This window comes from Bos grunniens, chromosome 23 (assembly GCF_055505025.1).
Source record: "Bos grunniens cultivar Pamir isolate PY7600 chromosome 23, Bosgru_T2T1.0, whole genome shotgun sequence".
In the NCBI taxonomy this organism is placed as follows: domain Eukaryota; kingdom Metazoa; phylum Chordata; class Mammalia; order Artiodactyla; family Bovidae; genus Bos; species Bos grunniens.
In genome coordinates, this window is record NC_141187.1 from 27,718,018 (window position 1) to 27,862,196 (window position 144,179).

The 144,179-nt window shown below is 38.7% G+C and overlaps 1 protein-coding gene and 2 pseudogenes across 1 annotated transcript; all 3 read left to right on the forward strand.

Moving 5' to 3' along the window:
• The first annotated feature begins 2,307 nt into the window (after positions 1 to 2,307).
• Positions 2,308 to 15,654, forward strand: LOC147347006 (butyrophilin subfamily 1 member A1-like). Its single transcript, XM_086370565.1, has 4 exons — positions 2,308 to 2,338; positions 13,591 to 13,617; positions 14,193 to 14,219; positions 14,386 to 15,654. Exons 1-4 carry the CDS (start codon positions 2,308 to 2,310, stop codon positions 14,907 to 14,909), a joined length of 609 nt encoding a protein of 202 aa, XP_086226691.1. The 3' UTR covers positions 14,910 to 15,654.
• Positions 15,655 to 18,473: 2,819 nt separating this feature from the next.
• On the forward strand, positions 18,474 to 51,804 carry LOC147347007 (butyrophilin subfamily 1 member A1-like; annotated as a pseudogene).
• Positions 51,805 to 58,602: 6,798 nt separating this feature from the next.
• Positions 58,603 to 67,458, forward strand: LOC147347008 (butyrophilin subfamily 1 member A1-like; annotated as a pseudogene).
• Positions 67,459 to 144,179: the final 76,721 nt, after the last annotated feature.

The following is a 144,179-nucleotide window of genomic DNA, read 5'->3' on the forward strand; positions in this document are numbered from 1 at the left end:
ATCAGTAAACAAACAATTCACATGATGGTGCCTTTTTGCACTGCACCCTGAAAAAAAGAAGGTCCACAGAACGACGAATGATGGATATTGTCTGCCCTAGCAGTCCTATTCTACCTCCTCTCATTGAGTCATTAACTGTCTTTGCTCCATTTGCTCCAGGAGTTGGAGATGGGGGTGGTGGGATGTCATACAACAATGCCCCTGACTGCAGGATGTCCTGTGGAGCATCCCCTTTCCAGTTCCCACACTAGTGGTTCATTTGACCTATGGAGTCAACTATAGAAAGGTTTCAAATATCTGCCCTCTTTTTGACATTGGTCCTGTGTTTTGACAAAATATTTTTTCTCTCTTATTTTTCTTCCGATAAGATGAAACAGGAAAAAGGCAAGTGAAAAAAAATGTTTTTGCATATTCTTAACTGTTGTTCCATCTGTTATTTGCACCTTAAAAATGTTCTGCCATTTTATGTTACCTAAATCCCATCTTTTGCCATTCTTTCCTTTTGTACTCCACACCATGCTTCCCATGTAAAGATCAGCTTCTTCTGAATTTATTTTTTCTTCTTTTCTGTTTTAGATGAGATTGCACAGGAAAACGGTAAGTAAAAAAAATTTTTTTTTTGGCCTTTTCTTAGTAGGTGTTTCATGCGTAACTTGCGCCTTTGTCTTCAACTATCAATGGTCATCTTCCTCAACTACCACATTAATATTATTACATGATTTCATCTTGCTGTCTTAATTTTCCAAGTGGTGTCCACCATCTTCACGTGTTGCTCAATTTTCCCCACCTGGTTTATACCCTGTATGTATTTCTGAAGACACCAAATTTGGACCTTTGTTACGAATTTCAAATATTAGGACTAACTGGGGAAATAACTGTTTATGCAACTGATATTTCCCCAAACTTTGTTAAATTACTTATTCAGTAAGTTTAGCTGTGTTTTGCCTTGTGAAAGATAAGTCAATTCCAATGTCATCCTTTGGTCAAACGTAAGCTTGAATCTAAGTCTTCTACTGCCATTGATCATAGTACAAAGCATTCTCAAGTATATATTTCACACAAAGATTTCTGGGATCTTTTTCTACCAACTATAATTATTTCTATTTTTGCACTTTGATTTCCATAATAGTAACTCTCCAAATGCAATTCTTTGATGTATTTAGAAGCACTTTCTTCAGAAACGTTGTCTGATACTACATATCTGTGTTCTGAATTTTTCATGTAAACAGGAAGAGAAGGTAATAGCCTATGATGTTTCCAAAATTTTACCATCCTCCATTGTAACAGTCAGAGAAGGCAATGGCAAGCCACTCCAGTACTCTTGCCTGGAAAATCCCATAGATGGAGGAGCCTGGTAGGCTGCAGACGATGGGGTTGCTGAAAGTTGGACACGACTGAGCAACTTCACTTTCACTTTTCACTTTCATATATTGGAGAAGGAAATGGCAACCCACTCCAGTGTTCTTGCCTGGAGAATCTCAGGGACAGGGGATTCTGGTTGGCCCCCCTCTATGGGGTCACACAGAGTCGGAAATGACTGCAGCGACTTAGCAGCAGCAGCATTATAACAGTATTTCTCAATCGCTTTTTTCTGTTTTCAGATTGGATGGAGTTGGGGACTATAGCTCTTGAATGTGCACAGCAGGCTTCCTATGACTGCTGCTACAGACACAGTTCTGGTCATATGGAGGCTTTGCCTCCATGCATCCTCATCACTTTCTGAGTAGCCTCTGTTGTGCCTACAAGGTGTTTGTAGTTTACTCTGAAAAAGGTAGAAGGTCCAAGGAAAGAGCAATGACTGTCTTTTTTATGCCAGAGGACATATCACCTACTCCCTCTCACAGCATCATTTCCTATCTTAACTTCTTTTGCACTAAGAACTGAGTGATGTACACATTGCTTCTGACTGGTTTCACAGAGTTCAAAAACTTACAGAAACTTTTAATTCTCAGAAATATTGGTCATTTTGAAACAAACTATGGATGTTTTCAAATTGTTGATCATCTCTATTCCTGATGCTGTACTTTCATTCTGGTAAATTGATTTTTTTTCTTCCTTTTATTTTTCAAACAAGAAAGAAAAGGTAAAAGGCAAGTCAATAATATAGTTTATATGTATATAGAGATACACATATATTTTGTTTCACTGAATATATCCAGGTATTTTGATCATCCCCCAGCAATTACAACCCCTACGGCCAAAGCCCTATGGCCAAGAACATGATCTCTATAAACCATAGCTCAGGAAAAGAATGGAAAATCTGTCAAAAAAATTGTGCCATTTCAAGGTCACATGGGGAACGTCATAATGACTTGGGAACATCTTGTTAAACCAGCAAGTGAGCAAGCTGTAAAAGCCGTCTAAGGTCATTTTAAGAGGATACAGGTTCCCATTGAATAAAATCTAACTTCACAGTCATGTTAGAGACTGAATATCAAAGGAATTATGACTGAAAAAAATTTTAAATACATTAAATGTGTTAAATATGCACATATTGTTAATAATGCACATTTACATGGCTAAGGAAGAACTGTTAGGGAAATTTATTCATTATTCCAGAAGCATAAAGAAAAGGTAACTTTTCAATCAATAACAAAGTGTATTTCATTCTGCTCCTAGTCACTAGTTAATCTGCTACTTAGATCTCTGTATTTGTCAATGATCAGCTTCCTCCACCCAAACATCCATTCACTGTTTCATAATTTATTCTTATTGTCATTATCTAACTGAAGTGTGAAATGTTCATTTTCCCTTCAGTTTCCCCCATGCCACTCATTTGATTTCTCTTGCCTTTGCAATCCAGGGAGAGATATCCTTTCAGTCTAGTGAATATTATTATCCATGTACTTGTAGAGTTTTGGTATTTTTAACATTTCTGACATGTTTGCTTTCTTTGAGTCAGCCTCAGTTCTGTTGATTTGAACCCTCTTCCCTGCCATGTGGGCTTCCCTGAGGCTCGCACTATAAAGAATTTGCCTGTGATGCAGGAGACCTGGGTTAGATCCTTAGATTGGGAAGATCCCCCAGAGAAGAGAACAACAATCCACTCCAGTATTCTTGCCTGGAGAATCCCATGATAGAGGAGCCTGGTGGTCTACACCTCATGGGGTCACAAAGAGTTGGACAAGACTGAGTTACTAACACTTTCACTTTCCCTGCCATGTAATACTTTACCATCCTTCCTTTCATGTAACTGAGCTAAGACAGGCTTCATTCTGGCATGTGTTTAATGACAACTGTACATTTCAAATATAATATGTTTAATTTTCTTTACATTTATTTTCATGGAATTTATTTTCAATAATATTTACATAGCTCCTTTTATTTTTCAGAAGAATTTCAGAACAAAGCTGGCAAATTATTTCTGATGTTCTTTTATAGCCACAAAACTTTTCAAAATGAGCATTTTTATGGATTAGCCACTTATTGGCTCACAGTTCTTCTGAATGTCTCCCATTCTAACCTGAAGTTTTGCTTGTGACTTTGTTTCATATTTCTTTCTTCATTGTCCTTTCAAAGCCTGGTCCAGTGTGGACTTTAGGTTCACATTTCCAATGCCCTTGACCATTTACTAAAGTCTTCTCTCACTTGTACAGATAATTTACATACCTTTTCCCAGGTTTATTTTCTTTCTTGCCATAGTAATTTTTTCTGTCTTTTCCTTGGGTAAGTTTGTCAAAGGTATCAAAAAGTGTTTAAAAACTTGGTCAAATAGAATCATAAGAAACTGTAAATCAACATTTATTTATCTAACCAAAGTGACAATAAAATATTTTAAGGCAAATACAGAACATTTAGAAGGCGAAGAAATTCACAATCTGCTATCAAGTGTAGCTCAACATTCCAAAAGTCTTTGTTCTCTTAACAGAAAAAGAAAACTCCTGTCCTGCCCCAGTTTGACCTCAAGAACATAATTTATTTACCTAATAAATCCAATTCCACTCCAGCCTTAACATATACAAAATTATTTTTTCAGGAATCATTTTTCACAACTTTCTGTATCTACATTAGTTAACCCCCCGCCCCCCCCCCCCACTTTTCCCCATTTAGCCTCTTTTCCTTGGTGACTCAGATGGTACAGAATCTGCCTGCAAGGCAGAAGACCTGGGTTCGATCCCTGGATTGGGAAGATCCCCTGAAGAAGGGAATGTCTACCCTCTCCAGTATTCTTTCCTGGAGAATTCCATGGACAGAGGAGCCTTGTGGGCTACAGTCCATGGGGTCACAAAAAGTCAGAAACAACTGAGCGACTAACACTCTGACTTCTTCATTTAGGAATAACCAGCTTTAGGACAAAATCATCTTTTTCCCCTTAACAAAATATATCCCCATTTTTCAAAACTTCTTTTCCTGAACCTCCTACTGTCATCCCAGTAACTTTAATTACACATATTATAATTTTAACCCTTAAAAACCTTGATCTCTAATGAAAGTCAACAAAAAGCACGTAATTGTGAACTGTTTGTCATACCAGAATTTCTTGACTGGAAAACTTAAAAATATTCCATATGCTCTGAAAACATACTTCTTCTCACAGCACAATTTCTTTCCTCAGTGTGGTACAAAACACATGTCTAATAAATCGAATCATCATTAGTTTTCCTCTCATAAGAAGACAAAGCAGATAAACGTAAAAAGGTTTAGTAGTCAGTGCTCCATTATTTTATCTTAAATGAATGATCTAGTATTCAGTGATTTCCCATTGTTTAACTTATCATAACTAAAATTTTATCTGGCAAAACTATTTTAGACATACCAAAACAATTACTCTTAGATTTCAATGAAAATTCTAATCTCATTTACTTTTTTTTTAAATTTTATTTTATTTTTAAACTTTACAAATTGTATTAGTTTTGCCAAATATCAAAATGAATCTGCCACAGGTATACATGTGTTCCCCATCCTGAACCCTCCTCCCTCCTTCCTCCCCATACCATCCCTCTGGGTCGTCCAGGTGCACTAGCCATTTTATACTTAAAAAATAACATCATACCAAGTTATTTTTCTTGCTGACAAACTTTGCAATAGAAATAACATGAACTTAATGACTTACAGTAAGCCTAGGTAAAAAAGGGTATCATACTCAATATTGATGACTCCAAAATCATGTCCATATCATTAAAAGCCTAAAGTAACTTTAATACCTGATATTAAATTAATACTGATCACATGAATCTAAAATTATCTGAGCCAGTTTCCTTTATATTTAATTTGTAACCATCTACTTTTAAGTCAATTAAACACATTTCTTTAATAATTTAATGTTGATAATACTATCTGAAGGTAGAGACACAGCATATGTATAATACACACATACATATAAACTGACAGAACTATAGATCTCATGGCTTCACTTTAAAATGTAGTCATAAATCAAATATTAAATATAAATATTGTTGGTTCAGTTCAGTAGCTCAGTCATGTCAGACTCTTTGCGACCCCATGGACTGCAGCACACCAGGCCTCCCTGTCCATCACCAACTCCTGGAGTTTACTCAAGGTCATGTCCATCGAGTTAGTGATGCCATGCAACCGTCTCATCCTCTGTTGCCCCTTCTCCTCCCACTTTCAATCTTTCCCAGCATCAGGGTCTTCTCAAAAGAGTCAGTTCTTCCCATCAGGTGGCCAAAGTATTGGAGTTTCAGCTTCAACATCAGTCCTTCCGAGGAATATTCAGGACTAATTTACTTTAGGATTGACTGGTTGGATCTCCTTGCTGTCCAAGGGACTCTCAAGAGCCTTCAACACCACAGTTTAGAAGCATCAATTCTTTGGCACTCAGCTTTCTTTATAGTCCAACTCTCACATCCATACATGACTACTGGAAAAACCAGAAATTTGACTAGACAGACCTTTGTTGGCAAAGTTGTCTCTGCTTTTTATTATGCTGTCTAGGTTGGTCATAGCTTTTCTTCCAAGGAGCAAGTGTCTTAATTTCATGGCTGCAGTCACCATCTGCAGTGATTTTGGAGCCCAAGATAATAAAGTCTCTCACTGTTTTGATTGTTTCCCCATCTATTTGCCATGAAGTGATGGGACCAGATGCCATGATATTCATTTTCTGAATGTTGAGTTTTAAGCCAAGTTTTTCACTCTCCTCTTTCACTTTCATCAAGATGCTCTTTAGTTCTTCCCTTTATACCATAAGGGTGGTGTCATCTGCATATCTAAGGTTATTGATATTTCTCTTGGCAATGTGGATTCCATCTTGTGCTTCATACAGTCTGGCATTTTGCATGATGTACTCTGCATATAAGTTACATAAGCAGGGTGACAATATACAGCTTTGACATACTCCTTTCCACATTTGGCACCAGTCTGTTGTTCCATGTCAAGTTCTAACTGTTGCTTCCTGACCTGCATACAGATTTCTCAGGAGGCAGGTCAGGTGGTCTGGTATTCCCATTTCCTTAAGAACTTTCCACAGTTTATTGGAGAAGGAAATGGCAACCCACTCCAGTATTCTTGCCTGGAGAATCCCAGGGACAGAGGAGCCTGGTGGGCTGCCGTCTATGGGGTAACACAGAGTCGGACACGACTGATGTGATTTAGCAGCAGCAGCAGCATTGTGATCCACACAGTCAAAGGCTTTGGCTTAGTCAGTAAAGCAGAAATAGATGTTTTTCTGGAACACTCTTGCTTTTTCAATGATCCAATGGATGTTGGCAATTTGATCTCTGGTTCCTCTGCCTTTTCTAAATCCAGCTTGAACATCTGAAAGTTCTCGGTTCATGTACTGTTGAAGCCTGGCTTGGAGAATTTTGAGCATTACTTTGCTAGTGTGTGAGATGAGTGCTATTGCACGGTAGTTTGAGCACTCTTTGGCATTGCCCTTCTTAGGGATTAGAATGAAAACTGACCTTTTCCAGTCCTGTGGCCACTGCTGAGTTTTCCAAATTTGCTGGCATATTGAGTGTAAAACTTTCACAGCATCATCTTTTAGGATTTGAAATAGTTCAACTGGAATTCCATCACGTCCACTACCTTTGTCTGTAGTGTTGCTTCCTAAGGCCCACTTGACTTCACATTCTAGGATGTCTGGCTCCATGAGTGATCACACCATTGTGATTATCTGGGTCATGAAGATCTTTTTTGTATAGTTCTTCTGTGTATTCTTGCCACCTCTTCTTAATATCTTCTGCTGAGGAAGGCTTTCTTATCTCTCCTTGCTATTCTCTGGAACTCTGAATTCAAATGGTTATATCTTTCCTTTTCACCTTTGCCTTTTGCTTCTCTTCTTTTCACAGCTACTTGTAAGCCCTCCTCAGACAACCATTTTGCCTTTTTGCACTTCTTTTTCTTGGGGAAGGTTTTGATCACTGCCTCCTGTACAATGTCACAAACTCTGTCCATAGATCTTCAGGTACTCTGTCTATCAGATCTAATCCCTTGAATCTATTTCTCACTTCAAATGTATAATCATAACGGATTTGATTCAGGTCATACCTGAATGGTCTAATGGTTTTCCCTACTTTCTTCAGTTTAAGTCAGAACTTGGCAATAAGGGGTAAACTTTCTAGTTTATAGATAAAAACTGAAATAAGTTAAATTTATTTTCTCAGGTGATTAATGCTGTACTTCTTGTGGAAAAGACATTTAAGATTTGTATTTGTTCTTGATAAATCCCTGAGGAGATTGTGAATTAGATTTTTGGGTGAGAAAGCCTTTCCACCAATTTGAATTTAAAAAGACCTCCCTGGTCCTCTGCCACCCAGACACTTCCTCTAACTTTGGTTTCAGGTTCTACTTTTGTGAGCTAATTAGGTTCAAACTCAGGTCATTGTAGATTGTATTTCTCCTTCTGATTCTTACAGGTTTGCTTAAATTCCCCAAATAACTGGTCTATCACCTGTTCTTGTCATTTAGTTGCTAAGTCAGTCCAACTGTTTTGCGACCCCATCAACTGTAGCCCACCATGCTCTTCCATCCATGGGACTTTCCAGGCAAGAATACTGGAGTTAGTTGGTAGCCATTTCCTCCTCCAGGGGATCTTCCCAACCCAGGTATTGAATACCCATCTCCTGCATTGGCAGGCAGGTTCTTTACCACTGAACCATTAGGGAAGCCCAGTCTACCACCTAAATGGTGTTAAAACATTGACTTGTTACTATATTTTATTTAACTTGATATTTTATGTCACTGATAAGATTTCCAACTAAACTGAAAATCAAGCCTTCTATCTTCTATAACTGTAGGGTTCAAATGTATCATCCCTTAAAATTTGCACAAGGCATTTAATGAAGATCTTTCTGAGTGCACAAATAAAACATACAGCAAAAAAATCCCTATTACTTTTTTTATTAGCCTTAAATATTAGCTCTCAGTTTTTATTTTACATTGTATAAATTCAGGTGACCCTATTGGTTCCCTTTAGTATATGTAATTAATATTGCCTGAGGAACAGATTTATATGCCTTGTCTTATAATACCAGGCTGGGGAAGCACTCCCAAGTGAGGCATAATGTCTATCCCACAATATAATCAGGCAAAAGAGATGTAACATTCTTAAAATACAGAAATTCATTTAAATACAGCAATTTTCATAAACTTTGATCTCAATTATATAAATTTATATATTTAACTTTAATTTTCATTAAGACCCCATTAACAAGCCTTGGTCTTCCAAGAGTACCAGAAGCTTTTCTTTTTATCCACTGACCATATTATCAATTTTTTTATAAATTTCTTCAGCATCCTCAGTGAGAGATAGAACCAAGGGATGCAGGCTTTTTTGTCAAACTGTTAACTTGATTAATTGGCCTAATTTTTGCCCTAAGTGACCAACTGCTTATCAAATAGCTCTGTAATTATCCTTCCATGGTAAATAAAGTATACTTATTTGGGGCCCTTTAATGCTGAGGAGGCTTCCATGGTGGCTTAGTGTTAAAGAATCTGCCTGCAGTGCAGGAGCTGAAGGAGATGCTGGTTCAATCCCAGGGTCGGGAAGATCCCTTGGAGGAAAGCGTGTCCACCCACTCAAATATTCTTGCCTGGAGAATCCCCTGGGCAGAGGAGCCTGGCAGGCTACAGTCCATAGGGTAACAAAGAGACTGACAGGACTGAAGCGACTTAGCATGCGTGCACACCATGTTGAGGATCTATAAGGGATTCCTTTGGCCTATCAAACCTTAAGTAGTGTTGCAAAAGGTTTTTGCTTTAATCACATTAATGTTCATTTTTTTTTTTAATTCTGTTTCTTAATAACCATGGCAAGATTTCTCTTTTGGGGATGAGGCCCTTTAAAATTTGTACTTATTAGAGAAGAAATTTTTAGATTTTCCTTCAGCTTCTTATTCGTCTATTAATCAACCTAATAAAAAGTTGATCTAATGTTTTATTAGCATTTGTAAGACTGATTGATGAGCAGCTGAGACCAAATATAAGGCTTCTTAAATCTTTTTGTGTTAAACTAAGGGAGTTTTTAGGTTACCCATTTCATATATATATTTTTATCCACTTTCTAATTTGTTTTTTTTCCATAGATGCCAATAAAATAGCTGTTCATAGTGAGAACTTTCTAAAAATTCACCAGTTTAAAAGTTTCTTCAATTTAAAGACACCATTGTCTGGCCATTGATAAGTAGAATCTTAATAGCAACTCAAACCAATAAGACATAAAAGGTGTCCCCACTAGAGATCAAAAAGGATGCAATCTTCACAAGGTCTTAAATGTTTACTCTCAAAACTTGTCTAAGTAAAGGGCTATCATTATACAGGCAGATGCACTGAAGGTTATGATGACAAAGGCCTTATGTGTTGGGGCCCCTTATGACAAATTTTTTGAGAGTTGTCATGTAGTTAGTTGCTCAGTCATGTCCAGCTCTTTGTGACCCCATGGACTATAGCCCACCAGGCCCCTCTGTCCATAGACTATCAATAAAAAATACTGGAGTGGGTAGCCATTCCCTTCTCTAGGGGATCGTCCTGACTCAGGGATCGAACTTGGATCTCCTGCATTGCAGACAGATTCCTTACCAAGAGTTGGCATAGACAGACAAAAAGATTGCTCAGAATCCTAGTCTATCTGAAAAGTGAAAGTAAAGTCACTCAGTCATGTCTGACTCTGTGATCCCATGGACTGTAGTCTACCAGGCTTCTCTGTCCATGGGATTTTCCAGACAAGAGAATCCTAGCCTATCTGACTGCCTGCCACATTCTGGCTATATGTGTAAATTCTGGAAGTCAGAGGCCAAGCTCTCAAAACACAGAAAAAATATCTGAGAAGAACAGGTAGAACATTTGCATCTCAAAGACACAGGGAGAAAAACGCAAGTTCCTCCATAGCAGACTTTTTTTTCCCCTTTAAAGTCGAATTCTGAAAAAATGTTCCATGAAGCCAGTTTTTTTTTTAGCTGTGCACGCAAAAACATAATTTGGGTATGTCAAAATAGCTTCAATTTGGCCGTTTTTATAATGAGATGTCCTTTAATTTGCAACAAAGAAAGTACTTGTAAGTACAAGTTCTATACTTACATGATAAAATCTTCCCAGTGTATCTCAAATGAGGATAACTCTCTCAGTGTCTTTCAGTCGAGCAAAAGTTTCTCAGTGTCTTTCACCCAGGAGTCTCTTCTTGAAACTAAATTTCAAGGAAAAACTACTATTCCAGCCAGAGATTTAAAACCACCAATTAAAACTGAGGCTCATCAATTAATAACAGGAACTCCAAGATCCACCTAGAATTGTCTGGAACTCTAAGGAGGTAGACAGGCACAAGGGAACTTCTGGTCCCAAAGCTAGAGATCCTCGTGGAGTTAAGGTGAAGGAGAGAAGTCTGTTTTTGGGTCCATTTGTTGGTCACCAAACCAAAATTGTTGACTGAAAAACAAATGCACAAGCTAAAAGTTTCAAGTTATATTTTACTGGGGACCTTACTTGGGACTAAAACCTGGGATACAGCCTCTCAGAGAGTTCTGAGAAACTCTTACAGAGAGATAAGGAAAGATTCAAGATATCTGGGAATTTTAACTGGGGGGAAAAAAGAAAACTGTAGTGGAACACATAAAGATTACTTCTAACAATAATTTAAAAAAACAAAAACAAAATAGGCATCTCAAGTAAATGATGTTAATGCCTTTCTACATATGGCAAGATACAAGAGTCTCAGCTCACTGAAATTATTCCTTTGATATGCATCATTGATACTGGGGCCATGTATCTTGTTTTCTCCATCATGAAGCCCCTCAGGGTACACCATCAGGTTCTGATGGCTTCATGGTTGGCAACATTCATTGTTTACCAAAGTGTCAGGCAACATTTTTCATCTGCAAGAACAAATTTTCACCATTTTTCCAATATAAAAATATTTGCTTCCTTGGTGTTTTTCAGGACTTTTGTTTCTTTTTTTTTTTTTAAATTATATTCATCTTTTCTATCTACTGTACAATGGAAATTTTATTTTCACTTTCGTTTTCCGTATTGGTTTTCCTTGAAATTTATATGAGTTTTTCCATTATATTTTTCAGAACAACTCAAGAAAGAAATTGGTAAGTTTTATGACTTTTTAAAAAATATATATTTCCAGATAAAATTTTTCCTCATTTCTTGACGTTCACCTCTTACATACTGCTGTCTTTCCTTTGCAATCTTGTGAATTTCAAATTATCTTTTCCATTTTCTTTGACTTTCTGAACTCCTCCCATATTAAGTCTCTTAATTCTCTCCTCTACTTTTTATTCTTTCTCTTTTATTTTATCTTCCTGGTGACTATCATAGCTTCATTATAAAGTTGGTGAAAAAAAAAATTGGTGAGTTGAAAGGGATTAGGCTAAGAAGAATGTGATTATTTCCATTCAATAGAAAGTTTCCTTTAACTTTGATTTTTCCTCATGTGCTCTGAGATGGAGTCCCCCTTTTATATATATATATATATTATCTTCTTTCAATATAAGAATAGTATTCAGACTCCAAAGCAGTTGAATAAGTTCCTCTTTTGTTGACCTTCTAGACACTTTGCATATACTAATGTCAAATGTAATCTTGATACGTTTTGCTGGACCATAATCTTCAGTGATCTAAGGTATAAAAATATTTTCACATGAGTTTGCATCATCTTTTCTTTCCAACCAAAATTATTAGTGTACATTCATTTTTATTTTAACCATTTAATAGTTAATTCAACAAATGTCTCTTCCTTCAGGGTCTTGAACATATATTTTTGAGTCAGTCAAATAAACTTCATTGATATTATATCTTTAAATTCTATGACTATTTTCTAAACTAATTCTAAATTATTTTTAGTATCCTACTACAACAATTATTATTTTCTGGGCCTCCAAAAGGACAGTGGCTGTAGCCATGAAATTAAAAGATGCTTGCTCCTTGGAAGAAAAGCTATGACAATCCTAAACAGCATACTAAAATATGCTGTTTAGGGACATTACTTTGCCTACAAAGGTCTGTATAGTCAAAGCTACAGTTTTCCCAGTAATCATGTATGGATGTGACAGCTAGACAGTAAAAAAGGCTGAGCACCAAAGAATTGAGGCCTTGGACCTATGTTGCTGGCAAAGACTCTTGAGAGTACCCTGGACAGCAAGAAGATCAAACCAGTCCATCCTGAAGGAAATCACTCCTGAATATTCATTGGAAGAACTGATGCTGAAGTTGAAGCTCCAATACTTTGGCCACCTGACATGAAGACCCAATTCATGGGAAAAGACCCTGATGCTGGGAAAGATTGAATGCAGGAGGAGAAGGGAATGAAAGAGGATGAGATGATTGGATGGCATCACTGACTCAATGGACGTGAGTTTAAGCAAACTCTGGGAGATGGTGAAGGACAGGGACGCACCTGTCCACGGGGTCTCAAAGAGTCAGACACGACTGAGCGACTGAACAGCAACAAGGTGTCCTTTCATATCAGATTATATTCTTCAAATTTTAGTAAAATTTCCAGATGGAATGAACTTCAGACATTTCTTTCATTGCTTTTGAAATGTACATTACTTAGCAAATTTCAGGCACAAATATTGACAGATGCATAGCATTACTCACATCTTCTTTATGATGTTAACAAAATCTGTTTATATATACATACATGATTGTGTGTTTTCTTCCAGAGAGGAAGAAGGATCAATTCAAGTCCGGTGAGTAATGATTATTTCTCAGAAACCTTGACTGTACTACTTTTCTTAGAGTCTGCCCTTATGCCAGTGGGATAGAATGCAGAAATACAACAAAAATGTTTAGTGTAAGCAAAGCGGCATTGGAAGCATTATCTTTATAAATATCGATGCTTTCAATAAATTCTCTCTGAAGTGCAAGCCACGAATGACTCAGCCTGTAATTCTTCCTCTCCCCTTTCATTCATTTGTTCCTTCCTTTCTTCTATGCCCCTTCCTTCATGCTCCTATCCCTGCCACCTTTGTTTTTTCTATATTTCTATCTAACCTCCACCTGATCATTTTTACCACCATATTTGAAAACTGGAATATCAGGATATAGAATAGAAAGAGGAAGGTCAAAGGATTCAGTAGAAGAAATAGAACAAAGTCAAATATTTCTTATATTTGTTTGTAATAAAAATAAGACAGTAAAAGAGACATGCAAGGATAAAAGTAAAGTTTTTTCTATTTTGTTCTTTTGCAGCATGGAGGGATATACCATTATATCCTGGTGAGCAACACGAGTTCTGATGAAGAAAATCCTATTATTAAAAGATATTTTAAATGAACATCTACTGTGTGCAAAATGATTTGCTGAAAATCAAGGAAACTCCAGGGATTTATTTCATGACTCCAGTAGATTACTCATTATTCTAACAGATAATAATATGTTTGGAACATTACATTTTAGTAGTTTTATTATTTTCAATTGCATATAACATGTTTTGAGTGTAGGTAGAATGGTTATCATCTGCTAAAATCTGAGGAATCGAGAGTGAATAATAATATTATTTGGTCAGACCCATCATATCCTATATTTCCTTTCAAACATCCTAAATAAATTACAAATATTTATCCTATATGAATTTTGGATGAGGAGAGCATAGGGTTGGCACAAGTCTTTAAGTCATACATAATTTATCATCTTGTAAAAATAGGTTCAAATATATAAAAAGAGGTTGTTGTTGTTTTTCTTTTTTGGTTGTCATCATTCTTGAATTAAGGAGTTTATTACCATAGTATTCTGGATAGACAGGCAGCTCTACCTGTCAGATGGTGGATTCTATGTTCATTTGTTCCTTGCAGATTGGAGAAAAGAAGAGTTCCAGACTGGTGAGTCTATCATGGTCCAAGACAGACCCTGTTCCTTATGGGTAGTCCCAGGGAAGACTCAGGGAGGTGAACTGGATCTCCCCAGAGCCAGAGGAGTTCTCACAGAACTCTGGCCCAAGCCTACTGAGACTCCTCCCAGAAACCTGATGATCTCCTGTCTTTGCAGTAAATCTGACTCTGGATGCAGCCACTGCCCATCCTGCTCTCTTCCTGTCTGAAGAAGGGAGAAGAGTAACCTGGCTAGAACCATGTCAAGATCTTCCCAGCTGCCCAGAGAGATTTGTCTCCCTTCCCTGTGTGCTTGGTGAGCTGCACGTCAGCTCAGGGAGATACTTCTGGGAGGTGGAGGTTCAGAATGCACATTCCTGGGACCTGGGAGTTTGTAGGAATAATGTAGCAAGGAATGGGAGGGTCACAATGTCACCGCAGAATGGTTTCTGGGCCATTAGGCTCTATGACGGGGTGTACTGGGGCCTCACATCCCCAGAAACTTCTCTTACTCTAAAAAAAAAACCCCTTCGTGTGGGGGTATTCCTGGATTATGAGGCTAGAGATGTATCTTTCTATAACATGACAGATGAATCCCACATCTACACATTTTCCAAACAAACATTTTATGGTGGCCTAAGGCCACTTTTTAGACTTTGGTCCTCTGACTCAGGCCCTCTGACCATTGTCCAGGTGGAGTAGAACACAATGATGCTGTAATTCATATGCCTAACCTTCCACGATGATTACAGTTCTCCCCACTAGACACAAATTTATTTTTTCTTCTTCCTCCTTTACTGGTTTATTCTAAGATGAAGCTCTGATACACACACTGATGGTTGCCTCTCATAGTAATTCTTCCTTCTTCCTAAGTTATAGGTCCCTCAATTATTACTATGCTTATGACAGTCTAGTAGAAAGATGAGATTTCCTAGCATCCCCCGCTAAATGTGACTAAATTATGACCAGTGCATTTTAAGATGAATTATTCTGTATGACTCTTTGGAAAAGACCCTGATCCTGGGAAAGATTGAGGGAAGAAGGAGAAGAGGATGACAGAGGTTGGATGGCATCACCAAGTCAATGGACATGAATTTGGGCAAACTCTGGGAGATGGGGAGGGACAAGGAACCCTGGAGTGCTGCAGTCTGTGGCATTGCAAAAAGTTGGACATGACTTGTCAACTAAATAACTACATTCAGTATCATCTCTGGAATGTGTTCTTAAAGGAAAATTATGTGATTTTCTTCTTTTCTCTAACTATTTGGATGGCTGGAATGTGGCATGATGGGTGGATCTCTAAGAATATCTCTGATCATGTAATATGATATGGACAGAAAAGAAGATATTAATAGAATGATTCTGGAGTTTTGACAGCTTTATGAAACTACTATATGTTCACTTTCTGAATTACTTCCAGTAAGAAACAAATTTTGTCTCTTTAAAACATTTGTATGTTTTATTTTTGCCTGTTGCGACTGAATCCAATACTAACTCAGCATCCTCCCTTTAAAGATGGTAGCAGGTGACATCCACAGTTGAGTATTCACATGAAACCGGAAATGTAAAGTCCTGTACTTGCTTGCTCAGCTACTCCAGTGTGTCAGTCTCATTAGGGTCTTCCAATTTCTCCTGAATCTTCAGGCCCTCTTGACTTTACTTCCTACCCTCTCCTTTGTGGTTACCATGATTAATAATTTTAAATATCTTACTAGTGAGTAAAAATCTCTGGCCTCATTGCCCTTATATCACATGTACTTGAAAAAAACCTCCAAATATGGATAAATCTAATTACCTATCTCATACTGGCAGTTAAACATGCTATAGAAATCCATACATGTGAGCAGATGGTTCCTCTTTACGTGTGTGATTACCGATCACAACTTGGACACCAGCACAATCAAGTAATCCTCTCATTCATTAAAAAATCTACCTTCGTTCAACTTCCAAATCTACTCCCACCTTATACTCAATATATGACCGTGTTCCCACTTTGAAAAATAAAATTAACAATAATAACAATAATCAATAAGAAGATAATTATCTCATACCTGTAATAATAAATATAACAAATCTAAATCTCCACCTCTCCATTACTCCTCTCTCACTGTGTTATTAACAGAAGTATTTCCCTTTCTTCACAGGGAACACCAACCCATCTTTATCTCCACTCATTCTGTACTGTGCTCTCTGGACATCGACCCTTCAGTTGTTCCTCTCAGACCTTCCATGAGCTTTTTCCCAAGAACCTTATGTTTTTCAAAATCTTGTCCACCTTAAAAATCAAAACAATACAATTTTCTACCAACTCTAGATCCTCCTTTATACTCTGCTTTCATGCATTTCTCAAAATAATTATATAAAAACTGTGTTTGTATTTCTCTGATTCCCATTTCCTTCAGAATATACTCTAGGTTATGGGTTAAACTGTATCTCCCTCACCACCTCTCCTTAATTCACATATTGAAATCCTTTACCTCCAGTACCTCTGAATGTGACTGTTTGGAAATGGGGTCATTGCAGGTGTCATTAAAGATGGAGTAGAGTGCATCCCTGATACAGTAAGACTGTTGACCTTAAAAAAAAAAAAGGGGAGGGGGTAAATTTAGACATCCACATAGGCACAAGGAGAATGCCATGTGAAGTCTGAAGTCTGCTTCCACAGCCAAGGAATGCCCCAGATTGCTAACAAAATACCAGCTGCTAGGAGAGAATCTTGGAACAGATTCCTCCCCAGCACCTTCAGAAAGAGCATTGCCCTGCCACACCTCAGTATCACAATTCTTGCCCCCAGAGCTGTGATATTATAAACTTCAGTCATTTAAGGTTAATTAATGTGTGATACTTTATGATAGTCTATTAATAGTCATAGCAAGCCAATGTACTCTTTTTTATTTTGTTTTGTTAAACACAATCTGATCATTTATTCTTAAAAAAAATAATAACCCAAAACCTCTTACAGAAACTCCAGAGAATTTCTGCATTTATATAAATTTCATGAAATAGTTGAAAACCAACATAGAAAAAAAGTTTTAAATTCCAAGATTGTAATGAATTTATGTAAAGTACTTAATTCTATGATAATTATGTCTGCATTTCAGTGTTCATAATTCCACATGCCTTGATACCCATTGTTTCATGTTAAAGCTATCAATACCCTTAATTCCTATTTTATAGATGAGTAAAGTAAGGCTTTGATTATTTATATTGTTATCAGGCTTTTAATATTTTCCAAAGTCACACATTTACTAGATGCCAGAACTGGAACTAGAATCCTAGTCTTTTAACTCCACAAATCCAAGGCAACTGTTGTTAAACAAACTCACTCTTTTCTTATTTATATAGGCCAAAGCATCACGATAGATATACTTCATGCCGAAGACCAGTTACAGGTTTATGATTAAAGAAGTAAAATCAACAGCAGTGTGACCAAAGAGAGTTATAGTAAATGTATTCTAAGTTGCTTCAGTTGTGGCCAACTCTTTGTGATCCCATGGACTGAAGCCCACCAGGCTCCTCTGGTCATGGAATTCTCCAGGCAACAATACTGGAGTGGATCACCATGCCCTCCCCCAGGGGATCTTCCCAACCCAGGCATCAAACCCATGTCTCTTACATCTGCAGCATTGGCAAGTGGGTTCTTTACCACTAGCACCAGCTGATAAGCTCACTTTATAGTTAAACGGTGGGTGTTAAAGCTCTTAGTTTAAATGACCACAAGCTATTAATTCTCTACTCCAAACGAATATTACTCCAAAGTAATGTTCCAAGGAACATTAGTTCTGTGATAGTCTCTTGATTAAATAAAGCACTCAAATCTTTTCTAATGTAAAAATTATAAAATTCTATAGGTTGCTGTATTTTCTAGAAAGTGCTATTCTAAATTATTTCAACCCTACAAGTGAAGCAGTCAAAAGAAATAGAATCTGCCAGCTTGTCCTGCCCTATGGATTTTAGATTTGATAGTCCTCAAAATAATGAAATAACTTCCCTACCCCCTCATAATAAGTAAACCATGGAAGCCAACTCTGACTCCATGATGGAACTGTTTCTTTGACTTGCTTTTGTTATTATAATCATACAGAATAATTTGCCTCAGAGAATCCTGCACCTCTGCCTGACTGTTAAACTAAAGTGTCTTGTTCAGAACCCTGTCTACCTGCGGATGGCAGGAAGGAAAAAATAACACATCCCCTGCCTGAGGCTTGCCAAAGGGGTCCAAAGAATTGGTCCTAAAAACAGAGGGACGAATGTAGTGACCCAAGGATGAAGAAGCAGATAAAACCAAAAGGGTTTTGGAATGCAAAAATGGAAAAATCAGACCCTTACAATCCTTCCCTCCTCCATATCGTAACTATTAATAGATTTCAGGTCCTCCTAAGCAGTATCTGCTGGATCATAGAAAAAGCAAGAGAGTTCTAGAAAAACATCTATTTCTGCTTTATTGACTATGCCAAAGCCTTTGACTGTGTGGATCACAATAAACTGTGGGAAATTCTTCAAGAGATGGGAATACCAGGCCACCTGACCTGCCTCTTGAGAAATCTGTATGCAGATCAGGAAGCAACAGTTAGAACTGGACATAGAACAACAGACTGGTTCCAAATAGGAAAAGGAGTACGTCAAGGCTGTATATGGTCACCCTGCTTATTTAACTTCTATGCAGAGTACATCATGAGAAACACTGGGCTGGAAGAAGCACAAGTTGGAATCAAGATTGCCGGGAGAAATATCAATAACCTCAAATATGCAGATGACACCACCCTTATGGCAGAAAGTGAAGAGGAACTAAAAAGCCTCTTGATGAAAATGAAAGTGGAGAGTGAAAAAGTTGGCTTAAAGCTCAACATTCAGAAAACGAAGATCATGGCATCTGGTCCCATCAGTTCATGGAAAATAGATGGGGAAACAGTGGAAACAGTGTCAGACTTTATTTTGGGGGGCTCCAAAATCACTGCAGATGGTGACTGCAGCCATGAAATTAAAAGACTCTTACTCCTTGGAAGGAAAGTTATGACCAACCTAGATAGCACATTAAAAAGCAGAGACATTACTTTGCCAACAAAGGTCCATCTAGTCAAGGCTATGTTTTTTCCTGTGGTCATATATGGATGTGAGAGTTGGACTGTGAAGAAGGCTGAGCACTGAAGAATTGATGCTTTTGAACTGTGGTGTTGGAGAAGACTCTTGAGAGTCCTTTGGACTGCAAGGAGATCCAACCAGTCCATTCTGAAGGAGATCAGCCCTGGGATTTCTTTGGAAGGAATGATACTAAAGCTGAAACTCCAGTACTTTGGCCACCTTATGTGAAGAGCTGACTCATTCGAAAAGACTCTGATGCTGGGAGGGATTGGGGGCAGGTGAGAAGGGGACGACAGAGGAAGAGATGGCTGGATGGCATCTCTGAGTCGAAGGATGTGAGTCTGAGTGAACTCCGGGAGTTGGTGATGGACAGGGAGGCCTGGCATGCTGCGATTCATGGGGTCGCAAAGAGTCGGACACAACTGAGCGACTGAACTGAACTAAGCAGTATAACCTGTCTCTCCTCCTACTCCACAAAGGGAGAAGGTATTTGCCTTACTCTTCCCCCACCCAGTATACGTGCCTCATCCAATCAGCAAATAACTTGCAAGACACCTATCCCGCTCCTTGTACCCTGGGTATAAAAGTGGGCTAAAGACCCCTGTTCAATGTCAGTTCTCCCTTGAGCTGGCCCGCTGTTCTAAGAGCATCTCTCACTCTAATAAACTTTATTCTCCTCTAATTCTGCCTCATTTCTGGAAATTATTTTCCAAACTGCACTTGGCCTATGATATTTTTGGTGGCCTGTATGGGGACTTGGGGTCTCTTCCCTACCTCCTCACTTCTCCTTTCCATAGGGACCCTCTGTGAACAGGCAAGTGCTGTGGAAGCAACTGAAGAACTCTGGCCAGCGTTACCCTCTGGTGTATCCCAAAGGCCCCACTGCTCACTGCACTCCAGTAGCTGACACCCGAATAGGTGAGGGTCTCTCCTTTAGACTCCTTTCTAACTGAGGACTAGTCCAACCAATATAGTGTGGGCATGGGTTGGGCACTTAAAAGCCATTAGGGCACCTGATACATGCAGACTCCCATGTGAAGATAAGGGGGACATGGAATGGATCAGGCCGCAAGGGCAACCACCCCCAGCAAGACAACTTCTGTGCACTGTGTCAGGCACATAGTGGTTGAAGCAAAACAGAGACCATTGTCCCCTGGCCACCACCTCCCCAATAGGATTGTAAGTCAGATTCCACAGCATTCTTCCCTGTCATTTTCACTTCTCCCCCTTTCGGTCTGGATTGATTTACAGGAGCCTATATGTTGCCTCTGAGCCATCCCAAGAGCGTCTTCCACGTTTCAGGGAATCACCAAACAGTGAGTCACCTGGTGGCTCCCAGGAATGTCTGTCTGCCTGGGTCACATGGTGCCTTAGCTGTCACATGGTACCTTAGCTGCATGTTTCTCAGGGGCAGCCTCTCACTTCGGATGTAACTGTTGGGACAGTTGGCCATTTTGTGCCATTAGTCACACAGAGAGATCACTGGGACCAAAGGGACAGTGTCAGCCAGTGATTCTCAGTACCCCATTCTATGGCAGGTAGGCTAGGAGTGGGTTCTGGTACATCCCAGGAGCCTCTCTCAAACTCACTCCTGTCTGCACTCTCAGAAGGTGGAAAATTTTGACCCTGAAAAAGGCCTGGCCCAATACAAATTGGGGGAGTCCGCAAAACAATGGCCTATGAATGGTACAGTAGCTTTTACCAAAAATAGCAAAGGACTCAGAATTTACTTACATTCAGTCCTTCACAGACCTCAGTCAGAATCTGGATTTGAGAGACTCATGCTGCATGTGTCTTTCTGTTGCCTCCTTATCTCCCATCCCTTTCTCTCTCCATCAGATTTCCAGATGACCCCTACTCAACCTTTCATATCCACATGATCTCTAGGAAAGGATTCTGAGGTTCCCTTTGGTCCAGATAGCCCAAGGGATCAAATTCACCCATTCCAGTCCATTTTAGTTCACTGATTCCTAAATGTTGATGTTCACTCTTGCCATCTCCTGTTTGACCACTTCTAATTTACCTTGATTCACGGACCTAACATTCCAGGTTCCTATGCAATATTGGTCTTTACAGCATCAGAGTTTACTTCCATCACCAGTCACATCCACAACTGGGCATTATTTTCACTTTGGCTCCATCTCTTCATTCTTTCTGGAATTATTTCTCCACTCTTCTCCAGTAGCATATTGGGCACCCACCGACCTGAGGAGTTCATCTTTCCGTATCATATCTTTTTGCCTTTTCATACTATTCATGGGGTTCTCAACGCAAGAATACTGAAGTGGGTTGCCATTCCCTTCTCCAGTGCACCACGTTTTATCAGTACTCTCTACCATGACCCGTATGTCTTGGGTGGCCCTACACATAGTGGCTCATCGTTTCATTGAGTTAGAAAAGGCTTTGGCCCATGTGATCAGTTTGATTAGTTGGAGCCAACATCTGTTGGCATCAAAAAAGCAAGAGAATACCACAAAACCATCTATTTACGCTTTATTGATTAAGCCAAATCTTTGACTGTGCGGATCTCAACAAACTGGAAAATTCTTCAAGAGATGGGAATACCAAGCCATCTTACTGCCTTCTGAGAAATATGCACGCAGGTCAAGAAGCAACAGTTAGAACCAGACATGAAACAACAGACTGGTTTCAAATTGGGAAAGGAGTACATCAAGGCTGTATATTGTCACCCTGCTTACTTAATTTATATGCAAAGGTCATTTCAGTTCAGTTCAGTCACTCAGTCGTGTCCGATTCTTTGCGACCCCATGAACTGCAGCACGCCAGGCCTCCCTGTCCATTACCAACTCCTGGAGTCCACCCAAACCCATGTCCACTGAATCGGTGATGCCATCCAACCATCTCATCCTCTGTCATCCCCTTCTCCTCCTGCCCTCAATCTTTCCAAGCATCACTGCTACTGCTACTGCCAAGTCAGTTCACTCGTGTCCAAGTCTGTGCAACCCCATAGACGGCAGTGCACTAGGCTCCCCCGTCCCTGGGATTCTCCAGGCAAGAATACTGGAGTGGGTTTCCATTTCCTTCTCCAATGCATGAAAGTGAAAACTGAAAGTGAAGTTGCTCATTCATATCTGACCTTAGCGACCCCATGGATTGCAGCCTACCAGGCTCCTCCGTCCATAGGATTTTGCAGGCAAAAGTACTGGAGTTGGATGCCATTGCCTTCTCCCTTCCAAGCATCAGGGTATTTTCAAATGAGTCAGCTCTTCGCATCAGATGGCCAAAGTACTGGAGTTTCAGCTTCAGTGTTAGTGCTTCCAATGAATATTCAGGACTGATTTCCTTTAGAATGGACTGGTTGGATCTCCTTGCAGTCCAAGGGACTCTCAAGAGTTATCTCCAACACCCCAGTTCAAAAGCATCATTCTTCTGTGCTCAGCTTTCCTTATAGTCCAGCTCTCACATCCATACATGACTGCTGAAAAAAAATAGCCTTGACTAGACAGACCTTTGTTGGCAAAGTAATGTCTCTGCTTTTAAATATGCTGTCAGAGTTGATCATAACTTTCCTTCCAAGGAGTAGGCATCTTTTAATTTCATGGCTGCAATCACCATCTGCAGTGATTTTGGAGCCCAAAAAATAAAGTCAGCCACTGTTTCCACCATTTCCCCGTCTATTTGCCATGAAGTGATGGGACCAGATACCATGACCTTAGTTTTCTGAATGTTGAGCTTTAAGCCAACTTTTTCACTCTCCTCTTCCACTTTCATCAAGAGGTTCTTTAGTTCTTCTTCACTTTCTGCCATAAGGGTTGTGTCATCTGCATATCTGAGGTTATTGATATTTCTCCCAGCAATCTTGATTCCAGTTGTGCTTCTTCCAGCCCAGCGTTTCTCATGATATACTCTGCATAGAAGTTAAATGAGCAGGGTGACAATATACAGCCTTGATGTACTCCTTTTCCTATTTGTAACCTTTTTGTTGTTCCATGCCCAGCTCTAACTGTTGCTTCCTGACCTGCATACAGGTTTCTCAAGACGCAGTTCAGGTGGTCTGATTTTCCCATCTCTTTCAGAATTTTCCAGTTTATTGTGATCCACACAGCCAAAGGCTTTGGCATAGTCAATAAAACAGAAATAGATGTTTTTCTGGCACTCTCTTGCTTTTTCCATGATCCAGATGGTATTGGCAATTTGATCTCTGGTTCCTCTGCCTGTTCTAAAACCAGCTTGAACCTCTGGAAGTTCACGGTTCATGTATTGTTGAAGTCTGGCTTGGAGAATTTTAAGCATTACTTTACTAGCATATGAGATGAATGCAATTGTGTGGTAGTTTGAGCATTCTTTGGCATTGTCTTTCTTTGGGATTGGAATGAAAATTGACATTTACCAGTCCGGTGGCCTCTGCTGAGTTTTCCAAATTTGCTGGCATATTGCATGCAGCACATTCATAGTATCATCTTTTAGGATTTGAAATAGCTCAGCTGGAATTCCATCACCTCCACTAGCTTTGTTCCTAGTGATGCTTCCTAAGGCCCTCTTGACTTCACATTCTAGGATATCTTGTTCTAGGTGAGTGATCCCACCAATCTGATTATCTGGGTCGTGAAGATCCTTTTTGTATAGTTCTTCTGTGTATTCTTGCCACCTCTTCTTAATATCTTCTGCTTCTGTTAGGTCCATTCCATTTCTATCCTTTCTCAAGACCATCTTTGCATGAAATGTTCCCTTGGTATGTCTAATTTTCTTGAAGAGATCTCTAGTCTTTCCCATTCTGTTGTTTTCCTCTATTTCTTTGCATTGATCACTGAGGAAGGCTTTCTTATCTCTCCTTCTATTCTTTGGAACTCTGCATACAAATGGGTATATCTTTCCTTTTCTCCTTTGCTTTTCACTTCCCTTCTTTTCATAGCTATTTGTAAGGCCTCCTCAGACAGCCATTTTGCTTTTTTGCATTTCTTTTTTGGGGGATGGTCTTGATCCCTGTCTCCTGTCATGAACCTCCATCCATATGCAGAGTATAGCATGCAAAATGCAGGCTGGATGAAGCACAAGCTGGAATCAAGACTTCCAGGAGAAATATCAATAACCTTAGATATGTAGATGATACCACCCGTATGGCAGAAAGCAAAGAAGAACTAATGAGCCTTTGATGAAAGTGAAACAGGAGAGTGAAAAAGTTGGCTTAAAACTCAACATTCAGAGGTGGTCCCAAGAGGGCAGAGCAAGAGGACGGGGAGACCACTTTCTTCCTCACAAATTCATCAAAAGATCATTTGAATGATGAGCACCTTCCACAAAACAACTTTTGAACTCTGACAGAGGAACCAGGCACCCAGAAAGACAGCCCATTCTCTTCAAAATGAGGTAGGACAAAATATAAAAGACAAAACGAGAGACAAAAGATTTAGGGATGGAGACCCATCCTGAGGAGGGAGTGGTGAAGGAGGAGAAGTTTCCAAACACCAGGAAACCATCTCACTGGCAGGTCTGTAAGGAGTTTTGGAATCTTAAGGGCAACATAACGGGAGGACAAACACACACACACACACACACACACACACACACACACACAGAATATGCTCCTAACTGCAACTCCCAGAGAAGTAGCCCAGATGCTCATGTCTGCCATAATTGAGGAGGACCTGGACAGGGAGGCATGGGTTGCATGCTTAAGGTAAGGACCGAGCCTGAATGCCCTGAGGACAATCTGAGGGAGCTACGTGAGATAGCCACCCAAACGGTGGGATAGCCAGAGAAAGGGAAAAAAGAAAAAAAAGAGAGAACTTTCCTATGAAAGGCTCTAACCTAACACACAGGCTGGCCCGCTCACAGAACAAAGGATTGAGCAAATACCAAAGGAGAGTTAGCCAGCTGCATACAGGACCCTCCCCTGCTGCCAGAGGCATAGGCAGGCATGCAACAGCCAGAGGCGGAAGGCAAGGGGCCGTCTCGGCCACAGAGACCGGCATCCTCCACCAAACTGTGAGCAGCCTCCTGGCTTCAGTTGCTAACCAATTCTTCCTGGGATCCTGAACAGTTGATGTCTGCCAAGAGGGTCGCAGCCTGAGATCAGCTTCCCAGAGGAGACACACAGCACACCTGAGACAGTGCTCTTACAACACACCCAGGAAACAGAGTGTCCGGGACCAGGAAGGTGATTAAGACACACGGGCCACCTGGGACAGTGTGTTCAGCAAGCACCTGGTCACCTGAGCTGCTCGGACCTGGGAAGGACACAACATGCATGCCCAAAAAAGTCTGTGCCCTTGTGGAGTACCCAAGATCCTGAACCTGAGCAGCTCAGACCTGGGAAGTGCACGAAATTCAGGGCCCAATTTGGATAGTTCCCTTGCAGAGCAACCTGGAACCTGAGCAGTGTAGACCTGGAAAGCACATGCTGCCTTGAGCTTGGGCAAACACAGGGTGGTCCATACACTGGGAGCACCCCCCAACACACCAGTGATATTTGTTTGCAGTGTTCCTCCCTCTCAACACAACTGAACATGTGAGCCTAAATAAGTGACCACCTTCTCCCCCTTTTGTCAGGGCAGAATTTAGACACTGAAGAGATTTGCAAACAGAGGAAGCCAAAATAAACAAAGAAAAGGGAACCACTCTGGCAGTGACAAGTGCAACAGATTAAAACCCTGTAGTTAACATTGACTAAGCATTGAAACGGAGAGGGCAATGACACCCTACTTGAGTACTCTTGCCTGGAAAATCCAATGGATGGAGGAGCCTGGTGGGGTACAGTCCATGGGGTCGCTGGGAGTCAGACACGACTGAGCGACTTCAGTTTCACTTTTCACTTCCATGCACTGGAGAAGGAAATGGCAACCCACTCCAGTGTTCTTGCCTAGATAATCCCAGGGATGGGGGAGTCTGGTGGGCTGCCATCTATGGGGTCGCACAGAGTCAGACACGATTAAAGTGACCTAGCAGCAAGCATTGGAGGGGGCCTATAGATCTTGAGAAGAAGTACAAGCTGGAACAGGAACTATCTGAAACTCAACTGACCCAACACTGCCAACAACAGCTCCAGATAAATTCCTAGATATATTTTTACTACTATCATTTTAAAAATTTTTAAGTCTTTTCATTTTTAAGTTCTTTATTACTCCTTTAATTTTCATTTTCATAACCTACCTTGCAAAATAAAGACCCTATTTTTAAAGCAAATTTCACATATATGTTTTTAATAATTTCTGTGATTGATTTTGTTTTATATTTTTAATACTGTATTTTTGAGAGTCTAACCATTACTCTATATTTTTGTCCTTTGCTTTTTGGTATTTATTTTCAATTTTGTACCTTTAAGAATCTAATCTTCAGTATCCATTTTCACTTAGGAGTGTGATTACAGGTTTGATTGCTCTCTCCCCTTTTGACTCTCCCTTTTCTCCCCCAGGTCACCTCTATCTCCTCCCTCCCCCTTCTCGTCTCTACGTAATTTTGCAAATCTCTCTGAGTGTTCTGGGATGTTGAGAACACTTCAGTTCAGTTCAGTCACTCAGTCGTATCTGACTCTTTGCGACCCATGAACCACAGCGTGCCAGGCCTCCCTGTCCATCACCAACTCCCGGAGTCTACCCAAACCCATGTCCATTGAGTCGGTGATGCCATCCAACCATCTCATCCTCTGTCATCCCCTTGTCCTCCTTAGGGAACTGATTACTGGCTAGATTGGTCTCTCCCCTTTTGACTCCACCTCTTCTCTGCTTGGTCACTTCTATCACCCTCCATGCTCTTCTCTATGTAATTCCATGAACCTCTCTGAGTGTTCCAGACTGTGGAGAGCACATAGGGAATTGACTACTAGCTAAATTGCTCTCTCCTCTTTTGACTCCCCCTCTTCTCCTCCTGGTGACCTCTATCGCCCTCCTCCCTCTTCTCTACTCCATGTAACTCTGTCAACCTCTCTGGGTGTCCCTCACTGTGGGGAATCTTTTCACCAGTAACCTAGATGTTTTATCATTGGTGCTGTATGGATGGAGAACTCTTGAGGCTACTGTAAGAATAAGACTGAAAGCCAGAGGCAGGAGGCTTAAGTCCAAAACTTGAGAACACCAGATAACTTCTGACTCCAGGGAACATTAATCAACAAGAGCTCATCCAAAAGCCTCCCTACCTACACTGAAACCAAATCCTCTCAAGAGCCAACAAGTTCCAGGGCAAGACATAACACGCTAATTCTCCAGCAATGCAAGAACACAGCCCTGATCATTAAAATACAAGCTGCCCAAAGTCATGCCAAACCCATAGACACCCCAAAATTCGCTACTGGACACTTCCTTGCACTCCAGAGAGAAGAGATCCAGCTCCACCCACCAGAACACAGACACAGGCTTCCCTAACCAGGAAACCTTGACAAGCCACTAGTCCAACCCCACTCAAGGGAGCAACCTCCACAATAAAGAGAAACCACAAACTTCCAGCCTACAGAAAGGCCACCCCAAACACAGCAATCTAAACAAAATGAAAAGGCAGAGAAATAATCAGCAGGTAAAGGAACATGTAAATGCCCACCAAACCAAACCAAAGAGGAGGACATAGGGAGTTTACCTGAAAAAGAATTCAGAATAATGATAGTAAAAATAATACAAAATCTTGAAAATACAATGGAGTTACAGATAAATAGACTAGAGACAAGGATTGAGAAGATGCAAGAAATGTTTAACAAGGACATAGAAGAAATAAAAAGGAGTCAATCACAATGAATTATGCAATAACTAGATCAAAAGCACTCTGGAGGGAACCAACAGTAGAATAACTGAGGCAGAAGGTAGGATGAGTGAAGTGGCAGATAGAATGGCAGAAATCAATGAAGCAGAGAAGAAAAAAGAATTAAAAGAAACGAGGACAACTTTAGAGACAGCTGGTACAATGTTAAACACCCCCAACATTTGGATCATAGGGGTCCCAGAAGAAGACAAAAACAAAGGGCATGAGAAAATTCTTGAGGAGAATAGTTTTCAACTATTAAGTTGAAAACTTCCCTAAAATCGGAAAGGAAATAGCCACCCAAGTCCAAGAAACCAGGAGAGTCCCAAACAGGATAAAACCAAGATGAAACATCCCAAGAAACATATTAATCAAATTAACAAAGATCAAACACACAGAACAAATATTAAAAGCAACAAGGGAAAAGAAAAAATAACACACAAAGAAATCCCCATAAGGATAACAGCTGATCTCTCAATAGGAACTCTTCAGGCCAGAAGGGAATGGTAGGACATAACTAAAGTGATGAAAGAGAGAAACTTACAACCCAGATTACTATATCCAGCAAGGATCTCATTCATATATGAAGGGGAAATCAAAAACTTTACAGACAAGCAAAAGCTGAGAGAATTCAGCACCACCAAATCAGCTCTTCAAAAATGCTAAAGGATCTTCTCTAGACAGGAAACACATAAAAGGTTTATAAACTCAAACCCAAAACAACAAAGTAAATGGCAATGGGTTCATACTTATCAATAATCACCTGAAATGTAACTGGGTTGAGTGCCCCAACCAAAAGACAAAGACTGGCTGAATGGATACAAAAACAAGACCCCTATATATGCGGTCTACAAGAGACCCACCTCAAAACAAAGGACACATACAGACTGAAAGTGAAGGGCTGGAAAAAATATTTCATGCAAATGGAGACCAGAAGTAGCAATACTCATATCAGATGAAATAGACTTTGAAATAAAGGCCATGAAAACAGACAAATAAGAACACTACATAATGATCAAAGGATCAATCCAAGAAGAAGATATAACAATTATAAACATATATGCACCCAACATAGGAGCACCACAATATGTAAGGCAAATGCTGACAAGTATGAAAGGGGAACGGAGAAGGCAATGGCACCCCACTCCAGTACTCTTGCCTGGAAAATCCCATGGATGGAGGAGCCTGGTAGGCTGCAGTCCATGGGGTCACTGAGGGTTGGACACGACTGAGCGACTTCACTTTCACTTTTCACTTTCATGCATTGGAGAAGGAAATGGCAACCCACTCCAGTGTTCTTGCCTGGAGAATCCCTGCTGTCTATGGGGTCGCACAGAGTTGGACACGACTGAAGTGACTTAGCAGCAGCATGAAAGGGGAAATTAACAGTAACACAATAATAGTGGGAGACTTTAATACCCATTCACACCTATGGATAGATCAACAAAACAGAAAATTAACAAGGAAACACAAACTTTAAATGATACAATAGACCAGTTACACTTAATTGATGTCTATAGGACACTTCACACCTAAATAATGAATTACACCTTTTTCTCAAGTACACACGGGACATTCCCCAGGATAGATCACATCCTGCACCATAAATCTAGCCTTGGTAAACTCAAAAAAATTGAAATCATTTCAAGCATCTTTTCTGATCACAATGAGGTAAAATTAGATGTCAACTACAGGAAAAAAAAAAAAAAAACTAGTAAAAATACAAACATATGGAGGCTAAACACGCACTTCTTAATAACCAGCAAATCACAGAAGAAATCAAAAAAGAAATCAAAATATGCTTAGAAACAAGTGAAAATAAAAACACGACAACCAAAAACCTATGGGATTCAGTAAAAGCAGTGCTAAGGTGAAGGTTCATAGCAATACAAGCGTACCTCAAGAAACAAGAAAGAAATTAAATAAATAACCTAACTTTACACCAAAAGCAACCAGAAAAAGAAGAAATGAAGAACCCCAGGCTTAGAAGAAGGAAAGAAATCATAAAAATTTAAGCGGAAATAAATGAAAAATAAACAAGGGAAACTATAACAAAAATCAACAAAACTAAAAGCTGGTTCTTGAAAAGATAAATAAAATAGACAAACCAGTAGCCAGAAAACAAAAAACATCATCATCATCAAAAAACAAAGGGAGAAGAATCAAGTCAACAAAATTAGAAAGGAAAATGGAGAGATCACAACAGACAACACAGAAATGCAAAGAATCTTGAGAGACTACTATTAGCAACTATAAGCTAATAAAATAGACAACTTGGAAGAAATGGATGAATTCTTAGAACAGTACAACTTTCCAAAACTGAACCAGGAAGAAATAGAAAATCTTAACAGATCTGTCACAAGCATGGAAATTGAAACTGTAATCAGAAATCTTCTAACAAACAAAAGCCCAGGACCAGATGTCTTCATAGGTGAATCCTACCAAATATTTAGAGAAGGGTTAACACCTATCCTGCTCAAACTCTTCCAGAAAATTGCAGAGGAAGGTAAACTGTCAAACTCATTCTATGAGGCCAAGGTCACCCTAATACTAAAACAAGACAAAGATGCTACAAAAAAAGAAAATTACAGGCCAGTATCACTGATGAACATAGATGCAAACATGCTTAACAAAATTCTAGCAAACAGAATCCAACAACATATTCAAAGGATCACACATGATGACCAAGTGGTCTTTATCTCAGGGATGCAAATCAATCAATGTGATACACCACATTAACAAATTGAAAGATAAAAACCATATGATTATCTCAATAGATGCAGAGAAAGGCTTTGACAAAATTCAACATCAATTTATGATAAAAAAAAAACAACCCCTCCAGAAAGCAGGCATACAAGGAACATACTTCAACATAAAGAAAGTCATATATGATAAACCCACATCAAACATTATTCTCAATGCTGACTGAAAGCATTTCCCCTAAAGTCAGGAACAAGACAAGGGTGCCCACTCTCACCACTACTATTCAACATAGTTTTGGAAGTTGTGGCCACAGCAATCAGAGCAGAAAAAGAAATAAAAGGAATCCAGATTGGAAAAGAAGAAGTAAAACTTTCACTGTTTGCAGACAACATGATCCTCTACATAGAAAATCCTAAAGACACCACCAGAAAATTACTAGAGCTAACCTGTGAATATACTAAAGTTGCAGGATATAAAATTAACACACAGAAGTCCCTTGCATTCCTATACACTAACAATGAGAAAACAGAAAGAGAAATTAAGGAAACAATTCCATTCACCGTTGCAACAAAAAAAGTAAAATACTCAGGAATAAATCTACCTAAAGAAACAAAAGACCTATATATAGAAAACTATAAAACACTGATGAAAGAAATCAAAGAGGACACAAATAGATGGAGAAATTTATGATGTTCATGGATCAGAAGACTCAATATAGTGAAAATGAGTATACTATCCAAAGCAAGCTATAGATTCAATGCAATCCCTATCAAGCTACCACCAGTATCTTTCAGAGAACTAGAACAAATAATTTCACAATTTGTATGGAAATAACAAAAACTTCGAATAGCCAAAGCAACCTTGAGAAAGAAGAATGGAAATGGAGGAATCAATTTGCCTGACTTCAGATTATATTACAAAGCTACAGTAATCAAGACAGTACGTTCCTGGCACAAAGACAGAAACATAGATCGATGGAACAAAATAGAAAGCCCAGAGATAAATCCACACACCTATGGACACCTTATCTTTGACAAAGGAGGCAAGAATATACAATGGAGAAAAGACAATCTCTTTAACAAGTGGTGCTGGCAAAACTGGTCAACTACCTATAAAAGAATGAAACTAGAACACTTACTAACACCATACACAAAAATACAAAATGGATTAAAGATCTAAATGTAAGACCAGAAACTATAAAACTCCTAGAGGAAAACATAGACAAAACACTCTCTGACATAAATCCCAGCAGGATCCTCTATGACCCACCTCCCAGAGTAATGGAAATAAAAGCAAAAATAAACAAATGGGACCTAATTAAACTTAAAAGCTGTTGCACAATGAAGGAAACTATAAGCAATGTGAAAAGACAGCCCTCAGAATGGGAGAAAGTAATAGCAAATGAAGCAACTGACAAAGAATTAATCTCAAAAAACTATACACGCAGCTCAATTCCAGAAAAATAAATGACCCAACGGAAAAATGGGACAAAGAACTAAACAGACATTTCTCCAAAGAAGACATACAGATGGCTGAAAAACACATGAAAAGATGCTCAACATCACTCATTAACAGAGAAATGCAAACCAAAACCACAATGAGGTACCATCTCACACCAGTCAGAATGGCTGCTATCAAAAAGTCTACAAACAATAAATGCTGGAGAGGGTGTGGGGAAAAGGTAACCCTCTTACACTGTTGTTGGGAATGCAAGCTACTACAACCACTATGGAAAACAGTGTGGAGATTCCTTTAAAAAATGAAATAAAACTGCCATACGACCAAGCAACCCCACTGCTGGGCATACATACCGAGAAAAACAAAATTGAAAGAGCCATGTGTATCCCAGTGTTCATCACAGCACTGTTTACAATAACTAGGACATGGAAGCAACCTAGATATCCATTGGCAGACAAATGGATAAGAAAGCAGTGATACATATACACATGGAATATTCCTCAGCTATTAAAAAGAAAGTATTTGAGTCAGTTCTAATGAGGTGGATGAAAGTGGAGCCTATTTTACAGAGTGAAGTAAGTCAGAAAGAAAAACACCAATTCGGAATATTAACACTTGTAAATGGAATTTAGAAAGATGGTAACGTTGACCCTATATGTGAGACAGCAAAAGAGACACAGAGAATAAAGAACAGACTTTTGGACTCTGTGGAAGAAGGCGAGGGTTGGATGATTTGAGAAAATAGCATTGAAACCTGTATATTATGTGAAATATATTGCCAGGCCAGGTTTGATGCATGAGACAGGGCGCTCAGGGCCAGTGCATTGGGATGACCCTGAGGGATGGGATGGGGAGGGTCATGGGAGGGGGTTTCAGGATGGGGAACACGTGTACACTCACGGCTGATTCATGTCGATGTTTGGTGAAAGCCACTACAATATTGTAACATAAGACCTGCCTCTTGAGAAACCTGTATCAGGTCAGGAAGCAACAGTTAGAACTGGACATGGAACAACAGACTGGTTCCAAAGAGGAAAAGGGGTATGTCAAGGTTGTATATTGTCACCCTGCTTATTTACCTTATATGCAGAGTTCAGTTCAGTCGCTGTCATGTCCGATCTTTGCGACTCCATGACAGCAGCAAGCCAGGCCACCTTGTCCATCACCAACCCCCAGAGTTCACCCAAACCCACGTCCATCAAGTCGGTGATGCACACCATGAGAAATGCAGGGCTGGAAGAAACACAAGCTGGAATCAAGATTGCTGGGAGAAATATCAATAACCTCAGATATGCAAATGACACCACCCTTATGGCAGAGAGTGAAGAAGAACTAAAGAGCCTCTTGATGAAAGCGAAAGAGAAGAATGAAAAAGTTGGCTTAAAGTTCAATATTCAGAAAACTAAGATCATGGTATCTGCTCCCATCACTTCATGGGAAATAGATGGGGAAACAGTGGAAATAGTGTCAGACTTTATTTTTTTGGGCTCCAAAATCACTGCAGATGGTGATTGCAGCCACGGAAATAAAAGACGCTTACTCCTTGGAAGGAAAGTTATGAACAACCTAGATAGCATATTCAAAAGCAGAGACATTACTTTGCCAACAAAGATCCGTCTAGTCAAGGCTATGGTTTTTCCAGAAGTCATGTATGGATGTGAGAGTTGGACTATAAAGAAAGCTGAGTGTCAAAGAACTGATGCTTTTGAACTGGGGTGTTGGAGAGGAGTCTTGAGAGTCCCTTGGACTGCAAGGAGATCCAGCCAGTCCATCCTAAAGGAGATCAGTCCTGGGTGTTCATTGGAAGAAGTGATGTTGAAGCTGAAACTCCAATACTTGGCCACCTGATGTGAAGAGCTGACTCATTTGAAAAGACCCTGATGCTGGGAAAGATTGAGGGCAAGAGGAGAAGGGGATGATAGAGGATGAGATGGTTGGATGGTATCACTGACTTGATGGACATGGGTTTGGATGGACTCCAGGTGTTGGCGATGGACAGGGAGGCCTGGTGTGCTGCAGTTCATGGGGTCACAAAGAGTCGGACATGACTGAGCGACTGAACTAAACTGAATTAGCCTCTAATTAAATTAATTAAAAAGATAAAATTAAATCTGATTAAATTGCAAAAATAAAAAACAAATATTTGTGTAGTAACTCTATTTTACTACTTTTTCCTTGGAGAATAAATTCTGGAACATAACAGGAAACTTATTACTATATTTTCAGGCTACCCTAACACTGTTTTCCAAAACAGTTGTACCACTTTCTCATGACAATTTCAGTTATATTATTTTGGGGGGATGGAATTTAGGAACATATATCTTTAATGTATATAGTAAGTCTCATATGACTCTGCTACAGCTACATTTTTGTATAGATAGATGCCTTCACTGTATGCCTCCTCATCTTTTTAAGAACCTGTTTCCTGTCGATGTTCTTTAGTCACTAAGTCGTGTCCAGTCCCCCATTTCTTGCATTGGCAGTTGGATTTTTTACCACTGAGCCACCTGGAAAGCCCTCATGTGTGCATATCTGCACTTCAGTGTAAAATAGGATGGCCTAACAAAAGAAGAATGACTGATATTGTGCATCCCTGAAGAATTCTGGCCTTATCTCCTATTATGGTTTAATTTCCTAATTTAGTTCCTTTAGCAGAAAGCAGGGGAGGGGTGTAAGACAACCCAGCCTCTGATTGGTGACATGTCCTTTGGAAATTTATGGCTCCAGTTTCCACAAATACAGATCAAGTTGGACCAGACAGGACACTATGAAAGAAGTCCAAATTTTTGTTTTCTTCCTTCTTAACATTATGCTTTTATTTGGAATGAATCGCTTATTTCTTCCATCTACTTTTCAGAGGAAAATGAATAGGAAAACACGTACCAATAACGTATTCCGCTGTGTACATTGTCATTCTCTCATCTATTTCTTATGCTCTTGCCTTCAACTCTTAAAGATCATCTCTCTTGAATGCAAACAGAGACATGATTTTACATGCTTTTATGTGAGTATCTTGGAGAAGGCAATGGCACCCCACTCCAGTGCTCTTGCCTGGAGAATCCCAGGTGGGCTGCCATCTATGGAGTCTCACAGAGTCGGACATGACTGAAGTGACTTAGCAGCAGCAGCATGTGAGTATCTTATTCATCCAACTCAAGTTACCCACTTTCATTTGCTATTCAGTTTACGGCATTATTACCTGTCTTGTCTTTCTAGTCATGGCCATCAAGGAGACAGCCTTTCTGTGAACAGAATTTTATTTCTAAGATAGGTGCCAAGTTTGTGTGTTCTAGTTTGTTGGCCTATCATTTTTCTCCAGGATAAGCTCAATTGATATAGATACCTCTTCAGTTACATTTAACATCTCTTTTCTATTCCTTTGCTGTTAGTTGATCACTAAATCGTATCCAACTCTTCCCAACACTTTGCAGTGTAGCCCACCAGGCTCCTCTGTCCATGGAATCCCAGGCAAGGATACTGGAGTGGGTTGCCATTTCCTACTCCATGTCATGTATCCAACCCAGGGATTGAACCTGTGACTCCTACTTAGCAGGCATATTCTTTATCACGAAGCCACCAGGTAAGACCTGAGTCAATATATACCAAAGAGTAAATTATAAAAGGGCTTTCAATTTTGTCCATCTCTTTTCTTGACAAAATGCTTCCATTTGGAATGGATTGCTCTTTCCCTTCTACTTTTTAGAGGACAGTAAACATGAAAAAGGCAAGTACCAATAATGTATTCCACTGGGATCTTGTCATTATTTCATTTGTTTCTTGTACCCTTACCTTCCTTACCTTGTACTTCCCTGGTGGCTCAGACGGTAAAGTGTCTGTCTAAAATGTGGCAGACCTGGGTTCGATCCCTGGGTTGGGAAGATCCGCTGGAGAAGGAAATGGCAATCCACTCCAGTACTATTGCCTGGAAAATCCCATGGACAGAGGAGCCTGGTAGGCTACAGTTCATGGGGTCACAAAGAGTTGGACATGACTGAGTGACTTCATTTACATTTTTTTACATTTTTGCCCTTACCTTCAACAAGCAAGGATCTCCTTCTTCAACTCACATAGATACATATTTTTATTTGATTTTTGTCTTGTTAATTTATTTTTCCAACTGAGGTTGCCCTCTTCATTTGCCAGTTTTCCCCATTGTTACTTCTTTGATTGGTCTTCTTGTTGCAATCAAAGGAACAGATAGTTGTTTTCTCATTAATTTTATCAAGATACCTTTGAAATTTCAACGTGTTTAAGGTTTATGATATGCCAGATTTCTCTTTTAAAAAACCAGATCATTTGATTTAAACCTCCTTTACTGTCATTTAGTACTTTCCCCCCCAAGTAATATAGTGGAGATCAGCATTTTTAAGGCTGGTTTAAAACAGAAACTCAAATTTAACAAAATTCCATAATAACTGGTGGACAAAATCTTTGAGCATAGATGCACCCAGAAACCTAACTCTATGTTAGGCAATTTTGGAGCTGTGATTCTGTTTTCTCTAATGCAGTGTTTGAAGTAACTTTACACATGTAGCTACCACATTATGAAAAATAACTGCATATTTAACAGCAGTCAAAGCCCAAGGAAAAGAAAACAAACCATATAAAAAGTGAGTTCTGATTCCCTGTGTATTTCTCTGTGTGTGTGAGTGTGAGTAGTCTTCTGCATCCTCATAGTGTAAATTTTAAATACAAACATTTCAATAATTTAAAATTTCATATCTTGTGTCTATCTCATGGAATTTACATTGATCTTTGCATTTATATTTTTCAGAAGAACTTCAGAAAAAGTTGGTACATTTTCAGATATCCTTTATGCCTGAAGCTCTTTGAGAAATTGGTTTCTGGATGTCTTTATGATTCCTTCCCTTTAAAACAATTTATAAGCCATTTAGCCATTTGTTGGCTCCCTTCGCTCCAGGCTGTCTGTTTTTCACATCTAAAATTTTCAGTGTTGGACCTCTCGCTATTTAAGTTCTGATCATTTCTGTCTATGTAACTTCCATACATTCTTATTCTCCTATTTTTGTTTTATTTCATTCATTCTAAATAAACATTGACTTCTATCTTGTAGTGGCACTATTCTGGCAACATAAGCTTCTACATTGGTTTGTTTTAAAAATTATTTTCCTTCCTTAATTTTGAAGGATATATCACTAACTATAGAATTTCAGTTTTAATTTTTTTTCATTTTCAGACTTTCAAGTTGTGATTTGATAGTCTTACAGTTTGCATACTTAATGACAAAGAACTGTAAGAAATACATTCTTGTATTTATTTTACTTTTGGTAAAATATCTTTTTCTCTGACTGTTTCCAGATTTTTAAAAAATGTGTCTTAGTGAGGAACTCTTTTTGTTTATCCAGTTTGGAGTCAGGTGTGGCTTTCTAGTTTTATAAAATTGGGAGAAATTTAGACAATTATTTCTTCTTCACTGTCCCTGCTCATTCTACTGCTTCTAGGATCTAAAACACATGTATGTCAATTCAATCAATGCCATTTTTTCTCTGTGCTTTAGTTTGGTTATACGTTTTGTCTCAAATTTTAATATTTTCACTTCTGCAGTGCTTAATATATACCCCTATCCAGTAAGATAAATTTTCAAAGACTATTTTTTTTTCCTTAAGCATTCTATTGTCTCCTTTTTGTACTTTGTATTTTTTTTTCTTGCTGTATTTTATGTTTTTTTTAATTAATGTTTATATTAATAATATAAACCAAATACTATCTTTAAACCAGTATTTAATTCCCTGATGTCTGCCATTCTAGGTCTTTTTCTTTTGAATCTTTCTCTCCTAGTTATGGATTACACTTTTGTCCTTCACCTAGTAAGTAATTGGTTGTAGGATGTTGGATAGTTTGAATATTATATTGTTGACTGCTGGCTTCTGTGTTTTTGTTTTTTTTTTTTTTTTTTTTTTGAGTATTGAATTTGGCACAGAGTTTAGTTACTGAATTGCCTTGGTTCTTTTAAGGTTTGTTTTAAATTTTGTCAAATCAAGATTAGGGTAGCCTTGAATATGTAATTAATTTTGTCTTACCACTAAATTTGCCCATATTTTGGTGTTTTCTCAGGGTCCATATGTGCAATGAAAGCTCTTCTTTCTAGCTGCTATTAACTTGAATGCCTTCCAGTCCTATAGAACTCCTATAAATAGTATAAATTCTTTGCTACTTTTTGCCTCACTTCATTAGTTGCACCCCATGTATGCATAGCTTAAACTCAGCAATAGAATCAAGAAATCTAAGCCAATATTTGGAGTTATTTCTTTAAAAAGTTTCCTCCTCACTGTATTCAGTTATACAAAACCAGGTCCCTTGACCCACAGAAACTGATCTTACTGGCTTCACCTGAGGATTACCACAATATTCTCTTGGTCTCACTCCTCTTTCAATTGGAGTCCAGATAGTGCCTCAAGGCAGAACATCGGGATCGTCACAGGACTCAACTTGAGTGAGTGACTGAAAGTCGCCAAGCCAAGTCTGACTCTTTGAGACCCCATGGGCTATAGTCCATGGAATTCTCCAGGCCAGAATACTGGAGTGGGTAGCCTTTCCCTTCTCCAGCAGATCTTCCCAAGACAGGGATCAACCAGGTTCCCGTTTTGTAGGCATACTCTATACCAACTGAACCACAAGCCACCTGGAAGCCAATTGATGATACACAGTTCAGTTCAGTTCAGTCGCTTAGTCGTGTCAGACTCTTTGCGACCCCATGAAGCACAGCACGCCAGGCCTCCATGACCATCACCAACTCCCAGAGATCACTCAGACTCACGTCCATCGAGTCAGTGATGCCATCCAGCCGTCTCATCCTCTGTTGTCCTCTTCTCCTCCTGCCCCCAATCTCTGCCAGCATCAGAGTCTTTTCCAATGAGTCAACCCTTCGCATCAGGTGGCCAAAATACTGGAGTTTCAGCTTTAGCATCATTCCTTCCAAAGAAATCCCAGGGCTGATCTCCTTCAGAATGGACTGGTTGGATCTCCTTGCAGTCCAAGGGACTCTCAAGAGTCTTCTCCAACACCCCAATTCAAAAGCATCAATTCTTCGGCACTCAGCCTTCTTCACAGTCCAACTCTCACATCCATACATGACCACAGGAAAAACCATAGCCTTGACTAGATGGACCTTTGTTGGCAAAGTAATGTCTCTGCTTTTGAATATGCTGTCTAGGTTGGTCATAACTTTCCTTCCAAGGAGTAAGCATCTTTTAATTTCATGGCTGCAGTCACCATCTGCAGTGATTTTGGAGCCCCCCAAAATAAAGTCTGACACTATTTCCACTGTTTCCCCATCTATTTCCCATGAACTGATGGGACCAGATGCCATGATCTTCGTTTTCTGAATGTTAAGCTTTAAGCCAACTTTTTCACTCTCCTCTTTCACCTTCATCAAGAGGCTTTTGAGTTCCTCTTCACTTTCTGCCATAAGGGTGGTGTCATCTGCATATCTGAGGTTATTGATATTTCTCCCGGCAATCTTGATTCCAGCTTGTGCTTCTTCCAGTCCAGCGTTTCTCATGATGTACTCTGCATATAAGTTAAATAAACTGGGTGACAATATACAGCCTTGATGTACTCCTTTTCCCATTTGGAATCAGTCTGTTGTTCCATGTCCAGTTCTAACTGTTGCTTCCTGACCTGCATACACATTTCTCAAGAGGCAGGTCAGGTGGTCTGGGATTCCCATCTCTTTCAGAATTTCCCACAGTTTATTGTGATCGACACAGTCAAAGGCTTTGGCATAGTCAATAAAGCAGAAATAGATGTTTTTCTGGAACTCTCTTGATTTTGCCATGATCCAGCAGATGTTGGCAATTTGATCTCTGGTTTCTCTGCCTTTTCTAAAACCAGCTTGAATCTCTGGAAGTTCACAGTTCATGTATTGCTGAAGCCTGGCTTGGAGAATTAGAGGATTACTTTACTAGAGTGTGACATGAGTACAATTGTGCGGTAGCTTGAGCATTCTTTGGCATTGCCTTTCTTTGGGATTGGAATGAAAACTGACCTTTTCCAGTCCTGTGGCCACTGCTGAGTTTTCCAAATTTGCTGGCATATTGAGTGCAGCACTTTCACAGCATCATCTTTCAGGGTTTGAAAGAGCTCAACTGGAATTCCATCACCTCCACTAGCTTTGTTCGTAGTGATGCTTTCTAAGGCCCACTTGACTTCACATTCCAGGATGTCTGGCTCTAGGTCAGTGATCACACCATCGTGATTATCTTAGTCATGAAGATCTTTTTTGTACAGTTCTTCTGTGTATTCTTGCCACCTCTTCTTAATATCTTCTGCTTCTGTTAGGTCTATACCATTTCTGTCCTTTATTGAGCCCATCTTTGCATGAAATGTTCCCTTGGTATCTCTAATTTTCTTGAAGAGAACCTCTAGTCTTTCCCATTCTGTTGTTTTCCTCTATTTCTTTGCATTGATTACTGAGGAAGGCTTTCTTATCTCTTCTTGCTATTCTTTGGAACTCTGCATTCAAATGGATATATCTTTCCTTTTCTGCTTTGCTCTTGGCTTCTCTTCTTTTCACAGCTATTTGTAAAGCCTCTCCAGACAGCCATTTTGCTTTTTTGCATTTCTTTTCCATGGGGATGGTCTTGATCCCTATCTCCTGAACAATGTCATGAACCTCAGTCCATAGTTCATCAGGCACCCTATCTATCAATCCAGTCCCTTAAATCTATTTCTCACTCCCACTGTATAATCATAAGGGATTTGATTTAGGTTATACCTGAATGGTCTAATGGTTTTCCCTACTTTCTTCAGTTTATGTCTGAATTTGGCAATAAGGAGCTCATGGTCTGAGCCATAGTCAGCTCCTCGTCTTGTTTTTGTTGACTCTATAGTGCCTCTCCATCTTTGGCTGCAAAGAATATAATTAATCTGATTTCAGTGTTGACCATCTGGTGATATCCAATAATGAAAAGGACATCTTTGTTGGGTGTTAGTTCTAAAAGGTCTTGTAGGTCTTCATAGAACCGTTCAACTTCAGCTTCTTGAGCATTACTGGTTGGGGCATAGACTTGGATTACTTTGATATTGAAATGTTTGCCTTGGAAATGAACAGAGATCATTCTGTCGTTTTTGAGATTGCATTCAAGTACTGCATTTCAAACTCTTTTGTTGACCATGATGGCTACTCCATTTCTTCTGAGGGATTCCTGCCCGCCGTAGTAGATATAATTGTCATCTGAGTTAAATTCACCTATTCCAGTCCATTTTAGTTCGCTGATTCCTAGAATTTCAACATTCACTCTTGCCATCTCTTGTTTGACCACTTCCAATTTGCCTTGATTCATGGACCTGTCATTCCAGGTTCCTATGCAATATTGCTCTTTACAGCATCGGACCTTGCTTCTATCACCAGTCACATCCACAACTGGGTATTGTTTTTGCTTTGGCTCCATCCCTTCATTCTTTCTGGAGTTATTTCTCCACTGATCTCCAGTAGCATATTGGGCACCTACTGACCTGGGGAGTTCCTCTTTCAGTATCCTATCATTTTGCCTTTTCATACTATTCATGGGGTTCTCAAGGCAAGAATACTGAAATGGTTTGCCATTTCCTTCTCCAGTGGACCACATTCTGTCAGACCTCTCCACCATGACCCACCCGTCTTGGGTGGCCCCACAGGCATGGCTTAGTTTCATTGAGTTAGACAAGGCTGTGGTCCTAGTGTGATTAGATTGATTAGTTTTCTGTGAGTATGGTTTCAGTGTGTCTGCCCTCTGATGCCCTCTTGCAACACCTACCATCTTACTTGGCTTTCTCTTACCTTGGGCATGGGGTATCTCTTCACGGCTGCTCCAGCAAAGCGCAGCTGCTGCGCCTTACCTTGGATGAGGGGTATCTCCTCACCGCTGCCCCTTCTGACTTTGAACGTGGAATAGCTCCTCTAGGCCCTCCTGCGCCTGCGCAGCCACAGCTCCTTGGAGGTGGGTTGCTTATCTGGCCGTGGCCCCTGGCCTTGGGCCTGTGGTAGATCCTCCCCGCCATGGCCCCTGGCCTCAGACGTGGGGTAGCTCCTCTCGGCCACACTAAATGCACGGGTCACAGCCACCCACACTAAATGAAACACACAAATGAAATACACAAATGGTTAACAAAAACACTTATTTACTTCCTCCCCACTTCTTCTCATTACAGTGGTCTTACTGAACATTCGTTCTCTCCTGAATGACTATAGTAACCTCCTAAACTTACTACTTGTTTTTCTGGTCAAAGGATATCATTAGAAGCTCAGGAGCATTTGTGTGCTTAGTAAATTAAATTCAGTAAAGGAGAATCTTTGGATAAGTTGAAAGTATCCTTGGGTATCTACTAAACTGCTTGAGAAAAAATAAAATATGTTTATGGCAAAAACAATCCTAACAGAGAAATTCTGATTTGGGAAAATGGGGATGAACTCAGGGCTGGAAGTTGAAGAGAGATTTGCCTCAATCCTTTATTGTGATCTAGTTGAAATACAGCAAGTAGAACTTGTGAAACATTTTTAATTGAATACATTGTAACATACATACACATCCATGAAGCAATAACAACACTTAAAGAAATGAAGCCATCTATACCATTAAGATTTCTCATGACTTTTGTAATGACTCCTTCAGGCCTTTTTCTACCCCATCTTGTTCCTACGCATTCATGGATGTCTTTCTGAATACATCTCCTGTTTTCAAGAATTTTATGAAAATGCACATTTTTAATATAATTGTATATTTGGCTTACTTCACTCAGAATACTCATTTTGCAGTTATGCATATTGCTACATGTATCCACAATCTACTTTTTATTCTCTACTGTTGTGTATTACCCCATTGTAGGCATATGCAGCAATTTTTTTATCCTTCTGCCAAAGAATATTTAAAAATTTTCACATTTTTGACCTGTACAGGAAAGTTGCCATGAATATTCATTTGCAATGTTTATGTAAAAATTCCATTTTAATTCTTTATATTTGGAGAGGAAAGTCTGGATCATAATATTAACTTTATTTCTACATTTTGAAGATACCATAACACTGTTTTCCAAAATAGTTGTACAAATTTCTCATGAAAATTTCAGTTATATTCTTTTTTGGGAATGGAATTTAGGACTTTATCTCTTTAATGTAAATAAGTCTCATATGACTACTGCTACAGATACATTTTTGCACTAATGGGTACCTTCACCATATGCTTCCTCCTCACGTTTTAAGTACTTGTCTCCTGTTGTTGTTTAGTCCTAGGTCCTTTCTGACTCTTTTACAATCCCTGGTGCTTCCAGGCACCTCTATATATAGGATTTCCAGGCAACAATACTGGAGTGAGTTGCCATTTCCTTCTCCAGGGGATCTTCCAGACCCAGGAAGATTGCCATTTCCTTCTCCAGGGGATCTTCCAGACCCAGACCCAGGATTGAACCCGAGTCTCCTGCATTGGCAGCCAGATTCTTTACCACTAAGCCACCTGAGAAGCCCCCCTGTGTCCTACATGTGTCTATATCTGCATTTCAGTGTGAAAAAGGATGGTCCAACAACAGACTAATGATTGATATTTGCATCCCCCCAAAATTCCTGCCCCATCTCCTCTTAGGGTTTTACTTCCTAATTTAGTTCCTTTTGTACAAAGGGGTGGAGGGATATAAAACAGCCCAGCCTCTGATTGGTGAAATGTCCTTTGGAAATTTATGGCCTCGGTTTTCATAAATACACATCAAGTTATACCACACAGTAAACTGTGAAAGAGGTCCTAATTTTGGATCTCCTTCCTTCTTAACATTATGCTTCTGCTTGGAATGAATTGCTTACTTCTTCCTTCTATTTTTTCAAAGGGGGTGAACAGGAAAAAGGCAAGTACCAAATGTATTCCATTGGTACATTGTCATTCTCTCATCTATTTCTTATGCCCTTGCCTTCCGCTCTTAAAGATCATCTCCTTTAAATGCAAAGACATAGTTTCACATGTTTTTATGTCAGTATCTTATCCTTCCAACTCAAGCTACCCATCTTCATTCGCTATGCAATTTATGGCATTATTACTTCTTTTGTATTTCCAGTCATTGCAATCAAGGAAACAAAGCCTTTCCATGAATGTTGTTGTTGCTCAGTCGCTAAGTCGTGTCCAACTTTTTGTGACCCCATGGACTGCAGTGAACCAGGCTTTCCTGTTCTTTACTATCTCCTGGAGTTTACTCAAACTCATGTCCATTGAGAAGGTAATGCCATCCAACCATCTCATCCTCTGTCGTCTCCTTCTCCTCCTCCTCTCAATGTTTCCCAACATCAGGGTCTTTTTCAGTGAGTTGACTCTTTGCATCAGGTGGCCAAATTATTGGAGCTTCAGCCTCAGCATCAGTTTCCAATGAATATTCAAGGTTGACTTCCTTTAGGATTGACTAGTTTGATCTCCTTGTTGTCCAAGGGACTCTCAAATGTCTTCTCCAGCACCACAGTTCAAAAGCATCAATTCTTCAGTGCTCAGACTTCTTTATGCTCTCTCACATGCATGCATTACTAATGGAAAAATCATAGCCTTGACTGTACAGAACTTTATCAGCAAAGTCATATCTCTGCTTTAATAATTTCCATGAAAAGAATTTTTTATGAAGATATGTGCCAAGTTTGAGTATTTCAAATTCTGACCAATCAGTTTTCATCAAGATAGTCTCATTTGACACAGATCTCTCTTCACTGCCACATAACACCTCTTTTATATTACTTTCTTGTTATTTAATTCAAAGAAATGAGTTTTTCCTTACTGGAGGGTATATGAGATTACATTAGTTTCCTTTCTTTTACAGTGAGGAATTATATCCTAAAAGGCATCTAAATTTAGGAAAGGTACAACTTGGAATACAGATTGATGTTTTAGTCTAGTAAACCCAGGAGAAATCAGAGAAGACCACATAGTGGATGTAACACCGCCAGAGAGGTTTCCTCCAATAATATAGGACAAGTAAAAGTGTACCTGTTACATAAAAACTTGAATTCTATAAATTCTAAGGGCTCTCAAATGCTGTCTTTTCATAAAATTTCAATTCTGGAAATGAGCTAATCTCTTTAAATTTGCATGAAAACTTAAGGGACTTCAATGAAGTCTGGAGTCGTATTATAGAAAGGAGATAAAACAAGTATATAAAGCACAGCTTTCTAACACTTTGCTCATGTAATCCTAGTATTTTTTCCTCCATTAACTCATTTTTACCAATTATGTTTCTCCCAAATGCATGAATCAATCATCAGTATCAATTTTATTCCATGTGTTTGTTTATAAGAAGTTTGTTTGCTGAGAAATTTTCTACTATTATCTAAGTTATTATGTAAGTAGTGGAGCAAATTTAGTTAGAGCCATATCACTCAATTTGTTGATTTTTCTGCAATAGATGATAAAATCAAAGTGTATAGGCTTTCAAAATTATTTTCAAAGTCCTATGAATTTGTAACAGAATTAATCTTATTGCCAATTTGTTAAATGCAAAGAATTAGAAGTCATCAGGCTTGTAAAAAGTTTGTACCCATACATACATTGATTCACTTTCTCAACAGGTTGTGGCATCTTCTAAAAAGACCTTTTCAGAACTTATACCTGCATTTATCCATGATTACACAAATAACTTTTTACTTAAAAAAATCTTGTTTAATCTGTCATATGTGTAGTATTTGCTGTAAAAATATTTTATTATTTTATTAAATACATATTTATTCTAAATTTTGAATTAGGAATTCTATATTTGGAAATTTTCATATTTTATTTTCTGTTGATTTTCTATGATATTTACATGAATGTGATTAAAAAAATTTTTTTTTTGCTTTTCAGATGTACTTCAGATTGAAATTGGTAATTTTTTTCTGATCTTTGTCTTTTGCAGATGTATTACCTAGAAATACTTTTCCTTAGATTCCTTATTTTCCTTTAAAACCATTAAAGTACTATCTTACAGATGATTATCATAAATTCACTATAAGGTTGGTTCAATGAAGAGGGTTGGACTAAGAAGGATAGTGTTTTCTCTATTTAATAGAAGGCATTCTTTAACTTGGGTTCTTCAACTTGTCCTCCGAGATAGAATGCCTCTGGTTTTGTTCAAGATTTTATCCCAGGTTTTAAAGGGATGGTTCAAACCCCAAACCTGGTTAGAGAGACATGTTTCTTTTTGATTTACACACTTTGTCTATTATAAGTCTCTTGTTATTGTCATTTTATATATCTATTACTAATATCACATGTAAACCTGAGACTTGGTCCACTTTTCTTGACCATACTCTCAGTTCAGTTCAGTCACTCGGTCGTGTCTGACTCTTTGTGACCCGATGGACTGCAGCACGCCTGGCCTCCCCATCCATCACCAACTCCCAGAGCTTACTCAAACTCATGTCTATCAAGTTGGTGATGCCATCCAACCATCTCATCTTCTGTCATCCCCTTCTCCTACTGCCTTCAATCTTTCCCAACATCAGGGTCTTTTCCAGTGAGTCAGTTTCTCACATCAGGTGGCCAAAGTACTGGAGTTTCAGTTTCAGCATCAGTCCTTCCAATGAATATTGAGGACTGATCTCCTTTAGGATAGGCTGGTTGGATCTCCTTGCAGTCCAAGGGACGTTTAAGAGTCTTCTCCAACACCACAGTTCGAAAGTATCAGTTCTTCAGCACTCAGCTTTCTTTGTAGTTCAATTCTCACATTCATACCTGACTACTGGAAAAATCATAGCTTTGACGACTAGACAGACCTTTGTTGGCAAAGTAATGTCTCTGCTTTTTAGTATGCTCTCTAGGTTGGTCATAGCTTTTCTTCCAAGGAGCAAGCATCTTTAAATTCATAGCTGCAGTCACCATCAGCAGTGATTTTGAAGCCCCTCAAAATAAAGTCTCCTACTGTTTCCATTGTTTCCCCATCTATTTGCCATGAGGAGATGGGACCCGATGCCATGATCTTAGTTTTCTGAATATTGAGTTTTAAGCCAGCTTTTTCAGTCTCCTCTTTCATCAAGAGGCTCTTTAGTTTTTCTTTGCTTTCTGCCATAAAGGTGGTGTCATCTGCATATCTGAGGTTATTGATATTTCTCCTAATTGAAATTAGGGTTAGGATTAGGGTTAACCATCTTGATTTCCACTTATGCTTCATCCAGCCTGGCATTTCACACTATGTACTCTGCAAAGAAATTAAATACTCAGGGTGACGATATACAGCCTTGACGTACTCCTTTCCCGATTTGGAACCAGTCTATTGTTCCATGTCCAGTTTTGACTGTTGCTTCTTGATGTGCATACAGATTCCTCAGGAGGCAAATAAGGTGGTCTGATAGTCCCATCACTTTAAGAATTTTCCACAGTTTGTGGTGATCCACACAGTCAAGGACTTTGGTGTAGTCAGTAAAGCAGAAGTAGATGTTTTTCTGGCACTCTCTTGCTTTTTCGATAATCCAACAGATGTTGGCAATTTGATCTCTGGTTCCTCTGCCTTTCTAAATCCAGCTTGAACATCTGGAAGTCCATAGTTCATGTACTGTTGAAGCCTCGCTTGGAGAATTTTGAGCATTATACTCTCAGATGATCCAATGTCTATAAATATTTTTCCTGATTTTGCCTATTTATTTTCTCTTCCCAACCTTAGTTATTATTCATTTTTATTTCAATTCAAACAATAATTCAAGAAATTACTTTTCCTTTGGATATTTTATATTTCATTTTTTGCTAAAGTAAACTTCACTGACAATCTATTTCTACAGTCTAAGGCTATTTTATGAGGTATTCCAACAATATTTTTTTAGTACTCCACTGTGAGAATGGCTTAAATTCTCATAACCCTATGTATCAGATAGTTCTCTTTAAGTTGAAGTGAATTTTTCATTTAGAATAGACTTTAGAGATTTCTCTGATTATTTTAAAAATATGCATGCTTGACAAATATGCAGACATAACTTTGCAGATGTATGGCTTTAATTGCATCTTCATTATACTGTTAAGAAATCCTGTCATATATATGCCTGTTTGTGTATTTTCTCTCAGATAGGAGGATGGTTCAGTTCAAAATGGTGAGTAAACAGGCAAGGAGATCCAACCAGTCCATCCTAAAGGAGGTCAGTCCTGAATATTCATTGGAAGGACTGATGTTGAAGCTGAAACTCCAATACTTTGGCCACCTGATGCAAAAAGCTGACTCATTTGAAAAGACACTGATGCTGGGAAAGATTGACAGTGAGAGGAGAAGGGGACGACAAAGGATGAGATGATTGGATGGCATCACCAACTCAACGGATGTGAGTTTAAGTAAAATCCAGGAGTTGGTGATGGACAGGGAGTCCTGGTGTGCTGTAATCCATGGAGTCGCAGAGTCGGACACAACTGAGTGACTGAACTGAATTGAACTGAAATGGTTATCTCTCAGAAAGTTTCATCCTTTCATCTCTCTTGGGCCCTGTCTCTATAGCAATAGGATAAGATATGGGAATAAACATTAAAATGTCTACAGTTAGCAAAGAAGCATTTATTTTTCTTTCTCTGTGCTGTGCTGTGCTTAGTCACTCAGTCGTGTCTGACTCTTTGTGACCTCATGAACTGTAGCCCACCAGACTTCTCTGTCCATGGAGATTCTCCATGTAAGAATACTGGAGTGGGCTGCCATGCCCTCCTCCAGGGGATCTTCCGAACCCAGGGATCAAACCTAGGTCTCCCACATTGCAGGTGGATTCTTTACTGTCTGAGCCACCAGGGAAGCCCATAAATGTCTGTAATTTTGATGAATTATCTCTGAAATGTAAATGAGGAGTTATTCAGCATATTCTTCCCCTTCTCCTTCCTGTCTTGTCTTTATTTCATGCTGTCTCTGTGATGCTCCAACTCTGTCCCTATCACATTTTATTTCTTCTATAATTCTGTTTTACACCTGATAATTTTATCACATCTGAAAGAAAATGGAATATAAAAGTGCTCCAGGATAGAAAGAGAAAGTCCAAGGAATTCAAAAGAATAAATGGGATAAGGACAGGGAAGGATGAAAAAGACAAGAGAAAAACAGGAAAGGAAAACAGGTAAAAGGTTTCCTATTTGTTCTTTTCCGGCCTGGAGGAATGCACCATTATATCCTGGTGAGTGATATGGATGCTGATGAAGAACATTCTACTATCAAAAATATTTAAATGAACATTTACAGCATGCAAAATAGTATACTGAAAATTAAAGAAACTCCAAAATATACATAGCATAAATTCCATAGATTCCTCATTAAAAGATAATAATGTGTTTGAAACATTAAATTTTAATAGTTTCTTTTGTTTGTTTGTCTTTAATTGTATCTTACATTGTGTTCTGAGATGAGTAAAGTGGATTTCATCAGTTAAATGATGTGGAAACTGACTTGCAAAATAAATTAATTGCTCAGACATGCCATGTTCCTTATTTCCTCTCTAACACTGTAAGTAGATTCTAGATATTTATCCTGCAAGAATGTCTACCCCTCTGAGTGACATATCAGGTCTCATATCAGACATAATTTAGTAGATTGTAAACAGAAGTTCAAGGTATTAAAGAGTATTTTCTTTGATTGCTATTTTTCTTTAATTAATCCTAGGTAGTTTAAACTCATTGTATTTTGGACAGACAGGCAGCTGTGTTTTTCAGATGGTAGGTTCTCATGTTCACTTGTTCTTTGTAGATTGGAGGAAAGAAGAATTCAAAGCTGGTGAGTATGTGATGATCCACAAGGGACTTTGCTCTTTGTGGGACAGTCTGGATGAATGTTGGGTGGAAGTGAGCTGGATCTACCCAGGGTCAGAGGAGTCCTCACAGAATGAGAACCTGCCAGGGTCCAGCCCCGGTGGATCCAGGGAATTCGAAGCGGAGATGGCTTCAGCTATCAGGATATGATAGAATTAAAGATATAAAGAGTGGTTAAATAAGGATAGCTCAGTGAGAAAATTCAGTGGAGAAAAGAGGCCGAATAACTTGGTTTACATGGAAAGCTAATAAAATTCCAAGACAAGGATTTGCTTCACCTATGTACGCCACAGGCATCCTCCCGTTCTCCCGAAGGAGAGGAGACACTAAGGCCTCCCCGGTCAGATCTTAGAAGCCCAGGCATAATTAGTAGGCTTGATGAGCCTCCATGCTCCAGATGGGAATTCAGCCAGAAGGTGAGAGAAAGAACGACATGGGGAGACCAAGCTTGGGTGAACAAGGCCCGCACTTTATTTTCCAAAGTAGTTTTTATACCTTAAGTTATGCATAGAGGATAATGGGGGAAGGGGTAGAGCCATGTAGTAAGCCAGGCTTTCTTCCTGCAAACTTATCATATGCAAAAGTTTAGGTGATTTACATCATCTTCTGGCCAGGAGGCCTGTTAACATTTTATGACCCTTTCTTCATAAAACTTATTTTTCTCTAAAGGTGGTTATTCTAAAGTCAGGCACCACCCTCCAAAAGCATTAGATAAAGCTGCATTCCTATAGGGCCAAGGTATGGTGGGATATAACAAGAAAAGAATTAACTCAAGGGTCCAAGGTTACAAACATTAAAGGTACTACTTACATTCCTATACACCAATTATATTAATCAATGCTCTGCCAGGGACACAGTAGGTAAGGGATATGGAAACTTAGCACCAAACATTGGCCCAACAAGTGAAAAACCCTTCACCAATACAATTTCTAATCAATCTTTTAACTGCTCAAAGGAATCTGTATTTAGACAGTTTAGAACATCTCATGCCTCTCACGGTTGGGAGGCTGTGAACAATCACATGTGGCCGGAAGAACCTGTTCAGGCAGGCTAGAGGACTTCCAAAGGAGTTTGTAGGTTGAAACAGTCTTGTCATGCCCAGGAACTTTATCAACTGGAGCTGTAAGTTAACTCTTTTTCAGAGAGAGGTGGTGGGGGACAGCCCCCCTGTAAAGTCAAAGGTATAGGTGAGAGCACAAAGCAGTAAAGTAGGCAGACTCTGGTTTTGGGGGTAGATGCTCGAGAGTTTCCAGGGGGACTCCTGAGGCTCAATCCCGCCTTTGTGTATGCTGAGCCTCCTTCCTCATGACCTTTGCCATGGGCGGAGTTCCTCACACTGGCTCCCGGAAAGAACCCTCTGGCCCAGGTCTACTGAGACCCTTCCCAGAAACATGATGGCCCACTTGTCTTTGCAGCAAATGTGACCCTGGATTCAGCCACTGCTCATCCTGTTCTCCTCCTGTCTGAAGAAGGGAAACGAGTTACCTGGCAAAACAAGCATCAAGATCTTCCCAGCTCCACACAGAGATTCGACTCTGTTTCCTGTGTGCTGGGTCAACTGAGCATCAGCTCAGGGAGATACTTCTGGGAGGTGCAGGTTGGGAACACCTGTTCCTGGGACCTGGGAGTTTGTAGGGATAATGTAAGAAGGAAGGGAAGGGTCCCAATGTCCCTACAGAATGGTTTCTGGGCCATTAGGTTCTACAAGGGAGAGTACTGTGCCCTTATTGCCCCAGCAACCTCTTACTGTAAGAAGAAAACCCCTTAGTGTGGGGGTATTCCTGTATTATGAGGCTGGGCATGTGTCTTTCTATGACATGACAGATAGATTTCACAGTTTCACCTTTCACCAGAACACATTCTGTGTTGTCCTAAAACCTATTTTTAGACATTGGTCCTCTGGCCACCTAACCATCTTTCCAGGTGAAGGAAAATAGACTGATGCTGTATTTCATGGGCCTACCTTTTCATGAATAATGTTTACTTTGGACTTCAGTGGTGTTCACTATTTTCCCCAAAAAACATACAAGTAGATTTTTTTCCTCCTCCTTACTGCTAATTCTGAAAATAAAGCTCTGGAACACAGATTGATGACTGCCTCACATATCAATGCTCCCTTCATAATTAGTTAGCAAATTACTGTAGAACTGTGAACATTTGTAACACAGCATGAATTATATATGGTCCTATATAGTTTCCTATTTTTCTTTTCATAATCAATCCTCTCAAAATAGTTATCCAAATATTCCAGTTCTATTTCCCTGTTTCTTATTGCTATCTCAATATACCGTATGTTATGGGCTAACCTCCAATATTCACGACATGAGCTTATTTGGGAGTAGAGTCATACAGATGTAATCAGTAAAGACAAGGTCATAATGGAGTAGGGTGGGTCCTTAATCCAATGTGCTGGGTGTCCTTATAAAAAAGGAAATGTAGACACAGACATGTACGTAGGGGTGCTTCCCAGGTGGCACTTGTGGTAAAGAATCTGCCTGCTGATACAGGAGATGTGGGTTTGATCCCTGGGTTGGGAAGATCCCTTGGAGGATGGCATGGCAACCAACTCCAGTATTCTTGCCTGGAGAATTCCACGGACAGAGGAGCCTGAGGTCTACAGTCCATAGGGTCACAAAGAGTTGGACACAACTGAAGCGACTTAGCACACATGTGTATATAGAGAAAGCATCATGTCATCATGTCAGGCTTGGAGTTTTATTGTCACAATCTAAGACTTGGTAAATCACCAGAAGCAAGGAGAACTGCTTGGAAGAGATCCTTCAAAGCAAGCATGGCCCTTGCAATACCTTGAGCTCAAAATTCTAACCTCTACAATTGTGAGACAACAAAGTTTTGTTTTTTAAGCCACTTAGTTTGTTCTCTTTGTTACAACAGCCATAACAAATGAATACACTTTATTTTTATTCCAAGAATTTCACTGAACTTTTAGGTTTGCAGAGTCTGACATGACTGATGTGACTTAGCATGCAATGCAAGAGACGAGGGTTTGATCCTGGTCAGGAAGACACCCTAGAGAAGTAAATGACAACCCATTCCAGTATTCTTGTGGAGATAATCCCATGGACAGAGGAGCCTGGCGGACTATAGTCCATGGGTCTGTGAAGAGTCAGACCAAATTAAGGATTAAGCACAGATATGAGCTAAGTGAAAAGACTCTTGCTTGCACAGGGGAAAATATCAACATTAATATACTTAACAAAATAGAAGTGAAAGTATAACTGATGCAACCAATTAAAGACTAGACAAATACTTTTGAGAGGGTGGGAGGGACCAAGTGTGGAGAAAAGTCAGAAGGAATGAAGATCCTTATAAGATGGGCTTGTTGTTCAGTCACTAAGTTGTGACCAGCTCTTTTGCAACCCCATGGACTGTAGCCTGCCAGGCTCCTCTGTCCATGGGATTTCCCATGGCAAGAATACTGGAGTGGGTTGCCATTCCCTTCTCCAAGGGATCTTCCTGACCCAGGGATGAAATCCGTGTCTTCTGCTTTGTGCAGATGGATTCTTTACCACTGAGCCCCCAGTGAAGCTCTATAAGATGGGAAATTGCCAGCAATACTGGTAAAAGCTGATATAATTTCTATTGGATAATGCCCTCTTATGTTTGTAGACTGTACTGTAAGTAAATAAGCCTAAGACCTAAGTACCTGTGCCAAAAAAAAAAAAACATTTTTGAAACAAAGCCAAAATGAAGAAAACAATGAGCAAATTGTTTCTGGTGTGTTTTTATCTGGTGTGAAAGGCAGGAAAGAATTAATACATTCTCATGAGGATATACTATATGGTAATTAAAATAATGCTCTGCTTAAAACTCATCAATAAAATAAGATGTACCATGAGGAAAGAAAAATATCTCTAAGAAAGAAGAGATTGGCAGGAGGAAGCCAAGAGACTGGAGTGCTTGGGAAGGAAATGTTTCATAAGAAGGGCTGTTAGGTGTCTGGGTAATGACAGTAATGAGAAAAATAAGGGGAAGAATAAGAATCTCCTCTTTGGAGGGTATTGGAAAGCAGACAGAATTATCCCTTTGGGAACAACAGAAAGGTTGAATCATCTGTGGGCAATAAAGAACCTCATAAGTGGAACAAGAATTAAAGTTGTGCAACTTCACAACCACATGCTGAAGCATTGTTATTTTAAAAATGTGAAAAATATCTATGATCATCAATTGAGACCTAATAAAAACTGCAGAGTCTAGGTGATGCTTAAATTAAATATAAGAATTTTTTAACTTCTTTGAATTAAGGTTGAGTATATATGTTGTTAAGGTTGAATATACTCATGAATAGCCTTTTATAATGATAGGCAACACCTGTGCGCTGTACACCCGTAAGGAGTACAGAACAGTTGTCAACACATGAAAAGGCTTCCTGAATCCTATATTGTCTATAGACTCAAAGCCTTTTTGTTTGGAAAAGAGATGAAGAAGGTCCAGATTACTGGGTATATTTTTCAGTCTATCCTATTACACTTTTATGATTTTATATATATATATATATATATATATATATATATATATACCTATTAGAAGTGAATGTGTGTAACAATCATTTGCACATAGCCTGAAAAACCAAACTTCTACGCACATCACACAGAGATTTCATATTCAAGAACTTTTGTGGTTTTTGGAATGCCAAACCTTCCTGCTGCTGCTGCTGCTAAGTCGCTTCAGTTGTGTCTGACTCTGTGTGACCCCATAGACGGCAGCCCACCAGGCTCCCCTGTCCCTGGGATTCTCCAGGCAAGAACAGTGGAGTGGGTTGCCATTTCCTTCTCCAATGCATGAAAGTGAAAAGTGAAGTTGCTCAGTCATATCCAACTCTTCGCAACCCCATGGACTGCAGCCTTCCAGTCTCCTCCGCCCATGGGATTTTCCAGGCAAGAGTACTGGAGTGGGGTGCCATTGCCTTCTCCAAAACCTTCCTCAGTTCAGTTCAGTTCAGTCATTCAGTCGTGTCCAACTCTTGCGACCCCATGAATCACAGCATGCCAGGCCTCCCTGTCCATCACCAACTCCCCAAGTTCACTCAGACTCATGTCCATCGAGTCAGTGATGCCATCCAGCCATCTCATCCTCTGTCATCCCCTTCTCCTCCTGCCCCCAACCCCTCCCAGCATCAGAGTCTTTTCCAATGAGTCAGCTCTTCTTCAGGTGGCCAAAATACTGGAGTTTCAGCTTTAGCATCATTCCTTCCAAAGAAATCCCAGGGCTGATCTCCTTCAGAATGGACTGGTTGAACCTCCTTGCAGTCCAAGGGACTCTCAAGAGTCTTCTCCAACACCACAGTTCAAAAGCATCAATTCTTTGGTGCTCAGCTTTCTTCACAGTCCAACTCTCACATCCATATATGACCACTGGAAAAACCATGGCCTTGACTAGACGGACTTTTGTTGGCAAAGTAATGTCTCTGCTTTTCAATACGCTATCTAGGTTGGTCATAACTTTTCTTCCTAGGAGTAAACGTCTTTTAATTTCATGGCTGCAGTCACCATCTGCAGTGATTTTGGAGCCCCCAAAAATAAATTCTGACACTGTTTCCACTGTTTCCCCATCTATTTCCCATGAAGTGATGGGACTAGATGCCATGATCTTCATTTTCTGAATGTTGAGCTTTAAGACAACTTTTTCACTCTTCTCTTTCACTTTCATCAAGAGGCTTTTTAGTTCCTGTTCACTTTCTGCCATAAGGGTGGTGTTGTCTGCATATCTGAGGTTATTGATATTTCTCCCGGCAATCTTGATTCCAACTTGTGCTTCTTCCAGTCCAGCGTTTCTCATGATGTACTCTGCATATAAGTTAAATAAGCAGGGTGACAATATGCAGCCTTGACGTATTCCTTTTCTATTTGGAACCAATCTGTTTTTCCATGTCCAGTTCTAACTATTCCTTCCTGACCTGCATACAAATTTCTCAAGAGGCAGATCAGGTGGTCTGGTATTCCCGTCTCTTTCAGAATTTTCTACGGTTTATTGTGATACACACAGTCAAAGGATTTGGCATAGTCAATAAAGCAGAAATAGATGTTTTTCTGAAACTCTCTTGCTTTTCCTAGGTGTGTCTATATAATCTAATTCCCAAATATATGTTTGTTCTGGTATTCTTTTTGTCGACTAAAAAATATATGCATGGCCAAAAAGTTCAGAACTATGTTTTATTTAGAAGACATACTAAGGACTTCAAGCCTGGGAGTCGGTGTCTCAAGTAACCCTGAGAAAACTGCTCCAAAAAGGTGAGGGGGGAGCCTGGATATACAGGAGTTTTGCAACAAAGGACAGGTAGTAGGAACAGAAAACTACTGTTAATAAAAGAAAACTAGACAGTTGATTAAAAAGCAGAGGCATTACTTTGCCAACAAAGGTCTACAGAGTCAAAGCTATTGGGTTTCCAGTAGTCGTATACGGATGTGAGGGTTGGACCATAAAGAAGGATGAGCACTGAAGAACTGATGCTTTTGAACTGTGGTGTTGGAGAAAACTCTTGGGAGTCCCTTGGACTGCAAGATCAAACTAGTCAATCTTAAAGGAAATAAATCCTGAATATTCATTGGAAGGACTGATGCTGAAGCTGAACTGGCCAATACTTTGGCCACCTCATGCAAAAGGCCGACTTTCTGGGAAAGACCCTGATGCTGGGAAAGAGAGAAGGCAGAGATGGTGAAGGACAGGGAAGCCTGGGGTACTGCAGTCCGTGGGGACGCAAAGAGTTAGACACAATTGAGCAACTGAACAACAACAAGACATCTCAAGGAATTTAGTGCTTTTTGTGCATGTGGGAAGAGTCTGGCTTCACTGAAATCATTCCTTTGATATGCACTTCAGCTATGTGGGGCCATTATCCTGTGTTTTCACACCCTGAGTCCTTTTAGATTTCACCATGGGGAGTGGCTACTGTCTGATGGCTGCTGTGTGTGTTCAGTCCCTCAGTCATGTTCGACTCTTTGTGACCCCATGGACTGTAGCCTGCCAAGCTCCTCTGTCTATGGGAACATACTGGCAATAATACTTGAGTGGGTTGCCTTTTCCTCCTCCAGGGGATCTTCCCAACCAGGGATCACACTCATATCTCCTACAGCTCCTGCAATGGCAGGTGGATTCTTTACTACTGAGTCTCTGGGAAGCCTTAGGAAGTCTGATGGCTGCTAGATGACAGGTACTCTTTTCCTTCCTGACTTCTCTCAGGGCTCACCAACTCAACATTGATTGGTTGTGGCTGCAATCGCTGATGACAGTGACATCCTTCATTTACTGATGTATGTGCCTCATGTTTCCAGGAGGGATCACATGTGATTGGCAAATCTGGAATCCAATCCAGTGTCCCCATATGTCAGAGATCACACAGATATACACAAAAAGGCAATGTGTAATCTACATTTTACAGTATGTTTTATTTATGTGTCATGTATAAATGTGAGAATTGGACCATAAAGAAAGCCCAGTGCCCAGAGAATTGATGTTTTCAAATTGTGGTTTTGAAGAAGACTCTTGAGAGTTCTTTGGGCTGCAAGGAGATCAAACTAGTCAACCCTAAAGGAAATCAACTGTAAATATTCATTGGGAAGACTGATGCTGAAGCTGAAGCTCCAATACTTTGCCCACCTGATGCAAAGAGCCAACTCACTGGAAAAGATCTTGATGCTGGGAAAGATTGAAGGCAGAAGGAGAAGAAGGTGACAGAGGATGAGAGGGTTGAAAAGCATCAGCAAGTCAATGGGCATGAATTTGAGCAAACTCCGGGAGATAGTGAAGGACATAGGAGCCTGGTGTGCTGCAGTCCATGGGGTCACAAAGAGTCAGACACCACTTAGTGACTGAACAATAGCATACTTTTTAATCTTTGAGCAGAGCTTTTTGCTACACGGGAGAGAAAAATAAGACATTGTTTTAAAGAAAATAGGTGAATGAATAAATGGAAATATTGTAGGTTAGGTTATCCTGCTAAAAATAATTCATATTACTTAGAAACAGGGAGACAAGTATAAAATATAAACAGAGACTTGAAAGGAAAAGCTAAAGGAAGTAACAGTTTTGGGCAAAATGTGAAATGTTTAAGCACCATGGAGACCTTATAAAGCTGCACCAGTGTGCACTGCACACCTTGATATCAATCCTATAGACTAGAAATCAGCATGTTTATTCTGCAAAGGGCAATAAAGTAAATATCTTAGGTTTTGGAGGTCACACAAAGTCTGTGTCATGTATTTCACACACCCCCCCCATATCCCTTTTAAAATATGAAAAATCTTCTTGGTTGTGAACTATACAAAAGTTTACAGTGAGTCAGAACAGATCCACAGAGCTTCCCTGGTGGCTCAGTGTCACCTGCAATGCAGGAGACACAGAAGACGCAGGTTTGATCCCTGGGCCAGGAAAATCCCCTGGAAGAAGGCATGCCAACCCACTCCAGTATTCTTGTCTGGGAAATCCCACAGACAGAGGAGCATGAGGAGTTATAGTCCATTGGGTTGCAAAAACAGCTGGATATGCCTTAGCAGATGAAAAGCAACTAGTATTAAAAAATAAATGCCACTTAGTGGTGGTTTAGAGGCTTCCCTGACCAGTCAGTAAAGAATCTGCATGCAATGCAGGAGACATGGGTTGGATCCCTGGGCCTGGAAGATGCCCTGGAGAAGGAAATGACAACTCACTCCAGTATTCTTGCCTGGAGAATGCCTTGGACAGAGGAGCCTGGTGGGCTATAGGCCTTGGAGTTGCAAAGAGTCAGCCATGACTAAAACATCTGAGCATGCACCATGCAGAACAGGTCCACAGATGGTGATTTTCAAAACCCTTCTATGGACTTTGACATCTGGATTGCAACACAGTGACCCTTTAACATTAACATCAAGGTTTAGATTAGGTGAATTCATAAGTCTATTTTTTTTTTCTTAAAAGCTGAGTGGCATTTATACTCTTATCAAACCTCAACCTTTTCAGGAAATGAAAACCTAAATCTCTGAGATTATTACATACTTAAGCAAGTCTCAAAGTGAGGAATAAAATATTGCCAGCATATCATTAAACAAAGGCTATCACAGTCATCATCTACTGCAGAACGGGTTAGCTGGTCAGCCCTGAGGGAACTAAGGAAACAAAGAGTTCAGTTCATCTCATCCCCTTCTCCTCCTGCCTTCATTCTTTCCCAGCATCAGGACCTTTTCCAATGAGTCAGCTCTTGGCATCAAGTAGTCAAAGTATTGGAGTTTCAGCTCCAGCATCAGTCCTTCCAATGAATATTCAGGACTGATTTCCTTTAGGATGGACTGGTTGGATCTCCTTGCAGTCCAAGAGACTCTCAAGAGTCTTCTCCAACACCACAATTCAAAAGCACCAATTCTTCAATGCTCAGCTTTCTTTATAGTCCAATTCTCACAACTGTACATGACCACTGGAAAAACCATAGCTTTGACTAGATGGTCCTTTGTTGGGAAAGTAACGTTTCTGCTTTCCAATATGTTATCTAAGCTGGTCATAACTTTTCTTCCAATGAGCAAGTGTCTTTTAATCTCATGGCTATTGTCACCATCTGCAGTGATTTTGGAGCCCCCTCAAAATAAAGTTTGTCACTGTTTCCATTGTTTCCCCGTCTATTTGCCATGAAGAGATAGGACCCGATGTCATGATCTTAGTTTTCTGAATATTGAGTTTTAAGCCAACTTTTTCACTGTCCTCTTTCACTTTCATCAAGAGGCTCTTTAGTCCTTCTTTGCTTTCTGCCATAAGGGTCGTGTTATTTGCATATATGAAGTTATTGATATTTCTCCTGGCTGTCTTGATTCCAGTTTGTGCTTCATCCAATCCAGCATTTCTCATGATATATTCTGCATATAAGTTAAACAAGCAGAGTGACAATATATAGCCTTGACTTACTCCTGTCACCAGGAGTACAAAGAGTACCTGCCCGCCTAGCATCCATCAGACTGTAGCCACTCACTACAGTGAGCCCTGAGGGAACTTAGGGTGAGCTAACACAGGATACTGGCCCCAAATAGCTGAGGTGCATATCAAAGAAATGGTTTCAGTGAGCCCAGACTCTTGCTTCTTCACATACAAAAAAAAAAAAAAAAAGTGCTAAATTCTTTAACTTGAGATGTCTAGTTTTCTTTTATTAAGAGTAGTCTTTTGTTCCTGCTACCTGTCCTTTGTTGTAAAACTCCTAAATATCTTAGCTCCCCCCTCACTTTCTTGGAGCAGTTCTCTCAAAGTTACTTGAGGTGCTGCCTCTCCAGTCTTGAAGTCCTCAGTATATCTGTCAAAAATGTAAAACTCTCACCGTTTCCAGATGATATGATCCTCTACATCAGTTCAGTTCAGTTCAGTCGCTCAGTCGTGTCTGACTCTTGGCGACCCCATGAATCACAGCACGCCAGGCCTCCCTGTCCATCACCAACTCCCAGAGTTTACCCAAATTCATGTCCATCGAGTTGGTGATGCCATCCAGCCATCTCATCCTTTGTCATCCCCTTCTCCTCCTGCCCCCAGTCCTTCCCAGCGTTAGGGTCTTTTCCAGTGAGTCAAATCTTCACATGAGGTGGCCAAAGTTTTAGAGTTTCAGCTTCAGCATCAGTCCTTCCAATGAACACCCAGGACTGATCTCCTTTAGGATGGACTGGTTGAATCTCTTGCTATTGTTATTCTGAAATAAGCAACTGTGGGGAATTCAGCAAGTAATGTATCTTTGCTTTAAGTTCACTTTACTCCTCTGCTGCTGCTGCTGCTAAGTCGCTTCAGTCGTGTCTGACTCTGTGTGACCCCATAGACGGCAGCCCACCAGGCTCCCCCATCCCTGGGATTCTCCAGGCAAGAATACTGGAGTAGGTTGCCATTTCCTTCTCCAATGCATGGAAGTTACTCCTCTGCATATGTGTAATTACTTATCTGGAGCACTTCTGGTGACCAAATGTAATGCTACTTCTAAAACAAGTATCATAGAGTCTAGTATGGGGAAAGTACTTCAGTAAAAGTCAATTGTCATAATGGTGGTGATGATGGTGATGATAACAGTAATGTTACCATATCATTAAAAGGATTTTGGGAAATCATTTTGTGGGATTTTAAGTTCAGTCATGATAAATTAAAATTTCTTTTTCTACTTCATCATTTGGTAAAGAGCAATGTGACCCCTGTATATTTTACAGAACAACACGTACAAAATAAATATAAGTTTCTTCACTCTAAAGTGGGTAATCTATTATATATAAAACAGGTGAAGAGATTTTGGAAGGCTTTTGTGTTTGTTTCCATTTCTTAGTGATTTTTACATTACTTCTTACTTTTCAGATCAACTTAGGAAAGAACATGGTAAACTTTAATGATTACTTACAAAACATGATCTTTCTGTTAAATGTTTCATAAGAATTCTTATGTTACTTTTTTTTTTTTCAGATCAACCTAGGAAAGAAGATGGTAAACTTTAATGACTCTTTATAAAATATAATCTTATTAGCTGTTTCTTAAAAATTTTATATAATTATTTTTATTTTTTCAGATCAACTTAGGAAAGAAAATGGTAAACTTCAATGACTCTTTACAAAATATGATCTACCTATTAGCTCTTTCATAGGAATTCTTTTTTTAATTAATAAATTTATTTTAATTGGAGGCAAATTACTTTACAATATTGTGGTGATTTATATATTACTTTTTATTTTTTCAGATCAACTCAGGAGAGAAAATGGTAAACTTTAATGACAATTTATAATATATGATCTTTCTATAGTGATTTTTCTTGCATCTTCTCTTTTTCAATCCTCCTACTTCCTATGTATAATTTTCTCTTTTGTGAATTTTATTCATTCTTACTATATTACAAACTTCTATTATCTGTTTCTGTTTGTTCTGCTTTCATCAGCTAACTCACTTTTCCTATTCCCTCTTCTCTTTATCTGATGTATTGTTATATTTTGATTGTCCCCATGATGCTAACAGTAACTCCTTCTCATGACTCTGAAATGAATGAAATTCTAATGAGAATATATTTGAAAAAGTTCTCTTCGTGCTTTCTATGCCCTTGATCTGATTCTAAGGAAAATTAAAAACCTCTTCTATGCAGGACCCTGTTGAAAAAGTACAATAAATTCTTCCTTGCAGAGAGTGCCACTGTTCTCTATCTTGTGATCGAAGACTCAGCAGGCTGGACCAGGAGTGGAGGTTTATGGGGACACAAAAGGGATAGGGATAGGGAGACTTAGGGATACAGCATCTTCACTTCACATTTAAACAGAGCTGATTTCAAATTATTGATCTGTCCATTAACCCACAGAAATTTCTTCATGCTACTGACCCCTTTGATTCTCAGATTTTTCTTTTGTGATCAGCGGAGCACTATTTCACAATTAGTTTTCTGGTATTAATTAATTACATAAAACAAATAGCAAATATTTGTCATTGTAAACATTGAATAAATTGTAGTTTCCATTGCACAGATGATTTATAGCATGACAGCATTGCATGTGATGATTATCATGACCAAAAGAATACCTTCATGGAGGAGATGGATAATTTCTGCCTTGAATTTTAACTGTAAACTTATTTATCTATATTAACATGTAATATGTTTTCTTATTTTCTTTCTTTTTTGAAACAAGTGTTGGAGAAAACTGAGGGTTTTTTAAAACCTTAATGAGCTAATTTAAGTCATCGTATGTCATCCTTCCAAGCAAGTTTAGGTGTTTGTTTCACTGTAACATTAAAATGCATTTTTCACTCTTGTTTTTCAGGAAAATTGCAAAATGAAGTTGGTAATTGTATTCTCGTAGTCAAATATTTGCAAGACTGTCCTCTGCTGGAGGACAATCTAAAACCCCTTGCTTTCCTTTATTCTTTCCCCTTAACTCCTTATTTCGTGTATCTTTTGCATTCCCCTACTGCCTCTACATATTGCAGCTATCATTCTAGGAATAATATATCTGCTTGCCTTGATTTAACACTTAAAATCATGTGATTCAATGCTTTATTCATAAAAAACAATTTCAAAAGAGAGCAATGGCTTGACTAATAATAGTAATAATTAAGATAAACCCCTCAGTAAAAAGGATATCTTTTTTTCTTTGTCTTCATCTCTTTGAGAGTCCCTGTCTTATGTGTACATCTCCTTTCAGATGAGAGGAAAGCTCAATTTCAGAATGGTAAGTAACTCAGAAGTTTGTTCACTGGATAGAATTCCACAGATAATAAAATACCTAACCCTTCTCTAAACTTCCTTCCCAAAAGAGTCAGGTACAAGAGCATGTACCCTTGTACGTGCCGACCGTAGAAGCATGAATGGAAGAGAGTCTGTAAAAATGAATTTACTCATTTTCTTTCTTAATTGATGGTATCTTTTCCTTGAGATGAAAAAAAAAAAGATGTAATTTTTGATGGATATTTCTCAAGCTTTCCTTCCTTTCTCTTATCCCCTTACTACTTTTCTTTACTGTTTGCGTCTTTGTCTCACTCTTTTCAGTTCTTTATCCTTTCACCTCTGTTCTTCCTGTTTCTCCTTCCTTCTACCTCCCCTCAATCCTTCCAGTTTGTCTATTATTCTTTCTTTCCATCTTCATTTCCTAAATCATCTACCTGTCTTTCCATCACTTCTTTATTTTCTATGTTCCTTTTCTCTTTTCTTCCTTCTCTTGCTTCTAGCTTGATTTTCCTTCTAACTTTATATATTTTTCCCACTCACATACACAGACCCAACCATTCTAAAGTTAAAGGCATGGTCACAGTATTGTGAGGAAGCGAAGGGACGGAGAGGTAAATAAGTCACTGAATACTTAGAGAATGCCAGTGATGAGAGAGGAAAAGCTATGAGAAGGACCAGGAAAGGGGAATAATAGTATCTCATTTTGCTCACTTTCAGGCTGGCAGAAGACATCATTGTATCCTAGTAAGTACATGGCCCTGAAGAAGATGATTCTAAGATATAGAATTAAGCTCCTAAAGTCTATGCAATATTGTACTACTAACAGAAAAAAAATACAGAAAATAACTTCTTGTCCTTAGCAAACATAACAAGAACAATAATTTTTAAAGTATTTTTTCTTTTCATCTTTTTCACATATGCGTCTTACAAGTTGATTAAAGCAGAAATTAAAAAATGAAAGTAAACTATAATTTTCTCTTTTGTGGTTTTTATTATTCTCACTACATTACATCTTCAGTTATCCTTGTATAACAAGATTATTCAAATTTTTCTCTAATTTTTCCTACTGAAAATTTTATATTTTTAGCTATTACCATTAGGTCTATAACACATTCTGAGTTAGTTGTTTTGCATGGGTAGAGAGAAAGATCAAAACACATTTTTTTTTTTTTTTTATGTGGATATCCAACTGTGCTAGCACTAACTCTTGAAAATAGCATACTTTTCCTCATTGAGTTGCCTTGGTAACTTTTGAAAAGACATCACTTGATCATAAATTGACTTCTAGACTCAAAATTCTGTTCTGTTGCCCTAATTTATTCTTTTCCTTTTAGTCCATTTGGGGAGAAGCTTAGGTTACTGGTTTAAAAGAATACTTTTTTCTGCTTCAAACATTTAAAGATCTACATTTCCCTCTAGGCAATACTTTTAGCTGCATTCAATAGTTTGGTAGGTAGTGATTTCATTTTTATTCAATTCCAAGTATTTTCAAAATTTTCTTTTTGATTCACAGATTATTTATAAATATATTGATTAATACCCAGATGTTCTGTATATCTAAAATTTGCTTCTTCTTTTTTATTACTATTTAATTTTATTTTAAAAATAGATCATCCTTTTATTGCCATTCTTCAATTAACAATTTTAAATATTTTTTCATGAATGACTGGTTCTCAGTATAAAGTGATCATTTTTCACAATTTCTCCAGTCTCAGTTGTTGCCTTGGGGAAGAAGATTTGTTTAAGTTATTTACTCAGCCCTTCCATAAATATTCATGTTGATTTCAACAACATTTTTCTCCTAAGTAAGTAGGTTTCTCATACATTTTCTTTCAGTTAGTTTCATGTGTCAATCATTGTATGAAAAATACAACTATAGGCTTATTTGCCAATCTCATTTTTTTTCTAAGGTCCCCCGTTATGGTTGCTCACTTGAAGATCCCTGGTAAAGCTGTAAAAAGTCCATCATCTTGATTTCTGCTCACTCTTAATTTTCCTAAAACACTCTACTCCATAAATAAATTGCACTATTCACTTTTGCTGAGTGCACTTTTAATTTCATCTATTTTAGGTGGCCTACAAAAATGATGGCCATAATTGTTCTGTACAGGTCAAGCCTGTAAATATTGTAAGGTTTGTGGGTTACATGGTCTCTGTCACAATTACTCAACTGTGCCCTTTTAGCAAAAAGCAGCCACAGACAATACATAATTAGTATGGTTGTGTTGAGAAGGAAATGGCAACCCAGTCCAGTATTCTTGCCTGGAGAATCCCATGAATAAAGGAGCCTGGTGGGCTGTAGTCCATGGGAACGAAAGAGTCAGACACAACTCAGGAACTAAACACACACATGCACACACAGTTGTGTTACAATAAAACTGTATTTAAACAAACATGGGGCGGGCCAGATTTGGCTCCCAGGCCATACATAGTTTGTTCACTCTTGGCTAGATAGTCACCTTTTAACTTTGAAAATTTACCCATTTTGGAAGCTTTTCATTTATTTTGATTTATGAGTGAAAAAAGGTGAATAATTATTTTTAAATGAATAGTTTTTTTTTTTTTTTTAAATAGGATGTCAATAACAGACCCAGTGAATACCCTCTTCAAATTAGCTCTTTTAGTCCTGTGTAGTGCATAAAGGTATGTTTCCTAAATAATCTTAGGAAACTGTCTTAGCAACTGTTTTGTCTCCTCTTATCATGGATATCTTGGGCTTCCCAGGTGGCGCTGGTGGTAAAGGACCCACTTGTCAATGCAGGAGACATAAGAAACATGGGTTCAATCCCTGGGTTGGGAAGATCTGGAGGAGGACATGGAAACCCACTCCAGTGTTCTTACTTGGCGAATCCCATGAACAGAGGAGTCTGGTGGGCTACAATCCATAGAGTTGCAAAGAGCTGGACATGACTGAAGCAACTTAACACACACACATATCATGCATGTCTCTATATGCAGCCAGTTTCACGGTTTTTTGTGAATCCTATTACCTAAGCGTTAAACCAAGACCACACATTTTTTAAGTGTTGCTTATAGTATTTTGCTTTCACTTTACAATAGCACTTTCTGCAACAAGCAGTATAATTAGCTTTGATTTTTTTTTTTTAAAGCAATTCCTATTATCTCCACAGTTTCACCACACTCATATAAATTATATCATCTTGGTCAGTGGTTCTCCAGGCAACTCTCTTAAAAACAGTAACTCTGATGACTAGTTTTTTGTTTTTTTTTTTCCCCAGTCTTCTCCACTTTTAGGGCCTTAAAGTTCTGGGATTTGGTGGGAAAGTATACAGTGAGAATGAAAATAAAACAAACAAAAAAATCACATGAACTATTTTATTGTCAAATCTAGAAATGATATGGTCCCTTGCTGAGCACATTTTATTGCCTACAGTTCACTCACATAGTCTCAACTAAATTCAATGAAGGTGGTGACAGGCAAGCATATAATTTAGCTATTTGTTTAAGAAGAGGGTAACTGTTTGTTGGGAATGCCTATAGTCTGCACTATATAAAGAATAATTTAGAGGAATTCATTCTTATAAGAATATTTAATAAGAAAAGCAGTGAAAGCTTTAGTTCAAGCATAAGTTATGGAATACTTTTGGATCCTTAGCAAAAGAAGCATTAGAAAGAAGAAATTACCTCTTGTTTAAGGAAATGCAGGTACTAGGTCTGATAATGACTATTATTTTCTTTTTAGACTGGAGGAAAGAATTTTTCCAGGCTGGTGAGTTATTCCCTGATGGCAGAAGAGAGACTACTCTTTAATCTCTCAGGATCAGTCTGAGGATTCTTTGGAAGAGGGCAGATGAACGAGTCCATGTGGGAATATATGAGTGTCCCACAAGCTCAAAAATATCTCAGGCTAATAATAGCAGTATGTCTGCTTCCTGATCCCTCTTTTTCAGATATTAAAATGGCTATTGTCTTTGCAGTGGATATTACTCTGGATCCAGCCATCGCCCATCCTTCCCTCTTCTTGTCGGAAGGGAACAGACGTGTAACCTGGGGAGAGAAGTCTTAAGATCTACCTGAGGATCCACAGAGATTTTGTTCTCTTCCTTGTGTGCTGAGTCATCAGGTCATCACCTCAAGGAGGTGATACTGGGAAGTAGAGGTCAAGAACCATGGCGCATGGGACCTGGGGATTTGTAGGCCTCACGTAATGAGAAAGGGCAGGGTTTGTATCAAACCTGAGGATGATTTCTGGGCCCTCAGGTTCTATAAGCAGGAGTACTGGGCACTCACCTCTCCAGAAACAAAACTCACGGTAAAGGTGCACCTGGCCAGAGTATGTATTTTCCTAGAATATGAGGAGGAAAGCATTTCATTTTATAACATGAGAGATAAATCTCACATTCACACCTTGTCTCAAGGTGCCTTTGTTGGGCCCTTAAAGCCTTTTTTCAGGCTTTGGCCCAGTGAGTCAGAGCATTAGACTATCTGTCCAGTGCCTGGAGCAGCCCAGAATCCCCTGTACTAAGCTGTAAGCTGCAGGTCAGTGTGGCTTGAAGCATTTGATCATGACGTGAATTTTCCTAGGCCAGAAGCAAATTATTTTTCCTTATCCATTTTTATGGTTCTCCTTATCCTTTTATTTTCTTCATAAACAGCTTCCCCAAAGCATGGTGCAGGGTAGAAAACTATGTGTTGCTTGTGGTATGTGTAATGAAAAAAAGAGATCATAAAATATAATCATATCATCATTCTAAATGTATACAAAGCACTAGTGTATGTGATTGTCCATAGAGTGTTGCAATGTCTTTAAGATTACAAATTTAAAATGTCAAAGGTGAAAATAAGGGGAGAATAACTTTTCGCTTTGTATTCTTTTGCATCTTTGGGTTTTGTACTACATTTATAAAGTGAAATGCAGAAAAATAAAATTAAGACATTCAAATAAAAAATAATTGAGTTGTTTTCAGTTGTTCAACTTAGTGGCATTCAGAGGGAAACAGATGTGTTCAAGCATATTCTTCAGCTTCCTCTGTGTGAGCATCTATATTCCATCCTTACACTTTTTACCCTCCCATTCACTCTGAGGTATTGGTTCGTTTCTGCCTTTTCTTGCTACTATGTATAGCTTGGGAAGACAGTTTCTTAATGTACATGGAGTATGAATTATTTTTTAGAACAATCTTGTGGGTTTTAGTACTTATACAGACTCATGTAGCCACTACTACATTCAGGATAAAAGATAGTTCCATTACTCCAAAAAACTATTTTTTGCTAGATTTGTGTAGTCAAACCTTTCATTAATACCTAACCTGGAAACAATTGATCAGATCAGTGCTTCTGTATGTTTTGTATTTTACCAGAAGTTCATATAAATAGAATCATTATATTATATTTTGTGTTTGAGATTGGCTCCTTTCTCCTGGAATAAGGCTTTTGATATTTAACCATGGTATTAGAAGTATTAATACTTGATTCCTAATTTTTGATCATTTAATCTCTAAAGAATGTTATGCTGTTTACAATTGGGGTGACTATAAATTAATGTGGTGTCCTGCCCCAAGGCCACAGAAGCAGAGCCCAGCACCAAGGTCATCTCGGAAGCTGACTGAGCCCCATTATAATCGTTGTCAAAACCCCCAGTAGGTGAACATCACCAGTAGGCTTCCTGACCACATATTAGGCAAAAATATACCCACCCTATATCACCCTAATGCCAATTTTGCAGCAGAAATTTTGCCTTGAAGCTATATAAATTGGCTACTAACCCACAAAAAGTGTTGACTTTCCACCGAGAGTACAACCTGAGGCATGGCAGTGCCCACATTATCTCTGCTGTTTGTTCTTAATAAGCTCCCTCCTTTCTACAATATTCTGTGCCTAGAAATTCTTTGCAAACCCATGGTTCAGACTGCTGCAACAATTAAGATGCTATAAACATTAATGTAAACATTTGCTTGTCAATGTCAGTTTCCAATTTTCTATGGTAAATATATAAGAATGAAATGACTGGGTCATGTGATTAGAGCAGTTACAACTTAATAAGAAACTGCCAAACTCTTTCTAGAGTGGCGGTACCATTCTGCATTCCTACTAGAAATGATTGAGAATTCCAAGTGCCCCACATCCTTACCAGCACCTGGTATTGTTAGTTTTGATTTCTTGTTTCACTTTCTATTTATTATTGATACTTAATTCTCTCAATTATAATAAGTATGGGATGGTATTTCATTGTGTTATGGGATAGTATTTCATTGTGTTATTATTTGAATCCATCTAATAATAATAATCTTGTGCTTTGTTACTCTTTGTGTGCTTTCTGGGCATCTTTAGTCCATTTTACAAACATTATAATAGATTTTAAGAGCAACCTTAGGTTTACAGAGGAGTTTTGCAGAAAATACAGAAAATTTACCTATATCCCTTATTCCCTAACACTCTTCCACCTAGTAATAGCTTGCATTGGTATGGTACATCCATTATAATTGATGAACCAACATCAACTGGGTTCCACCCTCCACCTATCCATTCCTATTCCCCTCCTAAATCCATGGCAACTACTGATCTTTTGACTGTCTCTATAGTTTTTCCTTTTTCTGCATGTCATATAGTAGAAATCAAATAGTATTGTAGCTTTTTCAGACTGACTTATTTCGCTAAGAGAAATGCATTTGAGTTAACTCCATGCCTTTTTGTGACTTGATAGGCAATGGCACCCCACTCCAGTACTTTTGCCTAGAAAATCCCATGGATGGAGGAGCCTGGTAGGCTGCAGTCCATGGGGTTGCTAAGAGTCGGACACGACTGAGCGACTTCACTTTCACGCATTGGAGAAGGAAATGGCAACCCACTCCACTGTTCTTTCCTGGAGAATCCCAGGGACGGGATGCCGGGTTGGCTGCCATCTATGGGGTCACAAAGAGTCAGACATAACTGAAGCGCCGCCGCCGCCGCCACAGCAGCAGCAGTGCATGGCTTCTAATTGATGAATAACGTTCCTCGTGGCTCAGATGGTAAAGAATCTGCTTGTAATGCAGGAGTCTCCAGTTCAATAACTGGGCTGGGAAGAACCCCTGGAGAAAGGAATGACTACCCACTCTAGTATTCTTGCCTGAAGAATTCCCTGGACAGAGGAGCCTGGCAGGGTATAATCCATGGGTCACAAGGAGTCAGACACCACTGAGTGACTATCACTTTCACATTCTATCATAAGTGTGTTTCACAGTTTGTTTATCCATTCTCTTAGTGAAGGATATATTGGTTTATTTCAAAGAATTTTTAAAGCCATAATAATCGTATTAGAAATGTTTTGAAATATCTAAAGTCAAGTTATTTGGCAGTGGCTTTCGCAGTGCTGGATGTGGAGCCAGCAACTAGGAACTTTGAGTTACCTAGAGAAGACCAAAACAGTACCTCACTTTCTAAAGAGGGAAGCTATCAGCTTGATTTTCTAGCTTGAACATGTATGGGTTCCATGTCCCAGATGTAGTGGGGCACAATGAGCCCCTGAAGGCAGGTCTTGAGGGGAGGGTGATAGTGGGAATGCTGTTCTCCACAGAGGAAGCATCTTTTACAGTATCCCTACTGGTTGTTTACAGGGAGCCATTGAGGTGCAGACTTCTCAAGGCCTCCTAACACAAACAATAATCAGGCAGTTTAGGGCTTTCAATCTCTTCTTATTATTCTCCACTGGCATTTAATCACTATTACCTTTATCAATCTATACATATATATACACACACATATACATAAATATAGATAGATATTTTGATATTAGTTTTCCTCTCAGATTTTCTTCCAATATTCTTTGATATATTATATTTTCAGTGCTAATATTTCAAAATTTTATATGGCAAAACTGATCCCCTATTTGAATATGTGTTTAACCTCCCTGGAATTTATGTGAATCTGTGTAGAGGAAGATGGAAAAAGCATTAGGATTTGAAAATGGTCTACACAGGGATTACCTGAAGGAAAGTCAGGCAAAGGAGAACAAAGCTACCTCCAAAAGAGTAGAAGGGAATACAAATACCCAGGAAGCCAAAAAAGCAGTCCTTAAAAGAGACGAGTGAGTACTTGGAGGATTTAACATATCGATGGTCTACTACAAATACTTAACATTCATAAATCCTGACTCTTCATTTTAAAGTAGTTATAGCAGGGAAGGTTTTTGCATGTTTTTTTTTTTTAACAAAGAAGTCTATTATCTCTATTTGGTATTTAAATTGCTATTATATATTAAAATTATAAACTTTAAAAACAAATTTCTCTAAGTCTTTTTATTTCAAATTTTATATACAAAGAATGATCATGAGAGGTAGAGTTTGTCTTCTATTTCATGTGAAATTAAATCAAATTGAGCAAGGAAATTCACATTAAAATGTATTCCACTTAAAGACATAGTTAACTGGTGACTTATGTTTCTGAGTAGAATGTGGTGGGTAATACTCTTAATAAAAAAAAAGAGAGAGAGAGAGAGAATAAATGAAATGAGTAAATTAAATCATAGATTTAAACAAGTCAAAATGTTACTTGGAAGAGCCAATTTTGTCTCCATGTTGAATCTGCTTCTTTGACTTTAACCTTCCCATTGCTTTGTTCACTAAAAGGATATTGTTTACACATAATTGTTGGGAGCCGCGTTAGGCATTACTGACAAAATGGAGGCACAGCCCCAACCCCCTCTCCTCATCTCGCAGGCATGGTCCTGGGATGAAGGAGTTAGGCCTTGTGATTGTGACTTGTTCTTTACTTTCTTCAGTTGAGTTGGCTGGAAAGAATGTTAAGGTGCTTGAGAGAAGCATGAGAAAGCACAAAGCTTTCTGCAGTTGTGCCCAGAAAATAATCTATAAAATAATCATTGACATTTGTTTAAGGATATTTACAAAGAATGTCCCAGGATGAGCACGTAGGCCGCAGCTTGAGGCAATGGGAAGGATTGTTACCTGCGACCTGTTTGTGAGGGAAATATTTATGGCAAAAGAAGTTTGCTGAGTTTAGGGTTTAGGAATAATTAAGAATAGCTAGAAGCCTTTTTAGGAGATAGTGATCTTAAGGTGCTAGGGGCAAACAGGATTTAGAAAGATAAGAAATAAACTGAGGAATGTAGCATGAGTTAGAATGTAATCACAAGTTAAGTATAGGACATATAAGAAGAAGTAGATAATAGATAGTAAAGCTGATTCTGAGAGAATCCCTGAAGCAGGAACTCTGTTTGTAGGACAACAATGATTTCTGGAGACAGTAAATCTGGGTGGGGGAAGCTGAAAATATCAAATCTCTGACCTAATGCTTTTGTCAAAGTAGAAAAGAGAACCTGGGGGTTGGTCCTAAGATGGCGGAGAAATAGGATGGGGAGACCACTTTCTCCCTGAAAAATTCATCAAAAAAAACATTTAAACACTGAGTAAAATCCACAAAACAACTTCTGAATGCTGGCAGAGGACATCAGGCACCCAGAAAAGCAGCCCAGTATCTTCAAAAGGAGGTAGGAAAAATATAAAAGACAAAAAAAGAGACAAAAGAGGTAGGGACGGAGCTCCATCCTGGGAAGGGAGTCTTAAAAAGAGAGAAGTTTCCAAACACCAGGAAACACTCTCACTGCCGAGTCTGTGGCAAGCCTTGGAAGCACAGAGGGCAACATAATAGGGAGGAAACATAAGTAAATAATTAAAACCCACAGATTACGAGCCCAACGGTAACTCCCACAGTGGAGAAGCAGTGCAGACGCCTGCGCCTGTCACTAGCAAGCGGGGGCTGGGCAGGGAGGCGCGGGCTGCATTGCTTAGAGTAAGGACCGGGCCTGAATGCCTCCGAGGACAATCAGAGTGAACTAATTTGGGCTAGCCAACCAGACTGTGGGATAGCTACCACGTGAAAAGCCCTAAGACACCACCAGGCTCGCATATAGAACAAAGAGCGGAACAGAACTAGCCTGCTGCATACCATCCCTCTCCGGTGACAGGCAGCCAGAGCCGGAAGGGGGCAATCACAGCCCCAGAGAGACATTATCTACTAAACTGCGCAGCTCCAGAGAAACATTATCTACTAAACTGCAAGCAGGCTTCTTTGCTTACTAAGACTTCTTGGGTTTCTGGACAGTCATCCACCTGAGAAGGTGAGCCAGTTGTACACCTAGAAAACCAAGTGGCAGAGATGGGAGAGGCGATAAATCGCAGTGACTGTGCTCGCCAAACACCTCATCACCCAAGCTGCTCGGAGCTGGGAAGGGCACAAAACACAGGCCCAACAGAGTCTGCGCCTCTGAGGACTACCCGGGTGCTTGAACCTGAGCAGCTTAGACCTGGGAGGTGCGTGCAGCCCAGGGCCAGCCTCGGATGGATACTGGCGGAGAAACCTAGAGCCTCAGCTGTGTGGGCAGGGAGGGGGCATGTGCCATGAGCCGGCACAGGCCCAGTGTGGCTGAGACACTACGAGGACAAACCAGTGTTATTTGTTTGCAGCGTCCCTCCCTCCCCACAGCGCGACTGAACAAATGATCTTAAAAAAGTGTCCACCACTACCCCCTTGTGTCAGGGCGGAAATCAGACACTGAAAAGACCAGCAAACAAAAGTTAAAAACCGAGGGAACCGCCTTGGAAGTGACAGATGCAATAGATTAAAACCCTGTAGTTAGTACCGACTACATAGGAAGGGGCCTATAGATTTTGAGAAATAAAAGCCAGACCAAGAAACTATCCGAAAATGAACTGACCCCACACTGCCCAGAACAACACCAGAGAAAGTCCTAGATATATTTTTACTATTTTTATGATCATTCTTTTCTTTTTTCTTTTTCTTTTTTTTTTTTTTGCTTTTTTTTAACTTTTAAAAAAATTTTAAGTCCTCTATTACTCCTTTTTCATTTTTATAACCTATTACTTTTCAAAAAAAGGACTATTTTTAAAAGCAAATTTCATGTATATATATATTTTTAAATAACTTTTGTGACTTTGTTTTTTTTCTTCTTCTTCTTTTCTTTAATATTGTATTTTTGAAAATTCTACCTCTACTCTAGAATTTTAATCTTTGCTTTTTGGTATTTGTTATCAATTTTGTACCTTTAAGAACCCAATCTTCAGTACCTATTTTTACTTGGGGTCGAGATTACTGGCTTGACTGCTCTCTCCCCCTTTGGACTCTCCTTTCTCTCCACTAGGTCACCTCTGTCTCCTCCATCCCCCTTCTCTTCTCTACCCAACTCTCTGAATCTCTGAGTATTCCAGATGGTAGAGGACACTTAGGGAACTGATTACTGGCTGGATCTGTCTCACTCCTTTTCACTCCCCCCCTTTATCCTCCTGGCCACCTCTGTCTCCTTCCTCCCTTTTCTCTTCTCTGTATAACTCCATGAACATCTCTGAGCGGTCCAGACTGTGGAGTGCACACAAGGAAGTGATTACTGGCTAGCTTGCTCTCTCCTCTTTCGCTTCCACCTCATCCCTTTCAGGTCACCTCTAACCCCCTCCTCCCTCTTCTCTTCTCCATGTAACTCTGTGAACCTCTTTGGGTGTCCCTCACTGTGGAGAAACTTTTCATCTTTAACCTAGATGTTTTATCAATGGTGCTGTATACAAGGAGAAGTCTTAAGACTACTATAAAAATACGACTGACAACCAGAAGCAGGAGGCTTAAGTCCAAATCCTGAGAACATCATAGAACACCTGACTCCAGGGAACATTAAGCAATAGGAGCTCATCAAATGCCTCCATACCTACACTGAAACTGAGCACCACCCAAGGGCCAACAAGTTCCAGAGCAAGACATACCATGCAAATTCTCCAGCAACACAGGAACACAGCCCTGAGCTTCAATATACAGGCTGCCCAAAGTTACTCCAAATCCATTGACATCTCATAACTCATTACTAGACACTTCATTGCACTCCAGAGAGAAGAAATCCAGCGCCACCTACCAGAACACTGACACAAGCTTCCCTAACCAAGAAACCTTGACAAGCCACTGAAACAACCCCACCCACAGCGAGAAAACTCCATAATAAAGAGAACTGCACAAACTGCCAGAATACAGAGGACACCCAAAACTAAGCAATATAAACAAGATGAAGAGACAGAGGAATACCCAGCAGGTAAAGGAACAGGATAAATGCCTATCAAACCAAACAAAAGAGGAAGAGATAGGGAATCTACCTGATAAAGAATTCCAAATAATGATAGTGAAATTGATCCAAAATCTTAAAATAAAAATGGAATCACAGATAAATAGCCTGGAGGCAAGGATTGACAAAATGCAAGAAAGTTTTAACAAGGACCTAGAAGAAAGAAAAAAGAGTCAATATATAAAGAATAAGGCAATAAATGAGATCAAAAACACTCTGGAGGCAGCAAATAGTAGAATAACGGAGGCAGAAGATAGGATTAGTGAAGTAGAAGATAGGATGGTAGAAATAAATGAATCAGAGAGGAAAAAAGAAAAATGAATTAAAAGAAATGAGGACAATCAAACAGACCTCCAGGACAGTGTTAAACGCTCCAACATTTGAATCATAGGAGTCCAAGAAAAAGAAGACAAAAAGAAAAACCATGAGAAAATACTTGAGGAGGTAATAGTTGAAAACTTCCCTAAAATGGGGAAGGAAATAATCACCCAAGTCCAAGAAACCCAGAGAGTCCCAAACAGGATAAACCCAAGGCAAAACACCCCAAGACACATATTAATCGAATTAACAAAGATCAAACACAAAAAAACAAATATTAAAATTAGCAAGGGAAAAACAACAAATATCACACAAGGGGATTCCCATAAGGATAACAGCAGATCTTTCAATAGAAACTCTTCAGGCCAGGAGGGAATGGCAAGACATACTTAAAGTGTTGAAAGAAAATAACCTACAGCCCAGATTACTGTACCCAGCAAGGATCTCATTCAAATATGAAGGAGAAATCAAAAGCTTTTCAGACAAGCAAAAGCTGAGAGAATTCAGCACCACCAAACCAGCTCTCCAACAAATGCTAAGGGATAGTCTCTAGACAGGAGACACAAAAACGGTGTATAAACTCGAACCCAAAACAATAAAGTAAATGGCAATGAGATCATACTTATCAATAACTACCTTAAACATAAATGGGTTGAATGCCCCAACCAAAAGACAAAGACTGGCTGAATGGATACAAAAACAAGACCCCTACATATGTTGTCTACAAGAGACCCACCTCAAAACAGGGCACACATACAGACTGAAAGTGAAGGGCTGGAAAAAGATATTCCATGCAAATAGAGATCAAAAGAAAGCAGGAGTAGCAATACTCATATGAGATAAAATAGACCTTAAAACAAAGGCTATAAAAAGAGACAAAGAAGGATACTACATAATGATCAAAGGATCAATCCAAGAAGCAGATATAACAATTATAAATATATATGAACCCAACATAGGAGCACTGCAGATGAATGCTAACAAGTATGAAAGGAAAAATTAATAATAACACAATAATAGTGGGAGACTTTAATACCCCACTCACACCTATGGGTAGATAAACTAAACAGAAAATTAACAAAGAGACAGAAACTTTAAATGATACAATAGACCAGTTAGACCTAATGGATATCTATAGGACATTTCACCCCCAAACAATGAATTTCACCTTTTTCTCAAGTGTACATGGAACCTTCTCCAGGATAGATCACATCCTGGGCCATAAATCTAGCCTTGGCAAATTTAAAAAAAAAAAAAAAAATGAAATCATTCCAACCATCTTTTCTGACCACAATGCAGTAAGATTAGATCTCAATAACAGGAGAAAATATTATAAATTCCATCATATGGAGGCTGAACAACACACTGCTGAATAACCAACAAATCACAGAAGAAATCAAGAAATCAAAATATGCATAGAAACGAATGAAAATGAAAACACAACAACCTAAAACCTATGGGACACTGTAAAAGCAGTGCTAAGGAGAAAGTTCATAGCAATACAGGCATAACTCAAGAAACAAGAAAAAAGTCAAATAAATAAGCTAACTCTACACCTAAAGCAACTAGAAAAGGAAGAAATGAAGAACTCCAGGGTTAGTAGAAGGAAAGAAATCTAAAAAATTAGAGCAGAAATAAATGAAAAAGAAACAAAGGAGACCATAGAAAAAAATCAACAAAGCCAAAAGCTAGTTCTTTGAAAGGATAAATAAAATTGACAAACCATTAGCCAGACTCTTCAAGAAACAAAGGGAGAAAAATCAAATCAATAAAATAAGAAATGAAAATGGAGAGATCATAACAGACAACACACAAATACAAAGGATCATAAGAGACTACTATCAGCAATTATATGCCAATAAAATGGACAACATGGAAGAAATGGACAAATTCTTAGAAAAGTACAACTTTCCAAAACTGGACCAGGAAGAAATAGAAAGTCTTAACAGACCAATCACAAGCACGGAAATCAAAACTGTAATCAGAAATCTTCCAGCAAATAAAAGCCCAGGTCCAGATGGCTTCACAGCTGACTTCTACCAAAAATTTAGAAAGAGCTGACAACTATCCTGCTCAAACTCTTCCAGAAAACTGCAGAGGAAGATAAACTTCCAAATGCATTCTATGAGGGCAATATTACCCTAATACCAAAATCTGACAAAGATGCCACAAAAAAAGAAAACTATAGGCCAATATCACTGATGAACATAGATGCAAAAATCCTTAACAAAATTCTAGCAATCAGAATCCAACAACACATTAAAAAGATCATACACCATAACCAAGTGGGCTTTATCCCAGGGATGCAAGGATTCTTCAATATCCACAAATCAATCAATGTGATACACCACATTAACAAATTGAGAAATAAAAGCCATATGATTATCTCAATAAATGCAGAGAAAGCCTTTGACAAAATTCAACATCCATTTATGATAAAAACTCTCCAGAAAGCAGGAATAGAAGGAAATACTTCAACATAATAAAAGCTATATATGACAAACCCACAGCAAACATTATCCTCAATGGTGAAAAATTGAAAGCATTTCCCCTAAAGGCAGGAACAAGACAAGGGTGCCCACTCTCACCACTACTATTCAACATAGTTTTGGAAGTTGTGGCCACAGCAATCAGAGCAGAAAAAGAAATAAAAGGAATCCAAATTGGAAAAGAAGAAGTAAAACTCTCACTGTTTGCAGATGACATGATCCTCTACATAAAAACCCCTAAAGACTCCACCAGAAAATTACTAGAGCTAATCAATGAATATAGTAATGTTGCAGGATATAAAATCAACACACAGAAATCACTTGGATTCCTATACACTAATAATGAAAAAATAGAAATAGAAATTAAGGAAACAATTCCATTCACCATTGCAACGAAAAGAATAAAATACTTAGGAATATATCTACCTAAAGAAACAAAAGACCTATATATAGAAAACTATAAAACACTGGTGAAAGAAATCAAAGAGGACACTAATAGATGGAGGAATATACCATATTTATGGATCAGAAGAATCAATATAATCAAAATGAGTATACTACCCAAAGCAATCTATAGATTCAATGCAATCCCTATCAAGCTACCAATGGTATTTTTCACAGAGCTAGAACAAATAATTTCACAATTTGAATGGAAATACAAAAAACCTCAAATAGCCAAAGCAATCTTGAGAAAGAAGAATGGAACTGGAGAAATCAACCTGCCTGACTTCAAGCTCTACTACAAAGCCACAGTCATCAAGACAGTATGGTACTGACACAGAGACAGAAATACAGATCAATGGAACAAAATAGAAAGCCCAGAGATAAACCCACGCACCTATGGACACCTTATGTTTGACAAAGGAAGCAAGAATATACAATGAAGGAAAAACAATCTCTTTAACAAGTGGTGCTGGGAAAACTGGTCAACCACTTATAAAAGAATGAAACTAAAACACTTTCTAACACCATACACAAAAATAAACTCAAAATGGATTAAAGATCCAAACATAAGACCAGAAACTATAAAACTCTTAGGCAAAACACTCTCTGACATACATCACAACAGGATCCTCTATGACCCACCTCCCAGAATATTGGAAATAAAAGTAAAAATAAACAAATGGGGTCTAATTAAAATTAAAAGCTTCTGCACAACAAAAGAAACTAGAACAAGGTGAAAAGACAGCCTACAGAATGGGAGAAAATAATAGCAAATGAAGCAACTGACAAACAACTAATTTCAAAAATATACAAGCAACTCCTGCAGCTCAATTCCAGGAAAATAAACGACACAATCAAAAAATAGGCCAAAGAACTAAATAGACGTTTCTCCAAAGAAGACATACAGATGGCTAACAAACACATGAAAAGATGCTCAACATCACTCATTATCAGAGAAATGCAAATCAAAACCACAATGAAGTACCATTTCACGCCACTCAGAATGGCTGCGATCCAAAAGTCTACAAGCAATAAATGCTGGAAAGGATGTGGAGAAAAGGGAACCCTCTTACACTGTTGGTGGGAATGCAAACTAGTTCAGCCACTATGGAGAACATTGTGGAGATTCCTTAAAAAAGTGGAAATAGAACTGCCAAACGACCCAACAATCCCACTGCTGGGCATACACACCGAGGAAACCAGAATTGAAAGAGACACGTGTACCCCAATGTTTATCACAGCACTGTTTATAATAGCCAGGACATGGAAGCAACATGGAAGCAATAGCCAGGACATTCATCAGCAGATGAATGGATAAGAAAGCTGGGGTACATATACACAGCTGAGTACATTACTCAGCCATTAAAAAGAATACATTTGAATCAGTTCTAATGAGGTGGATGAAACTGGAGCTTATTATACAGAGTGAAGTAAGCCAGAAAGAAAAACACAAATACAGTATCAGATCAGATCAGATCAGATCAGTCGCTCAGTCGTGTCCGACTCTTTGCAACCCCATGAATCGCAGCATGCCAGGCCTCGCTGTCTATCACCAACTCCCGGAGTTCACTCAGACTCATGTCCATCGAGTCAGTGATGCCATCCAGCCATCTCATTCTCTGTCGTCCCCTTCTCCTCCTGCCCCCAATCCCTCCCAGCATCAGAGTCTTTTCCAATGAGTCAACTCTTTGCATGAGGTGGCCAAAGTACTGGAGTTTCAGCTTTAGCATCACTCCTTCCAAAGAAATTCCAGGGCTGATCTCCTTCAGAATGGACTGGTTGGATCTCCTTGCAGTCCAAGGGACTCTCAAGAGTCTTCTCCAACACCACAGTTCAAAAGCATCAATTCTCCGGCGCTCAGCCTTTTTCTCAGTCCAACTCTCACATCCATACATGACCACAGGAAAAACCATAGCCTTGACTAGACGAACCTTTGTTGGCAAAGTAATGTCTCTGCTTTTGAATATGCTGTCTAGGTTGGTCATAACTTTCCTTCCAAGGAGAAAGCGTCTTTTAATTTCATGGCTGCAATCATCATCTGCAGTGATTTGGGAGCCCAGAAAATAAAGTCTGACACTGTTTCCACTCTTTCCCCATCTATTTCCCATGAAGTGATGGGAGCGGATGCCATGATCTTCGTTTTCTGAATGTTGAGCTTTAAGCCAACTTTTTCACTCTCCACTTTCACTTTCATCAAGAGGCTTTTGAGTTCCTCTTCACTTTCTGCCATAAGGGTGGTGTCATCTGCATATCTGAGGTTATTGATATTTCTCCCGGCAATCTTGATTCCAGTTTGTGTACAGTATACTAATGCATTTATATGAAATTTATAAAGATGGTAATGACAACCCTGTATGTGAGACAGCAAAGGAGACACAGAGGTATAGAACAGTCTTTTGGACTCTGTGCGAGAGGGAGGTGGGGATGATTTGGGAGAATGGCATTAAAACATGTATAATATCATATAAGAAATGAATCGCCAGTCCAGGTTCAATGCAGGATACAGGAAGCTTGGGGCTGGTGCACTGGGATGACCAGAGGGATGTTATGGGGAGGGAGGTGGGGGGGGGTGGTTCAGGATGGGGAACATGTGTACAACTGTGGCAGATGCATGTTGATGTATGGCAAAACCAATACAATATTGTAAAGTAAATAATAATAATAATTTTAAAAATTAAAAAAATAAATTTAGAAAAAAAAAAAAAAAAAGAGAGAGAGAACCTGAAGCTTGAAATAAACATGTAGTTCCGTACTATGAGTCAGAGGCTACATCATCATCCATCGACACTGCTCACCACTTCAGGCTGATTCCCTGGCTGCTGGAGCTGGACTCCGGTACATAATGGCCTACCTTGGGGAACCCTGCCCCTCTGCTTGAATGCTAAACCAAAATACCTTTGTTTGGGACCCTATCTACCTGTGGGTGGCTACAAGAAGGAAGAAATGAACAACATCTTCTCCCTGAGGCTTGCCATTCTAGGACATATCTGCCAGATTAATGGCATTTTAACTTCATTTCCTCACCTCCCCTCAACTCTGTTCTATGAAAGAATCTGATATCCAGACCCCAAGAAGATGGTTATGTTAAGACATTAGTCTGATTAGTAAACTATCTTCTTGATCTGTTGGCTTTCCTAATAAAGTCATATTCCTTGCCTCAACCTGGGAGGCTTCCCAGGTAGCTCAGTGGTAAAGAATCTGCCTGTCAATGTGGGAGACATAGGAGACTTGGGTTAGATCCCTGGGTTGTGAAGATCCCCTGGAGAAGGTAAGGACAATCAACTCCAGTATTCTTTCTTGGGAAACCCCATGGACAGAGGAACCTGATGGGCTACAGTCCATGTGATCACAAAGAGTCAGACAGACTCAGAAACTAAGCATGGCATTTCCCTCAACATCCCATCTATATGCTTATTGGCCTTTCGTGCTGCAAGAAAAGTGAGCTTGGTCTCAATGACAAAACTAAGGAAGAAATACTTGAACATATGAGCTGATTCACTGGGCAGTTTATTTCCCAGGGGTCATTTGCTAATTCAGGAAAGGGCTTAGTTTGAGCAGAAGGACACTGGTGTAGCCTTTGACAGACAGGTGAATCTGTAGCAATGAAGTAGAAATTAGAGGCTCCCACTCTGAGGGATATTTTCCCCCATAAGACATTCATTAAGTGCTAGGGCAATGCAGGAGGTTGGCAGGGGTAGCAGGGGAAAAGAGGAGACTAGTATAAAATTTCCCACAATTTTGAAGTGCTTGGAAGAAAAAGTTTCCTAGAAGGAAAAAATCTCAACAGATAGATGTTTGCCAGGTTTTGAACCATGTTTTCAAAGATAGTGTAAGACGAGTGTAGAGAAAAAGAGAGTGAGCTGGGCAGTGAGGCAAGAAAAGGAAATTTATCAGAGGTAAAAGAGAGGGTGACTGGTTCTTAAGGAGAACCAGCGTTCTCCATTTCTGACGGAGTCCTTCTTATACCCCACCAATGAAAAATTCTCTGCCGGGATGGCCATGTAGCCGGAGGTCTGGAATCTGGTGGTCTTGCAGCTTTGAGAAGTTAAGCGCCAGTGAGATAACAAGATGCCATTTGGGCAATTTGGCCAGTCTCACAGATCACTGTGATTTATTCTTTGTTTGCAACCCCATGTGGGCCCTATCATTCCAGCCTTTTTGATTTAGGATAAGGGCCAAAGGTCAATCTTCTGTAACTGCTTCTTGCCAGACAGGGTCATTGTCGGGGTAAGATAAGAAAAAGCTGGAATGTGGATCAAGGGGATTTGTGTGGGGTCAAATTTTTGATAATCTGAGTGAGTTCGAAGTAGCTTGTGGATAGTTTGGTTGGTGAAGGCTTGTAAGAGGTCCTGAAGAAATTTTGAAAAAAGGCACGTTAAACATGGGCCAAAAGTTAGAATAAGGGTAAGCAGAAGGAGAAGGCCTAGAAAAGGTAGGACCCAGGGCATCCAATTCCAATTGCTTAACCAATTTTCCCATGAATTACTGAGGTGTTGGCGTATTCTCAAGGCCCTGTTTGTCAGATTTCTTGCTGTTTCATTTTGTGAGGAGGTCTAATCCTCTTCTGTTTTGGAGGACCATGGCTGCCAGGGAATCTAGCTGGTTTTGGATAGTGATAAGGCTGTTAGCTGTTTCTTCTAGGCTGTCAGTGAGGTCTTTAGAAAGGCTGTGATAGTAATTTAAAGACACTGTGGGTCCTGTGGTCTTTGTCCCAATCCCAGCAGCTATTCCTAAACTGATTAATACAGGAATGAATGGAATTGCCCATCTGGGTTGGTTATGAGTTCGTGGGATAGGAAGGGTCTGATTGTTAGAAGCAATAGAAATATCTGGTCCAGATATACCAGGGTGCATGTTCCTGTCCTGTTAGTGGGGAGACATAAATAAGTAGTGGTTTCACAGAAGAAAAATATTCCAGGAGTAAGAAGACAACAGCTGAAATCGATAGCAAATAGGAGTCTTTCTGGGAACTTGTTAGTAGTCTCTGAAACTGACAGTGAACTCGCCAGTGTAACCCCTACAAGAGGAGTATTTACATCATATGCAGAAGGCAGTCTCCATGAAAAAGTAAGAAAATGTCCTGTAGTTCCTGAGACAGGATAGACAGATCAGCCTGAAGCAAAGGAGAGATGTGAAGTGTGATTACAGAGGTGTGGCGGTATACTTCCTAGTTAGGGCTAAGAATTGTTCACAGAGTTTTGTCTGGAAAAACAGAAAGGAACCTGTTGTAAATGAACTTCAGAGGTGGTGGGTCCTCCTATAGCTGGTTCTTTATAAGTAGAAGTGAGATCTGTAAGAATGGAGGTCAGTATCCCGTTGGGATTGTGAATTTGATCAGTTGAATAGAAATGATGTATGTATGATAAAAAGAGAGATTCTCCTCTGTATGTGTGATAACGAGAAGTGTTTATGTGAGTGCATTTATCTGTGGAAATTGGAAGTGCTGATCCTCTGGAGAGGAGATGGATAAGCAAATCCAGCAATCACTGGCCAGGACCAGGTTTGAGGTATTGAGTAAATGATGGGTCAGATTTAGAGTCCTGAATAGGTAGGCAAGCTTTGGGCAGGGTGAGTTATTCAGTTCAGTTCAGTTCAGTCACTCAGTCATGTCCGACTCTTTGCGACCCCATGAATTGCAGCACGCCAGGCTTCCCTGTCCATAGCCATTTCCCGGAGTTCACTCAAACTCACATCCATAGAGTCGGTGATGCCATCCAGCCATCTCATCCTCTGTCGTCCCCTTTTCCTCCTGCCCCCAATCCCTCCCAGCCTCAGAATCTTTTCCAATGAGTCAACTCTTCTCATGAGGAGGCCAAAGTAATGGAGTTTAAGCTTTAGCATCATTCCTTCCAAGGAACACCCAGGGCTGATCTCCTTTAGAAAGGAGAGGTTGGATCTCTTTGCAGTTCAAGGGACTCTGAAGAGTCTCTTCCAACACCACAGTTCAAAAGCATCAATTCTTCCATGCTCAGCTTTCTTCACAGTCCAACTCTCACATCCATACATGACCACTGGAAAAACCATAGCCTTGACTAGACAAACCATTGTTGGCAAAGTAATGTCTCTGCTTTTCAATATGCTACCTAGGTTGGTCATAACTTTTCTTCCAAAGAGTAAGCTTCTTTTAATTTCATGGCTGCAATCACCATCTGCAGTGATTTTGGAGCTCCCCAAAATAAAGTCTGCCACTGTTTCCACTGTTTCCCCATCTATTTCCCACGAACTAATGGGACCAGATGCCATGATCTTCGTTTTCTGAAGGCTGAGTTCTAAGCCAACTTTTTCACTCTCCTCTTTCACCTTCATCAAGAGGTTTTTTAGTTCCTCTTCACTCTCTGCCATAAGGGTGGTGTCATCTGCATATCTGAGGTTATTGATTTTTCTCCCAGCAGTCTTGATTCCAGCTTGTGCTTCTTCCAGCTCAACGTTTCTCATGATGTATTCTGCATATAAGTTAAATAACCAGGGTGACAATAGACAGCCTTGACGTACTCCTTTTCCTATTTGGAACCAGTCTGTTTTTCCATATCCAGTTCTAACTGTTGCTTCCTGACCTGCATATAGGTTTCTCAAGAGGCAGGTCAGGTGGTCTGGTATTCCCATCTCTTGAAGAATTTTCCACAGTTTATTGTGATCCACACAGTCAAAGGCTTTGGCATAGTCAATAAAGCAGAAATTGATGTTTTTCTGGAACTCTTTTGCTTTTTTGATGATCCAGCGGATGTTGGCAGTTTGATCTCTGGCTCCTCTGCCTTTTCTAAAACCAGCTTGAAAATCTGGAAGTTCACGGTTCACATATTGCTGAAGCAATATTGCTTCGTGGTTCACATATTGCTTGGAGAATTTTGAGCATTACTTTACTAGCGTGTGAGATGAGTGCAATTGTGTGGTAGATTGAGCATTCTGTGGCATTGCCTTTCTTTGAGCTTCCCTGGTGGCTTAGAGGGTAAAGCGTCTGCCTGCAATGCATGAGACATGGGTTCGATCCCTGGGTCGGGAAGATCCCCTGGAAAAGGAAATGGCAACCCACTCCAGTATTCTTGCCTGGAGAATCCCATGGACAGAGAAGCCTGGTGGGGGTCGCAAAGAGTCGGACGTGACTGAGCAACTTCACTTTCTTTGGGATTGGAATGAAAACTGACCTTTTCGAGTCCTGTGGCCACTGCTGAGTTTTCCAAATTTGCTAGCATATTGAGTGCAGCACTTTCACAGCATCATCTTTCAGGATTTGAAATAGCTCAACTGGAATTCCATCACCTCCACTAGCTTTGTTCGTAGTGATGCTTTCTAAGGCCCACTTGAGTTCACATTCCAGGATGTCTGGCTCTAGGTGAGTAATCATACCATCATGATTATCTTGGTCATGAAGATCTTTGTTGTACAGTTCTGTGTATTCTTGCCATCTCTTCTTAATATCTTCTGCTTCTGTTAGGTCCATACCATTTCTGTCCTTTATTGAGCCCATCTTTTCATGAAATGTTCCCTTAGTATCTCTAATTTTCTTGAAGAGATCTCTAGTCTTTCCCATTCTGTTGTTTTCCTCTATTTCTTTGCATTGATCACTGAGGAAGGCTTTCTTATCTCTTCTTGCTATTCTTTGGAACTCTGCGTTCAGATGCTTATGTTTCCTTTTCTCCTTTCCTTTTGGCTTCTCTTCTTTTCACAGCTATTTGTAAGGCATACTCAGACAACCATTTTGCTTTTTTCCATTTCTTTTTCTTGGGCATGGTCTTGATCCTTGTCTCCTGTACAGTGTCCGTAGTCTCCTGTCTCCTGATCCTTGTCTCCTGTACAAACCTCCGTCCGTAGTTCATCAGGCACTCTGTCTATCAGATCTAGTCCCTTATATTTATTTCTCATTTCCACACTATAATCATTAGGGATTTGATTTAGGGTAAGTAGAGGAAATTCCAGTCCAATTAGTAACCAATATATCTGTTTTTGTGTTACTTTTCAGTATTTATTTTTAGCTGTTCTGTTTCTTCTGGAATTCGATCCAGTCGAAGCCTGGTGGGTCCCAGAACAGTGCTGGTGTAGCAAGAAGCGTCTGACAGGGGAATGTTTCTTGGCAGAGATGGAGAGTCTCCTGGGGCCTGCTTTAATCCAGAGATATGAAATCAAGAGGAACGACCTGCTAGTTTAGCAGCTGTTGGTGCGGTCAGAATGACCTCAGACGGACCAGATCATTGAGGTTGGAGATCCTTATAGTGTAAAGTTTCAAGCAGGACTCAATCCCTGGATACGAGTGTTCAGTTCAGTTCAGTCACTCAGTCGTGTCTTACTCTTTGCAACCCCATTATTTGCAGCATTCCACGCCTCCCTGTCCATCACCAACTCCCGGAGTTCAAACTCACGTCCACTGAGTCAGTGATGCCATCCAGCCAGCTCAACCTCTGTTGTCCCCTTCTCCTCCTGCCCCCAATCCATCCCAGCATCAGAGTCTTTTCCAATGAGTCAACTCTTCACGTGAGGTGGCCAAAGGACTGGAGTTTCAGCTTTAGCATCAATCCTTCCAAACAAATCCCAGGGCTGATCTCCTTCAGAACAGACTGGTTGGATCTCCTTGCAGTCCAAGGGACTCTCAAGAGTCTTCTTCAACACCACAGTTCAAAAGCATCAATTCTTCGGCGCTCAGCCTTCTTCACAGTGCAACTCTCACACCCATACTTGACTACTGGAAAAACCATAGCCTTGACTAGATGGACCTTTTTTGGCAAAGTAATCTAGGTTGGTCAGAACTTTCCTTCCAAGGAGTAAGCATCTTTTAATTTCATGGCTGCAATCACCATCTGCAGTGGTTTTGGAGTCCAAAAAAATAAAGTCTGACACTGTTTCCACTGTTTCCCCATCTATTTCCCATAAAGTGATGGGACCAGATGCCATGATCTTAGTTTTCTGAATATTGAGCTTTAAGACAACTTTTTCACTCTCCTCTTTCACTTTCATCAAGAGGTTTTTTAGTTCCTCTTCACTTTCTGCCATAAGGGTGGTGTCATCTGCATATCTCAGGTTATTGATATTTCTCCTGGCAATCTTGATTCCAGCTTGTGCTTCTTCCAGCCCAATGTTTCTTGTGATGTACTCTGTATATAAGTTAAATAAGCAGTGATGCTTTCTAAGTAGTGATGCTTTCTAAGGCCCACTTGACTTCACATTCCAGGATGTCTGGCTCTAGGTCAGTGATCACACCATCATGATTATCTGGGTCATGAAGATCTTTTTTGTACAGTTCTTCTGTGTATTCTTGCCATCTCTTCTTAATATCTTATGCTTCTGTTAGGTCCATAGCATTTCTGTCCTTTATCGGGCCCATCTTTGCATGAAATGTTCCCTTGGCATCTCTAATTTTCTTGAAGAGATCTTTAGTCTTTCCCATTCTGTTACAAGGTTGAATTCTTTCTTGCTTTTGGCTTCTGCCCACTAAGGTTGGTCCAGTGGTTTGTGTAAGGTTCTATAGGGTGAGATTTGTGTAGAGATTTTTGTTTGTTTGTTTTTCCTCTGATGGGCAAGGCTTAGTGAGGTAGTAATCCTGTCTGCTGATGATTGGGTTTGTATTTTTGTTTTGCTTGTTGTTTAGATGAGGTGTCTTGCACAGGGTGCTACTGGTGGTTGGGCTTGATCTCTGGTCAGCAACGAATTTTCCACAAGTAGTTTGTTGTGGCATTAAGTGAGATTAAAACAAATACCCCAAAACAAGAAACCAAAGAGGAACCCCAGACAAATGGCAGTTACAAAATCAGGCAAATAATAATAAAAATAATGGACTATACACATATACATATACACCCATAAGCAAAGTCAAACAGTCCAACAAAAATAAAGTATAGTAGATTAACCCATTGAACAGAGGAAATCACAAATTATATTTACCAGTTAAGAGCAAGACTAACTGAAGCACAAACTGGAAAACAAAACTAAAGCAAGGTGCCCAGTGGGGAATAAGGCTATGAAAACAAAACTAACAAATATGTTGAGAAGAAAGGAAAGAAACAAAAGAAAGAAAGAATACATATGCAAAGTTAAATGGTGGTAGATGAAGAAGATTTATATACATTAAAGATTAACTTCAAGGGGAAAAGAACAGTAAGAAAGGCAAGCAAATGAATAAATGCAGAAAAAATATAATAGGCTTTAAAAAGGTAAAATTATAAAAGGATAAAAGAGAAAAAAAAAGGAAAACTCCACAGAACTGCAAAAGCCCCATGTGGAGGCAGAGGTTTATAACAACAATAAAAAATGCAACTGAGGAAAAAAAGAGAAAAAAAGCTCAAAATCTTAATTAGATTTCATAATGCATATAAAATTGACAACTACAACAGAGGGGGGAAAGAAAAGAGGAAAAAAAAAAGTCCAAAAGAATCTACAAAACAAGTCAAAGCATAACAATAATAAATGTTTTTCTTGAGTCACTGCTGTCGGAGTCCTTTCCCTCACTGGGAGTCACAGTCCACCTCATCTCCCTAGGATGCCCTCCAGCACTGTGCTGATCTCTGCACCTGCTGTGAGGGCAGCTCAGATTCTAATCTGGTTCTACTCCTCTGTGTTATTACCTCCAGTGTCCACAGCTATCAGAACTAGTGTGTTCTCTTTTGTGGGAGCTCTCATGTCCTTTTATACATTCCACAGACACAGAGTATGCTTAGTTGATCATGTGGTTTTAATCTGCAGCTTGTACAACTGGTGGGAAGGTTTTGGGTCTTCTTCCTTAGGCACACTGCCCCTGGGTTTCAATTGTGGTTTTATTTCCATCTCTGCATGTGAGTCATCCACTGGGGTTTGCTCCTGAGGCTCCCTGGAGGACTTGGGTTTGCCCGTGTGAGGACCAGGTGTGGAGGTGGTGGAGCTGCTTGGATCACAGGGGTTCTGGCAGCACCAGGTCCTCAGGGGAGTTGGCGGCAAGTTTTACATAGTTCTCTATATTCTTTTCTGCTGGTCAGGTACTCCTGTCTGCTCTCAGCTGGTGTTCTGTATGCACTTCTGAGTCTGAAGGTGTATTCCTGATGTATCCATGGAGAGAGACGTACTCCATGTCCACCTACTCTTCCACCACTGAGACCAAGAATTATCTTTTACAATAAATATAACAAATCTATCTAAATCTCCACTTCTCCAATACTCCTTCCTCACTGTGATATTGAGAGAAGAATCCCCATTTTTTCATGAGAACATCAACCCATCTTTATCTCCATCCATCCTATACTGTCCTCTCTAGTACGAGGATCCATCAGTTAGTTGCTCAGCTTAGACTTTCCACTATCTTTTTCCTATGAACATTATATTTTCCAAAAGCTTACCCATCTTAAAACAGTACAATTTTCCTCCAACTTTGGATCCTCCTGCATATTTTTTTGTCTTTTATATTCAAGCTTCTCAAAGTAATTATTGAAAAACCCTTTTTCTATTACCTTGATTCCTATTTCCTTCTGAATATTTCCTATACTATGGGTAAAATTGTATCTTCTTCATCACCTCTTCTATGTTCATATGTTGAAAGTTCTGATCTCCAGTACCTCAGAATTTTGGGCTTTCTAGGTTGTGTTAGTGGTAAAGAACCCATCTGCCAATGCAGGAGACATAAGAGACATGGGTTCAATCCCTGGTTTGGGAAGATCCACTGGAGGAGAGCATGGCAACCCACTCCAATTTTCTTGCCTGGAATCCCATGGACAGAGGAGCCAGGCAAGCTATGGTCTATCGGATCACAGAGAATTGGGCACAACTGAAGTGACTTAGCAAGTTCGCACCTCAGAATTTTACTGTGAAAATAGGGTCTTTGCAGATATTGATTAAGATGGAATAGAGTTGGCCCCTCATTCAATAAGACTGCTATTCTTACAAAAAGAGGGAAACTTAGACATCCACATGCACAGAAGGAGAATGCCACGTGAAGTTTAGAGTTTTGCTGCCACAGCCAAGTAATATCCATTTTTTCCCATCACTACCTCAGCCCTGTGTACTTCCATTTCACCAATTCCACCTATAGGCCTAACAAGTGGAAGCATCTGCATTAGTTGCAGTAACAGAAGACTGAGTTTTAGAAGACACCATGGAAAAAATCTATTTTGGGAAGGTAGAATTATTTTCATGAACTATGAGACAGGCTATTAAAAATCAGACATGAACACAAACATATCTGAATACCTTTGACAAGTTATTCCCCACATTGGATAACCTTAGTAGCACCCAAAGTGACTTTTAATTTTAATTTTTAAAATTATGCAGCCTAAGTTACATTTCAATTGACTTAGAATCTTCTGAAGTTTTGATTGAGGCAACAGTGTTTTTACTATTGTTGTTGTTTTGATATTCCTCCAAGTGATTTTATATGTAGCCATGGTTAGTATAAACAGTGCTATAAGAATGAATGCACATTCTAATTCTTTGAAAATGTTCTCTGGATCCTAATTAAACTTGCCAATTTTACAGAAAAGCTTAGATGATCTGGGGGACTCAAGTTCACCTTGTTGAGCCATATCTCAGTAGTAAGATTCCTCCATGTCTTTAGGTTCCCACTGCAGGGTGTTCTGCTGTTGCTGTTGTTCAGATCAGAACAGATCAGATCAGTCGCTCAGTCGTGTCTGACTCTGCGACCCCATGAATTGCAGCACGCCAGGCCTCCCTGTCCATCACCAACTCCTGGAGTTCACTCAGACTCACGTCCATCAAGTCAGTAATGCCATCCAGCCATCTCATCCTCTGTCGTCCCCTTCTCCTCTTGTCCCCAATCCCTCCCAGCATCAGAGTCTTTTCCAATGAGTCAATCTTCACACGTGGTGGCCAAAGTACTGGAGTTTCAGCTTCAGCATCATTCCTTCCAGAGAAATCCCAGGGCTGATCTCCTTCAGAATGGACTGGTTGGATCTCCTTGCAGTCCAAGGGACTCTCAAGAGTCTTCTCCAACACCACAGTTCAAAAGCATAAATTCTTCAGTGCTCAGCCTTCTCCACAGTCCAACTCTCACATCCATACATGACCACAGGAAAAACCATAGCCTTGGCTAGACAAACCTTTGTTGGCAAAATAATGTCTCTGCTTTTGAATATGCTATCTAGGTTGGTCATAACTTTCCTTCCAAGGAGAAAGTGTCTTTTAATTTCATGGCTGCAGTCACCATCTGTAGTGATTTTGGAGCCCCAAAAAATAAAGTCTGACACTGTTTCCACTGTTTCCCCATCTATTTCCCATGAAGTGATGGGACCAGATTCCATTATCTTCATTTTCTGAATGCTGAGCTTTAAGCCAACTTTTCCACTCTCCATTTTCACTTTCATCAGGAGGCTTTTTAGTTCCTCTTCATGTTGTTATATCGCACTAATTTTATAAAATTTACAAAATAGCAAGCCTCATCTGGCAATTTGTCTCAAAATTAGGAAATTCTTAGAACCTATGATTTTATCTAGTCATCTGACACAGGCCTTCAGTTTTGGGGGGTTTCTGAGTTACATTTTTTCTGTATAACCTTCTATCTAGTATCCCTTAACTCTGATTCATGGGTGCTCCTATTTTTATCTTTCTGTGTTAGCTTTGTATGTCAACTTGACTAGGTGATAGTGACCAGTTATTTAATTGAAAACTATTCCAGGGTGTTGCTATAACAGTGTTTTGTAGATGAGGTAACATCTACAATCAATTGACTTAACTAGGGAAAACTGTCCTCAATCGTGTAGGTAGTCTTATCCAATTAGTTGAAGGCCTTTAGAACAAAACGGGTTTACCAGCCTTGCCCTATGGTTACTTGCTAGCCCCCACAATAACTGATACAATGAGGGTTCAATCCCTGGCCTGGGAAGATCCCACATGCTGCAGGGCAACTAAATCCATGGACCACAACTACTGAGTCTGTGCCTTAGAACCCATGCTCTGCAATGAGAGAGTAGCCCCCACTCATCACAACTAGATAAGAGCCAGTGTAACAGCTAACACCAAACACAGCCAATAAATAAATGAATAAATTGTTTTTTAATTTAATAGATACTATATATATATCAATATAGCTTCAGTTGTGTCCGACTCTGTGCGACCCCGTAGACAACAGCCCATCAGGCTCCCCGTCCCTGGGATTCTCCAGGCAAGAACACTGGAGTGGATAGCCATTTCCATCTCCAATGCATGAAAGTGAAAAGTGAAAGTGAAGTCGCTCAGTTGTGCCCAACTCTTAGCGACCCCATGGACTGCAGCCTACCAGGCTCCTCTGTCCATGGGATTTTCCAGGCAAGAGTACTTGAGTGGGTTGCCATTACCTTCTCTGATATATATCAAGAAGACCAAGAAGATGGTCTTAAACCAAGAGCACAGGTCCTGAAGATCACATAAGAGGAAAAGGTCAGAAATGAGGCAAAGTACTAAAAACAGGGCTTTCCTGGTGGCTCAGATGGTAAAGAATCTTGCTTCCATGTGGGAGACCTGAGTTCGTTCCCTGGGTTGGGAAGATCCCTTGGAGCAGGGCATGGCAACCCACTCCAGTATTCTTGCCTGGGGAATCTCCATGGACAGAAGAGCCTGGCTGGCTACAGTCCATAGGGTCACAAAGAGTCAGACGTGACTGAGCAACTAAGCACAGCACACACATTAAAAACATGGAAAAAATGTAAAAGGTAAAAGGTCATTCAAAGGATGTGTCAGTCAGGGTACACCAGAGAAATAGCACCAGGTGAGAGAGAGAGAGGAACTGGCCAGGTCTCCTGCATTGGCGAGATGATTCTTTACTACTGAGGCAACAGGGAAGTCCTGTCTTCTTGAGTTTTAACTCTTTGTCTTGACAGTTCCCATAACAATTTGTATACCTTGCCTCCAGAATGCTTACCTGGTACTGAAACCCCAGCTATACTTCCGGATGCTCTTTTCTGGCAGTCTCCAAGATGTCACTTGATTTTATCCCAGCTTTGTTTATCAGGGTACCCTTGATTCTGGCTCTATATTTTAACTATATGATTTACTATCTGCCAGAATTTTCTTCCTCTCTTTTTCCACCTTCTTATCCATTCTACTTTTCATCCCCAAAGTAATAACAATAAGTCACTAGGAAATGAAGTCTGCTGCTGCTGCTGCTGCTGCTGCGTCGCTTCAGTCGTGTCTGACTCTGTGCGACCCCATGGACTGCAGCCTACCAGGCTTCTCTGTCCATGGGATTCTCCAGGCAAGAACACTGGAGTGGGTTGCCATTTCCTTCTCCAAGTCAGGAGACCTCTAATAAAGCCTTCTGTCACTTACAAGTTAATTGACTTTGACGTCAAGTTCTTAATTTTTAAGGTAATCTCAGATTATCTCTAAATTACATTTTGGATATTATAATGGATAAATATTGTAGTCTTTCAAGTCCTGAGGTGAAGAAAGCTCAGAGAATCTACTTGGGGAATCAGCTCAGTTCAGTTCAGTCGCTCAGCCATGACCGGCACTTTGTGACCCCGTGAACTGCGGTATGCCAAGCTTCCCCGTCCATCACCAACTCCCAGAGTTTGCTTAAATTCAGGTCCATCGAGTCGGTGATGTCATCCAACCATCTTATCCTCTGTCATCCCCTTCTCCTCCCGCCTTCAATCTTTCCCAGCATCAAGGTCTTTTCCAATGAGTCAGCTCTTTGCATCGGGTGGCCAAAGTATTGGAGCTTCAGCTCCAGCATCAGTCCTTACAATGAATATTCAGGACTGATTTCTTTTAGGATTGACTGGTTTGATCTGCTTGCAGTCCAAGTGACTCGCAAGAGTCTTCTCTAACACCACAGTTCAAAACCATCAATTCTTCAGCACTCAGCTTTCTTTATGGTCCAACTCTCACATCCCTACATGACTACTAGAAAAACCATAGCTTCGACTAGATGGGCCTTGTTGGTAAAGTAATGTCTCTGATTTTTAACATGCTGTCTAGGTTTGTCATAGCTTTTCTTCCAATGAGCAAGTGTCTTTTAATTTCATGATTGTAGTCACCATCTGCAGTGATTTTGGAGCTCGGGAACCTAAAGTCACTCACTTTTTTCCATTGTTTCCCCATCTATTTGCCATGAAGTGATGGGACTGGATGTCATGATCCTGGCTTTTTGAGTATTGAGTTCTAAGCCAGCTTTTTCACTCTCCTCTTTAACTTTCATCAAGAGGCTCTTTAGCTCCTCTTCACTTTCTGCCATAAGGGTGGTGTTATCTGAGTATCTGAGGTTATTGATATTTCTTCCTCATATCTTGATTCCAACCTGTGTTTCATCTAGTCTGGCACTTCACATGATGTACTCTGCATGTAAGTTAAACAAGCAAGGTGATAATATACAGCCTTGACAGGTATTTGTAGTAGAAATATTGAAATTGCCTAGTTTCTACCATATTTTCTGCACAGCAATTCCCCAACTGAGCCCTAAATCCCAACCACTTTTGGAACTTATTCCTAACAGTTCACCTGAGCACTGGACACTGGCCAAATCTATATCCTCCACTGCAACTTAGAATTTGGAATAGACTGCCTATGTCACCTAGATCTGAACCTATACTTTCTAAGGTGTGAATACTTGAACCTTGGAATCCTTCTATTCCTTTTCTTTTTTAGTTTATTTCTTTTTAATTAGAAGAGAATTGCTTTACAATATTGTGTTGGGTTCTGCCATATATCAACATGAATCAGCCATAGGCTTACATATGTCCCCTTCCTCTTGAAACTCCCTCCCACCTTCCACCCCAGACCACCCTTCTAGGTTGTTGCAGATCACTAGGTTTAAGCTCCCTGCATCATGAGGCAAATTCCCACCAGCTGTCTATTTTACATATGGTAATGTATGTCTCTTAGTGCTGTTCTATTTATCTCACCCTCTCATTTCCCCACTGTTAAGTCTGTTCTGTATGTCTGCATCCCCACTGCTGCTCTGCAAATAGACTCATCAGAATTATCTTTCTAGCTTCCATACATATGTATTAGCATATGATATTTGTTTTTCCCTTTTTGACTTACTTCACTCTATATAATTGGCTCTAGGTTCATCCACCTCATTAGAACTGACTCAAATGTGTCCCTTTTTATGGCTGAGTAATATTCCATTGTATATACGCATTCCATCTTCTTTATCCTTTCATCTGTCAATGGACATCTAGGTTGCTTCTGTGTCATAGCTATTGCAAACAGTGATGCAATTTAACTTTGGTGTACATGTGGCTTTTTCAATTGTGGTTTCCCCAGTTCACCAGTAGTGGGATTATTGGGTCATATGGTAGTTTTATTCCAATTTTTAAAGTAATCTCCACAGTGTCTGTATCAATTTACATTCCTACCAACAATGAAAGAGAGTTCCCTTTTTCCACAGCCTCTTGAGAATTTATTGTCTATAGATTTTTTGATGATGGCCATTCTGACCACTGTGAGGTGATACCTCACAGTGTAGCTTTGATTTCCATTTCTCTAATAACAAGCAATGTTGAGCATCTTTTCATATGTTGGTTAGCCATCAGTATGTCTTCTTGGAGAAAGGTCAGGGTGTGAGACGTTCACTGTGGGCACCGCTGTAAGGGTAGCCACTGGGGAAATTCAAGGATAGCTTATACCTCAGGATTCAATATGACAGTGCCAGCTGCTTCATGTATGGTCCCCACTCATTTGAAAAGGTTGTCTGATTCAGGAAAGGCAGAAATTCCTTTATCACTAGACGTCATGAGGGTCATCAGCTCTTACTGTAGCCTCTTACCACCAGGCCTGGGGGGCACCTGCACTGGGCTCTGCTCCATCAAGAAAGGTTGCAACTCTGGTGGCAGGTGGGTTTAGGTGACATTGGCAGTAGGTGAGTTTAGATTCTGGGAAGCCATCTGGTCAGGGCTGAGAGGGAGACAGGAGTACACGGAGACCACAGCTGCAACTGTAGCTCCTTTTCTCTTTAATTTTAAATCAGTATGCATACTCTGGATTCGGAAAGCTTTGCTCTGCTTATCATAATGCTCAATCGACTAGAACACCTGCATTATGAATGTCAGCTACCATTACATACCACACCAACCATAACATTTATCATATTTTTATAAGGTCTCTTGTCCACAGAATTATAAGAACTATTCTAAAGTCACACACACACACACTCAAACAAACAAACAAACAAAAAAACACTTTCTGGTTCCATCACTAGAGTTTGGATCATAGTTAGACAAACCAGACAGAAAGCCAAGAGAAACAAGATACCCTGACATAGGTGATGGAGATGAGGCAGATAATAGGCTCAATTCCAGCAGCAGGAAGGAGTCCATCAAGGCAGGAAGACCTCAGATAATAGCAGAGATAAGTAGATGGGTAGCCAGCTTCAGGGAGGGCCCGTCATGAGGAAAAAGAAAAAATCTAGAGAGAAACTGATAGACATGCCCAGCAAACAGAAACTGAATGAGGTGTATAGTTGGCATAAAAAAGACAAGTACTAGTCCTTGGCAAGTAGAGATCCAATATTGGAAGAGAGTCTAGCACTAGCTGGCTAGTGGAAACTGGCATTAGCAGTTCCAAAGCAGGGCTGAGAAGCCCCTATGTAGACAAGGGGACATGCAAAATCTCAGCACAAACTGTAGGATCCAATAAGTAAAGTGATTGGGTCACTTGCCATCCAAACAGTGCCTATAAACTAAACTAAAATCAAAGTTCATGAATGGATATTAGTATATTTCACTACCTCTTGATATGAAAGGATATTTTCCAAGATAAAATATATAAAATCTCACTACTGATAAACACAAATGAACATTTTTAATAAATTGGGAGATAGGAAACAATAATGTTAAGGCTGAATTAAGCAAAATGCTAACCCATGAAAAAAAGAGAAAGTATGATTATTATTGATAAATCTGTATTACTACAAAAAACTCACTCTGCTAATATATTTTGAATTTCTTTGAATTAATTTTTATTGGAGTGTATTTGCTTTACAATGTTGTTCATTTTTAATTTTATCAATGCAAGTTTATGAAAATTGTTTCCCACTCTTATTATATAAGTACATAGCTTTGATTTCATACACATATCTGGACATTTCTGTGTAGTTTCTTTAATTTTGCCTCTTGGCTGAGAGAGCCTAACCTATTTATCACATGTACTATGTGGTCCTTTACAAAATGGTTTGTCTGTGATCTACACCCTAACTCTTTCAAATTTCAAAGTCTGGCACTAATCTCCTTTTTAAAATATATGTGCAATTAACATAGAGCACTGTATCAGTTTAGGTACACATATGATTTTGATAAACATGTATAATGTGAAATGAGTAACACAGTAAGTTTAGTTAACATTTATCACCACACTTAGTTACAAATTTGCATTTTTCCATGGAAATGTCTTTCCCAACCTATGTTATTGAACTATGTATTTGCTTTGAAATCTGCCTTTCTTCAAGATTCATGTCAACTGTTTTATGGCCTGGGATGACTCACCAAGTGTGAGGGATCTGGTGCGACTCTCAGTTTTGAAGCTTTTCCTTTTCTTAGATTGCTGCTGCTGCTTCTGCTAAGTCGCTTCAGTCATGTCCGACTCTGTGCGACCCCAGAGACGGCAGCCCACCAAGCTCCCCTGTCCCTGGGATTCCCCAGGCAAGAACACTGGAGTGGGTTGCCATTTCCTTCTCCAATGCATGAAAGTGAAAAGTGAAAGTGAAGTCGTTCAGTCGTGTCCGACCCTCAGCAACTCCATGGACTGCAGCCTTCCAGGCTCCTCCATCCATGGGATTTTCCAGGCAAGAATACTGGAGTGGGGTGCCATTGCCTTCTCCATTTCTCAGATTAGCAACTTGCTAAACGATATATAGCTCCTTGCTAAAGATTAGCAAGGCAGGCATTCTTTCTGATCCTTTCGGATGTCTATGTCAGAAACTTTCCCTATATCTTTTATATTTTAATAAAATTTTATTACACAAAAGTTTGAGTGATCAAGCCTCATCTCTGGCTTAATTTCCAAAATATACAAGCAGCTCATACAACTCAGTACCAGAAAAACAAACAACCCAATCAAAAAGTGGGAAAAAGACCTAAACAGACATGTCTCCAAAGAAGACATACAGATGACTAACAAACACATGAAAAAATGCTCAACATCGCTCATTATTAGAGAAATATAAAAATAAAAACTACAATGAGCTATCGCCTAACACTGCTCAGAATGGCCATCATGAAAAAGCCTACAAACAATAAATGCTGGAGAGGGTGTGGAGAAAAGGGAATGCTCTTGCATTGTTGCTGCTGCTACTGCTGTTTCAGTCGTGTCTGACTCTGTGCAACCCCATAGACGGCAGCCCACCAGGCTCCCCTGTCCCTGGGATTCTCCAAGCAAGAACACTGGAGTGCGTTGCCATTTCCTTCTCCAATACATGAAACTGAAAAGTGAACGTGAAGTTGCTCAGTCGTGTCTGACTCTTAGCGACCTCATGGACTGCAGCTTACCAGGCTCCTCTGTCCATGGGAGGGGGAATGTAAATTGATACAGCCACTATGGAAGACAGTATGGAGATTCCTTTAAAAACTAAGAATAAAACCACCATATGACCCAAGAATCCCTCTCCTAGGCATATACCTTGAGGAAACCAAAATTGAAAAAGACACATATCCCATTGTTCATTGCAGCACTATTTACAATAGCTAGAACATGGAAGCAACCTAGATGTCCATCAACAGATGAATGGATAAAGATGTGGTACACATACACAATGGAATATTACTCAGCCATAAAAAGGAATCAGCTTGAGTCAGTTCTCATGAGGTGGATGAACCTAGAACCTATTATACAGAGTGAAGTGTTTCAGAAAGAGAAGGATAAATATCATAGTCTGATGTATATATACAGAATCTAGCAAAATGGTACTGAAGAATTTGCTTACAGGGAAGCACTGGAGAAACAGACAGAGAATAGACTTATGGATATGGGGAGAGGGACAAGAGGGTGAGATGCATGGAAAGAGTAACATGGAAACTTACATTACCATATATAAAATAGATAGCCAACGGGAATTTGCTGTATGGCTCAGGAAACTTAAACAGGGGCTCTGCATCAACCTAGAGGGGTGGGATGCGGAGGGAGATGGGAGGGAGGTTTGAAAGGGAGGGGATATATATATATATATACACATATCCCTTACCTATATATATAGGTATGTATTGCTAATTCATGTTGAGGTTTGACAGAAAACCAAATTCTCTAAAGCAATTATCCTTAAATAAAAAATAAATTTAAAAAATGTTAATGTTTACTTTTACTTCTCAGTAGAATGTGATAGGTCAGAGAAGGCAATGGCACCCCACTCCCGTACTCTTGCTTGGAAAATCCCATGGACGGAGGGGCCTGGTGGGCTGCAGTCCATGGGGTCGCTAGGAGTCGGACACGACTGAGCTACTTCACTTTATTTTTTCACTTTCATGCACTGGAGAAGGAAATGGCAGCCCACTCCAGTGTTCTTGCCTGGAGAATCCCAGGGATGGGGGACCTGGTGGGCTGCCGTCTATGGGGTCGCACAGCGTCAGACACGACTGAAGCAGCAGTAGCAGCAGTAGCAGAATGTGATAGGTCATCACAGGACAATATTACTATCCTAAATACTTGAAAAATAAATAAATTGAAAAAGAATGATAAAAGTGTAAAAAAATAAAAACAGCAGAAGTATTGATCTGCTGAGATAATGAGCTGATTCACTGGGCATTTTATTTTCTGGGGGCATTTTCTGGCTCAAGCAAGGGACTTGGCTGAAGCAGAGGAACACTGATGGAGGAAAGAAGAAAACTTCAGTGTATTTGACTTTTAGGTGAACCTGGGATAATTAATTAAAAACTAGAGGCTCTACCTATTATACAGAGTGAAGTAAGCCAGGAAAAAAAAAATAACACCAATACAGTATACTAAAACATATATATGGAATTTAGAAATATGGTAATGATAACCCTGTATGCAAGACAGCAAAAGAGACACAGATGTATAGAATAGTCTTTTGGACTCTGTGGGAGATGGCGAGGGTGGGATGACTTGGGAGAATGGCACTGAAACATGTATAACATCATATGTGAAACGAATCGCCAGTCCAGGTTCTATGCATGATACAGGATGCTCAGGGCTGGTGCACTGGGATGATCCAGAGGGATGGTATGGGGAGGGAGGTGCGAGGGGGGTTCAGGATGGGGAACACATGTACACCTGTAGTGGATTCATGTTGATGTGTGGGAAAACCAATACAATATTGTAAAGTAATTAGCTTCCAATTAAAATAAGTAAATTTATATTAAAAAAAAAAAAACCTAGATGCTCCAAAACTGAAGGTTAGATTTATCTATGGGACATTTACTTAGTGCTTGGACAGTACAGGGAACTTAGTGCTTGGACAGCAGAAGAAGAAGAGGAGAACAAGGTAAAATCTCCTGCAATTTTGACATACTTGAAAGAAAGATGTTCCTAGAAGGAAAGGACCTATAATAAATACATGTTTACTAGGTTTTGTGTGTGTTAGTTGCTGTCGTGTCTGACTCTTTGCAACCCCATGGACTGTAGCCCTCCAGGATCCTCCATCCATGGGATTTTCCAGGCAAGAGTACTGAAGAGGGTTGGCATTTCCTTCTCCAGGGGATCTTCCTGGCCAGGGATTGAACCCAGGTCTCCTGAATTGTGGGCAGACTCTTTATTGTCTGAGCCACAAGGGACCAGGTTTTAAACCATGTTTTTCTAGGATAGCAGGATTTTAAACCTTTAAGAACATGACCATTTGCTCTTTTATGACCGTTTAAATATTGGGATTGGTAAACAGCATTGAAATAAAGAAGGGAATGGCAACCCACTCCAGTATTCTTGACTGTAGAATTCCATGGACAGAGGAGCCTGGAGAGCTACAGTCCATGGGATCGCGAAGAGTTGGACATGACTGAATAACTAATACAAACACACACACACACACACACACACACACACAACACTGAGATACCAAACTGAGCTACCCATTCTCCAGCAACCATCTTCAGAAATCATGGAAAAATTAGGTTTATTGAAATATTAAAATCTCAAAATAGAACAAAATATCACCTCTTAATTTTTTCTCTAAATCACTATAATCAGAAAACGTTGAAAGTGCTAAATATATAAATGAAGATGATTTGGCATTTTCTGAGAATGATGTTACAGACACAGGACAAAATATGAGTGTAAATGGTTAATTCACTTTGCATACACTAAACTTGATGTACAATTTAGATAACTAAAAAGAGATATTCTGGAGGATGTTAAATCTGTCAGGAGCTCAAGAGGAATGTCTAACATACATTTATACAGGTCATTACTAAAGTCATGTGACTAGGTAAAATTAACACTGGAAATCACACAGGATGAGAAAAGCAAAGCACAACCTCAAAAGCCTGAGTTGGAGAAATTGGGGTGTGAGGTTAAGGGCTGAGCTGAGGAGAAAATTCTGTGACTGGCTCATGAGGAACCATAGATAATAAAAAGGGTGTTATTTCTTTGGGGGAAAAAAAAAAAAACACCATGCAAATGTGTCAGTGACTTAGTGACCATATTGTCCAACGCAATGGAGGATCAAGTTAGTTTGAGGCTTAAAAATGTCTGAGCAGAGCAGGAGGGATCTGGTTAAGGTACTTTAAACAGACTGATGGGTTATAAAAAGTGAATGGATATTTGGTAAGTGAGGCGTCGAGTGTGGACCTCTCTTTCAAAGGAACATTGGCTACAAAGAAAAGAAAGATATGGCAGAATGTATAACAGAAGGCATGTTAGAAGGAAGGAATTTAGTTTGTGTTATTTTAAAATTGTTTTGCTTAATTTTATTTGGTTTTTAAATGGGAGACATCAAAATATATGTTTTTACAGAAAGGACAAGAGAGAGTGAGGGATGGAAGTTACAGGAGGGAAGGTACTACCTGAAGTGATTGTGCCTGAAAAAGAAGAAAAAGAAGTGATATGTGAGCCCAGTACTGAAGACTAAGTAAGGGGATGCATGGTGGCAAGGGTTTCAAGGAAGAACATCACAACAAAATCAATGGTTAAAATACTCACTTGCTTGACAGTTATGGGTCCACTAAATTGATTTTCATTATAAATGGATTCAGCAGAGATTTAACAACACTAGAAGCCAAGACCCTATAAAACTGATAAAAAAAACTAAGAGAACAAAGGCAATAGTTGGCTCTGGAGAAGAGGAACATCTCTGAATGCCTGAGATGATGAGAAAATGCAAGAAATTATGAGATTGTTGGTCTGCCCTGATGGCTCAGTTGGTAAAGAATCCACCTGCAATGCAGGAGACCCCAGTTCGAATCCTGGGTTGGGAAGATCCACTGGAGAAGGGATAGGCTACCCAGTCCAGTATTCTTGGGCTTCCCTGTGGCTCAGCTGGTAAAGAATCCACCCACAAGATGGGATACCTGGGTTTGATCCCTGGGTTAGAAAGATCCCCTGGAGAAGGGAAAGGCTACCCATTCCAGTATTCTGCCTGGAGAATTCTATGGATTATATAGTCCATGGGATCCCAAAGAGTTGGACACAACTGAGCGACTTTCCCTTTGTGCAGGTAGGTTGTAGAAATTGTACCAGTTGTATTATTGCCTCTCAGTTAATTATGGACTGGATTTTTCACCAGAGGAATTCACACATTATCTTGTCCCATAAAGTTTTTATCTAATTATCACAGTCCCAGACTGAACCCAGATTCATGTCCTTGTTACTAAGGGCCAGTTACTAACGACCTCCATTTGTTGTTGCTGTTTAGTGGCTAAACTGTTTCTGACTCTTTTGTGACCCCATTGACAGTAGTCCATGTGGCTCCTTTGTCCATGGGTTTTTCCAGGCAAGAATACTGGAGTCAGTTGCCATTTCCTTCTCCAGGGGGTTTTCCTGACCCAGGGACCAAACCCGTGTCTCCTGCTTGGGTGGCAGATTCCTTACTGCTGAGCCACATTGGAAGCTCAAAAACCTCAGTAGCCAATGTTATTTATTTCTGTGCAGATAAAATTTCCCAAACTTTTTGTCAGCTCCCTCCAGATACTTGCTCTTCACTCTTCATAAACGTCCCTCTGACCTGTATATTTATTTGTTAGGTTCCTTTCAAATTGTTTCTATAATTGCTCTTTTGTACCTTTTTTGTCATGACTTTGCCTCTAAAATGTACCAATATTTTAGATTATTTTAAATGAATCCTAGAATATTCTCTAAGTTCTCAACACTGAAACACAGTAAAAGTCTTTACAGCAAATTACCCTCCCAGCAATAAAAACACTACCATTTAGTCCTCATGAACTAAATTACAAAGGTGAACTGATTTATAGACCAGATATCTTTGCTAAGTCATTGGTTTCAACTGATTTATTTCTGTAATCACTCTTATCTTGGTAATAATAATGTTTGCACAGTTTTGTCATATTTTCTAAAGTTCTATGTTCAAAGATCAAGAACATACCATGAAGAGAGGGAAGAGAAAGAATGACATAGAGACAGGCTACTGAATACACTCAGTAGAGAATTCATGGAGAGCAAATGGAGATAAGAAAGCCAGCAAATTTTGGAGAAGATGTATGGATTATTCCATATTAACTACTTTGAAAATGTAGGTTGCAATAGAGTGATAAAAATAATAAATGTAAATGCATATGAAATTCATTCATTCAACTGTTCCTTTATTCTAAATACACTAACTAGGTATTCAAACCCAGTTTCACAATGTGCAAACAATTATAAACAAAGAAAATTAAAACAAGCTGAAAATCAAGGAAATTGTTCTCTGAGAATTAGGAGGAATGAACATAAAACTGTCACCTTATTTGATATGTGATTTAATTCTATGCTTGAAAGTACATTTTGAGAGAAACTGTGTACTTGAAGGAATGTACATCATGACATTTCCTCATCTGCTCCTGTGAGAGGTGTACCTGGCTCAATTTCCATTCAGACACCAGCAGGTTGGGCCATGGAGTTCACACTTAAGGCAACACAGGTCAAAATCAAAACAGTGAAAAAAAACATGACTCAGAAGTGTCAAAAACAGAAATGGAAGGGAAGTTGTACAGAAGATTGATATACCTGATAAAGACACAGGCTGGTCTTGATAGGCCAAAGTCTGTCACTTGAGTAACAGTAACAGTAGGTTTATTTGGTAGAAATTCATGACCCATCCAATGGAATTTTAATCATAGAACTTGGTTGTTATTTTTCTTATTTGACTTTGTTTTACATTGATGTGAAACAAGTAGTAAGAAAGTGAATAACAAGCATTAGGCTCATAATTTAAAGGAATATGAAAACAATCACTTTGACATCCAGATACCTATGTGCTTGTAAAAGCATGGTCACACTTTTCTTCAGATTTCTGAAATTCTTCAAAACAAGGAGAAGTTTCTGGAGGACCTTGCTTTTCTGATGCCCCTTATGCATACAAATCATTAAAAATCTGTTTTTTACAGAAAGAGACAGACTTAGGAAATCAATTTATAGTTGCCTGAGGAGGAAAGGATAGTTAGGGAGATTGGGATGGCCATGTACACACTGCTGCTGCTAAGTCGCTTCAGTTGTGTCTAACTCTGTGCGACCCCAGAGACAGCAGCCTACCAGGCTCCCCTGTCCCTGGGATTCTCCAGGCAAGAACACTGGAGTGGGTTGCCATTTCCTTCTCCAGTGCATGAAAGTGAAAAGTGAAAGTGAAGTCGCTCAGTCGTGTCCAACTCTTAGCGACCCCATGGACTGCAGCCTACCAGGCTCCTCTGTCCATGGGATTTTCCAGGCAAGAGTACTGGAGTGGGGTGCCATTGCCTTCTCCGATGTACACGCTACTATATTTAAAACAGAAAACCAACAAGTCCTACTGCATAACACATGAAACTCTGCTCAGTGTTATATAGTAGCTGGAATGGGAGGGGGATTTGAGGGAGAATAGATACAAACATATGTATGGCTGAGTCCCTTCACTGTTCACCTGAAACTATCACAACATTGTTAACCAGCTATACCCCAATACAAAATAAAAAGTTCAAAAGAAAAAAAATCCGTTTATAATCTTTTGTATTATTCTCAAAGTATGTGCACTCAGTTGCTCAGTGTTCAACTCTTTGTGACCCCATAGACTATAGCCCATCAGGCTTCTCTGTCCATGGGATTTTCCAGGCAAGAATACTGGAGTAGGTTGCCATTTCCTCCTCCAGGGGATCTTTCTGAGCCAGGGATCGAACCTGCATCTCCTGCATTGGCAGGCAGATTCTTTACTACTGTGCCACCTGGGAAACCCAGTAAGCAGTAAACCAGGAGGTAATTCATACTAATATCTCTTAAATACTAATCTACTGGGTGTTTTCCCATGAGACAAAAGAAAGGAGTGGGAAAAAAGGACATATTTCTTTTTAAAATGAGAGGAAAATATTCCTTGTGTTTCCTTGATAACAAATGTGCTGGGCCTTTGTCTCCATATCATCTGACTGTATTAAATACTACTTTTATACTTAAACTTTAAGTGGAAAAGTATAAGTGCCATGAGGGTAATGTCTATATACTACTTGTTTTTTAAAATTAGCTTTCTAATCCCTACTATGAGTTGTTAGACACAGATTTGTGGGTATTCGATCAACATTCATCAAGTTAACTGATCAAATTAATCATAATCTTTGTGACCTTTATCAATTAATAAGTAATGCTTATTGAAAGAGTGACTTCTTTTGTGGGGAGATATTTGGAAAACAGATATCTGAATAAATTCTCCTTGTGGCAAAACAAAGTGATAGGTGTTATTTGTTGTTGTTGTTATTTAGCCATTAAATTGTGTCCAACTCTTAGTGGCCCACCAGTTTCCTCTGTCCATGGGATTTCCCAGGCAAGATTGCATTATTCTCAAAGTACATCCTCCAAATAGTACAGTCTGCACTTCTCATCTGCAAAGTGTTCTGTGTATACACTTTTACTAATTAGTCTGATGAGAGGATGGTGTGGGTGTAGGTGGGAACTTCTTGCCTTCAGTCATCCAAATTGCCCACCTGCGAGCAGAGATCATGTATCACATTCTCAGACGTGGAATGAATGACTCTATGGCCAAAGAAATGCATGATGAAGAAATTAGTGTAGGGACTGACAGCCATGAGGGTCAGTTGGGGGTCTTCGTTCAGAAATCAAGTCGTATCTAGTATTTATATATTCAGATAATTATCTCTAGAATTTAATTTATATGCTGTGAGATTAAACTGAGTGCAAGGGATCCAACAACAAATGAAAGGTGAGTTCATTTCTGAGTTCGTGTCTACAGCAACTTTTTTCTAATTTAGTTTTATTGGCTGACATCGTTTAAGGCTTCCCTTGGTGGCTCAGAGGTAAAGAATCCACCTTCAATGCAGGAGACTCAAGAGATGCAAGTGTGAATCCCTGGAGAAGGAAATGGCAACTCAGTCCAGTGTTCTTCCCTGGGAAATATGTTTTATATGTTTTATATGATTTATGTAATCAAGACTTTCTTAAACAAAGACACATCTTAGGAATATGATCTGTACAAACTTACAGTAGTGTCTTTTGTTATACATATTCTTAAGTATTTTACACACTTGTTAATACAACTGCTGTTGTCTGTATTTATCATCTCTTATGATCTCTTATTGGAGAAGGCAATGGCACCCCACTCCAATACTCTTGCCTGGAAAATCCCATGGATGGAGAAGCCTGGCAGGCTGCAGACCATGGGGTCTCGAAGAGTCGGACACGACAGAGCGACTTCACTTTCACTTTTCCCTTTCATGCATTGGAGAAGGAAATGGCAACCCACTCCAGTGTTCTTGCCTGGAGAATCCCAGGGACGGGGGAGCCTGGTGGGCCGCCGTCTATGGAGTCGCACAGAGTTGGACACGACTGAAGCGACTTAGCAGCAGTATGATCTCTTATGATACACTACGGGCTTCCGCAGTATGCTACTGGTAAAGAATCTGCCTGCCTGTGCAGGGAACACAAGAAATGTGTGTTCAATCCCTGGTTGGGAAGATCCCCTGCAGGAGGGCATAGCAACCCACTCCAGTATTCTAGACTGGAGAATTCCATAGACAGAGGAGCCTGGCAGGCTACAGTCCATAGGGTCACAAGGAGTCGGACACGACTGAAGTGACTTAGCACACACACATTGCTAATACATAAAGTTAAATTGCTATTTGTGTATTAACTAGTGTTCTGTAACTTTACCAAATACACTTATTAGTTGTTGCAGATGCTTTGTAGATTCCTTAGAACTTTTGCATGTATATTCTACACATTATCTGCAAATATTTTACTTTTTAACTTTCTGATTTTTAACTGTTCTTTTTCTTTTTACTGCAATGGCTAGTGCCTCAAGTAAATTATTGATGAGAAGTGGTGAGAATGGGCTTCTTTTCCTGTTTTTCAATCTTGAAGGAAAGTATTCAATATTTCAGCATTAAGTATAATATAAACTTTAGAGTTTTTCATGAATGCCGTTGATCAAATTGAGGAAATTCCCCTCTATTACTATTTTAATGGCATTTTAATTTTTAAAACTATGAAGAGAAGGTGTATTTTGACAAATGCTTTTTTTAAAAATCTTTTGAAATAATTATCTGCTTTTCTCCCTTATTTTCGTTACTATGATGAGTTGTACTGATTGCTTTGAGTATTGAACATTCTTGTAATCCTGGGATACATTCTGTTGATTCAATCTTCTCATATATTTTGGATTCAAAACTGCAATTTCTTTGTAAAGGATTTCTTTGTCTTTGTTTATGAGTGTTGTTGGTGTTGAACTTCCTGTTTGTGTAATATTTTTGTCAGGTTTTGTTTTCAGATTTAGACTGATCTCACAAAACAAATTAGTAAATGTTTCCTCATTTACTACTTTCAGAAAGAGTCTGTGAAAGACTGGCATTATTTCTTCTTCAAATGGTCAGAAGAATTCACCAGTGAAATCACTGTTCTAAACTTTTTTTGAGGAAAGGTTTTGATCACAAATTCCATTTCTTTAATAGATTTAGGAATAATGACATTTTATGTTTCTCTTGTACTACCTATAGTAAGTTGTATTTTTCAAGGAACTTTTAAAAATTTAATCAAGGTTGTCCAACTTGTCCTATGAGCTGATAAAATATACTCTCATTATCCGTTTAACATATAGAATTTTTAGTGACGGAGCCTCCTTTATTCCTAATGTAGGTGATTTGTCTTATCTCTTGATCTGTGTTAATTCTTGATTTGATAGATGAATATTTTATCAATTGTGCTGCTCTTTGCAAAAAACTTTTGGCTTTTATAAAATTTTCTCAATTATTTATCTCTTTTATTTTGTAGATTTCTCTTGTTTTGTGGTAATTAGCAAGCTGATACCAAAAAACTCAAAATAGTGTAAGTATTTACTTGCACTTTTCATTCACTTTGCTTCTGAAGTATATTCCAGAGTGGGTTGGTGTAAGTCTTGATATGATTTGATTTATGTTTATCATTTTGTATATGTTTTTACTTGCCTCCTCTGCTTCTTTTACTCTGTTCTCCATTTTCAGTTTTCTTTGGATTATTTGAATATTTTTAGGATAGGATACTATTTTATCTTTTGACTTTTTATCTCCAACACTTTACATCATCCTTGTGTAGTATATTTATTCAAAATATATGAATAACAATATGTTAGCTCCCCTACCTTCCATAATTTATGAAATATACGTCAATATTTTATTAAAAAAACAGATATTTATATCTATGAAAAAAATAAGAGAAAAGTGAAATATTTTATATATCTAGCTATTTATTTATTTATTTGGAGAAGAAAATGGCAACCCACTCCAGTGTTCTTGCCTGGAGAATCCCAGGGACGGGGGAGCCTCGTGGGCTGCCGTCTGTGGGGTCGCACAGAGTCGGACACAACTGAAGCCACTTAGCAGCAGCAGCAGCTATTTATCACCTCTGATGCTCTTCATTCTTTTCTGAAGCTCTGATTGTTCTTCTAGTGTTAGTTCCCTTCCAACTGAGGAATTCCCTTCAGATCAGATCAGATCAGTCGCTCAGTCGTGTCCAACTCTTTGCGACCCCATGTATCGCAGCACGCCAGGCCTCCCTGTCCATCACCAACTCCCGGAATTCACTGAGACTCACGTCCATCGAGTCAGTGATGCCATCCAGCCATCTCATCCTCTGTCGTCCCCTTCTCCTCCTGCCCCCAATCCCTCCCAGCATCAGAGTCTTTTCCAATGAGTCAACTCTTCTCATGAGGTGGCCAAAGTACTGGAGTTTCATTCAGCTTTAGCATCATTCCCTTAGTATTTCTTAAAGTGTGAGTCTGATGGTGACTCTCATAGCTTTTAATTAGCAAAAAAGAATTTACCTGTCATTAACCTCTGAAGGATATTTTTGCTTAAGTTAAAATTTTAAGATGAAAAGTTTTTGTTTTTTTTTTTAACCTTTCTTTAGTGCTATAAAGATATTGTTTCACTCCCTTCCAGAGATCTGGTAAAACTCTGCACTGTCAAATCATTGTTTCTCTTAAGGAATATGTCACTTTTCTGGCTACTTAACATTCTTCTCCTTGTCTTTACATTTTTCAGTTTCAGTATCATGTGCCTAAGCATGATGTTCTTCACATTTATACTCTTGGGGGTTCTCTGAACTAATTGGAGCTTTAAATTGTGATCTTTCACTAAATTTAGGAGAAGAATTTGAAGAAGAACCATTATTTCTTCAAATATCTTTCTGACACATTCCCTCTCCTCCTTCTTTCTCTGATTCCACATATGTCTCTGTAATGCCTTTTGATATTATCCCACTGGTCCTTCAGGCTACAGTGGGCTTTTCCCCTCACCTTTGTCTTTCTCTTTAAACTAGATAATTATTATGTTCATGTTCATTAACTATTTCTTTGCCAAACTTTTTATTCCATAAGCTAATTATCATATATTTTTAAATATTTAGATTTTAGTTTAAAAATTCCCATATGATTCTCTTTTTTTTTTTTGTATTTTCTTGTCTTCTGCTGAAATTTGTCTCTTTTTATTCATAATGTGTGTTTTCTTTTTTCTTATTAATCATAGCTTTGATAATGGCTTAATGGTCATTATTAGATTATTTCCAACACTTAGGTAATTTCCAGGATGCCATCTATTTTTTATCTTTTATCTTGCGAATGTGTCACATTTCCTGGAGCTTCATGTATCACATAATGGACTGTAACCTGGGCAGTTTGAATGTTATGTTACAGAAACTCTGAAATTTTTTATATATTTCAAAAAGGTAGATAAGTGGACAATTAACTTATTTAAACTCAAACTTGGAGAAGGCGATGGCATCCCACTCCAGTACTCTTGCATGGAAAATCCCATGGATGGAGTAGTCTGGTAGGCTGCAGTCCATGGGGTCACTAAGAGTTGGACACGACTGAGCGACTTCACTTTCACTTTTCACTTTTCACTTTCACGCATTGGAGAAGGAAATGGCAACCCACTCCAGTGTTCTTACCTGGAGAATCCCAGGGATGGAGGAGCCTGGTAGGCTGCGGTCCATGGGGTCACACAGAGTCAGACACGACTGAAGTGACTTAGCAGCAAACTCAAACTGCAAGCACTGTGATGCCTGTGATAGGTGATGCTTACATCTCAGTTTGAACTTTAATAAGTCATTCCCATTTGTGCATGGTCCATAACTCAAAGGATTTGGGGACAAGTTTCTACCTGACTTCAGGTTTCCCCTTTCTGGCTGTCTCCTATCCTGTTTATTCTCCCGTATTCTTAGTTCTATCCCTAACACAAAAATATGAGACTTTCAGTTAGAATGTAAGCAACATTGTTAACTGGCTACCCCTGGAGCAAAGGCACAAAAATGAGAAAACCTGCTTTGTTCTGATCACTTGCTCCACGTATTGAGTCACCAACAAATTCTGTCTGCTTTTGTTCACTTTCCAGGACTCTCAAGTAGCTACTTCTTTTATTTCACCCAAGGTTTATAGTTGCTTTCTGTAGGAAGCATCAGTTTGTTAGTAAGCTGATTCTCTACATAGACTTGGATGCTGCTGCTGCTAAGTCACTTCAGTTTTGTCCAACTGTGCAACCCCATGGACAGCAGCCCACCAGGCTCCTCTGTCCAGAGGATTCTCCAGGCAAGAATACTGGAGTGGGGTGCCATTTCTTTCTCCAGTAGACTTGGATATTAAACTTAAAAATATACCATCTCACTTTATATTTGTCAAATTGATTTCTAAAATGTTCACTGTGGTTTATATTGTTGGCAGAAGGATATGAAAATTCTAATTACTCCAGATCAGATCAGTCGCTCAGTCGTGTCCAGCTCTTTTCGAGCCCATAAATTGCAGCACGCCAGGCCTCCCTGTCCATCACCAACTCCCAGAGTTCACTCAGACTCACGTCCATCGAGTCAGTGATGCCATCCAGCCAGCTCATCCTCTGTCGTCCCCTTCTCCTCCTGCCCCCAATCCCTCCCAGCATCAGAGTCTTTTCCAGTGAGTCAACTCTACACATGAGGTGGCCAAAGTACTGGAGTTTTAGCTTTAGCATCATCCCTTCCAAATAAATCCCAGGGCTGATCTCCTTCAGAATGGACTGGTTGGATCTCCTTGCAGTCCAAGGGACTCTCAAGAGTCTTCTCCAACAGCACAGTTCAAAAGCATCAATTCTTCTGCGCTCAGCCTTCTTCACAGTCCAACTCTCACATCCATACATGACCAGAGGAAAAACCATAGCCTTGACTAGACGAAACTTTGTTGGCAAAGTAACGTCTCTGCTTTTGAATATGCTATACTCCAGGTGGTCACCAAAACTAGATATCATCAGTGTTTCATTTTAAACATTAGACAATGCATAGTGTTATTACATTTTGCATTTAATTTGCATTTTGCTGATGGTTAATAGAGTTGAGTTTGTTTTAAATGTAAATTTAGTGACAAAATTTTTTTAATAAAAAAAGCTCAGCAAATTAGGTATAAACATAAAGTACTTCAACAGGATATTATAAATATAATGTTAGTCATATAAACAAACACATCTAACATCTTACTCAATGGTGAAAAGCTAAAAGCTTTTCTTCTAAGATCAGAAATGTGTGTCCACTATTGCAACTTCTGTCCAACATAGTTCAGGCATACTTCTTTTTATTGCACTTCACTCTATTGTGTTTTGCAGATACTGCATTTTATACAAATTGATTATCTGTAGCAACCCTGCATTGTCAAATGATGGCTAGCATTTTTTAGCAGTAAGACATTTTTAACTAAAATATGTTCATTTTTTTAGACATAATTTTATTGCACACTTAATAGATGACAGGATAGTGCAAGCATAACTTTTATATGCACTGGGAAACCAGAAATTCATATGACTTACTTTATTGCAACATTCGCTTTATTGTGGTGATCTGGAACTGAATCTGTAGTATCTCCAAGGTACGTTTGTACTCAATGTCCTAGCCAGAGAGCATTAAGGGAATAATAAAAGAAATAAGAAATAAAAGGCATCCAACCATTAAGGAAGACTTAAAAGTATCTCTGTTTGCAGATGACATACAAATATATGTAGAAATCCATAATGCTTTTATAAAAAAATTGTTAAGCCTAATAAATAAATTTAATAGTTGTAGAAATAAAATCAACATTTAAAAATCAGTGTCATTTCTACCCACAAACAACAAACTATCTAAAAATGAAATTAAGAAAAAAGCCCCATTTACAGTATCTTTACAAAGAATAAAATACTTAGGAATAAATGAAACCAAGGATGTAAAATATGTGTACACTGAAAGCTATGACACTGATGAAAGAAACTGAGGAAGACACAAATCCATTAAAATATACCCCATGCTTATAGATTGGAAGGATCAATTTTGTTAAAATGTCCATACTACCTGAAGTAATCTACAGATTCTACAAATTCAATGTAGTACCTAGCTTAATTCCAATAATATTTCTCACAGAAACAAACAAACAAAAATAATCCTAACATTTGTATGGAACAACGAAAGATCCCAAGTAGCCAAAGCAATCTCAAGAAGAAAGAATAAAGCTGGAGGCATCATCCTTCTGATTTCAAACTATATTACAAAACTATAGCAATCAAAATCTGGAGAAGGCAATGGCAACCCACTTCAGTACTCTTGCCTGGAAAATCCCATGGATGGAGGAGCCTGTTAGGCTGCAGTCCATGGGGTCGCTAAGAGTCGGACACGACTGAGCGACTTCACTTTTACTTTTCACTCTCATGCTGTGGAGAAGGAAATGGCAACCCACTCCAGTGTTCTTGCCTGGAGAGTCCCAGGGACAGGGGAGCCTGGTGGGCTGCCGTCTATGGGGTCGCACAGAGTCGGACACGACTGAAGCGACTTAGCATCAGCAGCAGCAATCAAAATCATATGACACTTGCATATTAGCAGAAGCATACACCAATGGAACATAAGCAAGAGCCAAGAAATAAACCCATGAAAAGAAGTTAAATCTTCGATAAAGATGGAAACAATATACAAGGGGGAATGGATGGTGTCTTCAATAAATGACATTGCAAAAATTGGATAATCACATGCAGAAAATGGAAATTCAAGCCCTATCTTACAAATCAACCCCAAATTGATTATAGACTTAACCATAAGATTTTAAATCATAAAACCACTAGAAGGAAATATAAAGCAAAAGATCTTTGATATTAGACTTGGTAATGATTTTTTTTAGTTTGACACCAAAAGCACAGGTAACAGAAGCAAAAATAAGTAATGTGACTACATCAAACTAAAAAGTTTCTGTACCTCAAAGGAAACAATCATCAAAATGAAAAGGCATATGAGAAAATGGGAAAACAAATTGCAAATAATATATCTGATAAGGGATTAGTATAATAAATATATGTATAAATAACTCCATAGCAAGCAAAACAAAAATATTTTTATTTAAAAATGGACAAGGGACTTGAATAAAAATTTCTCCAAAGATATATAAATGTACAAGAAACATATGAAAAGGAGCTCAACACCCCTAATCATCCAGCTAATGCACCAAAATAAGATATCACCTCACACTTGCAATGAATATTGTCAAAGATAACAAATGATGAGAATATGCAGAAAAGGGAACCCTTGTACATTGTTGTGGTAATGGAAATTGGTACAGTTCTTATGGAAAATAGTACAAATGCATATCAAAAATTAAAAGTAGAGCTATCATAACATCCAGCAATCCAACTTCTGTATATATTTTTTTTTAATTATTTTTTTTTTTTTTTTTTTGCCATTCTCCCAAATCTTCCCACCCTCTCCCTCTCCCACAGAGTCCATAAGCCTGTTCTATACATCAGTGTCTCTTTTGCTGTCTCGTATACAGGGTTATCGTTACCATCTTTCTAAATTCCATATATACGCGTTAGTATACTGTATTGGTGTTTGTCCTTCTGGCTTACTTCACTCTGTATAATAGGCTCCAGTTTCATCCACCTCATTAGAACTGATTCAAATGTATTCTTTTTAATGGCTGAGTAATACTCCATTGTGTATATGTACCACTGCTTTCTTATCCATTCATCTGCTGATGGACATCTAGGTTGTTTCCATGTCCTGGCTATTATAAACAGTGCTGCGATGAACATTGGGGTACACGTGTCTCTTTCCCTTCTGGTTTCCTCAGTGTGTATGCCCAGCAGTGGGATTGCTGGGTCATAAGGCAGTTCTATTTCCAGTTTTTTAAGGAATCTCCACACTGTTCTCCATAGTGGCTGTACTAGTTTGCATTCCCACCAACAGTGTAAGAGGGTTCCCTTTTCTCCACACCCTCTCCAGCATTTATTATTTGTAGACTTTTGGATCGCAGCCATTCTAACTGGTGTGAAATGGTATCTCATAGTGGTTTTGATTTGCATTTCTCTGATAATGAGTGATGTTGAGCATCTTTTCATGTGTTTGTTAGCCATCTGTATGTCTTCTTTGGAGAAATGTCTATTTAGATCTTTAGCCCATTTTTTGATTGGGTCATTTATTTTTCTAGAGTTGAGCTGTAGGAGTTGCTTGTATATTTTTGAGATTAGTTGTTTGTCAGTTGCTTCATTTGCTATTATTTTCTCCCATTCTGAAGGCTGTCTTTTCACCTTGCTAATAGTTTCCTTTGATGTACAGAAGCTTTTAAGTTTAATTAGGTCCCATTTGTTTATTTTTGCTTTTATTTCCAATATTCTGGGAGGTGGGTCATAGAGGATCCTGCTGTGATGTACGTCAGAGAGTGTTTTGCCTATGTTCTCCTCTAGGAGTTTTATAGTTTCTGGTCTTACATTGAGATCTTTAATCCATTTTGAGTTTATTTTTGTATATGGTGTTAGAAAGTGTTCTGGTTTCATTCTTTTACAAGTGGTTGACCAGATTTCCCAGCACCACTTGTTAAAGAGATTGTCTTTAATCCATTGTATATTCTTGCCTCCTTTGTCAAAGATAAGGTGTCCATATGTGCGTGGATTTATCTCTGGGCTTTCTATTTTGTTCCATTGATCTATATTTCTGTCTTTGTGCCAGTACCATACTGTCTTGATAACTGTGGCTTTGTAGTAGAGCCTGAAGTCAGGTAGGTTGATTCCTCCAGTTCCATTTTTCTTTCTCAAGATCGCTTTGGCTATTCGAGGTTTTTTGTATTTCCATTCAAATTGTGAAATTCTTTGTTCTAGCTCTGTGAAGAATACTGTTGGTAGCTTGATAGGGATTGCATTGAATCTATAAATTGCTTTGGGTAGTATACTCATTTTCACTATATTGATTCTTCCAATCCATGAACATGGTGTATTTCTCCATCTATTAGTGTCCTCTTTGATTTCTTTCACCAGTGTTTTATAGTTTTCTATATATAGGTCTTTAGTTTCTTTAGGTAGGTATATTCCTAAGTATTTTATTCTTTTCGTTGCAATGGTGAATGGAATTGTTTCCTTAATTTCTCTTTCTGTTGTCTCATTATTAGTGTATAGGAATGCAAGGGATTTCTGTGTGTTGATTTTATATCCTGCAACTTTACTATAATCATTGATTAGTTCTAGTAATTTTCTGGTGAAGTCTTTAGGGTTTTCTATGTAAAGGATCATGTCATCTGCAAATAGTGAGAGTTTTACTTCTTCTTTTCCAATTTGGATTCCTTTTATTTCTTTTTCTGCTCTGATTGCTGTGGCCAAAACTTCCAAAACTATGTTGAATAGTAATGGTGAAAGTGGGCACCCTTGTCTTGTTCCTGACTTTAGAGGAAATGCTTTCAATTTTTCACCATTGAGGATAATGTTTGCTGTGGGTTTGTCATATATAGCTTTTATTATGTTGAGGTATGTTCCTTCTATTCCTTCTTTCTGGAGAGTTTTTATCATAAATGGATGTTGAATTTTGTCAAAGGCTTTCTCTGCATCTATTGAGATAATCTTATGGTTTTTGTTTTTCAATTTGTTAATGTGGTGTATTACATTGATTGATTTGCGGATATTGAAGAATCCTTGCATCCCTGGGATAAAGCCCACTTGGTCATGGTGTATGATCTTTTTAATGTGTTGTTGGATTCTGATTGCTAGAATTTTGTTTAGGATTTTTGCATCTATGTTCATCAGTGATATTGGCCTGTAGTTTTCTTTTTTTGTGGGATCTTTGTCAGGTTTTGGTATCAGGGTGAAGGTGGCCTCATAGAATGCGTTTGGAAGTTTACCTTCCTCTGCAATTTTCTGGAAGAGTTTGAGCAGGATAGGTGTTAGCTCTTCTCTAAATTTTTGGTAAAATTCAGCTGTGAAGCCCTCTGGACCTGGGCTTTTGTTTGCTGGAAGACTTTTGATTACAGTTTCAATTTCCGTGCTTGTGATGGGTCTGTTAAGGTTTTCTATTTCTTCCTGGTCGAGTTTTGGAAAGTTGTACTTTTCTAAGAATTTGTCCATTTCTTCCACGTTGTCCATTTTATTGGCATATAATTGTTGATAATAGTCTCTTATGATCCTTTGTATTTCTGTGTTGTCTGCTGTGATCTCTCCATTTTCGTTTCTAATTTTATTGATTTGATTTTTCTCCCTTTGTTTCTTGATGAGTCTGGCTAATGGTTTATCAATTTTATTTATCCTTTCAAAGAACCAGCTTTTGGCTTTGTTGATTTTTGCTATGGTCTCTTTTGTTTCTTTTGCATTTATTTCTGCTCTAATTTTTAAGATTTCTTTCCTTCTACTAACCCTGGGGTTCTTCATTTCTTCCTTTTCTAGTTGCTTTAGGTGTAGAGTTAGGTTATTTATTTGACTTTTTTCTTGTTTCTTGAGGTGTGCCTGTATTGCTCTGAACTTTCCCCTTAGGACTGCTTTTACTGTGTCCCACAGGTTTTGGGTTGTTGTGTTTTCATTTTCATTCATTTCTATGCAAATTTTGATTTCTTTTTTGATTTCTTCTGTGATTTGTTGGTTATTCAGCAGAGTGTTGTTCAGCCTCCATATGTTGGAATTTTTAATAGTTTTTCTCCTGTAATTGAGATCTAATCTTACTGCATTGTGGTCAGAAAAGATGCTTGGAATGATTTCTATTTTTTTGAATTTACCAAGGCTAGTTTTATGGCCCAGGATGTGATCTATCCTGGAGAAGGTTCCATGTGCGCTTGAGAAAAAGGTGAAATTCATTGTTTTGGGATGAAATGTCCTATAGATATCAATTAGGTCTAACTGGTCTATTGTATCGTTTAAAGTTTGTGTTTCCTTGTTAATTTTCTGTTTAGTTGATCTATCCATAGGTGTGAATGGGGTATTAAAGTCTCCCACTATTATTGTGTTATTGTTAATTTCTCCTTTCATACTTGTTAGCATGTGTCTTACATACTGCGGTGCTCCCGTGTTGGGTGCATATATATTTATAATTGTTATATCTTCTTCTTGGATTGATCCTTTGATCATTATGTAGTGACCTTCTTTGTCTCTTTTCACAGCCTTTGTTTTAAAGTCTATTTTATCTGATATGAGTATTGCTACTCCTGCTTTCTTTTGGTCCCTATTTGCATGGAAAATCTTTTTCCAGCCCTTCACTTTCAGTCTGTATGTGTGCCCTGTTTTGAGGTGGGTCTCCTGTAGACAAAATATGTAGGGGTCTTGTTTTTGTATCCATTCAGCCAGTCTTTGTCTTTTGGTTGGGGCATTCAACCCATTTACGTTTAAGGTAATTACTGATAAGTATGATCCCGTTGCCATTTACTTTATTGTTTGGGGTTTGAATTTATACACCATTTTTGTGTTTCCTGTCTAGAGAATATCCTTTAGTATTTGTTGGAGAGCTGGTTTGGTGGTGCAGAATTCTCTCAGCTTTTGCTTGTCTGAGAAGCTTTTGATTTCTCCTTCATACTTGAATGAAATCCTTGCTGGGTACAATAATCTGGGCTGTAGGTTATTTTCTTTCATCATTTTAAGTATGTCTTGCCATTCCTTCCTGGCTTGAAGAGTTTCTATTGAAAGATCAGCTGTTATCCTTATGGGAATTCCCTTGTGTGTTATTTGTTGTTTTTCCCTTGCTGCTTTTAATATTTGTTCTTTGTGTTTGATCTTTGTTAATTTGATTAATATGTGTCTTGGGGTGTTTCGCCTTGGGTTTATCCTGTTTGGGATTCTCTGGGATTCTTGGACTTGGGTGATTATTTCCTTCCCCAGTTTAGGGAAGTTTTCCACTATTATCTCCTCAAGTATTTTCTCATGGTCTTTCTTTTTGTCTTCTTCTTCTGGAACCCCTATGATTCGAATGTTGTAGCATTTAATATTGTCCTGGAGGTCTCTGAGATTGTCCTCATTTCTTTTAATTCGTTTTTCTTTTTTTCTGTCTGATTCATTTATTTCTACCATTCTGTCTTCTAATTCACTAATCCTATCTTCTGCCTCTGTTATTCTACTATTTGTTGCCTCCAGAGTGTTTTTAATTTCATTTATTGCATTATTCATTATATATTGACTCTTTTTTATTTCTTCTAGGTCCTTGTTAAACCTTTCTTGCATCTTCTCAATCCTTGTCTCCAAGCTATTTATCTGTGATTCCATTTTAATTTCAAGATTTTGGATCAATTTCACTATCATTATTTGGCATTCTTTATCAGGTAGATTCCCTATCTCTTCCTCTTTTGTTTGGTTTGGTGGGCATTTATCCTGTTCCTTTATCTGCTGGCTATTCCTCTGTCTCTTCATCTTGTTTAAATTGCTGAGTTTGGGGTGTCCTTTCTGTATTCTGGCAGTTTGTGGAGTTCTCTTTATTGTGGCTTTTCCTCGCTGTGTGTGGGTTTGTACAGGTGGCTTGTCAAGGTTTCCTGGTTAGGGAAGCTTGTGTCGGTGTTCTGATGGGTGGAGCTGTATTTCTTCTCTTTGTTCAGTCGCGCTGTGGGGAGGGAGGGAGGGATGCTGCAAACAAATGACACTGGCATGCGCTCGCAGTGCCTCAGCCACACTGGGTCTGCCCCCGCTCACGGCACGTGTAGCCTCCCTGCCCACACTGCTCGGGCTCTAGGTTGTTCTGCCGGGAACAATCCGAGGCTGGCCCTGGGTTGCATGTACCTCCCAGGTCCAAGCCGCTCAGGTTCAGGCACTCGGGTAGTCCTCAGAGGAGCAGACTCAGTTGGGCCTGAGTTCTGTGCTCTTCCCAGGTCCGAGCAGCTCAAGTGATGAGGTGTTTGGCGAGCGCCAATGCTGCGACTTATCGCCTCCCCGCCACTCGGTTATCTGGGTGTAAAACCGGCCCACCTTCTCAGGCAGATGTTAACCGTCCAGACCCCCAAAAAGTTTTAGTTAGCAAAGAAGCCTGCTTACAGTTTTATAGACAATGTCTCTCTGGGGCTGCTATTGCCCCCTTCCGGCTCTGGCTGCCTGTCACCGGAGGGGGAAGGTCTGCAGCCGGCTATCTCTGTTCAATTCTTTGTTCCGTGCGCTGGCCTGGCGGTCTTAGGTTAGGGCTGGCTTTTCGCGTGGTAGATATCCCACAGTCTGGTTTGCTAGCCCAAATTATTTCGCTCAGATAGTGCTCAGGGTATTCAGGCCAGATTCTTACTCTAAGCGATGCAGCCCGCGCTGCACCTCCCTGCCCAGCCCCGCTTGCTAATGTCGCGTGCAGGCGTCTGCGCTGCTTCTCCACTGGGGGAGTTACCGTAGGACTCGCAATCTTCGAGTTTTAATTGTTTATTTATTTTTTCTTCCTGTTATGTTGCCCTCTGTGCTTCCAAAGCTCGGCACAGATTCGGCAGTGAGAAGGTTTCCTGGTGTTTGGAAACTTCTCTCTTTTTAAGACTCCCTTCCCGGGACGGAACTCCGTCCCTCCCTCTTTTGTCTCTTTTTTTGTCTTTTATATTTTTTCCTACCTCCTTTCGAAGAGTTGGATTGCTTTTCTGGGTGCCTGATGTCCTCTGCCGGCATTCAGAAGTTGTTTTGTGGAATTTACTTGACGTTTAAATGCTCTTTTGATGAATTTGTGGGGGAGAAAGTGTTCTCCCCGTCCTACTCCTCCTCTGTATATATATTTAAAGGAAGTGAAATCAGGATCTCAAAGCAATATCTGGAGTCATATTCATTGCTGCATTATAAGCAATAGCAAATATATTAAAAAACTTAAGTATATATCAACAGATAAGTATAAAAAGAAAATATGTATTGCTATGCAATGATAAATTATTCTGCCCTAGGAAAGAATAAAATCCCACTTTTTGAGATGAAATGGGTGAACCTGGAAGACATTTTGCTAAGTGAAATAAGCCAGACATATAAAGACAAATATTGCATGATCTAATCTATATGTGGACTCTTAAACAAAAAGAAAAAAGAAAAAAAGCCAAACTCATAAAGACAGAGAATGGGGAAACTGGAGCATGGGGAACGGGAAGAAACGTTTTTAAAAAAGGAAAGAAAGACAAACATAGAATAGTTTTTTTCAGGGACTGGGGAGAAAGAATCAAGGGTGTTATTTTTAATAGCGACAGAGTTTCAGTGTTGCAAGATGAAGACAGTCCTAGAAATGGTTGCTAGTGACATTTGCACAATATGAATGTATTTGAAAGAACCAAACTCTACACTGGATAATGGTTATGATATTAAGTTTTATGGGTATTACACTACTCTAAAAATGTGGAAAGTTGAATGAATTTAACAAAAGCTATGAAATTATATAATTTTTATGTTTTTTACTCTTTCTGCAGAAGGAGAAGAGATCATGAGAAAGTCACAAGAGAAACCTGTCTCAGGCAAGATATAATCCCCATAACTTTTACTCACATTCCATTGGCAAGAATTAATTATATAGCCAAATAAATTTGCACTGGAGATAGATAATATACTCTGCCTGGGATGTTGATTCTAATCTATCTTTCCTGTTATCAGTTGTGGGTCAAAGAAGAAGGAGCCAGCTGTGATGTGTGTTCTGTTGCTAAATTTTCACTGTGTAAAATACATGAAGCAATTATTCTAGAATGTTGCCAATTCTTTTGCAACAAGAATGTAATCCTCAGAACTATAGCATCCTCCCTGTAATGCCTTTTTTTTTTTTTTTTTGAGTGACTTTTTTGGTAATTTCAAGGGGGTTCAATTAAAGCATTTATCATTACTAACATAAATAGTGGACTTTATCTTACTACTGCTAAAATAGTTTTGGACAGAATGGTGTCTTTCCTCTGTTCTTACTTATCTCTTTTAAAGTATCTCTCTTGTGTATGAGTGTAGGTCATCATTTTATTCTGAAAAGGGTAAAAGTTTCCATGTAAGACCAATGACTGATACATTCTTTATCCTAGAGGAAGTGCTATTCTACTTCTTCATGTGGTGTTAGTTCCAAGCGTAGTTGCTTTTTCAGAAAGTGGTATATTGAAGTAAAACAGTATTTACTCTGTTTGGTGAGATAGTGTTTGAACCTCGTGGTTCCAGTTCTTAAAATGTGTATCAGTTCAGAGAAGACTATAGACGTGTTTAATTTACCCTTCTGCTTTCTTGATATTTTGCTCTCATTTTGATTTCTTTTTCTCTTTTAATTATTTCATCCATGGATGTGAAGAAATACAAGGTCATTCCTATCAATGTATTTCATTGTGTACCTAGAATTGTCTCATCTATTACTTGTGCCTTTTCCTCCACACTCAAAGATTATAATTTTTTCTTGAATCTTTTCTTTCCAATTGAAGGATATCACCTTCATCAGTTATTCTGTCATCCCCTATTATTGATTGTTTACTTTGCCAGGTTGTTGTAATTTAAGCAGATATTTTGAGTGAAGTAGATTACATTAATTACATACCTCTGAAGTACTAGCATTTTGAACGTGGCTGATGTGAAGGTTTTGTCCAAGATATATTCAGTTCATTTGACTTAGATTTGATCTGCTGCCACTGAAGACTTTGTTTCCTTTCATGGAATTTCATTAAGAACTTAATTTAGACATTAGTTTTTAAATCAGTATCAGTATCAGTTCAGTTGCTCAGTCACGTCCGACTCTTTGCCACCCCATGGACTGCAGCACACCAGGCTTCCTTGTCCATCACCAACTCCCAGAGATTGCTCAAACTCATGTCCGTCAAGTCGGTGATCCCATCCAACCATCTAATCCTCTGTCATCTCCCTCTCCTCCTGCCTTCAAGCTTTCCCAGTATTAGAGCATCAGAGCAATTTTTCCCAGCATCATTCTTTTCTAATGAATTAGTTGTTTGCGTCAGGTAGCCAAAGTATTGAAGTTTCAGCTTCAGCGTCAGTCCTTCCAATGAATATTCAGGACTGATTTCCTTTAGGATTGACTGGTTGGATCTCCTTTGCAGTCCAAAGGACTCTCAAGAGTCTTCTCCAATACCACAGTTCAAAAACATAGAAATTCACAAAACACAGTTTTGTTTATCCATAAGTTGAAGATTTTGTAAATAGAGTAGCACAGGAAAATTGCCCTGTAATATCCCTAGAAGCAGTGCAATAATTCAATAGCCTCTAATTTAGTATCTGTGGCAATTCTATACTGCATAGCCTCTGCAATGTAGAACTGAGTATACGCAGTAGTTGAAAGCAACGTAAAATTTATTAAATCTTACAAACCATAATAAAAGTCTAACTTATGACAAAAGGGTTCAGGACCATTATAAAAGGATGAACATGAGAAGTAATATTCCAGAAAAATATTTCTTAATGCAGTATATACATCCATTTATGCCAATTTTCATTGGGGAGAACACACTCTGGACAAAATTGAGATCCTAAACACTATGCAGGTATGCACATCTGTGTGTGCCTACATTCAATGTATGATTACTTGTGTGTGTTTATCTGAATCATGATTGGCATAATTTTAAAAGTAAATTTTGCATTAATTGTGCATTTTATTTATATTTACATTATGTTTTCATTGATCTCCCCATTTTATTTTTCAGAAGATTCTAAAAAGATAAAATTTCCGAAAACTTGTTACTCACATACTGCTTTTACATAACTGATTTCTTGAGCCCTTGAGAGTCCTATGCTCTTACCCCATACACTTTTCTTTGTTCTTCTCTTGGATCTCTACCTTCCCCTCCCTAATTTCTAACCTACAGGTCTTCATATTATGCTCACTTTCTTTAGTTTCTCTAGCTAATGTCCTTTTCAGTTCTCAACTTTTCTACTCCAAATCATTTTGTTACTATAAGCATTAGTATTTTCTGTCTTTCTATGGCCCATTTTAGTTTCACTGAGAAGTTGTTGAGATGAAGAGCATTCAGTTGAAAGGCACACTGTTTCCATTCTGTTTATTTTTCCAGAATCCATTGCAAGATGGGAGCTCTGTCACATATTTCAAGTTCAAGGGCTCATTTTGATGCCAATGAAACTTGCCCAAATTATTAGAAATAAAAAGTGATATATAACATACTGAGTGAAATTTGTCCACACATTATTCTTTCAAAACCCATGAAATTTATGTTATCATTGTTTGGTCAGTGAGAAACTAAGGCTTATTCTCTAACTGTGATAGAGAGCTTATTATCCAAAGAATCCTAGGCGTAAAAATATTTCCCATGGGTATTCGCAGAAGTTTTTGTAGCCACAGACATTGTTTTGTGTTTGGGGCATTTTCAGTGTCACATTTATAATTTATACAAACTGCAGTTTCTATTAAATATGTGTAAAAGAGCTTTATAGCACAGAGAGTGTTCGATTATTGTGTTCTCTCAATTCTCAGTTTTTTATGTGAAATGCTTGGACAACAATTACCATAGGTTTTTTTCAAACATATTTCTTACACACAAATACAGTTCTTAGAAATTGAACAACCTCTTTTAATGATAATTTTTCAATGAAAAAAATTAATTCAAGAGAGTTCAACTCAGGAATATACTGATTTAATATGTATATAGTCTGTATATGACTATTGCTGCAGATAGAGTTGTGGGTAGATGGGAGGCATTATGGGTTTCCCAGGTGGCACTAGTGGTAAAGTACCCACCTGCCAGTGCAGGAGACAGAGACGTGGGTTCAATCCCTGGGTCAGGAAGATCACCTGGAGGAGAGCATAGCAATCCACCCCAGTATTCTAGACTGGAGAATCCCATGGACAGAGGAGCCTGGCAGGGTACAGTCCATAGCGTCACAGAGAGTCAGACATGACTGAAGTGACTTAACACGCATGCATGGGAGACTGTTACTGTTCATCTAGTTTCAAGTATATCTTTTATGACTAAGTGTGGGGTTTTCATTTTATTCTGTAAACCATAGAAAGTAAAATACAAAAAGATCAATTTGTTGTACCCTACAGAGTTAGAATAGCATCCCATTCTACTTCCTTGTGTGGTCTATCTGCAGTCTTGTTCCTTTTTTATCAAGGGGAGTATGGAAGTAAAACACACACATACATACAGGTTGTTTGTTTCTGATTGGGGTGATCGTCTTCAAAATCTTGTGGTTCCAATTCTCAGAAATGTGTGCCAGTTAAGATCACAGTGAAAACTATAGCAGTGCTTGCAAGTTCCGTCTTCCTTTCTTCCTGACATTGTGCCCTCATTTTGAATTAACTGTTACTTCTTTGCTTTTATTTTCTCAATAAACATGAAGAAGAAAGTGATGAGTCACATTAATGTATTTCCTGTGTAAAATAGCAAAGTATCAATTTTTTTTTTTTTTTGCATATTCTCTAACCCCCTTACAGTCATCATTCTCACTGGACTTGCATATGTTTACTTGATTTTCTCCAATCTTATCATTGCCCTGAAGGTTGCCATCTTAATTTGCTATTCAATTAACCCACACTGTTGTTTCTTTGATTTGTCTTTTTGTTGCAATCTATACAGTTATTTCTTTTGAGACAACCAATTTATTAAACATATAAATCTAAAGTATTGTCATTACCCATAATGTAGATGGGAAAACTTTGTCCAAGATATGTCAGGTCATTTGATTTAGACCATTTCACTGCCATGTAACACTTCATTTCCTTCTTTTCATGGAATTTTATTAATGAGAACATTAGTTAGGCATTTGTTAAAAATGAAGACTTACAAAGCACATGTTATGTATGTATCAGTTGGTTAGCATGTGAATAGAGGTGCCCAGGTAAATTTCTCTGTAGTATCTCCAGAAGGAGTGCTTCAGGTTCCTCTCATCTAGTATCTACTGTGAAAAATAGAGTCTATAATAAATACAGCATTTGTGTATGTGTGCATCATTGTCCTCATTGGTTTATTTTTATGTATAAATTTTGAATTAAATTTGAATTTTTTCACATTCTTCATGATATTTACATTGATCTCTCAATTTTCATTTCAGAACAACATTGGCCATACGGTAAATTTTCTGAAATCCTGTAAACCACCTCCCCACTTCAGTAAAATGACTGCTCTCCTTTTGCCTTAACATTCCCTGCTTTTTCATCTGTTTTTTAATCTGATGTCAGTCACCCGTTCACACTTCTCCTTTACTTCTTCAATTAACATCTTACAGACTTTTCCCAGATGTTCTCCTTTTTCAGCTTCCCACTTTCTGTATTTTCCAATTCATTTCTTTTCCATTCCAAAGTGCTCTTTCCCTATGACATTAGCTTTTTCTATTTTCCAGGCATTTCCTATGATTTCACTCAGAAGGTGATGAGATAAAGGGCACTAATCTGATAGGATTAGTATATTTTCCTAGAACACATCTAATGTTAGGACTCCTGTCACACAGACCATGTGTGGGGGCCAATTTTTATACCACTGATACCTTTATAATCTAAGAGATGAGAGAAGACTCTTATTTGCTGATTTCAGTTTGTCCATCCATTGTCCTTTCAAGGCAGGTTAAATTCTAATATTGTCCATTAGTCAAGTATGAGTTTGAGCCCCGTTCTCCCACTATTACAGAGCATATTCCAAAGTATATGAACATGAGTCTCATGGAAATTTTATACATACCACCATACTATTTTTCCTTTACCTTTTCAATGAAACAATTTAATTTTATTGAACCTCAGTTCCTATCGTATATTTGTAGAATGAATTTAGTTCACAGGGAATGTTCAATTGTGATGTGTACCTCTCAAATCTCAATTTTTCATGTGAAAGACATGAAAATCATTACTCTGGGATTTTGTCTACGATATTGTCTTACAATCTAAGTATAATGCAGTTAGAACTTTAAAAACCTCCATGTAATGATATTTTTAACTGATAATTTCTATTTAAGAGGGAATTCAATTCAAGTATATATTGATTTAATGTTTCTATGAAGTATGTATGAATACTGCAATGCACAGATTATTGGACAATGGTGACTTTATTCTTTCTCTTTTTCAAGTATCTCTTATCGTGTACAATTGTATACTTTACTGTTAGTCTGAAAAACTTAGAAGCCGCAATACAAACCAATGATAGAAATATCCCATATCCTTTAGCCCTGAGGGAGTAGTATTGTACTGTCTTGCATTCTGTGGTTTCCATTTAGTCCCTTTGTCATCAGGAGGTATATAGAAGTGAAATAACTCTTCCTTTGATTGGCAAAATAGTGTTTGAACGTTGTGGTTTCAATTCTCAGAAGAAAACTCTCAGAAACAACTTTGAAAGTGTTTGAAAGTTTTGTCCTTTTTTCTGATATTGTGCCTCATTTTGAATGAATTGTTTATTTTCTTTGTTTATTGACAAATCTGAAGATGAAAAAGGTAAGTCCCATAAATGTGCTTCCCTTTGTACCTAAACATGGTTTCATCTGTTACTTGTGCTTTTCACTTCAACTTCTGAAGATATTTTTTCTCAACTTCAAGACATGTATATTTTACGTTTTTTTCTAGAATCTTACCTTTACAAATAAGGGTTTCATCTTCATTTTGATTCAATTATTTTCCCCTATATTGCTATTTGATTTGTCCTGTTATTATAATGAATGCAAAAGTCCTTTTGACTCAAGTAAATTTTTCTAATCATAGCCCTATGAAGTAATGGGTTTTCAAAGTGGCTGAAGTCTAAGTTTTGTCCAAGACATTCTCAGATCAACTTAATGTGACCCACTTCACTACCATTAATATTTTCTTTCCAAAGAACTTAAGAGAAATTTCATTTAGGCATAGTTAAAAGAGAAATTCACATACACCATATTATGTATTACTCTGCTGATAAAAACATTCTTAATAGAGGAGTCCAGGTGGCATACCATGGCCTTCCCAGGTGACTCAGTGGTAAAGAATCCACCTGACAATACAGGAGACAGCACAGTCACAGACTTGATTCCTGGGTCCGGAAGATCCCCTGGCGGAGGAAATGATAACCCACTCCAATATGATTGCTGAAAAATCCCATGGACTAGGAGCCTGGCAGGCCAGAGCCCAGGCGGTCACAAAGAGTCAGACACAACTGAGTGACTGAGCAGGTGGCATACACTACAGTACCTGCAGAGACAGTGGTTTGAGATCCTTTGATTCAGTGTTTGTGATTACTTCATACCACTTAGAGATGTAATAACCAGGTTGAGTATACATATTAATTAAAATGCAAAGTACTTATTACATCATACAGACTGAATAATAAAAGCCTAAGTATATCAAGCAAAATGACTATTTTAAAGGTTATCATGAGAATTGCTGTTTCTAAAAAATTTTCTCAAATCATAAAACTCATTCATTTTATGTGCATTTTTATTTTGAGAAAAACACTCTTTGGATAACACTAAGCTCTCAGCCACTGGACATGTGTCTTTGTGTGTGAATGTGTGCTTTCATGTAATGGTATGCACATATGTGTTTTTGTGTGTGCATCCATGTGAGTTCAATTTAAATTATAAATTTTGCACTAAATTTGAATTGCCTTCCCATTTTTATATTATATTTACTTTGATTTCTTCATTTTTTTCTTTTCAGAAAAGCCTGAGGAGAAACTAGGTAAATTTTCAAAAATTCTGTTGCTCCCAAACCCATTAAAATGATGGTTTCTCATTGCATTAACATTTTCTGCATTCTAAACCATATCCATCCATTGGCTTGCTCTTCTCCTGGATGTCTACATTTCCCTCCTAATTAAATGTTTATGTACTTATTAGTTAAGTTGTCTGAAGTTAATTTTCTTTTAATCTCCCAACCTTCAAACATTTTCCATTCCTTCTTTTTCTATTCCATACCATTCTTTCCCTAAGGAAATTGTTTTCCAAAGACTTGCAATCATTTTACTGAGAATTTGGTGAGATGAAGGGCATTAAGTTCATGGGCACATTTTGTTTGTCTTTCTGAAACATGTCCAAAGATAGGCACTCTGTCACATATACCAAGTTCAAGAGACCATTTCTGTGTCAATGATACTTCCCAAACATTTAGATATGAGAACGCCTATCATGTGAGTAATGTTATTCATCTGTTGTTCAATCAACATGAATAAATATCAATCACTAGTTAATGTGAATTTGAGGCTCATTTATCCACTTCTCTTTAACATGTTATTTAAGTATTTTCAGGTATACAAATTTTGCATAATTCTCCTGGAAAGACTTTAATAAACAATCATACTATTTTATTTTTACATTTTCAATATCAATTTTAATATAACTATATTTCAATAACTATAAAAGCATTTATATCTCAGGAACTACTCCATTATATATACCTCTAAAGTATCAGTTTTCATTAAAATTTCCTGAGGTGAAATCATTTAATATGATTGGTGTCAAATATTTTCAATCTACAGGAATATAGTTTTATATAGAGAGCTATAGTTGATTTACAATATTGCATTAGTTTCAGATGTATAACAAGTGATTCGTATATACAGTCTTTTTAAGATTCTCTTTTATAGGTTATTACAAGATACTGAATATAGTTCCCTGTGCTAAATAGGAAATCCTTGTTGTTTATCTATTTTATATTCAGTAGTGTGTATTTGTTAATGACATATTCTCAATTTATCCCTCTCCTGGCTTTCCACTTTGGTAAATATAAGTTGGTTTTCTATAATTCTGTATCTGCTTAGTAAATAAGTCATTTGCATTATTTTTTTCCATATATGTGATATCATGTACTACTATTTGTTTTCCTCTGACTTATACTGAATATGATAATATCTGTTATCCATCCATGTTGTTACAAATGCCAAAAATTCGCTTTTTCTGGCTGCATATATATAGTGGGATATTATGGTGTGTGTATATACCACATCTTTTTAATCCATTTATCTGTTGATGGACAATTAAGTTTGCTTCCATGTCTTAGCTATTGTAAATACTGTTGCAATGAACATTGTGATGTGTGTATCTTTAAATTTGAGTTTTTGTCTTTTCTGGATAATGCCTAGGAATGGTATTTCTGTAGCATATGGTAACTCTATTTTTACTTTTTAAAGAAACTTCCATATTGTTTGCCATAGTAGTTGCACCAAATTCATCCAATCAACAGTTAAGGAGGGTTTCTTTTTCTTCTGGAATTTTAGATGATGGAATTAGGAGTGTGGTTCATCTTTTCATGTGCCTGTTGGTCATCTGTATGACTTCTTTGGAGAAATATCTATTCAGGTTTTCTGCATAGTTTTTGGTCAGGTTGCTTGTGTTTGCTTTTGCTTTGCAATAAAGAACTACATAAGGTGAAGGTGAAGGTGAAGTCGCTCAGTCGTGTCCGACTCTTTGCGATCCCATGGACTGTAGCCTATCAGGCTCCTCCGTCCATGGGATTTTTCAGGCAAGAGTGCTGGAATGGATTGCCATTTCCTTCTCCAGGGGATCTTCCAGACCCAGGAATCAAACCCAGGTCTCCTGCATTGCAGGCAGATGCTTTACCGTCTGAGCCACCAGGGAAGCCTAAGAACTGCATAAGCTCTTTGTATATTTTGGAAATTAATCATTTGTTGATCAAATAATTAGCAAATATTTTCTCCTGGTCCATAGACTGTATTTTTTTTTAATTTGTTCAAGGTGTCCTTTGCTGTGCAAATATTATGTTTGATTAAGTCTTATTTTTTAATTACTGTTTTCTTTATTCTGCCTTTGGAGACTGATCTAAGAAAATATTGCTATAATTTATGTCAGGAAATATTTTGCCTTTGTTACCTTCTAGGAGTTTTATGGTGTCATGTCTTATATTTAAGTCTTTAATCCCTTTTGAGTTTACTTTTATGTACAATTTAAGGGAATTTTCTAACTTCATTGATTTATAAGCAGCTGTACAGATTTTCCAACAATGCTTACCATAGAGACTGTCTTTCCTCCTTTGTACATTCTTGTATCCAATCAAAGATTGTCTAGAGCTGTGTGGGTTTATTTCTGGACTTTATTTTTTTCCTTTAATATATATGTCTGTTTTTGTGCCAAAACCATACTGTTTTCATTACTTTAGCTTTTTGTATTGTTTGAACTCTGGAATGGTTATACTGCCAACCTTGTTCTTTTACCTTAAGATTGCTTTGGCAATTCTGTGTCTTTTGTGGTTCCCTATAACTTTTAGGATTGTTTGTTCTGGTTCTGTGAAAAACTGTTATGGGTAATTTGATAGGCAATTTGATAATTTAATCTACATTAAATTTGTAGATTGCTTTGGATAGATTGCTTCCCTGCTGGCTCAGACAGTAATGAATCTGCCTGCAATGCAGGAGATGTGGGTTCAATCCATGGGTCAGGAAGACACCCTGGATAAGGGAATGGCAATCCACTCCAGTATTCTTGCTTGGAGAATCCCATGGACAGAAGAGCCTGGTACCTGTAGTCCATGGGGTTGCAGACAGTTGGACACAACTGAAACAAGTTAGCATGCATGCATTGGGTTCAGTTCAGTTCAGTCATTCAGTCATGTCCAACTTTTTGTGACCCTATAAACTGCAGCACAGCAGTGTCCATCATCAACTCCTGGAATGTGCTCAAACTCATGTCCATTGAATCAGTGATGCCATGCAGCCATCTCATCCTCTGTCTTCAATCTTTCCCAGCATCAGGGTCTTTTCTAATGAGTCAGTTCTTCCCATCAGTTGGCCTAAGTATTGGAGCTTCAGCTTCAGCCTCAGTCCTTCCAATGAATATTTAGGACTGATTTCTTTAAGGATTGACTGGTTTGATCTCTTTGTAGATCTCTTTGATCTTTGTAGATCTTTGTAAATTTGTAGGTCTCTTTGTAGATCTCTTTGTAGACTTGTAGATCTACAATCTGTAGATCTAAAATTTGTAGATTTGTAGATCTTTGTAGATTTGTAGATCTATTTATAGATCGCTTTGATCTCTTTGATCTCCAAGAGACTCTCAAAAGTCTTCTCCACACCACAGTTCAAAAGCATCAATTCTTTGGCACTCAGCTTTCTTTAAGGTTGAACTCTCACATCCATACATGACTAGTGGAAAGTACAGTCATTTCAAAAATATTAATAGTTCTAATACAAAAGCATGGAATATCTTTCCATTTCTTTGAATCATCTTCAATCAGGAATATAGTTTTTAATACTTAGTATATTCTGTGTTATGATATACTACAAGTATATTTTAGATTTCAATGGAATTCACTTAGAAATATATCTAATGAATATATGACTACAGTTACAGTTATAGTCTAGAGTTATAGACTTCAACATAGAAAGTTATTTTTACTTATTTTATCCATTAAAGGCCAATTAGCTTATTTTATCATGCAAACTGAATAATGAAAGCATAATGATACTGAAAGATAAACTCCCCAGGTTAGTAGGTGCCCAATACGCTACTGGAGATCGGTGGAGAAATAACTCCAGAAAGAATGAAGGGACGGATCCAAAGCAAAAACAACACCCAGTTGTGGGTGTCACTGGTGATAGAAGCAAGGTCTAATGATGTAAAGAGCAATATTGAATAGGAACCTAGAATTTTAGGTCTATGAATCAAGGCAAATTGGAAGTGGTTAAGCAAGAGATGGCAAGAGTAAACGTTGACATTCTAAGAATCAGTGTACTAAGATGGACTGGAATGGGTGAATTTAACTCAGATGACCATTATAGTTACTACTGTGGGCAGGAATCCCTTAGAAGAAATGAAGTAGCCATCATGGTCAACAAAAGAGTCCAAAATGCAGTACTTGGATGCAATCTCAAAAACGACAGAATGATCTCTGTTCATTTCCAAGGCAAAACACTCAATATCAAGGTAGTCCAAGTCTATGCCCCGACCAGTAATGCTGAAGAAGCTGAAGTTGCACAGTTTTATGAAGACCTACAAGACCTTTTAGAACTAACATCCAAAAAAAATGTGCTTTGCATTATAGGGGACTGGAATACAAAAGTAGGAAGTCAAAAACACCTGGAGTAACAAGCAAATTTGGCTTTGGAATACAGAATGAAACAGGGCAAAGGCTAATAGAATTTTGCCAAGAGAATGCATTGGTCATAGCAAACACCCTCTTCCAACAACACAAGAGAAGACTCCACACATGGACATCACCAGATGGCCAACACCAAAATCAGATTGATTATATTCTTTGCAACCAAAGATGGAGAAGCTCTATACAGTCAGCAAAAACAAGACCAGGAGCTGACTGTGGCTCAGATCATGAACTCCTTATTGCCGAATTCAGACTGAAATTAAAGAAAGTTGAATATCACTAGATCATCCAGGTATGACCTAAATCAAATCCCTATGATTATACAGTGGAAATGAGAAATAGATTTAAGGAATTAGATCTTATAGAGGGAGTGCCTGATGAACTATGGATGGAGGTTTGTGACACTGTACGGGATACAGGGATCAAGACCATCCCCATGAAAAAGAAATGCAAAAAAGCAAAATGGCTGTCTGAGGAGGCCTTACAAATAGCTTTGAAAAGAAGAGAAGCAAAAAGCAAAGCAGAAAAGTAATGATATACCCATTTGAATGCAGAGTTCCAAAGAATAGCAAGGAGAGATAAGAGAGCCTTCCTCAGCGATCGGTGCAAAGAAATAGAGGAAAACAACAGAATGGGAAAGACTAGAGATCTCGTCAAGAAAACTAGATATACCAAATTAAATGTACCAAGGGAACATTTCATGCAAAGATAGGCTCGATAAAGGACATAAATGGTATGGACCTGACAGAAGCAGATGATATTAAGAAGAGGTGGGAAGAATACACAGGAGACTGTACAAAAACGATCATCATGACCCAGATATTCATGATGGTGTGTTCACTCACCTAGAGTCAGACATCCTGGAATGAGAAGTCAAGTGGGCCTTAGAAAGCATCACTACGAACAAACTAGTGGAGGTGATGGAATTCCAGTTGAGCTATTTCAAATCCTGAAAGATGATGCTGTGAAAGTGCTGTACTCAATATGCCCACAAGTTTAGAAAACTCAGCAGTGGTCACAGGACTGGAAAAGGTCAGTTTTCATTCCAATCCCAAAGAAAGGCAATGCCAAAGAATACTCAAACTACTGCATAATTGCACTCATCTCACACGCTAGTAAAGTAATGCTCAATATTCTCCAAGCCAAACTTCAGCAATACGTGAACCGTGACCTTCCAGATGTTCAACCTGGTTTTAGAAGAGGCAGAGGAACCAGAGATCAAATTGCCAACATCCGCTGGATCATTGAAAAAGCAAAAGAGTTCTTGAAAAACTTCTATTTCTGCTTTATTGACTATGCCAAAACCTTTGACTGTGTGAATCACAATAAAATGGAAAATTCTGAAAGAGATGGGAATACCAGACCACCTGACCTGCCTCTTGAGAAACCTGTGTGCAGGTTAGGAAGCAACAGTTAGAACTGAACATGGAACAACAGACTGGTTCCAAATAGGAAAAGGAGTATGTCAAGGCTGTATATTGTCACCCTGCTTATTTAACTTATATGCAGAGTACATCATGTGAAACGCTGGGCTGGAAGAAGCACAAGGTGGAATCAAGATTGCCAGGAGAAATATCAGTAACCTCAGATATGCAGATGACACCACCCTTATGGCAGAAAGTGAAGAAGAACTAAAGAGCCTCTTGATGAAAGTGAAAGAGGAGAGCAAAAAAGTTGGCTTAAAGCTCAACATTTAGAAAACTAAGACCATAGCTTCCGGTCCCATCACTTCATGGCAAATAGATGGGCAAACAGTGGCTGACTTTATTTTTTGGTCTCCAAAATCACTGCAGATGGTGATTGCAGCCATGAAACAAAAAGATGCTTACTCTTTAGAAGAAAAGTTATGACCAACCTAGACAGCATATTAAAAAGCAGAGACATTACTTTGTCAACAAAAGTCCGTTTAGTCAAGGCTATGGTTTATCCAGTGGTCCTGTATGGATGTGAGAGTTGGACTATAAAGAAAGCTGAGCACAGAAGAATTGATGCATTTGAACTGTGGTGTTGGAGAAGACTCCTGAGAGTCCCTTGGACTCTCAACCAGTGCATCCTAAAGGAAATCAGTCCTGGGGTGTTCATTGGAAGGACTGATGTTGAAGCTGAAACTCCAATTCCTTGGCCAGCTGATGTGAAGAGCTGACTGATTTGAAAAGACCTTGATGCTGGGAAAGATTGAGGGTGGGAGAAGGGGATGACAGAGGATGAGATGATTGGATGGCATCACTGACTCAATAGACATTAGTTTGGGTGAATTCTGGGAGTTGGTGATGGACAGGTAGTCGTGGTGTGCTGTGGTTCATGGGGTCGCAAAGAGTCAGACACGACTAAACGACTGAACTGAACTGAATTGAATGACAAAAGTGAAGATGTACTATTGAACTATTTGAAAAGATTATTTTCAGGACAAAAATTTCTAATATTCTCTCTCAATTTAATAAAATAACTTATTTTATGCCCCTCTCCATTTCTGGAGAATATCCTTGAGCAAAGATGAGAGTTTGGCCACCCTTAGCTGGTTTAGAGTGTGTGTGTGTGTCTGAATATCCTGTGCATATCATTGTTGTTTATTTGCTAAGTCATGTCTGACTCTTTGAGACCCCATGAACCGCAGCAGTCCAGGATCCTCTGTCCTGTGTATATATGTGTTCCATTTTGTGTTACTGTTTTGTTATGTATATCAGAATACGGATGAGCTTAATGTTAACTGCAAATTTTAAAATAGAAGTGAATTATCTTTGTTTTTTAAATATTCACACAGATCTTCTCATTTTATTTTTCAGCACATATTCGAGAAAAATTTGGTAAATTTTTCTGACACTCTTTGCCCCATAACCCTTTAAGTGACAATAACATTTTCTGCCTTTTTATCTGTATGCCTTTCTATCTATTGACTCATCCTTCCCCTCTTTGCTCTCCAATTTTTCATATGGACTACTACCATTTTAATATCTTCTATTTGTTTTCCCTCATTCCATCCTTTACCATTTCTTGGTTTTCATTGCAGACCTTTTCCTTTATGTAAACATTAACTTTTTAAAAAATATATGAGTTTCCAGACTTGTTGATTTGCTTATGATTTTTGTAGAAATTAGGGACATTAGGTTGCTCACCACATCACTTCCATCCTGTATATGTTCTAATGCAAATGACCACTGATGTAGAATCTCTGTGACCTTTCAAGTTCAAGGCACAATATCCAGGCAATTGATACTGACCCGAAACTTAAGAAAGAAAGAAAACGCCAACTATGCATAATAAATTTCTCTTTCTTCTTCTCCTAAAAGGCTATAAGTTCTGATGTCATTCATTGGTCAAATATGAGCTCTAAGCTAACTCTTCAATAAACATTGATCTTTTAATGAGTTGTTTCATGGTATACAAATGTTTTACCTAATATTGTGTGGCCTCTTTTCTTTCCAAATTACTAGTTCTGCAAACTGTAATTTTTATTAATTTGTTCAGAAGGACTTTACGAGTTAAGGGAATATCACTTGATAATGTATTTCTAATTAATGAAATGTTATGTTAGTGAAATGAATAGTTACTTTCTTTTGAAATTTTAAGAGTTTTTCATACAACACTAATTCAAACACTAACTTTTTATTACTCTTAAACTCGATATTTTTGTTTATGTTTTTGTTTCAGCAAAATTGAATTTAGCAGTATATCTCTTTACACTTTGTAGGAGGTTGAAAGTACCTAATCGTCCATTAACCTTAATGTAGAGAAGGGTCCCTTTACTGTTTGTTTCCTCATCAATTATAAATATATCTCTAGTATATCTGCTAATGGTAGTTTTTTTTTTTTTATTCTGAAAAATGTAAACAGAGAACATGTGTCCAACTATTGACATTTCTTTAACCCCAAGGAACTCCTATACTACCTTCTCTGATGGGACGGTTTCCAATCTTATATCTATCTGGGACATGGCATTACCGACTTAAAACTACATTATTTTTCATTAGAGAGATGAACATTAACCTTATGGTTTCAGATCAGATTTAGATGCTTATAAATAGCATTTCATTTGAATGTAAAAGAAAACTAAAAAAGAGTTTCAAATTTTTTATCTCTTTCCTTCCTGCCATTCTCCTATTATTTTAAAAATATGTTTCATTAATTTTACTTGATTGATTTATTGAAGAAACAAAAGACCTGTGTCACAACTTATTTTACTTTGTACCTAAGCATGATTTCATGTGTTTCTCACAACTTTATCTCCAAAATTTACTTACTATCTTCCCAACACCATCATACATATAACTTACATGGTTTGTCTTGTTATTCAGTGTTTCTGAATGAAGTCTGCCTTCTGCAGCTGTTATTCAATTTGCTCCCTCACTACTTCTCGGATTTCTCTTCTTGATAAAATCTAGATAGACGTTTCTTTTGTGTCAGCTGAATGTTAGTAATGATGCCTTTCAAAATTCTTCCATTTTCAAGATTCTGAAGTATTGGAATTTTCTCCAATATGTCCTCAGCTGTTTGCTTTACCATCACTTTCACTATCATTTAGTACTTAAATCCCTTCTGTTATATAATTTCATTAAGAAATGCTTCACTAAGACATTATCTAAAATAGAAATTTTCTTTACAAAAGTCTATGTATTTGTCAGTTGACAAAAGTGTGAATTTATCCAGGAAACAAACCCTGCACTTCCTTTGCAACACTAGCCAAAGATTTGGCTTCTTAAGACATCTTGGGTATTACAATAATAAAGACCTCATATCAAGTAACAACCAAAGAACTTATTAGAACTAATAACATTAATAACAAAGCTCTAGTTATGACAAAATAGGTAAATGAAATTTTTAAAATGTAAACTTCAGAACTGTTACTTTAATAGTTTTTCCTTGGTTAAGATGATATTTATTTTTATTCCCATTCTCCTTCAGGGGAATGCTTCCAATAAAATGAGGTGTCATGTACTATGTATGTGTGTGTGTTTGTATTTGCATTGAGTACCTTACGTATGAATTTTATAATAAAGTTTGTTTCTTGGTATTACATTCATGATATTGACCTTAAACTTTCTGTTTTATTTTTCTGAAGAATGTACAGGAAGAGATGGTAAGTATTCTAAAAACTTGTTACTCACAAATTCTTTTTACATGACATTTCTTGAGGCCTTCTTCCAAATCTTGTAATCTTTATGCTTTTCCTTGTCTTGCCATTTTCCCCCTACTGTAGAAAGTTCTGTTTAGTCTCTCAACCAAAATCCATTTCAATTCCTTCTTTTTCTATCCCATATTATTTCTTTTTAAAAAATTTTTATATTGGAATGTAGTTGATTTGCAGTGTTGTGTTAGTTTCAGGTGAACAGCAGAATGATTCATTTATACATATACATGAATTTATTCTCTTTCAAATTATTTTCCCATTTAGGTTATTAAAAATAGTGAGTAGTGTTCTCTGTGCTATACAGTAGGTCCTATTGACTATTTTACATATAGTAGTGTGTATGCATATAATCTCTTTCTTATTAACATTAACTTTTCTTCTATTTTTAGTGACCTATATGTTCACTAAGAAGGTGATGAGATGAAAGACATTAGATCAAAAGACACTGGGCTCCACTCTATTTCTTTCTCAGGATACATCCCTAGTTAGCACTTTCAACACAATCCAATTTCATAGGTCAATATTTATGGCAGTGAGACTGTCCCAAACCTGCAGAGATGAAAGAAAATACCTAAAAGACAGTGAAATTTACCTGTTTTTGTCCCTTCAAAGCCTGTGTAAATGCTGCTATCTTTCCTTATCATAAGCTTGAGGCATTTTCTTCCACTGTTATTGAGTACATTACCCAAACACTCCTAGATTTAAGAATATTTTCAATATTATTTTTAGAATATTTTCTTCCAAGAATAGTAATCTTTTTACACTTTTTGTTTTGTATTGTGAATGACAGTTCATCGTGGCAACCTGAGTTTTTCTTAATGATTGCAGAAGAAATTTGTATCTCAGGAAATGTTCAATTGTTTACAATATTCTCTTTCACTTCTAAAAATTTGATGTGAAAGATAAAGAAACCATTGCTTGGGAAGTCCCTGAGAATTATTTTTCTACAGGAGGATAAAATTTTAATAATTTTAGTATTTTAATCACTTTAATATTCAATGACAGGTTTTAGTGGCACTTTCATTTCAAGGATAATTCAACTCAGGAATATATCAAATTAACATATTTAATTTGAATTATGGAGTCAAATGACTACTATTACAGGTGGACTTGTGGACAGAGGGACCCTGTCCTTCTCATGTCTTTTCAAGTACCTCTCTTACAAATGAGTTTTTGTCTGTTGTCTGTGTGTTTTGAAAAAGGAAATGACCTAAGGTAAAACCAACTATTGGTATGACTTTCATCACTTAGGGCGAGCTATACTGCCTCTTTGCATGGTGGCCTTCTCACTATTCTTTTGGGCATATGTGGAAGTACTACACATTTCCCCTTAACTGCTGAAATGGCAGTTGACTCTCATGGTTCCAATCAGAAATGAGTGTCAACTAGTACCCCATAGAAACTATGGCAGTGTTTGAAAATTTTGTTTTCCTCTATTCCTGACATGTTTTCTTTAGGGGTGAACTATTTGTTCCTTTGATTTTGTCAAAAAATATTGGGGACAAAAGAAATATTATATATGGCACCCCATTGCAGTACTCTTGCCTGGAAAATCCCGTGGACCGAGAAGCCTGGTAGGCTGCAGTCCATGGGGTTGCTAAGAGTCGGACACGACTGAGCGACTTCACTTTAACTTTTCACTTTCATGCATTGGAGAAGGAAATGGCAACCCACTCCAGTTTTCTTGCCTGGAAAATCCCAGGGACAGGGGAGCCTGGTAGGCTGCCGTCTATGGGGTCACACAGAGTTGGACACGACTGAAGTGACTTAGCATAGCATACATATATATATACACACATATATGTCGATAATATATTTCCCCGTGTACCAGTCATAGCTTCATCTGTTCCTGCATGTTTGTCTTCAATGCTCAATCATCATCTTCCTCAAAGATAATATACACACATTCTTATACAATTTTATTTCATCCTTTAGTTTCCTCAGTGGCTGTGTGTTCTCAATTTACTTTCTATTCAATTTCCCACATGATTTCTGTGATTTTTCCTGATGTTGCAATCTCTCTCTGGCATAGCACTAATGAAGCTAACTTCATCTGTTTAATAAAAGACCAGGAGCTTATTAGAGCTAATAAGCTGAATAATAGCAAAGTAGTACATTTAATATAGGTAAAGAATATTTTCAAGATGCAAACTTCAGAAATATTATTTTAATAATTTCCCACAATTAATACTTTTATTTTTTACCCCTACTCCCCTTTGGGAAAATAGTCTTAAATAAATGACCTCTAGCCACTCTGTGTGTGTGTGTGTGTGTGTGTGTGTGTGTGTGTACCTACATACAGAAAGACACAATTTAAATACTTATTTTATAATAAACTTCATTTCTTATTGTGCTGTTTCCATGATATTGCCCTTAAAACTTTTCATTTTATTTTCTAAAGGACCTCAGGTAAAAAATGGTAAGTATTCTAAAGCTTATTTCTCACAAACCTCTTTTATATAAGTGATTTCTGGAGGCCTTGACATTCCCACCCTCTTAATCCGCATGCTTCTTTGTTTTGCCTTCCTGGATGTCTACCTTTTAGTCTCCAAATGTTAGTTATAGACTTCCCCATAAAGAGTTCTCTTCATTAATTCACACTTCTAAAATACATTTCAAAACCTACTTTTTCCATTCCAATCTTTTCTTTCTTATTAACATTAGCTCTTTTATATTTTTAGCAACATATTGGCTTACTTAAAAGTTGTTGAGATGAAGGATATTAGGTTGAAAGGTACTGGGTTCCTTCTGTTTCTCTCCCAGGACACATCCCCAATTAGTACTTCTGTCATATTCCAATATCTAGGGCCTACATTTAGGTAAATGTGTGCGTGTGCTCAGGCTTTCCCAGGTGGTGCTAGTGGTAAAGAACCTGACTGCCAATGTAGGAAACAAGAGACAAGTGTTCGATCCCTGGATGGGAAAGATGGTGGTGAGGAAGGCATGGCAACTCACTCCAGTATTCTTGCCTGGAGAAATCCCATGGTGAGAAAAGCCTGGCTGGCTACAGTCCATAGCATTGCAAAGAGTGGGACACAATTGAAGTGACTTAGCACACACACAGGTGTGTGCACTCAGTCCTGTCTGACTCTTTGTGGTCTCTTGGACTGTAGCCCACTAGGCTACTTTGTCCATGGAGTTTTCCAGGCAAGAATACTGGAGTGAGTTGCCATTTCCTCCTCCAGGAGACCTTGCCAACTTCAGGATCGAATCTGCATCTCTTACACCTTCTGCATTGTCAGGTGGATTCTTTACCACTAGCTCCACCTGGGTAGTCCCTTGGGACAATGAGACTTCCCCAAGTCTGCAGAGATCAGAGATGATCACTACAGGCCTAGTGCAATTTGCCGATTCATTGGCCTTTTAAAGCCTGTGTAAATTTTTATTTCCTTGCTGCATAAATTTGTCATTCTTTCTTCCACTGTGCATGACTACATTTCCAGGTATAATAATATTGCCAGTGTTACCCTTGCAAATTTGTCTTTGCACAATACTAATCTCCTTTTATTAGTTTTTTGGTTTTGCATTCTGAATGACAAAATAATCATCTTGGTAATCCAAATCTTGTTCAGTGTTTTTAGAAGAAATGTATATCTCATGAAATGTTCAGTGGTTTATAATCCTCTCTCAGTACTCCATGTGAGAGATGAAAAAGCCATTGCCCTGGCAGGTTGCCAATTTTTTTTTCCTACAGCATGATATAATCTTTAAATTTTTAACATTTTTTTAATGACAGTTTTCAGTGGTATTTTTTATTTCAAAGACAATTTAATTCAGTTGTGTATCAAAATAATGTATGCAGCAGCCTTGATATGACATGCTACAGGAAGATTGTGGACAGATGGTGTTTTCATTCTGTTCTTCCTCATTCTTTTCAAGTACTTATTCTATAGTTTAGTTTGTGTCTGTTTCATAGAATTTTGAAAAATGAGGTTGACCCTACGCAAGATCAGTGAATGTAATGATTTGTAGCTCAGAAGGAGGGTTGTCCCACTGCTTTGCAAGGTGTCATTTTCATTCTTACTCCTTTGGGAACCTTTCCTACATATTCCTTCGTACATGAAAGTACAGCAATTTTATACTCTATTTGGTGAGTTGTTCTTTGATACTCAATGTCCAATGCTCAGAAGTGTGTATTAGTTAAGAAGCCAAAGAAAACCAAGGCTGTGTCTGAAATTTTTGTCCTCTGCACTTCCTATCATGTTATCCTCATTTGATTGATCTCTTTATTAGTTCCTTTGATTTTGTCAGTAAATGATGGGTGAAAAAAGGCAAATCTTTTAATGTATTTCCCTGTGGACCTAGTCATGGTTTCATTGTACCTTTGCCTTCAATGCTCAATCTCCTTCTTCAGAGTCAACTCGCATACATTCTTATATGACTTTATCTCAACTTTCTGTCTTTACAATGGATGCTTGCTGTATCGATTATTTATTCCATTTTCCCCATTGGTACTTCTGTGATTTGTCCTGATGTTACAAAATCTGCAAACATTTTGTTTCTCCTCAGTGAATGCTAGTAATCAGATACCTGGGAATTACTGTGATTTTTCAGGGTGGCTGTTGTGTAATGCTTTTCTAAGACACTTCATGTCCTGTAATGCAGAACTTACTTCACTTTAAGATATGGCTCAGACAGTAAAGCGTCTGCCTACAATGCAGGAGACCGGGGTTCGATCCCTGGGTGGGGAAGATCCTCTGAAGAAGGAAATGGCACCCCACTCCAGTACTCTTGCCTGGAAAATCCCATGGGAGGAGCCTGGTAGGCTACAGTCCATGGGGTTGCAAAGAGTCGCACACAACTGAGTGATTTCACTTCACTTCTCTTCACTGGGATTATTTTTTTTTTATTTTATTTTTAAACTTTACATAATTATATTAGTTTTGCCAAATATCAAAATGAATCTGCCACAGGTATACATGTGTTCCCCATCCTGAACCCTCCCCCCACCTCCCTCCCCATACCATCCCTCTGGGTCATCCCTGTGCACTAGCCCCAAGCATCCAGTATCGTGCATCGAACCTGGACTGGCAACACGTTTCTTACATGATATTTTACATGTTTCAATGTCATTCTCCCAAATCTTCCCACCCTTTCCCTCTCCCACAGAGTCCACAAAACTGTTCTATACATCAGTGTCTCTTTTGCTGTCTCGTACACAGGGTTATTGTTACCATCTTTCTAAATTCCATATATATGCGTTAGTATACTGTATTGGTGTTTTTCCTTCTGGCTTACTTCACTCTGTATAATAGGTTCCAGTTTCATCCACCTCATTAGAACTGATTCAAATGTATTCTTTTTAATGGCTGAGTAATACTCCATTGTGTATATGTACCACAGCTTTCTTATCCATTCATCTGCTGATGGGCATCTAGGTTGCTTCCATGTCCTGGCTATTATAAACACTGCTGCGATGAATATTGGGGTACACGTGTCTCTTTCCCTTCTGGTTTCCTCAGTGTGTATGCCCAGCAGTGGGATTGCTGGGTCATAAGGCAGTTCTATTTCCAGTTTTTTAAGGAATCTCCACACTGTTCTCCATAGTGGCTGTACTAGTTTGCATTCCCACCAACAGTGTAAGAGGGTTCCCTTTTCTCCACACCCTCTCCAGCATTTATTATTTGTAGACTTTTGGATCGCAGCCATTCTCACTGGTGTGAAATGGTACCTCATAGTGGTTTTGATTTGCATTTCTCTGATAATGAGTGATGTTGAGCATCTTTTCATGTGTTTGTTAGCCATCTGTATGTCTTCTTTGAAGAAATGTCTATTTAGTTCTGTGGCCCATTTTTTGATTGGGTCATTTATTTTTCTGGAGTTGAGCTGTAGGAGTTGCTTGTATATTTTTGAGATTAGTTGTTTGTCAGTTGCTTCATTTGCTATTATTTTCTCCCATTCTGAAGGCTGTCTTTTCACCTTGCTAATAGTTTCCTTTGATGTACAGAAGCTTTTAAGTTTAATTAGGTCCCATTTGTTTATTTTTGCTTTTATTTCCAATATTCTGGGAGGTGGGTCATAGAGGATCCTGCTGTGATGTATGTCAGAGAGTGTTTTGCCTATGTTCTCCTCTAGGAGTTTTATAGTTTCTGGTCTTACATTTAGATCTTTAATTCATTTTGAGTTTATTTAGGTGTATGGTGTTAGAAAGTGTTCTAGTTTCATTCTTTTACAAGTGGTTGACCAGATTTCCCAGC

Excerpts from the sequence above, each read along its gene's own strand:
- LOC147347006 (XM_086370565.1), top strand. The coding sequence starts at position 2,308 with ATGACTTGGGAACATCTTGTTAAACCAGCAA. Across the intron at positions 2,339-13,590 it reads ACATCTTGTTAAACCAGCAA|CATGGAGGGATATACCATTA; the intron begins GTGAGCAAGCTG and ends GTTCTTTTGCAG. Across the intron at positions 13,618-14,192 it reads GGATATACCATTATATCCTG|ATTGGAGAAAAGAAGAGTTC; the intron begins GTGAGCAACACG and ends TGTTCCTTGCAG.